Genomic DNA, 137,682 nt, shown 5'->3' with positions numbered 1-137,682 from the left:
AATTGTAATTAGATAGGCTCTTCTAACCAAAATGGCCTGGTCCATCTAATCAAATAATCACTGGATTTCCTTATCATTTTGTCCACGATATACACCCAATTTTTAATTCACAGACAATGAAACATTTTGACACTTTTTTAATTATCCTTTTATTCTGAAACCAAAGCAATGATAGTAAACATTTTTGGGTTAAGAGGGGGCGGCCGGCTGTTGGCAATTAGTGTCACAAAAGAGCCTAAACCGCAGGAGTTAAAAATGCCCCATGTAGTTTTTGTATTACATGTCTTGCAGAACCTTGTTGGCAGGACGCAAACCTAGCAAACCCTAAATCAAAGACAAAGAGTAATGCTACACTGTTTGTTGCATTTTTTAGGGCACCCTTTTCTGCCTTCGCCTAATTGTGCATAATTTTGTTCACTGAATAAACAACATAATAAGTAAATGTGGGTTATGTTAATTGGCCAAACTAATTCCTCTCTCTTGCAACTTAGAGTAGTTAAAATCTCATCCTGTCAAAAGTAAAATATTAAAAAAAGGCCCAGTTGGACATCTGGAGACCATGTTTTCCCCAAATCCCCGTTGTTACACACTAATTTCTTGGTTTGATGGCGAGTACGCTTCATGTAGTTGTATTTCTCGTGATTTAAGCTTGTAGATTGTTTTACGTTTTGGTAGTTTTGCGGTGTGGGTTTGACATGAGATAAAGCTTACTTCTGGTAATGTGAGTTGTTTAGTTGTTTTTATAGCTTTTGCCTGTAGATTGTATTGATCTTATTGTTGTACTGACAATGTTGATGTAATTTTGAAGTCTATCTAACGAAATTTATTCTAATTAAAAAAAATAAACGATGGAGTAAAGTTATAGGGTTCAATTGTGGTAACAAGTTGAAGGAGATGTATCATGTACCTTGACCTGACAACAGGTCGTATTTGTCGTTTTTGTATCATACCTGTTATCTTAATGGATCGTGTTATGTCAAACCCATTACCATAATGAATTCTTAACATATGACTTAATAACAATCCAATTCGTTAACTGACCGTGTTATCTCGTATCAGGTTAATTAGTTCATAATTAATATAATGTACTATCGAGGAACCAGGATTAGAGAATTAGAACATATTAAGAGTCATGATATCCCACTCAATTGTTAATGCAAATCCGAACAGACAAATACAATTTGGGGGCTTATTCTATTGCTTTTCATAAAATTCAAAGTAATACAAGATCGCAAAAGAGTAGACATGGTCCTGTCATATGGATAACCTTTCTTAAAGGGGATTTTTGTACTTGTATGGATAGTAGCAGACAATTACAGCTCCACAGGAGTAGCTGTTCAACAACAAATAGCAGATAGTGTCTGGTGCAAAATCCGGGGGAGAGGTTTGTCTGGGACCATGGTTAGTTTGTTGGAGGATATCTGTCAAGAGGTAAAATGTTTGTCTGGAAGTGAATACAAAGTGGTGGAATTGAGCTTCCGGGGATTATTAATGCCGGTCATTTACTCTGGCTCCACTGGTTACTCAAACTGCTCCTGTAAATTGTAATTCTTCGCAGCATCACGAAATCTACTACAGATCTTACAGCCTATGGCTAGACATATGAAACTTCTCGTGGCTTCGTGTCCAGGGCTTTCCAATTGGGGATCTTGTCATTGTTGCGGTTCATCAGAAGAGTCATTTGACCTGGTGCAGTTAAAATCGATAGTGTTAGTGTGCTAGATGTAGCCTTCTTGCTTCATCAACGACGACTGTTGACAACTCAAACAACCTACAACAGCCAACGAAACTGGCCGGCCAGAATAACAGCCTTACTTGCATAATAACAGACAAAGAAAAATCAGAATTCACAATTCACATGTCTAACCTTATTTTGAGAAGAGCATATCTAGCCGGATTACACATATAATATAGCACAAGTAGAGAAAACCATCATGATTAGATTTGGAGTAAATATAAGCATCAATGTGCAACAGGTTCTACTCCAACAACTCCATTGCAGCCAAGACATCCCCTTTCCGACACATTCCGTTCATCAATGAAGTGTATGTCACCGCATCCGGGAAATGACACGTTTCGACCATGATGCCCAAATACTTGTTAGCCTCCATAATCCGCCCACATTTCGATAACCCAAAAATCAAAGTATTTTATGTAACAAGATCGGGGTCCACACCCTTCTCCTTCATTTTCTTCAGTACATCAGCTGCCTCTTTGCCTCTTCGGAGATGTGTGGACCGTCGAATATGTTAGACAAATAAGGAATATGGTTAGAGTCCTTGTGTAATTGTATATAATATTATTCACTAGCCGTCCTACAGCCTAGTCGTCCTACAGCCGTCAAGTCGTCCTACAGCCGTCCTACCTTGTCCTACCTACACACTAACCATCCTATAGCCGTCAAGTCGTCCTACAGCCGTCCTACCTTGTCCTACCTACACACTAGGACGGCTACCTTGTCCTACCTACACACTTGTATCATGTATATATATCCTTGTAATCTTGTAGAGAAAGATAATGAGAAAAAAAGCATTCTCTTCCATTTTTCCACATTCATGTATCAATAACAAATATATTTTTTAGCCTACATACCTTTTTCTACATGGTATACAGAGCAGGTTTATAACTCTAGCCCTAATTTTTTTTTTTGGCAGCTTTCTCTGCCGTTCCCATGGCTGACTCTTCTTCTTCCGATGGTGTTTTTTCCCTTCATCATTCCGACCACCCGAATCTTGTCCTTGTATCCAAGAAGTTGAATGGTGATAACTACACATCCTGGGCCCGTGGCATGCAGCTTTCCTTGAGTTCCAAGAATAAACTTGGTTTCATCACTGGCGATATCCAAGAACCTTCTTCCTCCGACGACCCTGATGCTCACGCGACTTGGCGTCGTTGCAATGACATGATTCTCTCTTGGCTTTTGCATTCCTTGGAACCTGACCTTCAAGAATCTGTGTTTTTTTCCACCTCTGTCCAAGCTGTATGGGATGATCTTCGCGAACGCTTCTCTCAGAGTAATGCTCTACGCATCTTCTAACTCAACCGGGAACTTGCTACAATTTCTCAAGGTTCTTCTTCTATCTCCGCCTATTTTACTCGCTTGAAAGCTCTCTGGGATGAGCTTCCTTCTTATAATGATGGCTGCACGTGCTCTTGCAACGCCAAGCATGACCGTCAACAACTCATGCAATTTTTAATAGGCCTCAACGAATCCTTTGCTGCTGTTCGTGACCAGATTCTTTTAATGAATCCCCTTCCCACTGTTCGTCAGGCCTGTTCCTCGGTGTCTCAAGCTGAAAAACAATGCTCCCTGGGCGTTTTCCGCTCTGTCGATCAACCTGCTGCCATGGCTGTTCGTGGCCCGTCCCGTCCCTCCTCTGCTCGTCCTCCCCTCCACTGCACCTACTGCAATTTTGATTATCATACCCGAGACACCTGCCATAAACTTCATGGCTATCCCGTTGGCCATCCCCTTCATGGCCAACCGTGGTGACCACCGCGCCGTGCCACTGCTTCCAGTTCTTCCCGTAGCCATGCACCTTCCAGTCCTCCCCGGCAGCCACGGTTTTCTGCTTCCCGGCCCCATAATTTTACCCAGGCCCATCACGTGCAAGGCACCCAGGCCCCCGCCTCCTCTTCTACTCCAGCGACCCACCAAGTGCACGGGGCCTAGCCCACTTTGCATGACTTGCAGCTTGCCATGCCTAACCTCTCTGCCGAGCAGCACTTCCGTGTTCTAGCTGCTCTACGTGACACCACCACCCCTCCTCAGGCCAATGCCGTGCTCACTACTGATTTTGCCCAAGGTTTGTTACCTGTCACCTCTCGTCATGGTCAATGGATTCTTGACAGTGGTGCTACGGATCATATTACTTCTTCCGCCTCATGTTTGGTTCATCGTTCTCCTTCACATTTGCGGCCTGTTTCTTTGCCTAGTGGTGCTTCCGCTCCCATTACTTTTACCGGCACTCTTCCTTTAAATTCATCAGTTACTTTGAAGGATGTTTTATGTGTCCCTAATTTCCGAGTGGACCTTTTATCGGTTGGTAAACTTACAGATGGATTATCGTGTTCCATAACCTTCTTTCCTTCTTGGTGTGTTTTGCAGGACTTGGTTTCGAAGGCGATGATTGGTGTGGGTAAGCGACGTGGCGATCTGTATTACCTTGTGGCCCTTACCTCTTCTCTCCCCACCCGTCAACCTCTCTGCAACATCATTACCATCCCCTCCTCCCTCTAGCATAGGCGTCTTGGTCACCCCTCCTTCACTCGTTTGAAAGCTTTAGCATCTAGCTCTCTTAATTGTACTTTTGATTCTAGTCATATTTGTGATGTTTGTCCGTTGGCAAAACAAACTCGTCAACCTTTTCTTTTGAGTTCAATTTCATCAACTTTCCCTTTTGCTTTAATTCATTGTGATATTTGGGGCCCGAATCGTCAATCTTCTCTTTCTGGTGCTCATTATTTCTTAACCATTGTGGATGATTTTTCTCGCTTTACGTGGGTCTTCCTCATGAAACATAAATCCGACATTCAACAATTAATTAAGGATTTTTTTGCTTATGTCACTACCCAATTCCGCACTACCATCCAATGCATTCGTACTGACAATGGTGGTGAATTTTTATCTCTTCGTAGTTTTTTCTCTGATCATAGGGTGCTTTTACAAACTTCTTGTGTTTATACCCCCCAACAAAATGGCGTTGTTGAAAGAAAACATCGTCATCTTCTTGAAACCGCTCGCGCCTTTCGTTTTCAATCCCATTTTCCTATCAAGTTTTGGGGGGAATGTGTTCTTACCGCTACTTATCTCATCAATCGTCTCCCTGCCCGTCTTCTCCCTACCCGTCTTCTCCATCATAAATCCCCATTTGAGGTTCTCTTTTCGAAAACCCCATCTTATGACCACTTCCGCGTCTTTGGTTGTCTAGCATATGCTACCTCTGTCACTCCCACCACCAAATTTTCCCCTCAGGCTCATCGTTGCATTTTTCTCGGTTATCCTCATGGACAAAAGGCCTATACCCTTTACGATCTCAACAATCACCGCATTTTCACTAGTTGAGACGTCATCTTTCACGAAACTACTTTCCCTTATGCCGTTTCTCACCCTCCTATCCCATCCTCTTCGCCTACCCTACCCATCCCACCCCCTCTGGACTTTACATATAACCCACCCCTTCCTGCCCCGACGCCTCACCCTCCTCCACCTTCCTCCCCTTCCACGCCTCCCACAGATTCCCTTGCTGCCCCATTACCCGTTCCTCCCCATGCCCCTTTACCCACGGACATCCCTACCCCCCCACTACCTACCAATCCTCCCCTTCCCCGCACCTCTTCCCGTGCCCATAAACCTCCATCCTATTTAAAAAACTACGTTTGCTCGCAGGTGATTCTGCCATCCCACCCATCTTCGACTTCGCAACCCGGTTCTACACAAGGTACGCGATATCCACTTTGTAATTTTCTCTCTTATCACCGTTACTCTCCCAGGCATTTTTCTGACATTAACTCTGTCAGTCGGACTGTGGAGCTTTCCTCCTTTGCCGAGGCTGCCACTGACCCCAATTGGCAACGTGCTATGACTGAGGAGCTTCAAGCTTTACATGCTAATGGTACTTGGACTTTAACTTCCTTGCCCCCTGGCAAAATTCCCATTGGTTGTAAGTGGGTGTACAAACTCAAACACAATCCGACGGCTCTATTGACCGCTACAAAGCTCGTTTGGTTGCTAAAGGCTTCACTCAGGCTGAAGGTATTGATTATCATGACACTTTTTCTCCTACTGCTAAGATGATTACGGTACGTTGTCTTCTTGCTCTTGCTGCTAGTCAGTCTTGGTCTCTTCATCAGCTTGATGTTAATAATGCTTTCTTACATGGTGACTTACATGAAGAAATCTATATGTCTCTTCCTCCTGGTCTTCGGCAACAGGGGGAGAATCTTGTGTGTCGCCTTCACAAGTCACTTTATGGTCTTAAGTAGGCTTCTCGCCAATGGTTTGCCAAATTCACTAGTGCCATCATTTCTGCCGGTTTTCAACAATCCAAAGCTGACTATTCATTGTTCACTAAAAAGTCTGGTATTTCTTTCACAGCTTTGCTCATTTATGTGGATGATATTGTGATTACAGGCAATGATGCTAGTGCCATTAATTCTCTGAAGTCTTTTCTCCGTGATCATTTTCGGATAAAAGACCTTGGTGATTTAAAATATTTTTTGGGTATTGAGGTTTCTCGTTCCAAACAATGGATTTATATTTCTCAACGCAAGTATGCATTAGAGATTCTCAAGGACTATGGTTTTTTGGGAGCACGACCCATTGCTTTTCCTATGGATGACACAAAATTATCTGATAAAGGAGAACTTCTCAAGGATCCTGAAAAGTATCGACGATTAGTAGGTTGGTTAATATATCTCACTATCACTCGGCCGGATATCACCTATTCTGTGCATGTTCTAAGCCGTTTTATGCACGAGCCAAGGATATCTCATATGGATGCTGCGCTTTGTATTGTTCGTTATTTGAAGGCTACTCCAGGTCAAGGTTTATTATTTCGTTCTGACAACCAGACCAAGTTAACTGCGTTTTGTGATTCTGATTGGGCAGGTTGCCCTATCACTCGCCGTTCGACTATTGGGTATTGTGTATTCTTGGGCGGTTCTTTGATTTCTTGGCGGACGAAACGACAGAAAACTGTTTCGCTCTCTTCAGCAGAGGCGGAATATAGGGCCATGACAGGTGCTTGTTGCGAGATAGTTTGGCTTCGTTTTTTGTTGAAGGATTTGAACATTCCTTTGGATGGTCCTTCCATTTTATTTTGTGATAATCAAGCAGCGTTACATATAGCTGCTAATCCTGTTTTTCATGAACGAACTCGTCACATTGAGATGGATTGTCACTTTATACGAGATAAGATTGTAGATGGCACAATAGAGACCAAGCATGTGGGTACGGCACAACAGTTGGCAGACTTGTTTACCAAACCTCTTGGGAAAGAAAAGTTTTCGGGTATGTTACGCAAGTTGGGAGTTCTTGACATCCACTCTCCAACTTGAGGGGGAGTATTAGACAAATAAGGAATATGGTTGGAGTCCTTGTGTAATTGTATATAATATTATTCACTAGCCGTCCTACAGCCGTCAAGCCGTCCTACAACCGTCCTACCTTGTCCTACCTACACACTAGCCGTCCTACAGCTGTCAAGTCGTCCTACAGCCGTCCTACCTTGTCCTACCTACACACTAGCCGTCCTATAGCCGTCAAGTCGTCTTACAGCCGTCCTACCTTGTCCTACCTACACACTAGGACGGCTACCTTGTCCTACCTACATACTTGTATCATGTATATATATCCTTGTAATCTTGTAGAGAAAGATAATGAGAAAAAAAGCATTCTCTTCCATTTTTCCACATTCACGTATCAATAAAAAATATATTTTTTAGCCTACATACCTTTTTCTATAGAATCGAGACCCAGGTCAAGTTCGTAAGGAGAGACCTGATTGTTCTCGGTATCGAAAACCCACGGATTCCGTTCGTATGACGAAGATGGACGGTAAATTTGGGGGTCGTGAAAATTAGGGGTTATAGCATAGGAATGAGTGATTCGATGGATTCCGATGGAGTGCGTCGGATAAGGGACTGGTTTTCATATTGAGAAACGTTGGTTTGGGGATGCCAGTAGTACAGAATTCCATTGTTATCGTCAAACACTCCCTTCCACGGCGGGGGAAGTGTAGAATCCTCAGAAACAAACCAAAAATTCAAGTGACCCTCGATTCGAACCAAAATTCCCAGTTGAGGATGGTCGGTTTGCTCGCCCATGTGGATCGAAGGCATCGCAAGGATTGGACACTGCGATTGTAGGAGGTTCGCAGACACTCGCTCAGCTCGCCAATATCGCAACTCCTCGATGAAGGATTGTTGAATGATGGCGTTCTGGACCATCGTCTTGTTGATTTCAGCCATGCGTGACTGAAACTCAACTTGTCTCGAAATTGAGCCGCCCAGTGATTAGGTCGAGACTCACTTTTGGCCTCCACCACGATGGTGGTAACGGGCTGTTTGCACAGGTGCTCCGGAGGAACCGAACCAGGCTCTGGATACCAATTGTTGGAACCCATTTCGTAGAAAGGGGAAAGAAAGGGAAAATGCAGAGAAATTAAGAAAGTAAATAACAATATTCTTCCTTCATACCCACTCTACATCAAAAAGAGGTTTAAATACATCTAAAGTCATGGCAATTGGCCTGATGAAGATACATATGTAATGGCCTAAATAGTTATAAGAAAAACCTGATAAGTTAGAGTCGCATCAGATGGTGGAAGGTCTGTGAGGTTGAACAAGTTAGGGTTTTGCAGGGGTTTGAGATTTGTGTGCTATCAGGGGTGCCATGACGGATCATGGTTGTGGGTAGGTTCGTTATTGTTCTCGGGTTTTTTGGATGGGCCGAAGTGAAAAGCCTACGTATTGAGGGACAAAAGCATGTTCCACGTTTCCTTGGGTGGGCATGGATATACGCCCCCTTTATTTTTTCCGGAAACAAACGATTTACACTAGGAGAAAGAGGGTGGGCTAAACCTCACACTAAGTTAGTAATAATGTGATTCAAATTTGTTTTTGACGAAAATCGAACATAATAGCTATCACTTACAATCGTCAATACAAACAATAATAGACTGATTTTTATGCTTTAGCTTTTTTTTTTTTTTTTTGAGTCGATGTTTTAGCTTTGTATATACTCTTGTTTAACTTGATCATTAATTCATTTTGATTTATTCAATCTGATAATCATAAATAAATAAAAAATGTATGAAAAGCTAAAAAGAAAGTGTGAAAAATGAAAATTACTTGAATTAACTCATAAGCCCATAACATGTGTAGTCAGCAAACAACCATCCTCACATGTTTCAACTCCTGAGTTAAGGCAATTGTTGAAACTTGACAATAACAATTTTAACTTCGCATGTGAGGAGGCGCACTTGGATTTTTTGATAAAGTACTAACAAAAATTTCAATTTAGACCGTAATAAGCTAACATAGTACTAAAGTTTCCCAAGATGGGATGGATAATAGCCCATAACTTTATAGAATGGTGATTTCTTAGTAGACTAGTAGCATACGAGTGATTCACCATTGCAACAACTAATTCTCGTGTTCGATTCTCTCGCCCTTATATCGTAATTAAAATTAATAAGTTATAACTTATAGCGTAGACGATAAATTTCCAATTACATAGGATTATTGCATTTTATTTGGTACATAGGATAGGATAGGATTATTGTCTTTATGACAGTATCTCCTAGGCTAAACATTGCTTTTACCCTTATTTTTTTCAGGCAAAAGGCCTTTGATTATAACAATCCAAATTGTCTCCTGGGCTCACTTGCAATATCTCACAGTACCTTCTGTAGAACCCGATCCGACTAGCAACCCTAGCATCCTGACCTTTGCCGCATTCAAGCCCTCCATTGATGATGTTGGTGATCACTACATACCCAGGAACCCGACCCGCTGATGTGTCTGCACTAGATGGGCTCCACCTACCAGTGATTACATCATGGCTTGATGGCTTGTTTCCCTGTGGAGTCATCCAAAACCATAGAGCTGTCCTGAATGATACAACCGGGTCTGTGGCCACTAGATCCGGGTTGTTTATCAGATCCTTTCCGATTGCTTGGCCCGCTTGACCATAGTTGTAGTTGCTAGAAAACTCAACAAGTCAAAAAGCAAGTCAATCTCCCATCATCTAGTCAACAGACCGGAGCCAAGAAATAAATCTAGTAACTGGCACGTTGTGTTATATTTCATTTTTGTTATCCAACGATATTTTCTCCGAATTTTTTTGTGAGGATCTTGAGAATTGATGAATTATATCTATTTATTATATATGATGCAATCAGTTTTCGAAAGGTACCATTTGCGTTCAATTTTAAATAAAAAAATTTAAAATTATTTCTGACCGCATGATATACAATGAATGTACACAATACACGGATCGCTGAAATCCTTACAAAGAGGATCCGGAGATTAACACAAGTGCCTTGAAAGATGACTTTTTACGCTCACTTTTCTTCTTTCCACACTTATTTATTTGATATTGTAGTATTGTGTTTTTACTATTTTCTCATTTAATTTATTTAATTTAAATTTTGAAAACAGAAAAATTGGCGTGCAATCATCAATTTGCGACACTATTTGAAATCATAACATCCATGGAGGGATTGAAGAAAATGAAAGCTTGAAGACGAAGGAAATGGATATATTTGTATTTCTCAGAAACAGTTGTACATAGGTCCAATTTTATAGACTACCTTTTGAAATATGTCCAATTTTTAGTGACTTTTGATTTTTGAAATAGATCCAATTTTTAGTTACTTTAGACCTATTTCAAAAAACCCCTATTTTTTAAGAGCAAAGAGTGTTTAGAGATCACCAACTACGTATGACTGCATTATGCTTTCGTCCTTATCTGGACTACTCTCATACTTTATTTAATTATTTGTTTATTGTCCGAGTCAGACTCATGGAGACTAAGGAGAAGCATGTGTACATGAACTCATCCAACTTTGTGTGGAAGAGCCCTTTATATAAACTGTCAGGTCTTCATGAACACTTCGCTGTTCGGACGCAGTGTTTTATCGCTCCCAAGAGGGTAATATGAATATGACTAACTCCAAGGACACCACCACCACCACTAACCAGGGCTCCTCCGCTGAGGGAGAGCAACCCCGTAACGAGAACGTTAGTTCCAACGTTACTGGGGCTGCTCCTACTGCTCCACCAAGCACTCATGCTCCGACTCCTACTCCGACTCCTCCTCATAGCACTGGTCAAGTTAATGCAGGAGGAGGGGATGGGGGGTTCGTAAGGTCCTCTGGAACTCCTCCTGTTCGTACTCATCTTACCACTGGCCAATTCAATGTTGGAGGAGGGTTTGCTACCGGAGGGTTATCTGTGACTCCTCCTGGGCCCAACAAAGGATCTTCAGGCCGTGGATTTCCCTCTCCTAGTAGGGGGACATCAACACCAAGAAGGGGCTCACCCTCTGGTGGCCGGAGTACTCCTAGCAGGGGATCAAAATATCCTCCTAGCGGGAAAGGATCACCCTCTTCTTTAGGAAGAGGGTCCTCTCCTGCAGCGGGAAACATCTCTCAAATTGGTGGGAGTAGCTTCACTCCGGTGAGGTTTGAAATCTCTTTAGGAGGAGGACTTGCCGCAGCGGGGAGCATGGCCGTGGGTGGCCAGCTGGGCAAGCGTAAAGCTAAGGTCAATGCCCCTGAAGGAGTGACCCCGACTTGCCCCGTGTGCAATCGATCGGATTTCAGTTCATGGAAAGCATTATTTGGGCATCAGCGTAGCCACCCGGAGCGTCGCTATAGGGGCGCCTTCCCACCCCAAGGACAGCAACAAGGTAATTAGTTGGCCCTAAATAATCTCTATCAAGTCTAGTACTGCATGAAATTTAAACGCAATGCATGCGCAATGAAATTAAATTATTAAATACTTTTTTAGTTTGCTTTGTATCATTGATGATATTCTTGGTTTATGTTAACAATTTTTATGTTGTGTAGGGGAAGCAAGTAATGCTGCAAATGTGCGCGAGGCTAGGGATATGGAGGAGGACAATGAAGGCCGTGGTGGAATTGACCTAAACATGCCCCCGCCGGGTGATGATGATGATGATGTTACTGATGACAACAGGAACGGTGGTGACGGTGGTGGTGGTGCTATGACCTAAAAGATCAATTACAGTAGAAGTATGCAATTATGCGCATTTGGCATGGATCATACGTAAAACTGTAGTTCATATACAATGAGTGTAGTTGTACGTTAATAAGTGCGCAATTTATTCTAGTTTATTCTCTGTAATTTTAGTATGTTTGAGTAGTTTCATGAGTGACTTTAAATCCCCGCTTCTGTTAATTGGTGTAGATTGGTAGGACGTATGAATAACAGTATGAGTATTACTCTCAATTTATGTTATAAGCTTCTTAATTACTTCTCTATTTCCTTTATTATTTGTTTTGTTTTGATTTTTTTTTATTAGATACATATAGAATCACATAATCTGCTGGTAATTTTGTTGTTTGCAAATTCGGATCATAAGATTAGAATGTATATATATGCCCTTAGTAAGACAGTGCGCGCAGTCTGCTGATTAATGGCAGGAGATAGGGTCTAGGCCGGTGGAAGTACGAGATTCAGATATAGTGTGTTTAAGTAACCCTAAATGATAACCAAGAAAGTTCAATTCATGTGTTAGAAAAGGAAGTTCGAATCCTTGTTGATATATTATGTTGTTTTTCCATGTTTTGTTAAAAATATGCATGTGACATTATTGGGCTGATTTTCATTTGAATCTTGTATTAACTGTTAAATAAAATTATAACAAAGAAGGGAAATAAAATGGTATATAACAAAGAAAATAATTGGCATTAGAACCGTTCAAGTTGAGCAAATAGTTGCAAATCCAACTTCAACGAACAACCACGTATGTGAGTCCGAGTTTAAATTTTCTACACTCATTTAATGTATAAATTTTAAATAACCTTTCTATCAACACGTGTTAATATAATTGCTTTCAATTCTATTATCATAAACTTAATGCGCGACCATTGATAATCCGAATGGCCGCACACATACAAATAATCGCAAGAGATTGGGTCTCCTGGGCCTCAAGTACTAGAGGATGGCCCAATCACCATCTACCACGTTCGTTTTCGTTTCATGTTTTATTAATATTCTTGTTTTCTGATTAATTTCTTGGGCAAAAACAGTTGGTAGTTTCCGCCCAAAATATCGTTAAAGCTTTGGAAGAGAAAGTAGAGAGAGAGTCCGTTACCGGTGTATGCGTCTTATGAGACACGCAGGCAAAACACGGCCTTACCTTCACAAACCCTTCTTTCTTTTACTTTGTCAAAATATCAGACCAACCTAAAAAAGCTCTGGCTTTGCTCTTTGATTTTCCATTTCTCACAAGAATTTTGAGAGAGATTTGGATCTCAATTTGTACTCTTTAACTTTTACCACGCCGCTTTCACTTGATGACCCTTGAAAAGGTAATTCTTTACCAAATTGCAATGCTGGCCAGTGTTCATGTATTGATCATTCCTTACTTTTTGGAATAAAGTTTTGAACTTTATGAAATTTGAAATACTGGGTTCTCCATTTGGCGAATTTTAATGCTGTTCTGGGAAAAAGAATTGAAATTCATGGAAATTTAAATGTTGGGTTCTGTTTGTGATCGGTTAATTTTTCAGTGACTTGGATTTTTACCCAAGTAATATGATGGAGAAGGCAGACTCTGGGCAGAAGCTGTACACACGATTGAGGCTGTGGGAGTTTCCGGATCAGTATGTGATCGAGCCCACTGATGGCTCTCAGGGTTCCTCTTTGGCAATCAGTAGGGTGGATGGCTCTATGCAGCTCATTGGTAGGTTTTCTGTGTGTAAAAGTAACAATCTTGAATTCTTCTGGGTTAAATGCTACAGATTTTACTGACATTTGACTGTTTGTGTATTTGTGGCTTCCGGTTTTGCAGAAAAGCTTCCAGATTCCAGCTCTGTTACGGTTCCTAAGATTCGAACTTCGAACTATTTTTGGTGTGGTTGGGATGCTGAAGCTTTTGGCAGGTAACATTGCCTTATTCAAACCAATCAAATTTTCATGTTTCATATCTTTGTGATTAGGAATATTTGGTTTGTGATGCTTAATACGCCCCAATCTGAGATCCGTGTCGTGACTCTTATTGTATCTTACAGCATACACGAATTGATGCATTTCATAATGCGAAATCTGATGCTAGGCCGTAGATGTTGATGCTTAAGCTTTGCAGCTGCCTTCTGATTAAAGTGTTTTGTTTTCCTTTGTAATTCAAAGTTGTTGCTCTTAGTTTAAAATGCAAGGCTTAGATTAAATCAAAGCTAATAGGCTAGATGTGTGTCTCATGGTATTACAACTCACTTATAGGTGAGCATGTGATGAGCACGTGAGTGTGTGTGTGTGGTGGGTGTGTGAGTGCGCCTTCAAACGGCTATATCTCTCTCCCCACTCTATGTTTTGTAGTTTTATCAATTCAGTCATAGCTGAATAGAATCAGAGAAAAGAAAGAGAACTCTTCATCTTCTTCGTATCTTCATTTTCTTCAAGTTTTCTGAGTAGAAATCAAAACCTTATTGATTCCTTTTTTTTATTTGTGCTCTGTTTCTTCATAAAACTCTAACATGGCCTCAGAGCCTGGTTCATCGCTTTAATCTGGGCGTGAATCTGTGATTTCTGGGTTCTTCAGTGAATCGCTTTCTTTGAGCTTCATCGCTGAAGAATCGCGTTTCTTAAATCTCCAAAATCGAAGATCTGAGTCTAATATGGCTGGGTCAATGAGTTCTGAACTTCGCACTCCCATTTTCAATGGCGAGAACTATGAATTCTGGAATATCAGAATGCGAACCATTCACAGGTCTCATGGACTGTGGGAGCTTGTAGAGACTGGGTTCACTATCCCATAATCATCTACTGTGGTTGTGATAGCTGATGAAAAGAAGGAGAAGGATGCAGTTACTGAAATTTCAACAAACGTTGCGGAGATCATAATGAAGGATGCTAAAGCTCTTGGGTTGATCCAAGGAGCTATGATTGATCAGATTTTTCCCAGGATTTCTAATGAAGAGACCTCCAAAGGAGCTTGGGATATCCTACAGCAAGAATTCAAAGGTGATAAATAGGTTAGAAATGTGAAATTGCAAGGTTTACGCAAAGAATTTGAGTATACTAGGATGAGAGATGATGAATCCTTATCTGCATACCTTACTAAACTGTTTGACATCATGAATCAAATGACAGGTTATGGTGAAGAACTATCTAGGGAGATGGTTGCTCAAAAATTACTTATAAGCTTGCCTAGAAGTTATGACTCTATCTGTGCTGTGATTGAACATTCAAAGGATATTGAAACCCTTGAAATCCAAGAAGTGGTTGCCTCTCTGAAGGGTTATGAACAAAGGCTTGACATGCATGTTGATCACTCTACTGAAAAGGCATTTGCTAGTCTAAATGTTGGGTCTAAGTTTCAAAAACTTAATGGGTTCTCTGGTACTCAAAAGTCAGGGAAAAGTTGGAAGAACAAAGGGAAAAAGTGGGATAATAAGCCCAACCTTATCTTTAAGCAGAATAATTCTCATGATTCGAACAAAACAGCTTGCAAACATTGTGATAAACTGCACTATGGAAAGTGTTGGTTTGAAGGAAAACCTAAATGCGCAAATTGCAATAAATTTGGTCATGAAACCAGAAACTGTAATGGGAACAAAATGGTGCAGAAGGCCAACTATGCAAATCAGGTTGATGATATGGGAACCTTATTCTTTGCTTGCAATTCTGTGTCTCAGGTGAAGGTCAATAATACTTGGTATATTGACAGTGGTTGTAGCAACCACATGACAGGAAATGAAAGCTTGCTGGTGAATGTGAGTAGAAATCTGAATGCAAAAGTAAAAATGGGAACTGGTGAAGTTGTGAGTGTAGCAGGAATAGGTACACTAGTCATTGAATCTAAGATGGGAAGAAAGCACATACAAGAAGTAATGCTAGTGCCTGGTTTGGAAGAAAATCTCCTAAGTGTGGGGCAAATGTTGGAACATGGTTACTATCTACTATTTGTTGGTAATGCAGTTTGTATCTTTGATAGGTGGAACTTGAATGGACTGGTTGCTAAGGTTCAAATGACTAGCAACAGGTGCTTTCCCTTAACTATGATGCCTGTCACACCACTAGCATTAAAAGCTAGTGTATCCCATTGTACCCAGATTTGGCACAAGAGGCTAGGTCATTTAAACACAAGGAGTTTGCTGCAACTCAGGGAGCAAGAAATGGTTCTTGGACTACCTCATTTGGAAAATTCCAAGAATGTTTGTGAAGGATGTATGCTTGGCAAGCAACATAGAGATGAATTTCCAAGAGAATCTACTTGGAGAGCTAAATTTCCACTTGAATTGGTACATACAGATATTTGTGGTCCAATGCAAATTGCTTCAAATGCTGGAAACAAGTACTTCATTCTGTTCACTGATGACTGTACTAGAATGACATGGGTCTATTTTCTAAGGTACAAATCTGAGGCATTGGAGTATTTCAAAAGGTTCAAAGCAATGACAGAATTGCAGTGTGGATACAAGATCAAGTATCTAAGAAGTGATAGAGGTGGTGAGTTCATGTCTTATGAATTCAGTGACTATTGCAATGTTTCTGGTATTCAAAGGCAACTAACCATGTCATATACACCACAACAGAACGGTGTGTCAGAAAGAAAGAATAGAATTGTGGTGGAAATGACAAAAACTATGCTACATGAAAAAGGCATGCCATACTAGTTTTGGGCAGAAGCTGTGCACACTGCAGTATATCTCCTCAACAGGTGTCCTACTAGGGCTTTGGATAAGATGACTCCTTTTGAATCCTATAGTGGAAGAAAACTTGGAATTGCACACTTGAAGATTTTTGGGTCAGTATGCTATGTTCATGTTCCCATGAATCTAAGACACACACTTGAGTGCAACAATCACAAATGTGTTTTTGTGGGGTATGGAACCAGTGAGAAAGGATACAGGTTATTTGATCCTATCACTAATAAAATTATATTGTCTAGAGATGTAGTATTTGATGAAAGTGCTAGATGGGATTGGAATGACAGCTCTGGAAAACAGTCCAATGTATCAATTACTACTGATATGGCAGAATCTGAACTAACTCAAGGGTCAAAAGTTCAAGATGAAATTGTACTCCTTGACGTCATTCTTGATATTTCACAAGATGGTTTGAGTTCTAATGCTGATGATTCAAGCTCAAAGATTGATCTATCACAGAGCTATGATTTTACTCCAAAGAAATGGAGATCCTTGAATGAAGTCATTGCACAGTGTAATGTTTGCATTATGGAACCCGAGAATTATGAAGAGGCTACTCTAGATTTGTCTTGGATGAAAGCTATGCAAGCTGAGCTAGACATGATTGAAAGGAATAATACATGGATGCTGGTAGATAGACCATCTAGCAAACCTGTGATAGGTGTGAAGTGGGTATACAAAACAAAACTGAATCTTGATGGAAGCATTCAGAAAAACAAAGCTAGACTGGTTGCAAAAGGTTATTCACAGAAGCCAGGAATTGACTTCAATGAGACCTTTGCACCAGTTGCTAGGCTTGACACCATAAGGACTTTGATAGCACTTGCAGCTCAAAAAGAATGGCAGCTATTTCAGTTGGATGTAAAATTTGCAGTCCTTAATGGTGTACTCAAGGAGGAAGTCTATGTTGATCAACCTCAAGGATTTGTCATACAAGGCAAGGAGGATAAAGTGTATAAGTTAAATAAGGCATTATATGGCCTTAAACAAGCTCCAAGAGCTTGGTATGATGAAATTGATTCTTACTTCACCAAGGCTGGTTTTAAAAGAAGCCCTAATGAAGCCACTTTATATACTAAGGTTGAAAACTCAGGGATTCTCATAGTTTCTGTGTATGTTGATGATATTGTGTACACTGGAAGTAGTGACACAATGCTTGACAAATTTAAAAATGATATGATGCAGCACTATGAGATGACTGATTTGGGATTGCTACACCATTTTCTTGGTATGGGAGTTGTTCAAACCAAGAAAAGCATTTTCATACATCAGAAGAAATATGCAATGAAGTTGCTGGAGAAATTTGGACTACAAGGTTGTAAATCTATGGGAACACCACTTGTAGCAAATGAAAGGTTGTGCAAGAATGATGGAAGTGAAGCTGCAAATGAGTCTGAGTATAGGAAATTGGTGGGAAGTCTTCTCTATCTTACTGCCACTAGACCAGATATAATGTTTGGTACTAGTCTCTTGGCAAGATTCATGCATGATCCAACTAAGAAGCATATGGGAACAACAAGAAGAGTACTGAGATACATTCAAGGTACTGTGGACTTTGGCATTGAATATGTAAAAGGAAAGTCAACACTTCTTATTGGATATTGTGACAGTGACTGGGCTGGGAGTATTGATGACATGAAAAGCACATCAGGTTATGCTTTCAATCTTGGCTCGGGTGTGTTCTCTTGGGCATCAGTCAAACAAAACATAGTGGCATTATCCACTGCAGAAGCCGAATATGTAAGTGCTGTTGAAGCAACATCTCAGGCCAAATGGTTAAGATTTGTTTTGGAAGATTTTGGGGAAGAACAGGTTGAACCTACTGTGCTAATGTGCGATAACACTTCAGCAATAGCTATTGCCAAGAATCCTGTGTTTCATCAGAAAACAAGACACATCAGCAGAAAATTTCATTTCATCAAGGATGCAATACAAGAGAATGAGATTGAGCTTGTTTACTGCAAATCTGAAGAACAAATGGCAGATATCCTGACTAAGGCACTACCAAAGGAGAAGTTCAATTATTTCAGAGAGATGCTAGGAGTCAAATCAGCTGCCAACTTAGAGGAGAGTGTTGATGTTTAAGCTTTGCAGCTGCCTTCTGATTAAAGTGTTTTGTTTTCCTTTGTAATTCAAAGTTGTTGCTCTTAGTTTAAAATGTAAGGCTCAGATTAAATCAAAGCTAATAGGCTAGATGTGTGTCTCATGGTATTACAACTCACTTATAGGTGAGCATGTGATGAGCACGTGAGTGTGTGTGTGTGGTGGGTGTGTGAGTGCGCCTTCAAACGGCTATATCTCTCTCCCCACTCTATGTTTTGAAGTTTTATCAATTCAGTCATAGCTGAATAGAATCAGAGAAAAGAAAGAGAACTCTTCATCTTCTTCGTATCTTCATTTTCTTCAAGTTTTCTGAGTAGAAATCAAAACCTAATTGATTCCTTTTTTTTATTTGTGCTCTGTTTCTTCATAAAACTCTAACAGTAGATTTACCAGTTCTGCTATAATTGCAAAATCATGTATAAAAAGAAGCGTTGTAGGATACTAATACACTCTAATACGTTTTAATTATATGAGAAATTGTATGATTCTTTCTGGCGCTGGCAGCTTTTCCAATTTGTTGATGTTGTTAATTCATTATGTTTCAGGGTCATATTTGATGGTTATAACTGACCGTGAACATGTCGGTTCTTACTTGGGTCATTCCATCTTTAAAGTTTCATCCTTGAAGGTTTTTCCCTGTGACCATTCTTTGAAGAATTCCCCTGCCGAACAGGTGAATCCTTTGTTGCTCTACCCTTCACCCCTTCTTTGGTCTCCCTTATATGATTGCTTATTGATTCTGTTCTCTTTTAATCTTTTCCTTAATCGAGGAGTGGCTACTGACATGAATACTATATCGTTGTACCTTTTTGGCAGAAAAAGATGGAGACTTGAGTTTTCTGGGCTGCTAAATATAGCAGAGAAGACTCCTGGTCTTTATTTCTCATATGAGACCAATTTAACACTGAGGTGAAGTGTTATCTGTATTCATTTGTCCCCCTACCCAAGTCACCATGAGAAACAAGAAGAAGAAGGTTTCATTTAATATTTGAGGCAAACTTGTGCTATTCATTATTATAAAAAAAAATTGTGTAATTGCAGCGCGCAGCGATTGCATGATTTGGGCGATGAATCTAAATTGCTTCCACTTTGGAGACAGTTATTCCCTGACTCTGTGGTAACTTACTTTTATTATTGTTTTAATTTGAAGTGGCTTGACAATTTAAGACTGAAATTGTTTACTATATTTGCTTGTTCCCAAAGTTATGTTTAAATTCAAATATCCGTGTTTTATGTCTTATCTTCATGGTTTCAATCTCATGTCTTCAAATGCTTTTCCACAGGCAGAGCCTAGATTTCTTTGGAACAATTATATGATGGAAGGGATGATAGATAACGAGGTTGGGTCTTTGCTAACTTTTTAGTTTTATCTTTTCCATTTTCTGATGAACTTAATTCCCATTTACTAACTTCTGAGCATTTATATGGTCTTTGACTGCAGCTTGATCCATACCTACTTCCTATTGTTCAAGGGAATATCCTTAATTCGTTCTTCCTTTCAGTTTATTGCCGTTTCCCATGTGTGCTTGCGTGCCTGCACACAGGCATACATTTCGTACTTGTGTATTGTTTAATTTCATTTGTGTGTGTTGGTGTTGGATTTATAAACTGTTTTGTCATTGAGAGGTTCTCCTTAATTGATCATCACGCTTTCATCACTTTCAAGCAGCCATTGGCAAAGATATTATTGATGTTACTCTGATTGCTAGGAGATGCACTAGGCGAAATGGTATTCAAATCTTTGTGCTTTTTCAGTCGTTTATTTATTGCCATGCTCTGTAATTACAGTTAGCATACACTTGCAGATAAACGAATAATAGATGGTGACGTTAGTACTGTACCACCTATGAGGCGAACTAATGATTTGCCTATTTAAAAAAAAAATTATGTTTGCTTGATCGTAGAAGTGTTTGAGCTGTGGACCAACTACCCTTCATTTCAATAGGTAACGCTGAAATAGGATGGTTGAATGGATGTTGCATCTGTTCAGTGTAGTAGGAAGTAAAAGGTCCACTGATTTCTGGTGTGCATCTATGTGAATTGTATATGCATTTCCAGCAGAATTATATTCATGCTAAATTTGGGAATGTAGAGGTTATAATATCTTATGCAGTTAGCAGGGCCGGCCCAGGCCCAATGCGGGCAGGATGACCGTTCAAGGCCCAAAAAAATTGGGAACACCAAAATTATTAAGACGGTATATTTATGTATGTTTTCATAAGAGTATAAATTTATAAAATTTGGTTCAATGACACAGAAATTTAACTAAATGACACAGAAATTTAACTAGAAGTGGTGGTTTTGTCATTTGAAAATAATGAGAAGGTCTTGGGTTCAAAACACCACATGTGCTTATTTACTTTTCAATTTTTGCAAATTTCTTTTCATAAGAGTATAAATTTATAAAATTTGGTTAAAGGATCAAGAAGTTTAATTAGAAGCAATGAATTTTATTGTTTAAAATTAACGAGAGGTCTTAAGTTCGAAATGCTATGTGCATGTTTAGTCTTTTTAATTTTTACAAATTTTTGTTTGGTTGTTAAATTATTTTTAGTTACTAGCTAGTAGCTATGTGGGTTGTTATTTTTAAATATTCATTTCAATTCAAGTCTAATATTCAACAAAGAGTAATACGTAGACCAAATTTTTAGAGCAAATTTGAAAATCATATGACGTATCATCAAAAGGTTTAATTTAGTGCCCATTCATTACTAATACATATCAATGAAAGACTCAAAAACATCATTGTTTTTTTAGCCTCATATTGACAAGGTTAGTAAATAAGAAAAAACACCTCATGATATATACAAAAACACTTTCAAAGTTCAGATGGAAAACAAAACTCATCATCTATCTACTTGTAAGCCCGGAGTTTTTTGGTTTCTTTATCTCAATACAAAATAAATTAGTCTTTCTGTGTTTTTAAATTATTTAGTTTGAAATGTTTTTCTAAGTATAATTTTATCGATGTCTTATATATGAAAATACATAATTTTCTTATATAAAGTTAAGGCACTATTTTTGGCATTGTCCTGAGCCTCAAAAAATCTCTGGACCGGCTCTAACAGTTAGGGGTGCTATATGCATCGGAAATAGGACTTATGTTTTTGTTACTCTAGCCAATAATAATTTTCTTTTCTTGGAAGGCGCGCGGATGTGGAGAAGAGGAGCTGATTCTGATGGGTACGTAGCGAACTTTGTCGAAACTGAGCAGATTATGCACTTGAATGGGTTTACTACATCATTTGTCCAGGTAAAATTGTATAACTATGCATATGTAATTAAGATATGGACTTTTTGATCACATGGTTTTATTTCTATTTGGAAAGTTTTATTTGAATTTATTTAATCTCTTTCTACACCCAACTTACTCTCTTCACCCATATTGTTTTTTATTAAAAAATTAATATCTCTTTAAACCCAAATTTATTACCTAAACTACCCTCTCAAACCCAATTCAAAATGTAAAATTATATTTACACCCATTCTCTTTATAACAAAAGTTGTAGGCATGGACAACAAAAGATTTGACACGGCTGAATTTGCAATTCCTAGTGATTCTGTCAAAGTTCTTCACCTGAAATGCAATTGGAAAAAGGTCAAGACAATCAAATGACAATCGGTAAAGGGTTAGAGCATCAAACAACAATGCATACAACCCATTATAACAGGTCTAGTTTTAATGGGGTCAAACTCACGTCTGGAGAATAATTTCTTGCAATGGTTAGATTTGCAAAATTCACACACTAGCTCAGTAAACCACATATGAATGAAGAAACAAAAACCAGCAATCCAAGAATTAAATTTGTATGACTACCAAACAGAAAATGGATGTATGTCTGATGAGTGTGTGCATGCACAAAACATCACATGCAAGCATTTTTTTTCAAAGAGGCGCCCTTTGCCCCTCTAATTGCATCTGCCGTACAGTACTAACATTTTCATGGCTGCCCTTTTTCTTTTTGCTACCACAACCCATCCATGGACTTGGGATCCAAGAGATCATTCCATAGACTCCAATTTGCCAAAAGAATGTTATGCAAGCTCCATTTCAGCCTTTTTTAAATCGAGCATTTTCATAAATTTTTTAAGAAACTTTGAAGTAACATAGGGCTGTGTGTTTTGCTACCATGTTAATAAACAAATAAACAAATTGGAGCTATTTCGAATAAAAAAGGTGCAAGACATGCCACCCGCTAGTTCGTGGTTAAAGTTGAGCAATCTTTATTTGCACCAAGAATCAAGTTTTATGTCTTTGCAGTACTAATCAAAAGTCCTTGCACTAGTGTTTGGGGCACATACAGACGACATAGAGAAATAAATACAATATATTATAAAAAATATGAAATTTAATCCAAAGAAGAAGCAAACAAACAAAATATCCATAAATCGAGTTATACCTTAGTTGGAGGATTAAAAACTTCAAAATCACCATTCATCAATAGAAAAGCTTGTTTTTCTCTATCAGAGCTATTAGGGTGCATTTGTTGCACCAGACTATCTCAGATTAGACTAGCTTCAAGGACTAAGTTGGACTTGCTTAAACTAGACTAAACTGGACTAACTTAGTGAAGTGTTTAGTGTAGTGTCTGACTAACAAGTATGATAATTAATAAATTCTAATATTATATTAATTTAACTATATCTCTATTAATATTTTATTCTTAATTCTCTCATTTTTTAATCTTTTTTTTTTCCTGAAAACTCTTCCTCTTATTCGAAACCCAATTCCATGCTTTGAGATCAAATCAAAACCAACTTTCTACAATTGCATATCAAGATCAAAACCAACTCCCTACAATTACAGATCAAATCGAAATCAACTCTCAACAATTTTAAATTCCACAATTTGGTGTCTCAGGTTGCTTACCACATCTTTATCGCCGACGATCCCAAGCCACTGTTGTCCAAATCCAAGACCTTTGCCGTTTTCGTCGCCGTCGTGGGCGCCGGTGTTTTGGCCTTCGACATTCCTTCATCGTCGTCACCCACCACTAGGTTCACAATGATTCCGTGATTTGGGTTTCAACGGCCGTCGTGTTCCTCACCTACCACTGGGTTCACAAAGATCCCATGATTTGGGTTAGAACGAAGACCATCTGCAGCAATCTATGCCCACGACGGTCGAAGGTGGTGCAGTTATATAGGTCTAGTTAGAGGAGGAAGAGACGAAAGAGAGCAGAGAAGGAAGACGGTCTTAGCTAGTCCCCTCCTTTTCAAGGGCTCTCGCTAAGAACTTCTAGCAAGCCTATTAGTCCACACGAGTCCCCTTTAGTCTCATCAAACATAGCCCAATATCTAACAAACACTAGACTATAGTCCAATCTAATCCATTGAGAGTTAAGGAAGCCAAACAAATGCAGTCTTAAGGTTTTAGTTGGAATGAACGTAGGATAAACAAAAAGTGATGCTAAGGTTTAATTATAGTATTTGGATCTATTGATAAATTTGATTTTTTTTATTAATTTCATTTTGTACTTAATAATAATTATGCAAAGACAACTAATATTTAAAATTTAGGTCAGGTGTAGAAAGAGGTTAAATGTGTTTAAATAAAATTTTCCTTTCTATTTTCCCTGATTAATTGTCCTAAATGGTTTACAGCATCTTTAATGCTTTTATCTGCAGGTTAGGGGGGTCAATTCCGTTGCTTTGGGACCAAATTGTTGACTTAACGTATAAGCCCAAGTTCGAAATTGTGCGACTTGAGGAATCTGCGAGTTGGTGATTTGTTTTTAAATTCTAAGATTCTTTCTTCTGCAATCTATCCCCATCTGACTTCTTCTGTACTACATGTTATGCAGCCTCGAGTGGCAGAGCGGCTTTTTCTGGATTTAAGAAAAAAGTATGGGGCTGTATCAGCTGTTGATCTTGTAAACACGGTGCGAATCAGCTGTTGATCTTGTAAACACGGTGCGAACTCTTTATCCCAATCTTTTTGGAATTCCCCAATTTTATCAATTCGATAATCCACCAGTTAGAAAAATCCATCTTACAAACCGCATATCGATCAATTACCTAGAAAAAGGAAAAAGAAAAGTTGGCATTTGAATTAACTCTGGCAAAATTGAAGAACAAAATATGCAAATTTTTTGCAGCAAAAAGTAAACGACACAGTTGGGCAACAAATAGCATAAAAGGAACATAATTTCCAAGCAAGTGGAGTAATTGCAGAGCTATAAAGTTTGTGCTGAGCTAAAACAGCTACCGGTTAAAGTACATACAAAGTTATCTCAGGATTAAAACAGAAAAAACAATCAATCAAAAGACAAATTTTAAGGCTCAAAGGTACCTGCCGGGTGAAGTGCAGTGAATTCGAAGATGGCGCAGGGTCGAAGGTCCTTGTTTCAGAAAGGAAAGATGCCTAGGCGAGTGGGAAGCTCCACCGATTCCACCATATTTGGAAGTTGCACAAAGAGATGAAGAAGAAAAAGAAAAAAGAGTCAGAGGAGGAGGTAGAGAACACATGCATAACCATATAAGTGCCTAATAAATGAAGCATAATTCAGTTTAAATTTCATAATTATTTCTTTCATTTTTTGACCAATCAAACAAACCATCATCGGAGAAAGATCCAACACGAAAACAAAAAGAAAGTTATATACCTTGAGCACAAACAGCTTGCAAGGTTGCAGACAGAAAGGCCAAAATTCGAACAACTTTTTTTGCTGAAACCAAATATGAAAGCAGATCAGAAAGGCAAACTCAAAGCACGAAAAAAAAAAAAAAAAAAAAAATCAAACAACATACAACCAGAAAAGCAGAAAAATCACCAGAAAACCTTGAGATCGTATTGGTAACTTTTCCTGAAACCAAAAATCAAACCGCATCACAAAGCCAACCCAAACAACGGAAAAAAATTGAAATCAGAGACGTCAAGAAATGCAAAAAATGCACCAGAGATCGTACTTTCACACACTGGTAAACAAACCAGTACTACGCAAAATCTAGTGTAGTCAATTAAAATCTTTTAATTGACTATACTAGGATTTTAAAATTTTTTAAAATCCTCTCAAATCCGAGTTTGACTACCCTTTTTAAATTAAAACTAACAAACACATACCCATAAGAACATTACTTACACTCTAACCACTAAATAAGTGCAATTTGACAGTCCCATATTTAACAATATATACACATACATACATATATATATATATATATATATATATATATGCACAGAAACATGCAGATTTCAGAAAATGAAACATAAAAGGATTGAAAATTCTGGAAAAAGAAAAAGGACTTACAGTGACGGACGGCGGAGGACAGAGGTGCGATTGCAGCTTAGACAAAACCCTAGATTGATCCACACCGGGAGGCAAAGTTTTGGACAGTGTAGGAATCGAAGCAAAACCCAAATCCAAGGAAAAGCAAATGGCTATTCGAATTCTTTTTTTTTTTCTTTTTGGAGTTTTGCAGTAGTGACTTCTTGTTTTTAAGAGAAAGAACTGGAGAAATTTCTATTGGGTTGGTTTTTTTCAGCAGGAAAGTGAGAGAGAGGAGTCGAGATCGGAGAACGAGGGAAGGCAAGCTTTAGCAACAGAAGGGTCTGTGAGAGAGATCGAAATGGAAGGAAGGAAGAATCCAGAATTTCTAAGAGCAGACCAACGCGTCAACATCATGTAGAAGCACACGGACGCGTGGATAGCAGGATCAAGTTCATCATTTCACTGTACAAACAGAGGAAAAATATCAAAATACAAAAGAATTGGAGCGCATTTTCGCCCGTTCACTGTTAATGAACGCTGTTTTCGTGTTGAGTTTTAGTACACAGGTATAATATAATTTTTGGGTCGAAGAGGGGCGGCCGGCTGTTGGCAATTAGTGTCACAAAAGAGCCTAAACCTCAGGAGTTAAAAATGCCTTGTATCACATGTTTTGTATAACCTTGCTGGCAGGACACAAACCTAGCAGACCCTAAATCAAAGACACAGAGTAATGCTACACTCTTTGTTGCATTTTTTAGGGAACCCTTTTCTGCCTTTGCCTAATTATGCATAATTTTGTTCACTGAATAAATAACATCATAAGTAAATGTGAGTTAGGTTAGTTGGTCAAAATAATTCATCTCTCTCTTGCAACTTAGAGTAATTTAGAATATCGTCCTATCAAAAAGTAAAATATTAAAAAAAGGCCCAGTTGGATATCTGGAGACCATGTTTTCCCCAAATCCCCAGTGTCACACACTGATTTCTTGGTTGGATGGCGAGTACGCTTCATGAAGTTGTATTTCTTGTGATTTAAGCTTGTAGGTTGTTTTACGTTTTGGTAGTTTTGCGGTGTGAGTTTGACATGAGATAAAGCTTACTTCTGGTAATGTGAGTTGTTTAGTTGTTTGTACAGCTTGTGCCTCTAGATTGTATTGATCTTATTGTTTTGTTGACAAATGTTGATGTAATTTTGAATTCTATCTAATGAAATTTATTCTGATTAAAAAATAAATAAACAACGGAGTATAGTTATAGGGTTCAGTTGTGGTAACAAGTTGAAGGAGATGTATCATGTACCTTGACCTGATAAACTGGTTGTATTTGTCGTTTTCGTGTCATACATATTATTTTAACAGATTGTGTCGTGTCAAATCCATCACCATAATAAGTTCTTAACAGATGACCAAATAACAATCCAACTCGTTAACGTGTTGTATTGTCTCGTATCAGATTAATTGGTTCATAATATGATGTACTATCCAGAAACGAGGATTAGAGAACTAGAAAATATTAAGAGTCATGATATCCCACTCAATTGTTCTCAATTGTTAACGCAAATCCGAACAGGCAAGTACAATTTGGGGGCTTATTCTATTGCTTTTCATAAAATTCAAAGTAATACAAGATCGCAAAAGAGTAGACATGGTCCTGTCATCTGGATAACCTTTCTTAGAGCCCTTTTTGACTAATTTGTATAAGCTATTATTTTGTACAGCCACCCAATCACGAAAAGGGGGATTTTTGTACTTGTATGGATAGTAGCAGACAATTACAGCTCCACAGGAGTAGCTCTTCAACAACAAATAGCAGATAGTGTCTGATGCAAAATTCGGGGGAGAGGTTTGTCTGCGACCATGGTTATTTTGTTGGAGGATATCTGTCAAGGGGTAAAATGTTTGTCTGGAAGTGAATACAAAGTGGTGGAATTGAGCTTCCGGGGATTATTAATGCCGGTCATTTACTCTGGCTCCACTGGTTACTCAAACTGCTCCTGTAAATTGTAATTCTTTGCAGCATCACGAAATCTACTACAGATCTTACAGCCTATGGCTAGACATATGAAACTTCTCGTGGCTTCGTGTCCAGGGCCTTCCAATTGGGGATCTTGTCATTGTTGCGGTTCATCAGAAGAGTCATTTGACCTGGTGCAGTTAAAATCGATAGTGTTAGTGTGCTAGATGTAGCCTTCTTGCTTCATCAACGACGACTGTTGACAACTCAAACAACCTACAACAGCCAACGAAACTGGCCGGCCAGAATAACAGCCTTACTTGCATAATAACAATCAAAGAAAAATCAGAATTCACAATTCACATGTCTAACCTTATTTTGAGAAGAGCATATCTAGCCGGATTGCACATAGCACAAGTAGAGAAAACCATCATGATTAGATTTGGAGTAAATGTAAGCATCAATGTGCAACAGGTTCTACTCTAACAACTCCATTGCCGCCAAGACATCCCCTTTTCGACACATTCCGTTCATCAATGAAGTGTATGTCACCGCATCCGGGAAATGACACGGTTCGACCATGATACCCAAATACTTGTTAGCCTCCATAATCCGCCCACATTTCGATAACCCAAAAATCAAAGTATAATACGTAACAAGATCGGGCTCCACACCCTTCTCCTTCATTTTCTTCAGTACATCAGCTGCCTCTTTGCCTCCTTCGAAGATGTGTGGACCGTCGAATCTAGACCCAGGTCAAGCTCTTAAGGAGAGACCTGATTGTTCTCGGTATCGGAAACCCACGGATTCCGTTCGTATGACGAAGATGGGCAATAAATTTGGGGGTCGTGAAAATTAGGGGTTATGGCATAGGAATGAGGAATTCGATGGATTCCTATGGAGTGTGTCGGATAAGGGACTGGTTTTTCATACTGAGAAACGTTGGTTAGGGGATGCCAGTGAAAGAATTCAAGCTAGGGTTGAAATGACTAATTGCATAAGCTTAACTCAATTAATTATGAGTGAATTATGTACTTCATTATATAGGCTTTACAAGATTACAGTGTATCTGTTATCAAGATTACAATGGAATTCAAATTACAAAAATACAAAACAGAAAGCTAAGATACCCGGTGATGATAGAGTCATGTTGAAGGAGGATTGTGATTCTTCTCAATCTGTTGAAGACATCGTGTGTTATCCAAACTCTGTTTTGGAGTAGTTGAGCGGGAACCATATAATGCGGACTATATGGCTGAGTTGAGCAAATAATGTAAATGGCCAAGATCTTTCATTGAAACATATGGCTGAGTTGAGCAATAAGTTGGTTGATGTGACATGAACTGTTGCCCATAACCAGGATATCATCAACATAAATAAGCAAATAAATTATTGTGGTGCCATGGAAAAAGGTAAACAATGAGGAATTTGCCAGAGATGCCTGAAAGCCCAAGTGTTCAAAATGTTGAGAAAAACAGTGAAACCAGGCACGAGGAGCCTGCTTCAAACCATATAAAGATTTATGCAAACGACAAACATGTGAAGGGTACTGAGGATCAACAAAGTCAGAGGGCTGGCGCATATACACTTCCTCCGTCAAAGAACCATGTAAAAAGGCATTTTGGGCGTCAAGTTGGCGAATGGGCCAGTTGTAGTGCAGGGCAATGGAAAGAAGTAATGTGATAGTGGCATATGTGACAACGGGGCTAAAAATTTCACTGTAGTCAATTTCGGCTTGTTGATGAAAACCATTTGCCACAAGACGTGCTTTAAATCGTTGTATGGAACCATCAGAATGCCGCTTAATTTTGTACACCCATTTATTCGGAAGAACGTTCATGGTTGATTGAAATGGAACCAATGACCATGTACCGGTTCGCTGAAGAGCATTAAACTCGTCTGCCATAGCCTGTCTCCATTCTGCATATTTTTTAGCCTGTGTAAAACAAGTAGGCTCAACCACATCATTAGTTGTATGGGCAATAAATGCATATATGGGAATAGGTTTGCGAATCCCCTCCTTGGCTCGAGTAACCATGGGATGTGTAGGTAAAGTGGGCCTCTGAGACGAAGAGGTAACAGTGGATTTACTTGCATTCATAGGGTGGAGAGAAACTAGTGGATCTAAGAGCAAGCCTAGCGTGGGCAGTTGCTCGGGGGATGGGGGAGAGAAAAGGGGCCCGAGGCCCCGTGGACCGGCTCCAGCGTGGGCAAACCTAAGTGAAGGTGGAGACCCGAGCTTCGGGCCCATGGAGAATTGCCAGGCCGAGAGCCTGAGGCCTTGTGACGCCAGCGCTGACGTCAGCCTGGCGTCAGGCCTTATTTAATTTTTTTTGTGTCAGGCGCGTGCACCCCACTCGTGCGTGGGGGCGCGTAGCCGATACAAAATTAGAAAAAAAAAATTTGCTTTTTCAATTACTGTTGGGAAGCCACATGGCTTCCCACGGTCCGTTCAATCTCTACGAATATTTAATTTGGATCGTTCGATCTCAATAGTAAAAAAAAAAAAAAGTCTTATTTAATATCCATCGTTGGATCTGAGATCAACGGTGGATATTAATATGCTTTACAAATAAAAAATAAAAGAAAAAATAGTTTTAAAATTAAGAAAAGTTACCGTTGTGACACGTGGCACAATCTGGAGTGTTGGAATTCAAATTTTTTTTATATCCAACGGCAGAGATTAATTAATTGAATAAAAATTTAAAAAAAATTTGTAAAAAATTCAAAAAAAATTCTGAATTTTTTTGTATTATTTAATAATATTTCGAATAATGACACGAGGCGCAACGAGAACGATTAAAAATCTTATCCGATATTACAATTAAAATTATTTTGTATTATTTTATAAATAAAAAAAATATTAATATTTTATTACTTATTATCAGGATTATTACTGTTTATTAATGATAATTACTGTTCATTAGATGGATTGAATAATGTATAACCTGAAGAAATGACTCCAACGCTGAAGATGTTCTAAAGGTGGATTATTGACTCGAACTGATAAGAAGAAGGGAGTGGGGTTGGCAGAGGGGACGGTTGAAGTGGGAAGTGGGGTGTCAGGAGGGATTGATAGAGTAGAGATGAGGTTGGCAGAAGGAGGGGTAGGAGTAGGACGTGGGGTAGCATTAGGGATGGAAAAAGTAGGTGTAGGTGATGTCGTGGGAATGGGAGGGAAAGTGGGCATGTGGGGTTCAATATTAATTATGGTGTTAGGTAAGTAAGGTGGAAGAAGAAATCTAAGTATAGTTGGTTTCTGTACAGGGAAAAGTAATTTCATCAAAGACAACATGACGTGACAAGAAGACGCTACCTGTAGACAAGTTTAGACACCTGTAACCTGGTTGATTTAATGAGAGGTCCAACAAGACACAACGTGTAGAACGAAACTGTAATTTATTGGAGTTGTATGGCTTAAGATATAGAAAACATGCATAACCAAATACTTTAAGAATATTATACTATGGAGAAAGAGTTTTTGAAATGATGACTCATCGTTCAAGATCTTAATGGGTAAATGATTGATTAAATAATTTGTAGTATGAAAAGCATCATCCGAAAAGGAAGTGGGTGGGGATGCGTGAGCAAGAAGAGTAAGATCGGTTTCAACAATATAACAATGTTTAGGTTCTGAAACACTATTTTGTTTGGAATGGTGGGCATATGTGAAACGATGATATATACCAAGATGAGTCAAAAAGGTTTTGAAATTGTTATTAATATATTGTCCACCACCATCTGTTTGAAAGGATTTGATTATGGTGCTAAACATATTTTCAACTAAATTTTTAAAATTGACAAAGGTAAAAGAAAAAAATCTGATTTTAGTTTTAATGGATACAACCATGAAGTATCTAGTAAAGTCATGAATAATCACTACATAATACTTAAATCCGTTGATTGAAACGAAAGGCGAAGTCCATACATTCCAAATGAATTAATTGTAAAGGAAAAGTTGACCTAGAACTAGACAAATTGAAGGGTAGCTTATGACTTTTGACGAGGGGACATGAGTGACAAAAGTCACCAGTTACAACACCATTAACAGGTAATTTATTCTTGGAAATTGAAGAATTCAAAACATGAGATGATGGATGACCTAATCTAGAGTGCCAAACATGATTGGACACCCTAGCACCTATGAATGCAAAGAGTCCTTTATTGCATGATGAAACACTGGAAAAAGGGTAGAAACCATCTCTACTCGAGCCTTGGAAAAGCGTCTTCCAATTTAGAAGTTAAAATTGTTAAAAGTTTCAATTTAGACCGTCATAAGCTAACATAGTATTAAAGTTTCCCAAGATTGGATGGATAATAGCCCATAACTTTATAGAAAGGTGATTTCTTAGTAGACTAGTACCATAAGAGTGATTCACCGTTGCAACAACTAATTCTCGTGTTCGATTCTCTCGCCTTATATCACAATTAAAATTAATAAGTAACTTATAGCGTAGGCGATAAATTTCCAATTACATAGGATTATTGCATTTTATTTGGTACATAGGACAAGATTATTGTCTTTATGACAGTATCTCCTAGGCTAAACATTGCTTTTACCCTTATTTTTTTTAGGCAAAAGGCCTTTGATTATAACAATCCAAATTGTCTCCTGGGCTCACTTGCAGTATCTCACAGTACCTTCTGTAGAACCCGATCCGACTAGCAACCCTAGCATCCTGACCTTTGCCGCATTCAAGCCCTCCATTGATGATGTTGGTGATCACTCCATACCCAGGAACCCGACCTGCCGATGTGTCTGCACTAGATGGGCTCCACCTACCAGTGATTACATCATGGCTTGATGGCTTGTTTCCCTGTGGAGTCATCCAAAACCATATAGCTGTCCTGAATGATACAACCGGGTCTGTGGCCACTAGGTCCGGGTTGTTTATCAGATCCTTTCCGATTGCTTGCCCCGCTTGACCATAGTTGTAGTTGCTAGAAAAGTCAAGAAGTCAAAAAGCAAGTCAATCTCCCATCAGCTAGTCAACAGACCAGAGCCAAGAAATAAATCTAGTAACTGGCACGTGGTGTTATATTGATCTTTGTTATCCAATTTTCTCCGGATTTTTTTTTTTTTGAGAATATTGAGAATTAGTGAATTGTGTCTGTTCATTATATATGATGCGATCAATTTTCGTAAGGTACTGCTTGTTTTTAATGTACACAATGCACGGATCGTTAGGATCCTCACAAAGAGAATTGGAGATTAACACAAGTGCCTTGAAAGATAACTTTTTACGCCCACTTTTCTTCTTTCCACACTTATTTATTTGACATTGTAGTATTGTGTTTTTACTATTTTCTCATTTAATTTATTTAATTTAAAATTTGAAAACAGAAAAATTGGCGTGCAAACATCAATTTGCGACACTAAAACATAAATTTATTGTCCTCTTCTAGTGGATGGGTGTTTGATTTCCACCAATATAGTCAGAGTTCGAAAACCTTTCCTTCCCAAAATTCTTATAATAATTTTGAACCCTCTCCTTCTCTTAATCATAATAATTTTTTTAAAAAATAAATAGAAATAAAAAACGTAAATTAGAAACACCACATAGTGATTTTACCATCAAACCCTTTAAGAGAAAGGATCATCATTTTTTCAACAAAATGAGGATTAATTGTGGGACTCACACCACATCGAATTTCAACGATCCGAACCGTCTATTTTGTAAATCTTGATTCATAGGTCATAATATATTTTTTAAAATAAATAGAAATAAAAAACGTATATTAGAAACACCACATGGTGATTTTACCATCAAACCCTTTAAGAGAAAGGATCCTCATTTTTTAACAAAATGGGGTTTAGTTGTCGGACTTACATCACATCGAATTTCAACGATTCGAACCGTTTATTTTGTAAATCTTAATTCATAGATCATGCTTGGAAAAATTCAATTCAATCTGAAACTATTTGTCAATTTAATTATCACAATAAAATTTCACTAATTTTCTTGGAATATAATGTTCGTTAATTTCTTTGAACTCAATTAGATGCATCAAATATTTTCGATTTGAATAATATTTTGCAAAGATAATCTATGAGATGCAACTTAAAAAATAAATAATTCAAATTATTAAAATTCGATGGGGTGTGAGCTACTTCCTTAAAAGCTTCCTTTTACTATTACACCCAAATACTTTTCTTGACCCACTACCAAGTTGGCGCCTTTTTTTTTTTTTTTTTTTTTTTTTTTTTTTTTGGGACAAGTAAGTTGGCGAATGCCTTGATGATAAAAGTTAAGAGAGACTTACTGGGTGAGTTGGATGGGTCCTCTGCCATAATATTTCTTGCCGGCAGCACATGGATATTGGTTGGACGGTGTACAATAGACATCCTGGTTTTGCTCATTGACAAAGCAATATCCCCATGCATAAGGACCATCTGGTGCACTTGCCCATCCTCCTACATAATTAACATGATGATTAAGCACAAAAATAATGTATAGTAAAGTTCTATAATATGAGCGCTGTTTTTTTATAACCATCCAAATGATGGGTTCAATTTTTTTTAACAAATAGCCCGAATTCTTTTAAATTATGAAAGAAAAAGTTTGAACTTGAGGATATATAAGGAAGTACATTGATTTAGCCAACTTGAGACAACCATTACTAAACTAGTTTTATGATTTTATGACAATTTAAACACAGAAAACTAAACAAACAAAACAAACAAACATAACCGTTAGTTTAGTACTGACCAGTAGTCTCATGAGAGGTTTGAGCCAAAAAAGCAACCAGCTCCTTTTTGCGAGTAGCAACATCCCCAGTTGTGCCAAACCCATTAAAGGACCGAGCAGCAGTAATGAAAGCGTCATACTTGTAAAAACCATTACTAGGGCATCTCCCATCGTTTCGATACTTAAGCATTTGGTCGAAAACAGACGAGCTAATGAGGCTGCTGACGTCACCACCACCACCACTTGGGGTTGGGGTTGGAGTAGGTTTAGGGGTTGAGCTACACTGACTCTGGCAACCGGTTGTGCAGTAGTCAGATGTAGTGCCACACCACCCAAACTGGCTACAACACAGCCCATTTGGGCACACGGCACCACCAGCTTGACGCCCACATTGCTCTGCTGAGATCCCTAGCAGCAAACTTAGGGACAAAATGATAAGGGTTTGCAATTTCATTTTTTATTTTCAAGTGTTTGATAGTTTTTTTTATCTATGAATTGGGTTTTGGAGGTGTGAGTAAATATATAGTGTTTGTGGAGCAGTCTCGTTTGACTAATCGCTCAATTGGGTTGTTGGGTACAAGTTTCTTCTTGATCGATCAAGTGCCCCATTTTAAATGCCGTCCTGTTGTGGAACTTGCCGAAAAAGTTATATTTATTTAGTGAGTTGAATTTTGGGAGGATATGCTAGCGCAGACCTAAAGATAATTGATTACTGATAGACTGTGGTTCATCTCTTTTCCACTTCCCCCTAAAATACGTCAATAGATAAAAGATTCTCGAATTCAAGGAAAAGGGTACTAATTGGATAGACCTAGAATTGCAGCTCATGTACTCAAACTCGGATTTGAAAGGATTTTAAAAGATTTTAAAATTCTAATATAGTCAATTAAAAGATTTTAAAGAATTTTAGAATCCATTCAAATCTAGATGTAATCAATTAAAAGATTTTAAAATCTATCCAAATCTAAATATATTCAAAAATTAAGATTTTGGAGAATTTCAATAAGTTATGGATTTTGTGAGATTTGAAGGCAAAAAGTATATATAATTAAAATTAAAAAGAATCCAATCTCATCCCTAGAATCATTTTCCATCTGCCCTTGCTGTTGTCCACCGCTGTGCTAGTTCCGATTCCTTTCCCAATGATCTGATCACCAGCATCGTGATCAGACGAATTCACCACCATCTCGCACCTTTCTTGAACGTCCTGACTAACCCAGATCTTGAGTTCTCCTCCTGTGCCTCCATCCAGAAGCCCATATTTGAATATGTTGCTCTACCCATTCAATTTGCCGCTACTGTACCCTCTGCCTTAGAACCACTTTCTTGCCGCTGTTTGTTCGCACCGCCGCGGCACCAATGCACCACACACCTCAGTTTGATTTGATTTTGTATTGTCAGTCTAGAAAGAAGAAGAAAAAACAAGAAAAAGAATGAAAAAAAAAAAAAAAAAAAAAATCCACCACAATCCACCAAAATCTACAAACTAAATCCATTCAAATTCTTTAAAATCCATATGAATTTTATAGGAGTCTTAAATCTTCCTACATCCTATCAAATCTATCACTTTTAAAATCCTTTAAAATATTAGTTTGACTACACCCCCTAATTTGAATCTCACCTCGTCAATTCAAAATTTTGAATAGGAACTTTAGGGAAAAACATCATGCACTAAAATCTCTCCATTATCTTCACATAGAATGTTCATGATGACTTTTAGGAAATGAAAATAACTATTAAGTGTAAGAATGTAATGAACAACTATCATAATCTTGGATGTACATGTGTCACAATCTTGTGTCATTTGGTAGTTAGAGGACTTAGTCATTAAGTTTTCTATTTCTATATATAGCTAGAGAGATAACAGTTGTAAATAATCTTTCACATTGTAATAAAATCAGTTTATATTCTTTCTCTCTCTAAACTTTTCTCTCAATTTCCTCTTTGCTTAATCTTCTGCTAGTTTGTTGAGATGGTACTGAGAGCTTAGGTTTTTGAGGATTCTGAGCTTAGGGGAGAGAATTGGTAAAGATCTAGAGTCTCTCTGAAAGTTTCTGTAAGTTTGCATAGTTTCTGCAAGCGTGCATCTCTTTTTCTACAACAATGGTGGTGATCAGTATTAATGGCGGTGACCGATGACAGAAATTAGGTTTTTCTTTCCAAAATTGTTTTTCTTTATTTACAATTGAAGTTCTAGTTGTAGATCTGAAACTTGTGCAATTTTAAGGCTCGAAGCCCCTAGTATTTGAGTTTTTGAATATTCTTGAAATTTTCACGAAGCTATATGAATTTTGTTTGTGAAAATGTTTCTATCTATGAATTGTTTCAATTGGTGATTAGAAGAAGAAATTGAGCACGAAGCTTGGATTTGTCCAAATCTTGAAAATTGATAAAATTAGGGCACAAAGCTCTTTTGATTGAAGATTTTGAGCCGAAGTTATCTGCATTGTTGAAGATTGTGAATTGTTGTGTTGCACGAAGCCTATTCCTACTGATTTCTTCTCTAATTCAACATTATATTGTGATTGTTGCTATGACGTCTACACCTTTGAAGATTGATGGATTACTTGGGACGCTTACTCTGCGATTACAAGACGATAACTTCGCTAAGTGGTCATTTTAGTTTCGTTCTGTATTAGAAGGTTATAATTTGTTTGATTACTTTGATGGTACCAATGAATGTCCTCCCAAATATGTGATTTCACTTGACAATAGTGTTACTATGGAGATTACTGATGCATACAGACAATGGATTAAGACAAATAAGGCTTTACTAAGTCTTCTAATTGTAACATTGGGGGATGAAGCGATTGAATATGTAGTCGGGAGTAAAACAGCTCATGAAGCTTGGACACACTTGTGTGATTGATATGCAACTGTCTCACAGGCAAGAATTAATCATTTGAAGATTGAACTTCACACCATAAAAAAAGGGACCGATTTCATTGAGAAATATATTCTGAGACTTAAGTATCTTAAAGATCAGTTGCTTATTGCAAGGGAAAGCATTTTTTAGAATGATTTGATTATGGCTGCATTAGCCGGCTTACTTGCAGAATACAACGTGATTAGAACTGTCATTATAACCCGAGAATCACCTATTACTCTGAAAGAATTTTGTGCACAGCTGTTAAGTGCGAAGAAGACTGCAAAAGAATCACCTCGTTCTGTTCAGTTTCCAATGTCAGGGATGTACTGTGAAGGAGAGTCCTCCAATAGTGGAAATCAGAGACAATTTTATCAAGGATAATCTTCCAACATTGAAGCAAATAGATAGTTCTATCAAGGTGGTTCTTCAACTCATAATGGGTATAATTTCAATGGAAGTGCTGGATTTGTAGGTCAGTAAGAAAGACCTCCAATAAATAATTACAATGATGATAATGGGAACAACTATAATGGCAATTTTGGTGGCAATAGAAATTTTGGGGGTTTTAATGGTCCAAGGAACAACTATAGACCTCGAAATAATGGAAGTTATAATGGTGGTAATCGAAACAATGGAGGGTTTTTTGGTTTCTCAGGTAGTTATCAATCTAAGAATGGTTCATTTGGTGGACGTTCATCTGGGAATTCTTGGTCTAATTGGAATGGCAATACTAGTCAGAAGTCTAATATCATACCTGAGTGTCAAATTTGTAGTAAACGTGGACATACTGCACCAAACTGTTTTTACATAAATGAGCAATAACCTATCTTTGGTGATTCTATTCCAAAGTGTCAAATTTATGGAAAATAGGGTCACATAGCACTCAATTGTTATCACACGAGTAACTATGCGTTTCAAGGTGCTAATCCACCCCCATCACTCATTGCAATGGATGCAAGTGCATCTTCTAAATTCAATGCTAATCAAGCATGGATCATGAACATAGGTGCTACACACCATATGACAGCAGATATGGTAGACTTAAACATGCTTACACCTTTTGAGGAAGATCAAAAAATCATAGTGGGAAATGGAGAGTGTCTTCCAGTGAAAAATAATGGTTCAAATTCTATTTCCACTACTTCTAAACCATTGCATTTGTTAACTGTCTTACATGTTCCTCATTTAGCTCCAAGTTTATTGTCAATTTATCCCTATGCAAAGACAATAATTGTTATGTAATTCTTGATGAGTTTGGTTTTTGGGTGCAGGACAAGGCAACAAAGACAATATTAACGAGAGGAAGGAGTAATGGGGGCTTGTATTACATTCCAAAACAGATCTTTTTCAACTACAATAAGTTGATGTAGACACCACCAGTTGCTTTTCTTGGGCAAGTGATCAAGGCTTCAATGTGGCAACATAGACTAGGCCATCCTAGTAATGAGATCTTACATAGTATGCTTTCTCTATCCAATATTTCCTATAAGGCTGATGTAGACAAACATGTCTGTAAATTATGTCTCAATGGCAAGATGTCTAGACAAATGTTTTCTTCCAATTCACTTGTGTCTGTAAAACCCTTTGAAAGAATAAGTAGTGATGTTTGGGGGCCATCACCAGTTGTATCAATTGAGGGATATAAATACTATGTTAGTTTCATTGATGATTTCTCTAGATTTACATAGATTTTTCCCTTGTGCTATAAATCTCAAGTTCAGTCTATTTTTGAGCACTTTTATGCTTTCATTAAGAACCATTTCCAAGCAAATGTGAAGTATTTTCAATCTGATGGTGGTGCTGAGTATATGAGTTCGAAGTTCAAGAATTTTTTGGCCTTCAATGGTATTCTACATTTAGTCTCTTGTGCTTACACTCCTCAGAAAATGGAGTGGCTGAGAGAAAACATAGACATGCTATAGAAACTATTGCTACTCTATTAACTATTGCTCATTTGCCACATAACTTTTGGTTTCATGCTGTATTTCTCATTAATAGAATGCCTTGTGATGGTTTAGGCATGCAGTCTCTATTTTTTAAGTTGTTTGAGTTTTCATCCAAAGTTAAAAGGTCTTAAAATTTTTGGTACAACAGTTTATCCCTATCTGAAGCCCTATACTTTTAGCAAATTGAATGCTAGAACTGATCAATGTATATTTTTAGGTTATGCTTTGGGTTATAAAGGAATTGTGTGCTATCATAGAGATAAAAAGAAGTTATTCATCTCCAGACATGTAGTTCATGATAAAACAGTTTTTCCATTTATTAGTGCTCTTAAAGTATCATCTATCTCAAAGCAATCTTATTCCTCAGTGAAACCTCCTACTCTAGTTCCTATTGTTGTACCATATTTCAATGGTTCACAGCAGTCTCATGATAGAAATAGTAATTTAGTTTCACTCACAGATCATAATGCTAGTTTGAGTTTTTCAGCTTCTGCACAACATAGGGATTTTGAGTTATCTTCATCAAGGTCATCTTCTTCTGGGAATCTGGAAAATAGTTTTGGTACCGATTCTACAATACAAGCATCTCCACAACATACTCCTCCTTTCTCTCCAAGTATTTTTGGTACTGATATATATATATATATGTATGTATGTGTATGTATATATTTGTATGTATGTGTATATATATATATGTATGTATGTGTATATATATATATGTATGTATATATATATATATGTGTATATAAATATGTATGTATATATATATATGTATATATATGTATGTATGTTTACGTATCTGGTCATGGTTATATAAGTTCGAATATGTATTACGTGTAATGGGGTTTATACTTATAGTGAGCCAACCCATTAATACTTACATATCTCAAAGCAAGAAAATCCGATTGTCACAAGTCCCTAGTGATGACAGGATGAATTCCCATTATCGTCCATTTCCTTGTATCTCTGAAGAACTACCAGATTAATAGGAAGGAAACTTAATCGGAATGAAATAAATCAGAATTTGTTTCTATGGTAGATCGGTATAAACATCAACAACTTCGAATTGGATTACTTTCTCCTGAAGCAGGTTCAAAAGATCACTCGTATTGAGTTTTCACTATCATTTTTATATATTAGCATAACAGGGAATTCAGCAAAAACAAGTGGATGGTTGAAATATGAACATATATAAAGGATTAGTAATGGAGATTATGCAAATTCTGCAAAAGGACATTTTTACATAATATACAAACAAAGAACACTAATTGGGAATTTAAGTTGGTAGAAATGATTAGGCAGTACTTTCCATGGCACAATTCCAATTCAGAGTATACTCCTATCCACCAATTTAATAAATAACTATTCGAAATCATAACATCCATGGAGGGATTGAAGAAAATGAAAGCTTGAAGAAGAAGGAAATGGATATGCTTGTATTTCTCAGAAACAGTTATTACAATTATATTCTTAGTTAAAGAATTATTTGTAGTTTTATTACATTGCTTAAGAATGAAGCTACACCACTAACACATAACCAACTAATAGTAATGATATGGCAAGTTGACGGGCATCTTGTATTTAATACGGAGTCTAAAATGGAGTAACCCAGTTTAAGATAAAAAATGTTATTCTTAACATCTAATTGTATCATCTCACTGACAGAGATGAGACTCGTATACAGTGGCGGATCCTACCTCTATTAGAGAGATGGTATAAAAGATGGTATAAGTAGATGGCAAGCGTAGCACTACTCGTTTAAGATTGAAACAATGTAAAATCAAGACCAAGAATTTCTTTCGTTAAAACATCAGCCACTTGTTCTTGTGTTGGAACATATTGACTTCCCTCACATTTTTGTACTATTTCTCACAGGAATTATTATTGGTACTCCACAATTCTCATTTTACACTCTAAACTTTCTATAATTAGAAAGAAAAATACACTTATGAGAAGTGTAGAATGAGATATTTAAAGTGATAATAACTATTCCCTTTCTCACAAAATGAAAGTCAATTTCCAAGAGTTTAATTCTAGAATTAATGTTGCACATGTTGGAGCAATATTAGAAAATATGAAAAATAATAATATAATTCCAATGATAATAATCATAAAGAAATTCACAACATCAATTATATATGAGATTAATATAAACAACTAGAGAGAAAGTTAGAATAACTAACAAACTTAGAGATTGAGGCTTGCATAAATGTAATGTCCTAAAGATAGAATTTCGCCCCTACTCTTGTGCTTATAGTTCGGTAGACGTCCATCTCCCAGGATTCAACAATCTATAATCCAAAGTCAAAGCACTTCAATCTTCGGACTCTGGCAAACTTTATATATTCTGTACTCTCAAGACACGACTCGGAATTGACTCACAAAGCATGAGAGAAACAAAGTGGGGAAACCCTATTTCTCAAGAATAAAAATTAACTCTAATTTTCTATATCTAATATCAATGGTTTCATGAGTTTAAATAGAATCTAATTTCTATTTATTAAAGAGATGTAACTTTTCATCTATAAGTATACATCACTTATCAAGGGAATACACCTAAACAACATAACCTTTCTAAGAAATTGGTTAACAATATTTTTCATTCAATTATTAAAATTATATATTACAATATATAATTTTCAACAATCCCCCACATGAATGAAAAATTAGGAAGAATCTAAGAGTACAGGCGGACAAGAGATGCATCAGGAGAGGTGTCTTTTGGATTTGAACCTACCCTAGTGAATACTTATCGGATTTACTTGGTGACACAGTGAATATAGAATCTTGAACTGTTCACCGCAGTAGTAAACCGAGACAATAAGCAACACACACCACTAATCCTAATATATTCCGGTTCATACGGTTATGTTCATTTTGGTCCTGAAAAAATCCCGGATTCATGAGAGCTTTAGAGAATTTAGCCGTCTCATACTCATAGAAGCAACCCACTTCTACTCTCACATAGGTGACCACTAATTAAGAATAGTCCGCTCTATTCCTCTTATTTATAAGATATCACTGTCATTAAGTATAAATATACATCCTAAAACTTCTCCAGACAACACACTTCTTCCACCATAAGAATGAGATATATAGTGTGTTGACTTCTTTGAATCATGCCTAACCAGTTTGCCTATTGAACTTAGACCATAGGATCTTCAATCAATTAAGTTAGGTTTCCGCTCGGCTGATTCATTAGTTGTGTTGGCTTTAGCGTTATTCCCCTCGATGATCAACTTACTCTCTAATCAAACCTTTAATAATTGGTATCACTAAGGTTGACTACTCTTATGGTGTGCACTTCCATATTATGAAATTATATTTCATACGAGAGTAGTTGTTTGACATTGTTTGAAATGTCAAGTCCTCAAAATTTATATTAGGACTTAATTACTAAGTAATTTGCTAACAATAAGCACTTGGGTAAACTCCCCCACATTTAAGGTATTTGTAAGAAGATCTCTAAGCTTGCCATTCTTTAAACAATTACTCATTACAAAAGATGACATCTTAAATGTCATTCAATTAGTAAACTACTTTTAACCAACCCCCACAATTCTTTCATAATTGTGGTTACTTTTAATGGTATCACTCAATTTATCATTTTTTCGTACTTTAAGAAGGAGGAAACAATGAAGACTTTATCTTCATATAATTTGGGCCTTAATGCCTTGCAAGCCGTTTTAGGAAAATCACTTGTTGGCCTTCATCCTTGAGCTTACAAGCTTTCAAAATTGTCACGGGTCTCAAACCCCCACACAAGAATGTTATCTCCTTTTTTTTTTCCTCAGCCCCCCTCAATCCCAATTATCATCTTTCCAAAACAATGTTAATTAATTCATCTCAAAAGAATTTTGGGTTTCTCAAATAACTAATACTCTTGACTTATGGCAATACTCGGTTTGTAGTTGTCATGACATAACTTGTCTTGAAAGAAGTAGTAGGCCATAATCATTCTTGGCACTACAAAGCTAGATCTCTTTGATTTATGGCACCACGTTCTACATGCCTTCTCATTCAAACGATGACAAATGTTGCATCCTTTTAACAACCTCGACACCATATAGTGATAGACAGAAACCATATCATCAGGTTCTTCAGTCCCAAAGTCCAGATGGATTACATTTTGCCTCTTTCTGATTATTAGGTTTCCTCAAGAAAAACTGATCATTAATCATCCTTAGTGCCAAATCACAAAAGGTAAATATTACCGTAAAAAAAAAAAAAAACCCATTGTTTACAGTATAAACAACTTTTTCACCGACTGGTATAAGAATGCACAAGAAAATTCATCATGAACCGTTGGTGGATTTTTGAATTCCTTAATGAGTGAAGACGTCTCACATATTTTCTAGGAATTCTCAAGATTGAGCAATAGAGGTCATTCATTTCTGCAGAAGGAACTTTATGCACGAACTGGGCATGATTCCCAATACCAAATTAACATCAAATTCAAATCCAATACAACATTGTGGTCATCTCTAATTAACTAGATAATGTAGATTTTGTATCATATCATTTATTTTCTAACAGAAGATAAACATGGCCTTTGAAAAGATATCTCATATGCAAACCAATTAACAGAAAACGATATGCCTCGTTTTAGGAAAGCTTTTATGTATAGCAAATGTATATGGTGGTTGTCCATGAATATTCATATCAGTTCGTGCATAAATGACAAACAAAGGATATAATAGTCTGTATAAAACCTAGCAGGCTTCAAATATCGATGACCAAAACTTCGCTAGTTATCCTCATAACCAACACTAGTATATAAACAGAATGTAACCACCAAATGAAGGCATGCATAAATGTCTAAGTCAATCTAAATATGAGTCTAAATGCTGCAACTATTAACGTCAGTCAACAAAGCATTTATATAATTAAATAAATAACATGGCAGTAAGTATTTTAGTAAAGTAACCGCATGCACCCCTTCAAGCATGCTTTCAGAAATAAGAACAATCACAGCAACGTTTGCAAAAGATACATTACCTATTGCATTAGACTGGACAAATTGCAATTATAACAACCTCATGCCATGTTAAATAAATAAATATAAATACACACACACACACACACACGAATGGACAGAATAATCATTCATCAAGAATGTGTAGTATAAGGCAGCGGTACTGCACTTTCAATATCAGATTTATACATATCAAGTCATCAGACTTTTCCAAAATCTGTCACATAAATTGCACACGCACATTCATATTTCTAATTGTTCCATAGGGATAAAAATTCTATCTTTAGAAAGAAGTAAGGGCAAAATTTTGTCTTATGTGCATTTATACAAGCACAAGAGTAGGGGTGAAATTCTATCTTTAGATTGTTGGAGCAATATTAGAAAATATGAAAAATAAAAATATAATTCCAATGATAATAATCATAAAGAAATTCACAACATCAATTATATATGAGATTAATATAAACAACTAGAGAGAAAGTTAGAATAACTAACAAACTTGGAGATTGAGGCCTGCATAAATACAATGTCCTAAAGATAGAATTTTGCCCCTGCTTTTGTGATTGTAGTTCGGTAGGCGTCCATCTCCCAGGATTCAACAATTTATAATCCGAAGTCAAAGCACTTCAATTTTCGGACTCTGGCGAACTTTATATATTCCGTACTCTCAAGACACGACTCGGAATTTGACTTACAAAGCATGAGAGAACCAAAGTGGGGAAACCCTAGTTCTCAAGAATAAAAATTAACTCTAATTTTCTATATCTAATACCAATGGTTTCCTGGGTTTAAATAGAATCCAATTTCTACTTATTAAAGAGATGTAACTTTTCATCTATAAGTATACATCACTTATCAAGGGAATACACCTAAACAACATAACCTTTCTAAGAAATTGGTTAACAATATTTTTCATTCAATTATTAAAATTATATATTACAATATATAATTTCCAACAGCACAAGATTTAAACACAGAGCCATAACACGTGTCATATTATAAAGGGTGGTCTATCCACATACCATCTTTTACCTCCCACACATACCCCGTCAACTTTTGTCCTTTGATCATTTTCAATTCATTCGTCGGATAGCTAAAAATTGAGAGTGGTGCGTGAAAGGTGAAAATGGGCGCGTGGATAACACCATTTTATTACAAAACGTGTCATAGTTTATACGCACTTTAAAGTAAAAACTTGTTTTCTTACTCGTACAATAAACGTAGGCTGAGTATATATACCACGCGGTGTTGTTTATAGTAATTACATGGGATCAAGTAATTGCAAATACAAAGAGATCAAGAGCAAAGAGTGTTTAGATCATCAACTACGTATGACTGCATTATGCTTTCGTCCTTATCTGGACTACTCTCATACTTTATTTAATTATTTGTTTATTGTCCGAGTCAGACTCATGGAGACTAAGGAGAAGCATGTGTACATGAACTCATCCAACATTATGTGTGGAAGAGTCCTATATATATTGTGGTTTTGTGCTTAGCTAGGCAAGCCAGATAGAGACGTAGCAATAATGAATAAGGCTAGTCTTGTCCAGTGCTCGGCAAACTACATACCCTTGTCGCCTATAAGCTTCTTAGAACGAGCTGCTGTTGTCCATGGCGATAAGATTTCGATCGTTTACGGTGGAGTGAGATTTTCATGGCAGCAGACGCTTGATAGATGTCTCAAGGTCGCCTCGGCTTTCGTCCACTTAGGGATATCTCGCCATGATGTTGTAAGTAGCATATTTCTAATATTTTATGACATGAGTATACATAGGGATTTCACTGTATTTGATTTCATTATATTTTTAGTTTCAAGCATTGTCATTCTAGTTTGTATATGATTTTAGTGTTAAATTAAAAAATTTGAATGTTACACATATACGAATATATCTTTATGTGAGTATCTTACTCATCATTTAGTAAGAAGATAATTTTCTTTTGTTACAAGTAGTGTTTGCTTTTCAACACAAACTTGTACCTCAAGGTCTTCTAACAATTAAGATCACATTACATTTTGTTTTGAGTTTCATGGAAATTTGATCATCAATATAAGCCATGGCGATGGAGATCGATCTAACTTGCTAGCTAGCTCACGGCTAGCTAGTCACCAACGACTCCGACTGTAATAAGTCAAGAATTTATTGGTTTTTATTTAGTATTTAAATATTGGTCATAATCTCAACGATGGACTCAATATTATAAGACCGATCTCAACGACGGACTCAATATTATAAGACCGATCTCGACGACGGACTCAATATATTAAAAGACAAATTAGTTAATCAATTTTGTAAATCAATGGTGGTCATTTTTTCTAAGTCGATGGTGCCAAATGACCAAGTCGCAACTTGATCATGCATCTTGGCGTGGATGCTGGGTCAATTGGACAACGCCCATGAAGAACCAAGATCGTGGAACCACCAAAGTAACATGCATGGTGAATCATCTGCCAATCTATGCATTAGTCGACTTATATATATATATATATATATATATATATATATTATTTTTAAAGCTTTTTATTCAAAATGATTTTTGATATTGGTATAACTTTTCATTTTAGTTCCTAACCATGAAAATCAATATAAGTAGTCTCTGAGTTTGTCCACTGTAAATCATTTTGGTCATTCCATGAAAAATCTGTCAATATCCTCATTAAATTGTCACGCGAACGACCCCAGGACCATCTTTTAAGAGTATTTTCATCAAACCAACTTCTTTACTTAACAAGGATATTGACTGATTTTTTACAAAATGACCAAAATGATATACAATGGATAAATTCAGAGACCACTTCTATCGATTTTCATTGTCAGATACCAAAACAAAGAGTTATTCACATCTCAAAAACCATTTGGACTAAAAAGGCTTTTTTAAATAAAACTACACATCCCATTTCAGTTAATATAAAACACTTGGTAGCTAATAGTTTAGAAACAACTCTACGTACGCTTATATATATGTGTATTTGTTTCTTGATTATTCTTTACTAAGGGTATCTCAAATTTGAAATGAAAGTCTTGTATATAAATTGCTTAAAAATATGGAGTCTCTTTCTCTTTATTATCAGATGTCATCATCTTAGGGAGGTTGCAATGTCAGCTATCCTGATAAGTAAGTTTATCAAGTTCTTAGTAAAGACTTAATGCCCGTTTGGAGTTGCTTTTCGGCGTCAACTTTTGTTTTGTTTTTTTTCAAATTTATCGATAGCTATTAAACTCTCTCTAGAATCTTATGATTGTTTTGAATATACAATCTATACATGTGTGTGTGTGTGTAGCTTGAGCAAGCTAGTTTTCGTAGTCGCTAAAGAATAAGATTGTATTTGATCATAAAGAAATATGAGAAACAGAAAAGCTCTCAATTCGTCTTCTTTCATTTCTTTCGTTTCGACAATTTAGTTCCAATTCAATTACAACCTTTCACCCATTATTAATTGATTAATTTTAGGTTAAATGTTCAGTTCAAGTGTGTCATAGGACTCTTTAGTCGTTGCATGTAGAGAATTATGTGTAGAATCCTCATGTACTCACATGTTTTCCTAACACGTACTGATATATGCTAGTTTATTCAAGTGTGTCATAGGACTCTTTAGTCGTTGCATGTAGAGAATTATGTGTAGAATTCTCATGTACTCACATGTTTTCCTAACACGTACTGATATATGCTAGTTTATGCTCTGTCATTGAAATTAATTCGTGCATGAGTAGATGTTTGTTGTGTATTGCTAATTTTATTCCCATTTGTAGATTTAATTTGTGCGTTGTATGTGCGTTTATTTTCATCTTCCAGACCTCACTAGGCCGACAAAGATAAATGATAGATAAAACCACAAAAACCCTTCCACTAACTTATTGAGAATAAGAATTCAATGGAAACACAAACAATTTGAGTCTTGACCAAACCAACTAAAACCCAAAGAGCTTACGTTGCATGCGATACACGTATTCACGCACTTCCAAAATAAGGGGGTCTCAGACTCTCAGTTCTCAAACTTTCTCTCATATTCTACTGGTCCTGTTTAAAAATTAGCATGTTGCTAAGGCTATATATATGTGTGTGTGTATGAGGCAGCACATCGACCAGAACCAGTGACATAACTAGTGTGAAATACATAATCAAAACTTCTCAGTATCATATAATAAACCGAATTGGAGAAAGAAAAATCTCCACTTATAATCTTTAGTAGTTGGAAACAGTCATAAGCCATTTTAACATATAAGATAATTTAAGATCGTCTTGTTTTATTCTTTCCTTGTTAATTAATTTGAAGTGGGATTATGTCAAAAGCTAATCACTTTTGTGTTGATGGGCTCTTAATTAGGAATATTAATGTAAACGTTTGAATTGTACTGCAATATTGCATTATAGAGGGTAGTACATCAAACTCAAAGTAGTACACAGACCCAAAGTCAACAGAAAAAGCTTGCATATCCTTGTTAATATACACTAGTTGTCTCCGTCTCATGATCACAATCTTGAAAGGGACTTGAATACAGATTCCGGTTATTAATATAATACTTATTCAAAGCATAATCAAGAAAAAAATATATATATATCTCAACTGTAGAATACACATGTTTTTGTTCTCTCTCACATACCATGATAGAAAAAATCTGTGCGCGCAAATCCAACTAAGTGTTTTTTATTGCACAACTGATCACTTGGATATATAAACTAATCACGTGGTCTAAATACCTATGTAGCACCTTAGTATTGGATCAAGAAATAGCAAAAAGTTCTTACCCGCTACATAAGATACGGCGATTTTTGTATAGCAGGATGAGCCAACACTCGACCTGATTACTTAAAACAGTGTGTGTGTGTGATGTAACAGTAGCTGCTAATCATTTAAAATGTTTAAATTTCTTCCCTGACCAGGTTGCAGCTTTTGCACCAAACATCCCAGCACTCTATGAGTTACATTTCAGCATTCCAATGGCAGGAGCAGTCCTTTGTGCACTTAACATTAGGCTGCACGCACCCGCATTAGCTTCGATATTACAACAATTGGAAGCCAAAGCCATTCTTGTAGATCATCAGTACCTTGGAGTTGTCCTCCGAGCACTTGACATTTTGTCCCAATCAAACTCCAACTCCAAGCCACCTCTCCTCATTCTAATCCCAGAATGTGACCAATCATCATCATCTTCCCATACTGATCTTGATCTTCCATCAGGTGCCCTAAATTACAATGACCTACAGGAATCAGCAGAACCCGGTTTTCAGATTCTCAGACCCAACAATGAGTGTGACCCGATTTCAGTGAATTACACTTCAGGGTCAACAGGTAATCCCAAAGGAGTTGTGTACAGCCACAGAGCTGTGTACCTGAATTCACTGGGAGCAATTTTTCAGAGTGACATGAGAAAAATGCCTGTTTTTCTATGGACGGTCGAAATGTTTCGGTGCAATGGGTGGTGCTTCCCTTGGGCTGTTGCTGCTCTTGGTGGCACCAATATCTGCCTAAGAAGTGTCTCAGCCAAAGCCATTTTTGAAGCAATTGATCTTCACAAGGTAACACACTTATGTGGTGCACCCTCTATATTAAACATTCTAGCAGATGCCTCAGAAAATGGTCAAATTAGGGTTACAAAATCAAGGGTGGAGATTATTGTTGCTGGTGCATTGCCAGCACCGGAGATTCTGATCAAGGTTACAGAATTAGGGTTTAATGTGAGCCATGGATATGGCATGACCGAGGCTCTTGGTCCGGCAATTGTCACACCATACAAACCCAAGTTGGAATCACAGTACAATCTAATGATGGAAGGTGTTGATGTGAAGGATCTGAATAGTATGGAGAGTGTGCCATATGATGGAAAAACAATGGGGGAGATTATGTTAAGAGGCAACACTTTGATGTTGGGATATCTGAAAAACTCAAACCCTAATCATGAAGTTTTCAAGGGCGGATGGTATAGGACTGGTGATCTGGCAGTTCGGCATTCAGATGGATACATTCAGATGAAAGATAGGGCAACGGACATTATAATTTCGGGTGGGGAGTCTATAAGCACACTTGAGGTGGAGGCAGTTTTGCTAACTCATCCACAAGTTTTGGAGGCTGCTGTTGTGGGGAAACATGATGAGGTTTTGGGGGAGACACCTTGTGCTTTTGTGAAGTTGAAGGAGGGTTTTGGTGGTGGTGGTGAAGAAAGTTGTAAAGAGATTATGAAATTTTGTGAGGAGAAATTGCCTGTTTTTATGGTTCCACAAGCTTTCGTGTTTGGGGATTTGCCTAATTCTACTGGGAGGGTACAAAAGTTTGTTCTAAAGAAGAAGGCCAATCTTGTGGGAAGCCAAGAATAAGATGCCTAATCTCTTCTATGGGCACTTACAATTCGCAAACAAGTTTGTTGTAGACTCTTTGTTATATATGCATGAAGCTTCAAGAATTTGGGATATGAATGATTTGTATTCAGGCAAAGATTTCTCTGGAGAATGCTCCTTGGACCTCAGCACAGCTCCTCAAGGGATTGTCACTTTGGATGTGTAATCGGGCTTTTAATTATTGATATGCTACAAGAGTAGAACAAAGTTAGTTTTGAAAGGTACTTTTGTGGGGCCTTAGGTGTAGGCCTTGAGGCTCGCAATCAAAACTAACTAAGTGCTTAGGCGTGCCACTACTATCTTAGTATAACAGATGTTGAATAAGTGTGTTTTAAGTTGATTACTTGCACCCCAAGTTACTCCAACTTCTTGTTATCAAAGGATTGTCACAGATGGGTTAAGTCTGTATTAAGTTCTTTTTCTTGCCTTGTAAACAAGAACTTTTAGTTCATGGTCTTATATGTTTGAATGAAGGGAGTTCAGAGCCCCTTAAGTCATGTGTTTAGTTCCAAATTACTTTTAATGAAAATATTTTCATCAAGCTAACCAGATCCAAATATAAATGAGACTCTTAAAACAGAAAAACAGGTGGAAACAACTTGAATATATGCTAGATAATGCATTAAGCAATAGATATACTAATTTAGAAAGTAAACAAAAAGCTTCGGGGCAAGATTTAACCTTGTCTGGGAAGGTTGAACTTCTTGCAGTCACTTCTCTTTGAATTTACAGGGTTTATATGCTAAAAAAGGATGGATGGTAAACAAGTTTACACAAGGGAATCGATATTACAACACTAAGGGAGGTAGCAGAGCTTTTATACTAGACAAGAGATAGCTTTTTCAGAGAACTATCGCTAAAAATGACTGAATCTAGGTTGATTTCAACTTTTGGATGCAAATCTAGCTTGAGAGCAAAGTTTGTTTGATTGGTTAAGTGTCCTTATCTCTATTGTCTCTTCTTCCTTTTATAGGCAGTTTGGCCTGGCTGCTGTAACTTTTGCTCTTGCCCGAAAGCACTTGGAGGGTAGTGAGTCATCAACTTTTTATTTGTAATGTCACTGGAAAGTATTCTTTGGCTGATAATAGGTTAGTCTCCATCACTTGTCACTTCACTCATAGACAAGTGGCTTGTTTCTTGGCTGAGAAAGTTTCAGTTTAGTCCTAGGCTTGATGCTGGGCTTTGGGCAAGTCTTCCTTTAATTTGACATCTTTGGGCTTTCCTTCACTTAAGCCCAATATTCAAATATTAAGCCGAACAATTTGATCTTATTATTTGTTCATACTACTAAGTTTCTTAGTTGGATGTTTTATTTATTGAAATTACAATAGTGGTTCGCTCTATTTGGATATCAGAGATACATTAATGGGTCAATCGATGCAAAGCTTTCATTGCGAACTCATACATGAGTAGTTTGTTAGAATACTTAGAACATTGCTATTGTTAAGTATACTGGGTGCTCCTCCTTCTACATCTGATGAATAAAATATAGAACGATGCTGACATCAACAAAAACAATCAATTTATAATATAAACATATCAATCGTATTGTCCGACGGCCTCCCATATATATCAAATGAATAATAGCGTCACTTAACAATGTTTCCAAATTTCTCATCGTAGAAGCCGAATGACATTTGACTATTGAGTTATCTAAATTAAATTCTTAAAAGTTAGATAGGAAAAATAAATAAACAAAAATATAGAACAAAGAATGCAAAACTCCCAAAACCAACCCAACCCAACAAAAAGGCAGCAAGGTCCAAGAGGCCGGCTAAAAAGGGATATACTATAAACCCATAAAATTAAACTTGGAAAGTTAGGTTGTGTGTCGTGATCTTTCAGCTGTTGGACCTTATGATTGAGCTATTTCTCGGTTAAGTATCGTGTTAAACAAAAAAAATAAAAAAGATTCTGAAACCCTCGCCGTCCTATTAGAGACCAAGAAATCCTTATTACGAATTACATAAAACATTTATTTAATATTATTACGTGATATGACAAAGATATATGTATTATAATATTAGTGACACTCAAATTTTCGTCTAAAGAAGTTCTTAGCGTTAATGTCAATGAGAAATTAGTATGTACCAACTTTACTTTCGAATTTTAATTGATTGCTCTACACCAATGGCCACATGTATGTACTAGCTTTTGTACCAATGGAGTATTTTTTAGTAATGACAATATGTTGGTCATATATAGATGGCATAATGATTACATAATAAATGATTATATAATGAGGACATAATAAAAAATGTTCATTTCTGCTACCAATGTCAACATATATTTATTGTATCTAATTGTCCTAAAACTTAAACTTGAGATACAATTGATTGAAGAAGAAAACACTACACACTAGAGCAATACCCAACTCGCACTACATCATTTTTTCAATTATATCAATCTAAATACGCAACGGGCCACTAACTAAATATCAAATCAAATACAAGTATATACGTTATTGTTAGCTAAGTCAAACTTTCTCCGGTAAAAGTGATGAAGAATTCCATTAATAACGAGGAATTCGAAATTATTATAGTAATTTAAGAGATTGAAGGGTTTTGAACTATGAATGTCCAAGTAAAATCTCAACATTTTATTCACTAAAATGTTAGACCACTGCAAAAGGAATTCACTAAACTGTATACAACCCGTAGTACATATTACCAAATTCCTTTTCTTTAATAACGCTACTGTCGAGTATAGTGGAATATATATGTGTGTGTATATATATATATGTATGTATATATATGGATCTTTATACTTATAATTTGAGTTGATCACTTTGTTCAGTACTACCCTTCATGCATGCGCTCACGAGCATGCATAATGCATTTTTTAAATCATGGTATGATACGCACGACGTACGCATTTTACATGTATTTATATACGTAAATTGACAAAGTAAATGAATAATCTTAGATCATGCTAGAAGAAACCCCTCATAAACTAATTAAAGCAGCTGAATTCACATAATAAAATCAATCTCTATAGAATTTACATTAAGAATAGAGAAAATAATATTTAATAAGCAATTGATTGAATCACATTATTGTTAGCCCATTGTGAGGCTGCCCACCCCGCTCTTCCTTAGTGTAGATAATATTATTTGTTAAAAAAAAAAAAAATCATTTGACAACTAATTTAATTACATTATTATGCATGTGCGAAAGAATTTTTTTATAACCGGCATTACACGGCTCTTAAGATGTTTTGAACGAGTTTAAAAATAGAGAAAATAATATTTAATAAACAACTGATTGAATCACATTATTACTAACTCATCGTGAGGCTAATCCCACAACCCTCTCCCTTAGTGTAGATAATATCATTTGTTAAAAAAAAAAAAAAATAATCATTTGACAACTAATTTAATCACAATATTATCCTCGTGCGAAATACTTTTTTTATAACATGCATTACACGTCTTTTAAGATGTTTTGAACGTGTTTAAAAATAGAGAAATTGAATTACATTATTACTAGCTTATTGTGAGATACAAATTTTTTTTTTTTTAAAAAGCACAAAAAAAAATTAATTATTAAAAAAACACGGTTAAAATGACAAAAATGCCATTACCTTATTTGATGCATTATTTTGGGATACTTTTGAAGTTTTTTGTCTTGGGAGCATTAGTGTCCAAATATTTTTGTTGAAGCTTGGTGACACTAAAAGCACTATTCACCTTTTGTGTTGGCTTTATATATAACTAGTCTTCATGCACGCGCTCATGTGCGTGCATGAGACATTTTTTGAATTACAGTAGGCTACGTGCTACTCACACGTTTTTAATGTATTTATATGCGTAAATTGACAAAAGAAAAGTCAAATATTTGAAGTAAATGAATAATCTTATATCATGCTAGAAGAAACCCTCATAAACCAATTAAAGCAATTGAATTCACATAAAATTGATCTCTATAGAATTTACATTAAGAACAGACAAAATAATATTTAATAAACAATTGATTGAATCATATTATTGCTAACCCATTGTGAGGCTAAACTCACCCTCTCCCCCTTAATGTAGATAATATCATTTGTTAAAAAGAAAAAACAATCATTTGACAACTAATTTAATGTAATTTAATCACATTATTATCCGCGTGCAAAATACTTTTTTTATAACCGGCATTACATGTCTCTTAAGATGTTTTGAATGTGTTTAAAAATAGAGAAATTAATATTTAATAAACAACTGATTGAGTCACATTATTGCTAACTCATTGTGAGGCTAAGCCCACCTCTCCCCCTTAGTGTAGCTAATATCGTTTGTTAAAAAACAAAAAAAATCAATCAGTTGCCAACTAATTTAATGTAATTTAATCACATTATTATCTGCATGCAAAATGTTTTTTTTTATAACCGGCATAACATACTTTTTAAGATGTTTTGAACATGTTTAAAAATAGAGAAAATAATCTTTAATAAACAATTAATTGAATCACATTATTGCTAACTCATTGTGAGACTAAGCTCACCCATTCCCCCTAGTATAGATAATATTGTTTGTTTAAAAAAAAAAACAAAAATAAAAACAATCATTTGATAATTAATTTATTCACATTATTATCCGTGTGCAAATGACTATTTTTATAATCGGCTTTACACAACTCTTAAGATGTTTTGAACATGTTTAAAAATAGAGAAATTGAATCATATTATTATTAGCATATTGTGCGGTACCAATTTAAAAAGAAAAAAAACCACAAAATAATTACTTATCAAAATAATAATAAACTCTTGTCTTATTTGATGTATTATCTTTAAATGCATTGGAAGTATTTTATCTTAAAACCATTTTTGTCCAAACACTTTTGTTGAAACTTGATGACATCAAAACTACCATTCACCTTTTCCATTGGCATAATATATAGATAGATTCAGAATCAAACCGCAAATTCAACGCCATACCCAAGTCAATGAACCCAGCAGACTCAGTTACTCTACCCGAACCATGCTCCAAACCATCATGGCTCTCAGCTCCAACTCTGTTTCTATTCCTAATCATCCCCATTTTTGCTGCAACCCTAGTCTACCAACTTGACTCGTTCGACCCGGCCCCCCTGCCGTTTCAGGAGTTGACTCGGCACTTGATCAAGACGGCCCCAGCTCAAAACCCTCACATGCTTCGAGGAGCTGAGCGTGTTGGGTTTGGAGTCCTGGCGGGGCCTGAGGACGTGGCTTATGATAAAAGGTCGGGGATTATTTACACAGGATGTGCAGATGGGTGGGTGAAGCGAGTCAAGAGGAACGAGTCGGAGAGTCCCGAGTTTGCGATAGAGAACTGGGTCAACACGGGCGGCAGGCCGCTCGGACTCGCTTTCGGGCATCACGATGAGGTTCTAGTGGCTGATGCCGACAAGGTTAGTCAGTAAAATATAGACAACTTTCCAAATATGTCTAATCGGACTTTCAGTGGTCCCATAAGCGGGCTCATATATATAAATTAATGTTATAATTTTTGTGTCCGTTCAAATAAAAAAATTTACACTCTTATTTTTTGAACTTTTGCTTATAGTATTTTGTTAATCATATTAGTTATAGTTGCTTCAACGAAAGAAAGAAGTTTTTCAAAATTAATATTAATCTTACCTTCGATTGACTATGTAACAAAAAGCATTAAATGAGTTAGCTGTTTTACCAGTTAAAATGAATTGGAAAAATTAGATTACGTAAACTTAATTAATACATTTACATCTAAAAACGCTTGAAGTGTAATATCTAAGTAATGTTTGTATCTTTATTCTTTTGATATTAATTTTTAATGATATTTGATGTAGAAATAAACTCTTTCATGTATTTACTGAAATTTTTTTTGCACATATCAATATACAAAAGATCGAGACTCGGAAAACTTTAAAACCTCACTTTAAAGGCTCGTTGAGGCCTCCAAATTCTCAAGCCCGGCCTTGAGTGGTCCTAAGTGGTCCTAATCTTTGTATGAATGGTCTTTAAAAGGTAACTTTAATAGATAAACACTCCAAATCAGATTACTTTCTATGCAACTTTAAGAACAAAAAAAATGATTCACATATGGGGTGTGTTTTGTTGTACCATATTTGTGTATCACTATATAGCCCATACGAGCTATGTAAAAGCTACACCAATGTGGACATAACCCAACTCATGATGAACTACGATATAGCCTTGTATTAACTGTGTTATGTGGTTTATGGTTGCATCTAAGTTGATCCAAGAGCAACTTGATTTTGTGAATCAACATGTTTCATAAGCAGTTGTTCTCCTTTACATGATGACATGGCATTATTTCACTATGCAAATGTTATAATACAAACATTCATTCTCAAAAGCATCTATTTACTTTAGAGACCGTTTAACCATTTATATATGTCAAACAAATTGACTTTTATGATAAATTGATAATAAGCAATATCTTCTTTATTTATCAACTTGTTTCATATGAATGACTAAATGATCTTTAAATCGAATGAAATTCTTTAGATATTTAGATGGAGAATCAACTGTTCATAATATAACATTTGCATGGTTAAATGATGCCGCATCACCTTATAACTCATTCATATAAAAAGTCAAACAATGTCTATCTAAATGTATTAAGGGAGAACACTAATTTTACAAAGCTTTTAAAATTTCAAAGTTTACCTTTTATAAACTAGAATTCTAAAAAATTACAAGTGACAAATAGTGGATTGCCCTAATGAGTAAGGTATTCTTTTTAACCCAATGCTTCCCGTGTTTGAATTCTCCCCTCTCCTAGTGTAGATTAGAGTAGTGTCATCGTTTGTATTTCAGATAAGTGAAAAAGATACAAGTGACTTAACCAAGGCTAAACTAGCAATTCAAACAATTTTCAATGAAAATTTTAAACTTGAATTTGAAAATAGAACTCTCGTAGTTGGTGGTTAGCTTCCCTTCTTTCTTTGAATAATTTTTTAAAATAAATAAAATCATTTTTTTAACTAACATAATTTAATATTAAAAAATCAATTGATATACATGTGAGGACGTGTCAAGGGGCTAGAGTCTACTAATTATATGTTTGTAAAGAAAGGTGACTTACATTTTTTTTAGCTTCTCACACATCCCTCTTTACTTAGGGTTATCAGATTGAATAGAATGTCAAACTAAAAAATTAAAATGTTACTGGTTCATTTTTAAGATATTGTATGATAATGTATCCAATGAAGGCGTAGTATGTAGTGGATAAAAAGGCATTAGACAAGGTACATTATCTATAGTATAGTATAGGGTGTGCTATCCACACACCATTTTTTACTTCTTTTACATCTCTTGTTAATTTCTGTCATTTGAATTTTTTCAATTCATCCGATCCGACGATCGAAAATTAGAAGAGTGTGAGAGCAGTAAAATGGGGTGTGTGAATATCACACCCCTATAGTTTATACAAAATAACAAAATCTAGTGTATGGCAGGGCTTGCTGAACGTAACAAGTGAGGGTGAGGTAAAGCTGCTGACAGACAAGGTTGAGGGTGTAAAATTTTCACTGACGGACGCTGTAGATGTCGCAGTGGATGGAATGATTTATTTCACAGATGCTTCATACAAATACAGCTTAAAAGACCATGTTTGGGACATTTTGGAAGGCCGGCCTCACGGAAGACTCATGAGCTACGATTCAGCAACCAAACAGACCACAGTGATGGTGCGTGATCTGTACTTCGCTAATGGAGTGGTGGTTTCACCGGATCAGAGTCACGTAATCTACTGCGAAACCCCAATGTACGTTGTTAGTGTACAACTTTTGCATGCGATCGATTTGAGCTTGTCCAATTCATAAATTGTTGTTCCAATGCATAATGTAAACTGATAACCTGATACTAAAAACGTAACATGTTAGGCTGTCTTTCTGTTTATACGTACTACAGGAGGAGGTGTACAAAGTATTACATACAAGGTCAGAAAAAGGGAAGCGTGGATACTTTTATTGATCATCTTCCAGGGTATCCTGATAACATAAGATATGATGGGGAAGGCCGTTACTGGATTGCATTGTCCTTGGTAATTAGTAGATTAAGACTGTTATAAACCACTTCGCATTTATGCCCTTTAAGCTTCTAACATTACCTAGGAAAGGGCTCAAAATTGATCAATTTTGAATGCAGGCGCCTTCATTGGCATGGGATTTGGCTGTTAGGTATCCTTCCATAAGAAAAGTGATGGCAATTATGGAGAAATACAAATTAAGACCCAGTGTGGAGAAGAATGGTGGAGTTCTGGCCGTTGATTTAGAAGGAAATTTGATTGATCACTACTATGATCCAAGATTGTCGATGGTTTCAAGTGGCATCAAGATTGGTAATTACATTTACTGCGGTTCGATACTTCACCCTTACATGCTCCGCCTTAACATTCAAGAAAACCCACCAGTTGCAGCTATCACATGAGGAATTTCAGCCGGGTGGGCGTTTGATTGTAGCAAAATCTCAGCACTTCATATCTCGTTTTGTGACATTTGCTTGTGTTATATACATTATAGTCAATCAGTTCATTACTATCGTATTTTCTAAAGGAGAAATAATGACACATAAGGTTATAAGGGCTAAAAGAGTTATTGATGCTCAACTCAGTTACTTCTGAGAGTGTTTGTATGTTTGTATTTATAGAGATGAATTACATCAAAGAGTTACAAGAAGCACTGATTACAAATAATTATTCTATATAAATCCCCAAGTATTAGAGATAATACAAGAGTATATCAGATGAAGAGTTGAAAATGAATCACAACCCGTAGCAGCAGCATCTTTAGTGGAGGTGGAGTTGGAGTGCATGTAGGGTGATCAGCTGGGGTAGGGATGGGCGAGATATTGGGAGTGGGTAAAGGTTGAGTTTGGGTAGGATGATGTGGTAAGGTGATAGGGTTTAGGCGGTGGGAATTATTAGGTGATGGGATAGAGGTAGTAGGTGGCAGTATGGTGTCTATGTTTATCACGTTAGTGGAGGGAGAATGCAGAGCCGGAGTAACAGCCATATCCTTATGGGGGAAAACATTTTACATCAAAAATAACATGGTGAGACATGAAAATTTTTCCCTTGGAGGGATCAAAACAACGATAACCCTGTTGATTTAAGGAATAACCAAGAAAAATACACTTTAGACCGAAATTTAAGTTTGTTTTGATTATATGGTTGAAGATACAGGGAACATGAACAGCCAAAAACTTTAAAAAAATCATATTGTGGAGGGGTGGAAAATAATTTTTCAAAGGGAGATTTATTATGCAAAACTTTGGTGGGCAAACGATTCATCAAATAATTTGCAGTGTGAAAAGCTTCTACCCGAAACGTGACAGGTATTGATGCATGAGCAAGTAAAGTAAGTTCAATTTCAACCAAATGTCGATGTTTACGTTCTGCAAGTCTGTTTTGTCAGGGTGATGAGGACATGTGCCATGAGATGTTAAATAGTTTTTGTTTATACCATACTTGACCAATCCCAAAATTACCAAGCACCAATCAACTTTGTACCTTCAAGGATTCACTGAGGGGTCATGCTGAGGCACCCCTGCCGAAGGACAAGAGTTTTCCCTCCAACCAGGAGGCCAATCACAGCACGACACATGTCAATGTTAGAATAAAGTTCATAGAGTCCCACATCGACCGCGGACAAAATATGAAGACTCTCCTCAAGTATAAAAGAAGATCATTCTCCTAGAATGAATCCCTAATGTCATTATTGTACTTAAACTAGTCTTTAGAACTCACTAATGATGATTATGCTTGAACCTATGTATTTGTGTAAACCCTTCACTATTAATGAGAACTCCTCTACTCTGTGGACGTAGCCAAACTTAGGGTGAACCACGTACATCTTGTGTTTGCTTCCCTATCTCTATCTCTTTACATATTTATCCTCATTAGCGATCGGAGCAACCGAGTGATGGTCACAAACTTGACACTTTACGTTGTTCCAAAATCTTCACTGATTTTGTGCATCAACAGTTTTTAAAAATTATGACTCATATATTCGCCACCTCCATCGGTTTGCAATGATTTTATTTGCCTACTAAACATATTTTCAACAAGTTTCTTAAAAGAAACAAAAGCATGAAACACTTTGGATTTAAGTTTCAAAGGATGTATCCAAGAGTAACGTGAATAATCATCAATAAAATCAAGTACGACAGGGAAGTCCATATATCCGAATGAATTAATTCTTAAGGAAACTTTGAAATTGAAATAGTAAGCGAAAATGGAAGTTTGTGACTTTTTCCTAGAGGACAAGAATGACATGGGGCAGAAGCATGGCCATGAATTGGCAATTTATTCCTAGCAACTAAAAACTTTAAAATAGAAACAGAGGGATGCCCTAGTCTAGAATGCCACATTGCATCAGACACACGACCACCAAAATATGCAAAGACGCCATGATTGTTTTTGGATGAAAGACTAGAAAAAGGATAGAAGCTGTTCTTAGTCCAGCCTTACAAAAGGATCTTCCCTATTGTTAAGTCCTGACCACGATAAGAATGGGGATATAAGGTTAGGGAGCAGTTGTTATCCATAGTAAAACGATTTATAAAGATAACATTGGTTGAAGCATTGGGACAATATAAAGTGTTTAAAAGATTCAAGGTATGGGTGGGAGTGCGAATATGGGATTAACCAACTTCACATGATGATTGCCCTTGTACTCTCAGGGATCAACCACTTATGCCAAGTTATTGGTAATATGAGCATTAGCTCCAGAATCAAAGAGCCAATTTTGAACCGGTGGAGCAGCCATGGGTGAAGAGTCATGAATAGGAACAGCAGCGGCATAGGACTGAAGCTTGGGAGCGGGAACACGACATTTGTATGCCACGTTCATACGATTGTAGCAGTTGATAGCAGAATGACCAGGCTTACGGCAAATTTGGCACTGAACACAACCATTGGGATTAAAAACATTACCTTGCGGATATGTAACACCGAGCATACCATCATTAGGAGCACGAGCCTCTGGCTGTTGAAACATGCCATGACCACGTTGAAAATGACCACGGCCGCCACGACTAGCACTAGCTTGAAAACCACGACCAACAGCCTGAAAACCATGCCCTGTATCGGCCTGAAAACCAAGGCCTCCACATCTAGCAACAAGGCTAGTAAGAGTAGCATCAATGTTGAACATAGTGCTCATCGTTTGGCAACGTTCGGCACCGAGAAGTAGAGCTTCCAAAGCGCCATAGAAGATAACATCCTCTCAAGCTTGGGCAGACGCCACGGTACCTTCATACGCATGACCAATTATTGAGAACAATGGCCACTAAGTCTGAGTCTAAAACTGGAGACCCCGAGAAAGAGAGAGAGTGTGTGTCAGCGAGACAGTCTACACGATCCAAAAAATCAGCAATCGATGAATCACCGCGATGAGTGTTCATAAGTTCACTCCAGAGTTGCAAAAGACGACCAGTGGACGTCTAAGCATAACGCTCGTGGAGGAAAGTCCAACAGAGCGAGAGCTAGTTTTGCCAATAAGAGTGGTCAAAACTGTTAGGTGAACCGAACTATTGATCCATGATATGACCATGGCATCCTGCTGCATCCGGACTTCGAAGGCTAGGTTGACAGGGATGGTGAGATTTCCTGCCATATCCTTGAGAAAAGCCGAGGGACACATATTGGTGCCATCAACGAAGGAAACGAGGTTCATGCTACAAAGCAGGGGTAGGATTTGTGCATTTAAAAGAGGGTAGTCTGTACGATCAAGCTTGATCATCAAAAAATTAAAGACATTGGGAATAGCGGAAGTGGGTAGGGCAGAAGAAGAGGAGTCTGAGGAGGAAGAAGATGCTGACGAGGCCATTGGAAAAAAAAAAAAAAAATTGGTGTCTGTCATGAGACATTTTAGTTCTATGATACCATAAAGGAGAAATAATCACACACAAAATTATAAAGGCTAAAATAGTTATTGATGCTCAACTCAGTTAATTCTAAGAGAGTTTGTATGTTTGTATTTATAGAGATGAATTACATCAAAGAGTTACGAGAAGAACTAATTACAAATAACTATTCTATATAAATCCCCAAGTATAGGAGATAATACAAGAGTATATCAGCTGAAGAGTTGAAAAGAAATCACAATTTGTAGCAGCAACATCTTTAATGGAGGAGTCACAGCAAACAACGAACTTATGGTTTATCATTTTCTTTATCAAGATTCAAGGGTAAAGGCCATGAGTTTTGAGTTAGAAGAATGGGCTACTTTTTTGCTGTATGGGTTAAATATGTTGAGAATTAAGCTTCTCGTAGGCTAGAAATCAACCTGCAGATGACAATCCTGCACATGAACTTGAAGAAATCGAAGAAGAAAGCAAGTTTCATAAGTTAGTAGTAGTCGTTATGTTTGAATGTCCAACGGCTAACTTAGTTTCTTTTTAGGAAAGTTTAGCAGCTGAATTTGTTCTTATCTCCTTGATTGCACTGTGTTGTTGGATCCTTTCCTAAGTGGAATGATCCTAGCTCCTGAGGCTCTAGACGGCTGAGATTGATCCCTGAAAAATAGGACCTTTTTTAGCCCTATATATGTTAGGGTTTTGATGAATGAAAGATAACAAGAATTACTCTCTCTCTCTCTCTCTCTCTCTCTCTCTCTCTCTACCTCTTCTGTAAAGTTTTGCTCTTCGAGTTTCAGATTTCCAAAACCAAGGTTTTCATACAAATTAACCCTAAAGATCATGGTTTGGTACCATTTCAACATGGTACCATTCAAGAAGGCTGACTTCACCTCTAACTGGAATGGGAATATTGCAAACAAAAAATGGCGTATTTATTCACCAAAGCAAGTAAGTCCTTACTTGTGAAATTTGGCCTCTAATATTGCAAACATGTATCTATCCCTCTACCTATTGGTGATAAACTCAAAAAAGTGGATGGAAGTGAATTTGCTGATGAAAGCATGTACAAGAAAATTGTAGGAAGCTTACTATATTTGATAGCTACTAGGCCAGATTTGATGTATGCTTCCAGTTTGTTGTCTAGATTCATGAACAGTCCTACAAAGTAATATTTTGGAGTTGCAATGAGGGTCTTGAGATATGTGTAGGGCACACTAAGCTATGGCATTATGTAAAAGACAAATAAGCAATATTAGTTGGATTATGTGATGCAGACTGGGCAGGAAGTGAATATGATAGCAGAAGTACCTCTGACTAAGCATTTAGTTTTGGAAGTGGTGTTTTCTCTTGGACTTTTGTGAAGCAAAATACAATTGCTTTATCAACTACAGAAGCTAAGTATGTCTCAGCAGCAAAGGCCACAGCTCAATCTATTTGGTTAAGATTTGTGCTGGATGATTTTGGGAAAATGCAAACTAATGCAACCCCTTTGTTTTGTGATAACATGTCAGCAATCTCCATAATGAAGAACCCTATCTTCCACCAGAAAACAAGACATATAAATAGGAAGTACCATTTTATAAGGGAAGCAATCATTGCTAGAAGGAGTAATTGATGTGAAGATTTGCAAAAGTAAAGAATAGGTTGCAAACATTTTTACCAAGGCATTATCGAGAGAGAGATTTAACTATTTAAGGTTTAAGCTTGGAGTGAAACCAATGAGCAACTTAGGAGAGGCTGTTGAGAATTAAGCTTCTCACAGGCTAAAAATCAACGTGCATATGTGTGAGATCCAGTATTTTTAGGTTTGTATTAATGTTATTATTAGTAGTCTGTTTTGACCTAGAGCCTTTTTAGCCTTTTTAATGTTATATTAGTTACTTACCTAATTATTTGTAACACTATATATGTATACCTTTTGGTTAAGCCATGCATGCTTTTATTTCTTGCATGTAAAGGAAAGGGACTAGTGATTAGACTTGTTGGTGGAAGTGTCACCAATATTGTTCTCATAAATTCAATAGCTAGCCTTTACGTGTTAATCTCTTATATGTGGATTGACACCTCCTGCTTGCCAATCAGATGAATCAATCCTCTTTATATTTTTTATTGTATTTTTTACTTGGCCATTACGATTTGTAGCCGACCTATATTCCTATAAATAGGAGATCAACTCCATTTGTTTTCCAACATGGGCTAGCATGCATAATGCTCTGGAGCTCGTTCACTTACTATATATATATAGATGTTTATTATGGAGAGAGATTAGAAAAGAAATAGGGTGGAAGAAATACATGATGATTTAGGAGTGATCAAGAACTTGCTTAAGTACATGGAGCTTAACTATTTCAGTAGTGACATGAATAAGTATGTGGAGCTTAGCTATTAGGGTAGTGATGTGGATTTTGTTTTAGTTTTAGAATTCAGGTAAGGGAAATAACACAGACCTTTACGGAAATTGATTTTATTAAATTTCGTGAAGTATTACAATATTATTGATCATTTTGGTTGATTAATGTGGTTGGATATTAGTTGGCTAATTGCTTCAATTAAGTGTTACTTATTATTGGTTATGGAATTATTGTTGGAATGCTATTCGTTGAGAATATATTGTGATACATGTGAAAGATGAAATGACATTATCTATGCATCACTCATGTTGTGAGATGTGGTTGGAATTTCAGTGTTGAGATTGGAATTCGGGAAATGAAGGTAGTTGGAAAGGATATTTTGTGTAGTTGAATCTATTCATTGTGAAATCAGTTCTAGGCGAGCTCGGTGTGCACATTAGAATAGGATATCAGTGGGATAAATTGTCGATGTGGGTGATTTAGGCTAGAGATCAATGAATTAGATAAGATGACTAGCAAAAGAGGTTTATGAACTTGGATTATCGTATAGGGGTTAGTTTCTATAATAGAACATTCGAACCACGATTGCAGTGGTAAATTGCATGGTATGGGATATGCAGGTCTGCGTGTTTTATTATATAAATTAACGGGTGTAGCTGAAAAGGTTGGATTGCATACATGCATTGTTATCATTTATGATTGGATATTTGGCTATACAATTTCATGATACTTAATTTGATATTGTCAAGTTACTGTGATAAGGTTATGTCCCTATTGAGCTGTTGAAGCTCATCCCTCTATTGTTATGCAGGTTTACGAACTTGACATTCAAGAGGGTAGGCAGGATGAGATCAGATTAGATTGGAGAATAGAAAGTTTATTCATCTATTTACTGTAGGTTGTAAAGAATTCTTGATTTGTTTACGAATCATGAATTATTTTTATAAGAAGAATTTATTTTTCAACCCGTTCCAATTTCCCTTTATTTATTGAGCTTTTAACTCCGTTTCGAATTCGGATTTGAGTTTTTATTACCAACTCGGGTCCGAGGCGTGACAATATGACAATCCTGTAGATGAACTTGAAGAAATCGAAGAAGAAAGCAAGTTTGCTAATTTAGTAGTAGCCATTATGTTTGAATGTCCAATGGCTAACTTAGTTTCTTTTTTAGGAAAATTTTACAATTGTATTTGTTCTTATCTCCTTGATTGTACTGTGCTATTGGATCATTTCCTAAGTGGAAGGATCCCAGCTCCTGAGGCTCTAGATGGCCGAGATTGATCCTGAAAATTAGGACTTCTTCGAGCCCTCTATATGCTAGAGTTTTGATGAATGAAAGATAACAAGAATTGCTCTCTCTATACCTCCTCTATGTAGTTTTGCTCTTCGAGTTTTAGATTTTCAAAACCAAGTTTTTCATACAAATTAACCCTAAAGATCATGGCATGGTACCATTTCAACAAAATATGTACCTAGTCTATTTTGTTTGGTATTAGACCCACTAGTTACTTTATGTACTTAATTAGTTTATAGAGAAAATTGTAGTAATGGTATCTCAACTTTAATCAAATTGGAGCAATGATCCCTTAACTAAAAATTCATTACCATTGGTCCCTTAACTCGTCAAAATGTGTAGCTATGGTCATTTTCGTCAACTTTGTTAGAATTTTGTCAAAATAAGTTATGTTAGAAGGACCATTGTTACAATTGAGATCCCTCAATTCATCAAAATGTGAAGCTATGATCATTTTCGTCAACTTCGTTAGAATTTTGTCAAAATGAGTTATGTTGGAAGGATCATTGCTACAATTGGGTTAAAGTTGAGGGACTATTGCTCTAATTGGGTTAAAGTTGAGGGACCATTTCTTCAATTGAATTAAAGTTGAGGGATCAATGATAATGGACTTTTAGTTGAGGGACTATAAATGGACGTTTTGATAAGTTGAGGAACCAATGGTAATGGATTTTTAGTTGAGGGACCAATACTCCAATTGAGTTAAAGTTAATGGACCATTGCTACAATTTGCTCTAGTTTATAATATGAATGGTAATTGACAACTATTAGTGAAAGTACTAAATAATTCAACTATACAAGAAAACTCACAAAATTCGATGGTCTCACACAAGAACCTCTCTAAAAAAAAACTTCACTTATTCAAACTCAAAAGGCATAATTGGCTTTCTCAATGGAAATGGATCCTCTCCGGATGCCTTTCACCAAATCCATCAAGTATAGGGATCTGGACTGTTGAAATTTGATCAAACGGCTACAATTATTATAACTTTTAAAGAGACCTTCTGTTTGTAATCGTTAGATCAAATTTCAACGGTCTAAATTCTTAAACTTAATGGATTTGATGGAAGAGATCCAAAGAAGATCTCTTTCCTTGCTCAATTGCCAATAAAAAATGAAGGTTTACTTGACATTCGTAAAATAGCACCACGTTCTTCCATTTTATAAAGATATAAAGAAGAAAATACAATTGAAGAAGCTAATGTGGAATTTTCAACCGTCAATGAGTTGAAAACCTTACCAAGCCAGTTCTGAAAATTAAGTGTTGCGTGATCAGTAACTCCACCGATCCGCATCATCGCATAAGAATTTATATGTGTAGACGTGTAAGGTTGTGCATTATAATACTTGGCTACTCCCTAGTGAGTTTCCAATTTACTCCCCTCTTTATGTGGTCCAATGATATTAGTACACCTGTCACTTGCCATCTCCATAACCAAACAATCTTCTTCTGTCCTTGCCTATGTGCAGAATCCATCTCTATTCCATCACTTCTCCGGCGACCCACCCTTATTCTTTACTTCTCCGGTGACCCCACCCCAATCCCCCACTTCTCACCACAAAATAAGTTGATGATAGTCTGAAATATCACCATCAACTCATATTTGACCGTTGAATTTGTCTCCCGGTCCGCAGCCTCAGTTATTCAAATTTATGACATTCGATAAATCGAAAGATTGAATACGTGTCGAGACAAAGTTCATCTAAGTACTTAAGAAAGCAAGCTCTCTCTCCTCTGAAAGACTGAAACATATTGATCCGACCTAAACCTAATATTTTCTAGACCGAGTTCCCATAGCTCACTGAGTCACTAAACGATGCACTCCCCTTCCCCAACCCAAGCCTCTGACGACACTCATCCCACTCCCACAAGAAAAACACCTTCATGGCCCTCAACTTTTCTCATCTTCTCAGTACTGGCTCCAGTAACAATAGCCCTACTAATTTACCAACTCGACACGCTCCACCCAGCTCCCCTGCCTCTCCACGAGTTGACCCAGCGAGTCGCAGCTGCTCCCAAACGTAATTCTCACATGCTAAAAGGGTCAGAGTTTGTGGGTGACGGGGCTTTAGTGGCACCGGAAGACGTGGCTCATGATCCGAAGTCTCATTTACACCGGCTGTGCTGACGGGTGGGTTAAGCGAGTCACGGTGAAGGAGTCGGCTGCTGAGTCGGTAGTGGAGAACTGGGTTTTCACCGGCGGGAGACCGCTTGGACTTGCTCACGGCGCTGACAACGAGGTTTACGTAGCTGACACGGAAAAGGTCAGTCTGATCCTAATCCACAGTACATTTTTGTGGTTAGAGAGGACAAATGAGAGGTTTAAAATCATTTTCATCAGCAAACTTACTTTTGCTTCTTTTTGGGGTTTTGATTAGGGGCTACTGAAGATAAGAGAGGATGGAACAGTGGAACTGCTGACAGATGAGGCCGAGGGCATAAAATTCAAGATACCTAATTGCGTGGATGTAGCACAAGACGGCATGCTTTACTTCACAGATGCTTCGTACAAATACAGCTTGCATGAGGTACAATCCGACCTTTTAGGGGGCAGACCTTACGGTAGACTTCTGAGCTACAATCCGACGACCAAAGAGACCAAAGTGCTCGTCCGCAACCTCTACTTTGTTAACGGAGTTGCAGTCTCTCCGGATCAAAACTTCGTCGTCTTCTGCGAAACTGTCATGTATGTTTCTAGACTCGTGGTGTCTTCTCGAGTAGCGATTCTCATTCTCAAATGTGTTATGCCTTTTTGTATATTCAATCATAGAGCTAAAAGAAATAGCGAAAAGTGCTCGGGGTGAAAAAGGAAGTGCGAAAATCACTTTGTTTTAAGTTTGGATGACAAAGTTTTAAACTATACTACATGGTTAATACTGCAGGAGAAGGTGTAGAAAATATTACCTGCAAGGCAGTAAAAAAGGGAGTGTAGAAAATTTTATCGACCGTTTGCCGGGCTTGCGTGATAATATCAGATATGATGGAGAAGGCCACTACTGGATTGCATTGATCACGGTAAGATTTCATTATCTCTTTTGAAATATCACATCAATTGTCAGTAATGGAATAGAGTATTGTTCGAGTAACGTTCTCTTGCTAGACAAATATTGGTCTGTAAATTTCGACCACACATTCTTGGATGCATCTTATTCATGCCATTTTTCAATGACAAATTGGCAGGACGTTACACCGTACTGGGATCTAGTACTTCGATATCCTTTTATTCGGAAAGTCCTAGCCATTGTGAAGCGATATGCAGGAGACAGGCCACGTTTGCACAAGAATGCTGGCGTATTTGCTGTGAATTTGGATGGGGAGCCAACTGCTCACTACTATGATCCTGAGTTGTTTCTCATTTCAAGTGGGATCAAGATTGGAAAGTACCTCTACTGCGGTTCCATCGTCTATCCCTACATTATTCGCCTTGATCTGGATCGACATCCTGCACATGCCACTACATGAGCTAATTCTAGTCCCTTGATATAATCTTGAACATGTATGGAATGGTATTCTAGCTTCTCTAGAGAAACTTAAGCATAGACGATAGATGCAGTAGTAGTGTTTGGTTTATGTAATTTTGCCTTGCTTATATGTAAAGCGCCAAAAACATACCTTCCAGTGACACTTGTTACAACTTTAGTTGTTCAAGAGAGGCTGCCCAATGCCTTTGCTTTTTCTCTCAGAACATACTTTTGTATCTTTCCGGTTGCAGTTTTCGGTATGTCATCGAAAATGACCGTCCGAGGAGCCATATAATGAGGCAAATGATCACGGGAAAATTTGATCAGTTCTTGAGCGTTTATGTGATCAAATCCATCCTTCAGTTTCACAAATGCACAAGGAGTCTGCCCCCAATGGTCATCTGGCCGTGCAACAACTGCAGCCTCAAGAACTGCCGGATGGCTAAACAAAACTGTTTCCACCTCAACCGTGCTTATGTTTTCTCCCCCGGATATGATTATGTCCTTCAACCGGTCCTTCATTTCTATGTAGTTATCAGGATGTTTCACAGCTAGATCTCCGCTTCGAAACCATCCACCACTGAAAGATTCCTCTGTTGCTTTCAAGTCCTTAAGATAACCACTCATTACTGTGTTTCCCCTGAACATAATTTCACCCATTGTTTTACCATCAGCTGGTACACTCTCCATGGTGACGGGATCTTTTACGTCAGCCTCTTCTAAACCAAGATGTTGCACTCCTTGTCGAGCTTTAAACTTTGATCTTTCGTCCAAAGGCAGAGAATCCCACTCGGGTTTCCACGAGCAGTAAGTCCCGGGACCATAAGTTTCTGTTAAACCGTACAAGTGATGCACTCCGAAACCCAATTCTTCCATCTTGAAAAGGATCTGTGGAGGGGGCGGTGAACCGCCAGTCATTATTTCCACCTTGTGAGGCAGTGGCCTTCGGTCACTGACTGGTGAATTCACAATCATGTTCAAGACAGTTGGTGCCCCTCCCATGTTTGTCACATTGTATAGAGCTATGTTGTCAAATATGTCTTTCGGATTGACTTTTCTGAGGCATATGTTAGTGCCACCCTGAGCAGCCATCCCCCAAATGAGGCACCACCCATTGCAGTGAAACATAGGCACGGTCCACATATAAACCGGCATTGAGTTTATTCCATGAAGCAGAACCGTAGCAAGGGAGTTGAGATAGGCACCCCGGTGACTATAAACAACCCCTTTTGGCCTTGATGTTGTGCCGGACGTATAATTCACACTGATAGGATCCCATTCACTCTTTGGCCTTCTTATCTCAAATCCAACATGTCCCTTTTCCAGAAGACTTTCATATTCATAGGTGCTCGAAGAACATTCTTCGGAAGACGAGTCCGAAGACCCCTCAGAATCGGCAATTAAAACCAGAATAGGTGGTTTTGTGTCCGTTTTTCGGGCAAGAAGATCAAGTGCTCCATTGGCAATTCCAAGTAACTGGTAATCCACAAAGACGACTTTGGCCTTGGAATGACTCAGCAGGACAGAAATCATAGCCGAATCGAGGCGTGAGTTTAGTGTGCAGAGAACTGCACCGGCCATTGGAACTGCAAAATGCAGCTCATACATGGCTGGGACATTGGGAGCCAAAGTTGCAACCTGGTCAATGAATCAACTAGTCAAACATGCATACAGGTTTCATCTGCTATATCAATTGACAGATCATGTTTTGACATAGTAACGAAAGAGTAGAAGGTAAATGATCAAACTAGAAGTTTTCGAGCCGTCTGATAACCATTTCGGTTTTAGTTTATAGTTTTCTCATCTACCCTTCTTCATCCCTCTTCTTTCCATATGCTCTCCATTTATCTCGATAACGAAAAATAAAAACCAAAAACGAAATGGTTCTCAAACAGGCGCTTCCGATCAAATTGAATCACAGATTTCAGTATGAGTTTGTGACGGGTTGACTTATTCAATATGAAAGACAAAGAAAACATGAATAAATAAATAAAAGAACTGACCACATCACCGGGGGAAATTCCCAGCTGGGTGAGAGCGGAAGCTAATCTGAGGCAGCGGTGATGGGTTTGACCCCAGGTGAATTTCAGCGAGCCGTAGATCAGCGAGGTCCGGTGAGTGTAGGCCTTGGCAGCTCGCTCCAGGAATCCTACAGGAGACAAAGGCACGTCGTTTGCCGGGCACCGGACTAGCCCCTCCATCGAACTCCATGACTCCGGCGCGGAATTGTTCCCGGAAAAATGAGAGCATAACGGCAGACTAACAGTCAAGTGACGGCGACGGATAGTGGAAGCCAAGCGAGTCCATGAATTCTTGACAAAGTGGTTCATGGTCGTGACGACGGAGGTAACGAGGGAATCAGGCAGTGAGTGACTGGTTCTATGAGGTTTCCTGGTCCAATGTTATCATAATGTTATCATGAGTTGGTTGCTCACGGAAGTCCCTAGGTGATGTGATGAATGATGTAACAACTCATGGAAGTCTCTTGGAAGGATGAATGATGTAACAATCATGCTTATCTATTTAGCAAATGTTTTACATTAATTTATAAATAAAATTTTAAAAATTAAAAAATATAAAAGTCGATAATTAGTTTATTGTTATAAATAACCCACTTCTTGGTCTTCAACCCCCTCAGTCACTATGAACGCCCCCGACCACTGCAATGGGATGTGTCTATTTATCTATCTTTTGACTGGAACTGTGAGCAGGTTTGAAAAAATATCTTAGAGTGTTAACGTGTTCATTTTTATTAGTAATAAATCATTTAGTTTGTAAATTTTATCTTTCTGACATTAAACACATTAAAATTAAAAAAACAAAATGAAGTAGTTCTCTATCACAGTGATAAAGAGAGTGTTTCTTGATGATAAAGTTCACTCCAATTAAAAGGTGTCAGCTAAAAAAAATTTTTATTGATTTTTTATTATCGTACCGTCTTAAAAAAAATATATATATCTTTCTTGCAACCGATCCATAATCCTAATAACGTCATCGCTTGTCTAATGAATACAAGTACCGATGCATAATCCTGATACATGGTCCCTCGTCTAATGTATACAAGTCACGCGTTCAAAAAAAACATTTTATTTTTGGAGGCAGATTGTTAACTCTTCTATTATCGTATCTTTTCTATTTTTTTTATTTATGGGATGGCGGTTAAATTATATTAATTTTGTAATAAATATAATAAAATAAAAAATAATAATAATATAAAATATTAACATGATTTAATCATGATCATATAAATAAAAAATGATAGAAATGACACGATAACAAGAGTGCAAACAATCTGTCTCTTTTATTTTTTGCTTCTTAAAACCTACCCTTTCAGTTTCAGTTTAAATGTGCTTTAGCAGAGCAAATATTTAAGAATGTGGATCGCATCTAGATTTTAAATGTACTTTAGCAGAGCAAATACTTAAGAATGTGGATCTCATTTAGATTTTCTTTTTGAGAATCCTAAGATCTTCACATTTTATATATTTATTGTATATTATACGATCAGAAATTATTTTAAATTATTTTATTTTATATTAAAAATAATAATACTTAACGAAAACTAAACATATAATATACAATAAACGAATAAAGTATAGAATTTCTAAGACATTTACAACATTTACAAAGAAAATCCGAAAAAAATTCTCATCCAATGTTTATAAAGAGATGAGTAGCACGTCAGTTGACCTGGAATTCCCAACAAATATAATCTTAACTAATACGTCTATTTCCATAATTGGAATTAAAAACTTGCCACGTTCCTGTACTATAAAAAAACTTGCCACATTCTGCATTTATGATAGGCATTAATAAATAGGCCAACAAAATTCCTAATATAACCCTAACATAATCGTTCAAAGAGAAAAAAAACAAAAAAAAGTAAGACTAAGAAAACTAAATTTCTAGATAAAATTTATAAATTAAATGATGTGTCACTAATATAAAGAGCACGTTTATTAGTGTTTAAGTAATAATTCAATCATTAACTTTTATGCCATTTAGTTTACAAAACCTTATCTACAAATTTAGTCTACCTAGCATTGTCCAGTCAAAAAACTCTCTGACTACCCCCTTCCATGCTGACTACCCACCTACATCGTCGCGCAGTGATTCCACCAGCGACACTCTATATATTCTCTCTCTTCCTCTTTTTCTTTGAGGAGTAAGGTGCAGGTCTTCGGTTTGTGATTCCACCAAATAGGTTGTCTCGCTTCTCCACCTCCTCCATTGAACTCACAGAGACAAGCTGGCAAATGACTTTGATTTTCCTGAAAAATAGTTGCATAATCCCCCTTGAACAATTTTTTTTTAACAAGCAATGTTATCTATACTAAGAAAGTAAGAGAATTGACTAAGCCTCATAATGAGCGAGCCATAATAATATATTTCAAATTCGTCTTTAACGAGAATCGAACTCAAAAACTTTCACTAGACTAAAACAAAAATAAAATTAATTAAGAAAGTAATTAATTAGTTAGTTAGTTAATTGATTAAAGGGTTAATCTCTGTTTACAACCTTAAAGTTTCGTGGTTTTCAACATTTGGTACATGAAGTTTTTTTCATCCTAGAGTCATACCTTAAGTCTTAAATTTGGGACAGTTTTATATCTCCATTAGTCAAACTGTTAAGTCTGCCGTTAACTAATGATGTGGCGCCCATGTGGACAATGACTGGGCACCAAGTGTCATCCACATGGAAATTAAAAATAAATTATTTATAAAATAAAATAAAATAATTTATTTATTAAAAACTAAAAAACCCTTGTTCCCCAAATCCCAGCTGTGCCCACCCCTTCATCTTCCCCAAATCCCACCCTCCATTCTCTTCGTCTGCACCCAGTGCTCTCCCTCCTTCTTCGACTCTGCACATCCATCCTCTTCCTCCTCCCTCCTCCGCACCTAGTGCTTCCCTTCCCTCTTCGACTCCTACACTTCCACTCTTTTCTCCCCATCACAAAACTAATAAAATAAAATAAAATAAAATAAAAAACCACATCCCAAACCATCAAAAATGAGAAACCCACGAAATTCAACATCATCAAATTCAAAAATTGAAAACCGATGGTGAAAAATCTGGTGCAGGTCAACCCAGAATTGGGTTTGGTGTTGGATCGCGATGGGTTCACTCCCCTGCATCTGGCTGTGATCAAGGAGCGAGTTACGGTTGTGGCCGAGTCAAACGGGCGGCGACTCGGATTTTGACTCAGGGAGGCGAGGGTGGGTTGCACTTGTGTGTGAAGCATCACAGGCTAGAGGTGTTGAAGGTTTTGGTGGAATGTACAAGGAGAGGGAATTGAAGGTGGGTGTGCGGAGTGGGTGTGCAGTTGAGAGAAAGGGAGGGAGGGGATCGGGGGTTAAGGTAGGAGTGGTGCGAGAGAAAGAGTGTTGGAGGGTGGGAGAAGGGGTGGGTAATGGGAGGGTGGGCACAGATGGGATTTGGGGAAGACGAAGGGGTGGGTGGGAGAGGGGGCACAGGTGGGATTTGGGGAAGAAGGGTTTTATTTTTTTATTTTTTAATAAATAAATTATTTTATTTTTAATTTCAAAGTGGATGACATGTGGCGCCCAGTCATTGTCCACATGGATACCACGTAATCAGTTAACTACAGATTTAACAGTTTGACTATCGAATGCATGAAAATGTCCCAAATTTAAGACTTGAGGTATAACTCTGGGATGAAAAAAACTTCGTAATGTTGAAAACCACGAAACTTTAGGATAGTAAACAGAGATTAACCGTTGATTAAATATATCCGGTCTGTGATTCCATCGACCAGCCACCTTATCAGACACCGGTCCCTTTATGGTCCTGATTCAAGTACAGACCGCCGCTCTGGGGTGGACGGTGCAGGTCTCCGGGAGGAAGTTGATCAATGGGGGAGGTCTGGTTTTTTTTTTTTTTTTTTTTTTTGAGAAAATTCATATGGTACCATAAAATGGTCCATATTTGTGCCCAATTAAGAGTATTTTTGGGTACCCGAACTCAGGGAACCCAACAAGAAGAGCCCATTGTCGCCCTTCTTTTCTTTTATTTATTTACTTTTTTGCCCTCTGGGGAGCTCAGCTCACTGTCAAATTCATGTTAAGCTCTCACTTGCCATTCACCAAGCAATGCTCGGCAAAGAATCACTAAAGAAGAAGATAGCGATGAATCAGAAGAAATGACTAAAAGCGGCGAGGCGAGAGATGAATTCGAATCACAAGAAGACCGAAGCGAGTCCAAGCAGTGTCACCACTGGCACGCCAGTGTATCCAACAACGATAACAGTCTGAGTGTCATCAACAGAACAGTAATATGTATCTACTGTTGCCTTTTCATACCTTGAAGCTGTGTGTGTATGGTGGAAGTTCACATATAGTTAGTTATCTGAGAACTGCAACTGTATTCGCAAGGATGGATTTACAAGTATGGACACAGACGGATTGAGCATAAACACGATAGGTTGGAACTTTGTATTAAAACACCAGAATCAGTTATTCATCTTTGAAATTTATTATGAAACAAAGATTGTGAAATATTTAGAGGTGGTAATCAAAGAATTATGTTAAAAACGTTTCAAATTTTCTGGCAGGTAAACGCTTCCCATGCCAAATCGAAAAAATGCGATGGGGCAATGAACAGTGGCTGAAGAATGAATACCTGCTCTTCACTTCTCTGTCAATCTAAGGCAGCAATGACCGCGTCAACAACCTCTTGGGTGGTGCTCTGTCCTCCAAGGTCCTTTGTCCTGCGTTTACCCTCCAATATTACTCGTGCCACCGCAGTTTCTAGTCGATCAGCAAAGGAAGGGAATTGCAGATGTCTCAACATCATGGCGGATGAGAGAAGCAGGGCCACTGGGTTTGCTTTCTTTAGCTCCAATATTTTCTGATTTCCCACGTTTCCTGCCGAAGCACCTTGCTCGAAAATAGCATGATCTGCCCCAACATTGCCTGCAACCAAAACATCAGACCCATCATTCTTAATTTGCGGCGAGAAACATACTGTTGAGAGCATGGAGTAGGATGTCATTTTCCTACATTTTTCTCAAGGACATTGGGACAGCAATTTAAAAAGAAGACCTCACCTCCTGGCATGACACCGGTGCCAGCAGCAATACCAGCTGCTGTATTTGCAACTAGATTACCATAAAGGTTTGGTGTCACCTGCAAAACCGAAATCAGCATGCTTCACAACGGAAAACAATTTCGCCTCTTCCCTCCTCTTCCTTTTTATTCTAACACGAAAAAATGTTACATTACAATCAGGCACTTCTCAACAGAAAGAATGCAGTAAAATGCATAATCCACAGTTTTTGTCTCTGACATAAAATCAAATCTTCCAAACAATAACGGGTGCCTCATTTCAGAGGCATCCTTGCTGGCTGAAAAATGACCCACTAACAGAAGGCCCTGCTCTCCAGTGAATAATAGCAAAGCTATGCAGCATAAAATAAAATAGACGAACATTTCAATGAATTGTAAATGGCATACCATGACATCAAATTGCTCAGGCTTCGAAACAAGCTGCATGCAGCAGTTATCGACAATGACTTCATTGTATGAGATGCTAGGATAGTTTGTGGCCACCTGACGGCAGGACTCCAAGAAGAGACCATCTGCAAGCTTCATAATGTTTGCTTTGTGCACAGCGGTCACCTTCTTTCTGTTGTTTAGGTAAGCGTACTCAAAAGCATATCTAGCAATGCGCTCCGAACAGAACTTTGTGATCACCTAGCAAAAGAGTAAGCATAAGTGACGAATATAACCCAAACTATGCAGATAACAAGAAAATCCATTCAAAATTTCTATAAACCACAAATCCATCGACATACAACCACTCAACCAGCAGCAAATCAAAATATGGGACTATTTCACTTGCAATTGAAAAATACGAGAAATGCACTTCAATGAATACGAGAAATTTTTGCTTATTCTCACATTGAACCCCCGTCTCACAAAACCACACGTCAGTCCACCATACATTGTGAGAGGAGGTCCTATATATGACACTATAACGTGAGAAAATCTTGAGTGTCACGTAATGAGTGAGACACTCACATAAAGATATACCTCGGAGATGGATAACAATCTCTCAACTAGATTAGTCTCACTCTCAAGCAATAGTCTTTCCAATGGTTCCACAAAGTGGGATCACACAGATTCGTGCAATCCCAACAATCAGTCACAAGAGAAGAAAACTTTTCATCCTGCGCCAGATTCATTACGTGTAATTATATAAATAGGGGGAATTTTTATTTTTTAACTTGTTAATTTTTAACACAATTATCTCACCACTTGCATAGTGATACATGATGTACCACTTCGTATTTCAGACAAACTAAAAAATCTCTCTTCAAAGTATAATGTAATATATTAATCATTATTACATTCTCAATTGGTGTTAAACATAGTTAATGAACTAAAAACGACAAAATTCAATCAATAAATCAAATTATTATCTATTCTAAAATTAAGGAGAGATTTACTGTTCATTGGGCTACAGTCAAATGTTTGCCCCTCGATTTCATCTTATTTACAAAAAAACCATGAACATTGGGCTGGGTTTGAAGGATATTATTTGAACTGATAAGGGTGATTTTGTCCGGAGGGTTTAGGACGAATTACCCCTTCATTTCATCTTATTTGCAAGAAACCCATTATTTGTAGACTAGGTTGGAACGGCAATTTTGTCCTCTGGGTTTTGAGTCAATTAAAGGGTTTGCCGTGTAAGGGTCGCACTTACTGTCTTTCATTTATGGTTTCGGGGAAATGAAGCTCTCACAGAGAGCGGAAGAAACGGAGAGACAGACAGAGAGACAGACAGAGAGAGAAAGAGAGAGAGACAGAGATTTCGAGGGGAAGACAGCGCAGGGAGAGGTATGGCTGATGGATTTCAGAAGTGGGAAAGTGGGTGATATCTTCTCGGTTTTGACTGAGTTCGAGGGTTGTTGTGTGCTGTCCTTCGATGAGGGTTTCGGGGGGATGGAGACTGTGACAGAGAGCGGAAGAAAGAGAGAGAGAGAGATAGAGAGAGAGAGAGATGACGATGGAAGGAGAGCGAAGGGGAAAGGTATGAGCCGTCGATTTCAGAAGTGGGGATACGGATTATCCGGATCTATCGCTGCATGCCTGGATTTCGAAAGATAAGTGCTTTAAATTTTTTTTTTTTCTATCAGCTTAGATCTGCCTGTTTGTTGTGGATTATTTTCGAATTTTTTAGTGTGTTAGGTCAGATTTTGGGGGAATCATCAGAGATATTTATTTCCCTTATAAGTTTTCTTTTCTCTCATTTTGCACATTGATCTCTCTGTCTGCGCATTTGTTCACAGAGAGCGGAAGAAACCGAGAGACAGAGAGACAGACAGAGAGAGAAAGAGAGACAGAGAGAGGCAGAGAGAGAAAGATGCCGACGGGAAGACAGCAGGGAGAGGTATGGCTGTTGTCTGCAGTTTCATTTGCTGTCCTTCAAGGAGGGTTTCGGGGGGATGGACTGTGACAGAGAGCGGAGAAATTAAGCTCTCACAGAGAGCGGAAGAAACGGAGAGACAGAGAGACAGACAGAGAGAGAAAGAGAGAGAGAGAGACAGAGAGAGAGAGATGCCGAGGGGAAGACAGCAGGGAGAGGTATGGCTGTTGTCTGCAGTTTCATTTGCTGTCCTTCAAGGAGGGTTTGGGGGGATGGACTGTGACAGAGAGCGGAAGAGAGAGAGAGAGAGAGAGAGACAGAGATGACGATGGAAAGAGAACGAAGAGGAAAGGGGAAGCTACATGCCTGAATTTCGAAAGCTAAGTGCTTTTAAAATTTTTTTTTTTCCTATCAGCTTAGATCTGGTTTTTTGTTGTGGATTATTTTCGAATTTTTTAGTGTGTTAGGTCAGATTTTAGTGGAATCATCAGAGATATTTATTTCCCTTATTAGTTTTCTTTTCTCTCATTTTGCACATTGATCTCTCTGTCTGCCTGTTTGTTCTCTCACAATTCCCTGCTTCTGTCGCTCTTGAACCTCGATTCCTTTCGCTCTCCAAGGCTACCTTCTCTCCCTCTTCCACCGTGCGATCTTTGTCTCACAAGTTACCAACCGCACTTTCTTGCTAAAAAACCTTCACTGCTTTCTCTGTTGCTAGAGGTTGCTTTCTCTTCTGCTCTCGCAGGGCCTTCAGTTCTCACTTAGATTCCAGAGTAGAAGCCCAGAAAGCTAATATGGCAAAGCGAGAGCTTTCCAGCACTCTCAGGAACTTAAAAGGTGAAAAGAAACGATAAAATTTTGGTTTTTTATTTATTGTGAGTGTTAATTTCTTATTAAATTATTATTTTTGATAAACCCTTTTAGAATCTGATCTAGGTTTTGCTTAAATTCATCTTGGTGTTGTTTAATTTTGAGTTATATAATTTTCTGGTGGACCTTTAATTGTATTTACAGATTAATACAACGTAATTGGGTTATTTTTTTAATTACTGTAGTTTATGCAAAGAGCAACTTAGAAAGAGGTGAAGAAAGAAGAAGATGTCAAACCATACCTTATCACCTCAGGTACCTTTTAGACCTATTGCATGTCAAAATCAGCTTCAAATTTGTGATTTAATATAATTGAATTTTAACAAGTTTTTAGTGATTTTGTAGAATTTTACGTTTAATAACCAAGTGGATTACTTTACTTGGTTGGACCTGTTTTTATAGCTATATTTCAACCTTTCCTCTGATAGCTTTTAACGATTGGATTTCTCGAGTCTACTTTCCATGCTTTGACCATTTCATTTGGCAGAGGGTTCTGGGTTTTGGAGAATTCTTCATTAAATTGGTGGGTTTGTAGAATTGTACCCTTATATTTCTGGGTTTGGTTTTATGTCAGTTTAATAAATTTTTTTAGGTTTTGCAGAATTTTTTGTGATTAAATTTCTGGCTTAAGTAGCGGTTTTTGAGGTTGTGGTCTCCAAAAAAGGTAATTTTTACATTAATTCTGTGAAAATTTGTACATATCAATGTGTTAGAATATTTAAGGGAATTTAAAATAAAATATGGTATTGGTATTGGTGGGGACGATGTATGGGAATTTTTCAAGGATTATTGGAATCTCATGGTAAGGAGTGATGTAGAAACTTATAGCTGCAGCAGTTGATGCAGGTTTCCTTTCTATGAACCTGATTTTGGATGGGGAAAGCCACCATGGGTGACTTCAGGTACGGAGTTCAAGAATCTGATTGTGTTAATGGATACACGAGATGGAGATGGCATAGAAGTATCCTTGAATCTCAAGGAAGAAGACCTGACCATATTTGAAAGCACTAAGGAGCTGCTTGAGTATGCATCTTTAAATCCAACTGTAATTTTGTTTAGTATTGTTGAACCTTTTATGATCTTTCATTGTTTTGTTTCTTGCTTCTGTTTTTCTTAGGTGTGTACTAAATTGGATGTTGGTTTGGTTGTTTCCAATCTTTCCCCACGACTTTCGATACCCAATAGAGAATATGAAAAACCCAACTTTAATTTTGTAAATTTATTGTCCTAAATGAAGGTACCATGGGAATTTGTTCTGAATGGTGTTCAAAGAACTTCAAACTCAACTTTGTCCTGAATGATGATCTGTTCTCTGGATGTCTGATATCAATTTTTTATCTGCTCAGAGTGATCTGATTTACATCTTTTGCTAGGGTGCTAATGTGCCTCCACCATTCAATTCATTTGAATCTACTGGTCTCCCATATGAGATTCAGAGGTATGGAATTATTCTTCTGTTTTTGTCTCTTTTGTGTAATCCTGGTAAAGTTACCTGAGTGTTTTGTGCAAAGTTATGTGATTGCTAGAGGTCCAATGTTGAGTTCCTCTTAACAATTGAGCCCTTTTTGTCACTATTCATATTGCAGGTTTTGAGCTTCCACAAATTTCAAGGCGTTCAAACTTTACTCTCGAATGAAATGGTAATTAAATTTCTTAAAATTATAGTTTATTACTATAAAAGATAAAGACTTATTTTCTCAGCATTGTAATCTATGTATGTTTACACGTTATCCAACTTGCTTCTACAAAATCAAAATACTTATATCCACCTACAAAATTCTGTTGAAGAAGTGAGATTTTTAAACTGCAGTTTTTCTTTAATTATTCACAAATGTATGTACAAGTTAACGAAAAAACATGTATGCTTTTTTGGTGAATTTAATTTGAATTGTTAAATTTTGGTAACAAAAAAACCTATGATAAATTAAAAGACTATCATTAAATAAGATTTTCTGCTCAGTGTACCTCTATATAGTTCTATTTGAACTCACATTTTTTTTTAATTTAAATTTTATTTCTCTGCATAGTCCGGAAAAATTCTGCTTTCCTAATCATTTCACACAATTTTGTTTAGTTTTAAAAGTTTTGCTATAATTTTCTCTGATGAAAGGACATTCTGTGACAAAAACCAGGATCAATTTGTTTGCAGCTTGAAGATTTTTACTTTCACCAAGTTTATCTTCAACTCCAGGTATTTTCTCCCATTGACAACTTAAAATCAACTGAACTGCACCTCTATACTTGCATAACTCTTTTTTTCTCTCCTCCTTAAATTCATATATGGAGATAGGAAGTTTAAGAACTTTGTTCCTGCTAATAGGTTTAATAATAGTGACATTTGAATGATCTTTGTTTCCAGGAAAATGATTTTAAAGAATTGTAGCTGTGATTCAGAAAATAGTTAGATTTTTTAAAGCTGACACAGGTTTTTATGAATATCAGGCTTTGAAATACAATGTTGTTCTAGGCTGTCATCTAGATTCCCAATCACATGTTTCCACGGCGGTTTCAAAGAGGTCCTTGAGACGATCAGATGTTGTACTCAGCAGCCACCATTATAATAAGGTTAGGTGTTGAGGTTTTTCCTTAACTTATTTTTCTCTTGGAATATGAAACCCTATGTTTTTCCTGCATGTTGGTACATGTAAATAACACAATGGTTCATAATCTTTTATTTAGAGTTTAATAAATATGATAAAAGTGGATCATAATTTTTACAATAACCTAACATGGCTATTTTTGAAGGTAAGACCGAGCGTCATTCTCTTGGTCACTAGATGCCTTGAGAATTTATAGTCACTCACCCAACTTGGGATTTGAGTAATCATGAATAACTCGATTTTGTGTTACTATGTGATGCGGTGGTGAGAGGACTTTGGTATGGGAGGGAGGACTAGAGAGAGATGTTTAGATTTGAGAAGGGTAATTGGTATTGAAAATTGAGATGCCTATATACCATGGCAGGGTCGGTTCCAGCTTTTTCTTTTCCTTGGTATGCATTATTTGTCCCTTTGTTTTAATTTCTTAGTTTAATTTATTCCTGCAATTTTGTATGAACTATATGTGTGTAGTGATAGATTGTAAGGTGATTGAGATTTGTGCAGGTAATTACTATAAATACAAATGGATGGTGCATACAAATTACTATAACTTCAAGAAAAAACAAAACAGACCCAGATACCAATTCACTTCAGTCCTCAAACATCTCGATCCATTCCAGCTTTTTCTCTTCCTTGGTATGCATTATTCCTCCCTCTCTTCTCTTAATTTTTTCTTTTTGTTTAATTATTTCTGGAATGTTGGAACCTGAATTTCCAGAATTATTGTGATTTTGGAACCCTAATTTGGGATGCATGTAAATGAAAAGTCTTATATATTTGGTCTTTGCTAATTACAACCTCTCTCTGCTCTTTTTCTCTCTCTCTCCAAAACTCAATTTTGAAGTTGTCATGCATTTTTTATTTTTATTATCACTGTCACCTTTTGATTTGCCTTATGGTTTTATCATCGTACATCATTAGTTGACTACTGTCTTTGTTTTCTTCTGCAGCATGGAGAGCTGTACAAGGCACTTTCTGCAATTTATTGCAAAATAATGTCAGTTATCCCTTCTTTGGATACAACTCAAACTGGAAGCAAGTCTGGTATCCAAGCTTTACGTTCGTTGCATGTAGCACATGAAAAGTCTAAGAATGTAGTAAGCTTTATTTGGCAGGTATTCCCTCAATAGTTAAGGAAACAATTATTTTCCCCTTTCTGCTTTGAAGGAATAGAATTCTCTTTAGATGTTTAAATTTGTTTCATTCATGATGAGGTTGTGTATAAATTGCATTTGCATTTGTAACTCAGTTTTTGACTCGAACATTGTTTATAAAGATTGCAGGTGCATAATTTTTCATATAATTTTCAATCCCGCAGCAACGCGCGGGTGCAAATTCTAGTCTATTCTAAAACTAGGGAGGGATTGACTGTTCATTGAGCTACAGTCAATTGTTTGCCCCTCGATTTCATCTTATTTACACAAAAACCATGAGCATTGGGCTGGGTTTGAAGGATATTATTTGAACTGATAAGGATGATTTTGTCCGGATGGTTTAGGACGAATTACCCCTTGATTTCATCTTATTTGCAAGAAACCCATTATTTGTGGACTAGGTTGGAAGGGCAATTTTGTCCTCTGGGTTTTGAGTGAATTAAAGGGTTGCCGTGTAAGGCTTCCACTTACTGTCTTTCATTTATTGTTTCGGGGAAATGAAGCTCTCACAGAGAGCGGAAGAACGGAGAGACAGAGAGACAGACAGAGAGAGAAAGAGAGAGAGAGAGACAGAGAGAGAGAGAGATTTCGAGGGGAAGACAGCGCAGGGAGAGTGGGTGATATCAGAAGTGGGAAAGTGGGTGATATCTTCTCGGTTTTGACTAAGTTCGAGAGTTGTTGTGTGCTGTCCTTCGATGAGGGTTTCGGGGGGATGGAGATTGTGACAGAGAGCGGAGAAATTAAGCTCTCACAGAGAGCGGAAGAAACGGAGAGACAGAGAGACAGACAGAGAGAGAAAGAGAGAGAGAGAGAGACAGAGAGAGAGATGCCGAGGGGAAGACAGCAGGGAGAGGTATGGCTGTTGTCTGCAATTTCATTTGCTGTCCTTCAAGGAGGGTTTCGGGGGGATGGACTGTGACAGAGAGCGGAAGAGAGAGAGAGAGAGAGACAGACAGAGATGACGATGGAAAGAAAACGAAGAGGAAAGGGGAAGCTACATGCCTGAATTTCGAAAGCCAAGTGCTTTTAAAATTTTTTTTTTTCCTATCAGCTTAGATCTGGTTTTTTGTTGTGGATTATTTTCGAATTTTTTAGTGTGTTAGGTCAGATTTTAGTGGAATAATCAGAGATATTTATTTCTTGCATATATATCTGCTTGCAGGTTCGGTTTGTCATTTTGATTTCGTACTCAAATATTTATATTTTATTATTACTTGCATTTATATCTGCTTGCATGTTGTGATTGAGAGGCCAGAATTAGTTTACAAATCTTTCTGCACTGTTTGGTTGGTTAGGTAGCATGCTTTTGTCTTTTTTTTAATCGATTTGGGGATTTTCTGCCCCTCTATTTATTCATTTGCTCTCAGTTTTGTTTCTCAGGTTCCTGTGTTTTTCTGTTAACTGTTCAAAGGTCCATTTTTTTCCGTTTTGTAGTTTAAATTTTGTCTATTATTCTGTCTGGCCTACCATTTCAATTCCAATGCTCTTAAATTGTATGCATCTGTGTCTCTGTGTGTGCATATGAGGTTGTGCATCGACTTCTCTGCTGCCTAATTTTAATGCAATTTTTTTTATTTCAATTGTTTCAAGACGAGAAAACTCATTATTCTCTTATTTTTATGGATTGCAGGAAACGTCCTGCTGACTTGGGATTTCAGGTTTCATTTGCTAACCCTAACTTTTTAATGTTGTGAAACAATTATTGTTTGTACGTTCATTTGTTGTGTTGTTGTATTGAATATTTTTGTATTGTTCTACCAAATGTTTTTCATTCCGTCTTTGTTTTTGGACAACAAAGTGATTAATTACGAGTCTTTGTAGATTCATCTGTGTTTCATTTCCCCTGTCTGTCTATCTTTTACCGATTGGTTTTAGATATGTATATGTGTGACTGTTTTGAGAAGGGTATTATGTTGCAGTGTATGTTTTGCATCATTAAACTTTCCTCTACTTTCCCTTTCTTACAGGGTTTTATTGAAAACAAACTTTTACATCCCAATGCAAAAGGAGAGAGGAGGCAATGGCTGGCATTGTTGATAACGTGAGTAAATTTGTAAACAGGATTTCTAATAGTTTGCTAGCTGTAGAGTTATTTCTTCGTCTCCCATAAGGTTCAACTTTTTATATACACATTCATGATTTCTCCATTTCTCTTTTCAACTACTGAAGCAAAGAGATAGTGTATGTCTACCAAATTCAGAAAATCAATTATGTTGTACACAACTCTTTTAAATGGTTAATTGTTGTGCTATGTCAAAATAGTTGGAGAGTAGAAGATAGAAAATTTAATCATGTTAGTAATTCATTGTGTTCAATTTTCATGTTTTGCCATTCTTATCCACTTTATTACTTCTTTTGATGCAACCTGAATTATATATATATTTTTAATCTTCATCAGGCACTTCTCTTTGGAAAGAAACATGTTTGGTCTTCAAAACACCATTTAAATGTGAAAGAAGAAGTTCCCCTCACATGGTTAGAGCCGTAGAGGTAAATGATTCTTTTTTCTTTGATCAAGTATTTGGTACTTTACCTTATGTCTAATGGCTTTTGTTGCTGTTTGTTTGTGTTAACTGATATTTTTGAATCTCTGGTAGTATTTTTATACTCTTTTGGAAAGAAATAATTTATTTCATCCTGTGTTTTTTTCTCAAATAAATCCATACTTTGTTAATTGCTAGCTTTTCTTTGCTCACTAAAATAAGCCATCTTAATTAATTAAGGTCTCTTGCTGCTGTTTTTGTGATAATATTACTATCTTTATTTCATTTTCTTCTTTTCATTACACATTGACTTCATGTTGCTTTTTACAATTGGTCCTTACTTGGCTGAGCCATAGTAAATTGTCCATAACTCACCTATATGCACTCTCTCGATTTTAATGATTACTCAAATGAAATTTGTGATTAATTTTATTGAATTATTTTTATTTAATTTAATTTGTAATTTTTTAAAAATATGCAGGGGGAGTTCAAAGTCAAGAGGAGGGGCGTAAGCACATATTAATTTTTTGTATCTCAATCTGATTGTTTGATTTTGGGTGAATAGATCATGGGTTGAGTGATGCAGGTGAAGCTTTGTTTTAGGACCATCTTGGAGAAGTATTGTTTGTTGAGCTGCCAGAAAATGGTCACTCAGTCTCTCAAGGGGGCAGCAGCTTTGGATTGCCTTTCCAGAATGTTGAGGTCATTGAAATTAAACTAATTGAACATTATTTGATAATTTTGGCATATGAATTTGAATTGGTATTGATTTATTTTCACAACTTTTGGAATTACGAGATGGGACTACCAAGTCCAGAGGTCGGATGGTCATCTAAGCTGCTGTTAGTTTTGCTCTCCAAATGACTCTCATGAATGCGAACCTTGATCAAACGTACATAATATTTGAGCATATTTGAGCAGATAGTTTATCCAGTAAAGGTTTCCACCTATTTTACTTTATAGATACACTTAACAGTCTTTATAAATAATTGATTTTTATAGAGTCAGTTGAGATGAAACCTGTTCTGCAACAACTTCTTTTGAAGGTTCTTTGAAATTTCTTCAGGTATTTTTGGAAAAAAAGTGTGATATGTCAGCATAGTCATGGTATATGACAATGATAATTTGAAGAACCATTTAAAGTATTTTGGTAATCAGCATACTAAAATTTGAATGTGATATATCCGTTTAGTTTTCTATACACAATGATAATACTCAAGTATAATTTACATCATATATCTTTTAAAGTACATGAAACTATGAAGAAAAAACCCTAATTAATCTGATTATGGGGGTTTTGTTTTATATCAAGATATTTCAGCAGAAGGCAGACTTTGAAGAGTTCACGCTGCATAGAAAGATGATGAAATGCCACCCATTGAATCCATTGTTGCTCCACTGGAGGCGAAGCTTAAGCTTGCTGCAGGAGGTATACTTTTGTTCTACAATATGACCTCTTTAATTTGTTTGTATATGGGAGGTATAGAGTGTTCCATGTGTATTTGGTTTCCATATTGTTTATGGATCTATCAACTCATTTATTACATGAATTAATAATTATAACGAGTTAAATTTTTTTTACATGAGCACAATCAAGTTTACAACTGAATTCATGATAAAATTTATGGACCTGCCATTATGTATACATATGAATCTGCTAATGGTGTTCAGTTTTTAACTTGGTCTTTTCTTTTTATTAAGTTGTGGATCAATTTTAGTTGCTAATCATTGTTGGAAAGGTTAATTAGTCCCATTACTTAAAATGGGTGTGCTAAATTGTGGTTATGGTTTCAAACCCGCAGCAAAGCGCGGGTTTCTTTGCTAGTAACAACAAAACCCCAAATATAATTAAATTAAAAATTGAAAATTCCAAAAATCCCAGTGATTTGATGATACCTTAAGGCTTTCAACGACGCCAGGAATGACCTCATGCTCGAGCCCAGAGTACTCGCCCTCCGTATTCTCCCTGATCACGACAATATCGACATTCTCATGCTTCATCACCAGCCCCGGCAGATTGAAGCAGTTGACGAGGGATGCGTAGAGATCGAGCTCCCGCCTCAGCTGCAGATTGAGCGAGCTCACGCCGCCGCCCATGGGCGTCGCCAGCCCGCCCTTCAAGCACACCTTGTTCTTCTTGATCGACTCGATCACCTCACCTGGGACCTTCGGCATGTCGCCGTGGACCTCGAAGGTTTCGAAGTATATTGGCGCGTGCATCGCGTCCATGACCTGCTCGACGGCATTGGTGACGAGAGGACCGATGCCGTCACCGGGGATTAGGGTTACCGCACGAGGGGCGCCGTCTCCGGGGCGGGGCATGTAGGTCACGGATCGGGACGGGGTGGCGGTGGGAGCGAGGGTCGGGGCGGTTGGTTTCGGGAGCAGGTAGCGGAGGAGTTGCACGGATCTGCGGGCCATGGCCGCGAATTTGTGGGGTCCGGGTGTGGTGATTTGATGGTGATGTGTTTATGCAATTTTGGAAGGCTTTTGCGGAAAAGGGACGCCGACACAGAAAGGAGAGCGACAGACAGAGACAGAATGATAAATAATTACCTTTTAATTAAAAATTATTTTCTCTTGAAAAATGAAAATATTTGTGAAATGATGACAACAATGGAAAGGGGGAGAGATGGTGGGGGAGAGGACTGAGGACCGTCCAGGTCTGTATGAATGGTGGGCCCGGAGCCGGCGGGTGGACGGTGTGCAGAGGCCCACGAGGAGGGAAAGCAGGGGCAGAGGATGGGCGCGGGAATAGGCACCACTTTTGCGGAGATTCGTATTGAATGTAATCTGAACAACGTTTTTACTGATCGCTTCTTTAGTGTCAGTGATTTTTTTGGAACATAAGTGAGGCCGATATCTCTTAAAAATATTGTTAGTAAACTCGGTATAATTCTATATGAATCATAATTAGCATCGTAAAACTAATTTTCTTAACTATTTGAATTACAAATATATTATTAGTATGGTGCACATGCTGACAAGTTTCTGTGCGTGATTCGAATGCGCATAAGCTACATGTATATTTTTAATAAAAAATCTCGATTCAGATCAATGATTGCAGAACAATGATGGGAAGCACAAAAGAGAACAGTAGAGGGGAATGTCTCTGGCCGTGTACATGGCCATATACAATTGAAGGATGTCCATGTCCCTATTCATTCCCTTGTAATAATAACAAATCGATAAAGTTTCACCAAAGAGGATGGGTCTTATTGTCAAAATGTTCTTCAAAATTTACAAAACTCTTTACTTTAGCTTTTTACGATGAAAATCAATAAAAGTGGTTCATAAATTTATCCACAATAAATTATTTTGATCTTTATGGAATGATTTACTGTAGATAAATTCATGGATCACTTCTATCGATTTTCAATGTTAAATACTAAGATGAAGAGTTGTATTTATCTCATGAATTATTTTGACTAAAAAGCTAAGGGAATTTTATATGCAGACCAAGGTTTAATTAATTCGACATTACATCTAATAAATATTTTGACTGCTCAAAAAGTGTACAATATTTGTGCCATATACAATTCTTACATAGTAAATTGGTACTACAAGAGAGTCTCATCACTACCGAGCTAGTCATTTTACATCTTATTTGAATTTATAAATTAATTGTCAGTTCCAAATCGCACAAATCACCTATGTGGAACGGGGAAAAGTGAGTATGCTACTCTTATGATTAAAAAAAATTCAAACATGTTTGCAATTGGAGATGTCAAATCACTACTTTGTCTTTGAATTGTAACCTATTAATTTTCAGCAAGAACTTTTGACCATTAATACATAAGATAGGATGTGGGCAATGATCTTTGAGATTTGGAGTTTTAGACGCAACTTGAACAAAATGCATCACGAATTTGCGTTGCAATACTATTTGTCAAATTAGAGTGACTTTATCAAGAAAAAGCATCGTGAATTCGGATTGAAACATGTGGACAATTATCATTGAGATTCGGAGTTTAAACGCAACTTGAACAAAATGCATCGTGAATTTGGGTTGAAGTACTATTTGTCAAATTAGAGTGACTTTATCAACAAAATGCATCATGATTTTGGGTTGAAATACTATTTGTCAAATTAGAGTGACTATATGTAACATCTCACATCGTCCAAGGGAGTGATCCATATATGTATATTCTCATCCCTACCTAGCACGAGGCCTTTTGGGAGCTCACTGGCTTCAGGTTTCGTCAGAACTCCGAAGTTAAGCGAGAAGGGGGCTAGAGCAATCCTATGATGGGTAACCCACTCAGAAGTTGCTCGTGAGTTCCCAAAAACAAAACCGTGAGAGAATGGTAAGCCCAAAGCGGACAATATCGTGCTATGGTGGTGGAGTCGAGCCCGGGAAGTGGTCCGCCCCGGGCCGGGATGTGACAATTTGGTATCAGAGCCTAACCCTAGCCGTGGTGTGCCGATGAGGACGTCAGGCCCTTAAGGGGGGTGGATTGTAACATCCCACATCGCCCAGGGGAGTAATCCATATATGTATATTCTCATCCCTACCTAGCACGAGGCCTTTTGGGAGCTCACTGGCTTCGGGTTCCGTCGGAACTCCGAAGTTAAGCGAGAAGGGGGTTAGAGCAATCTCATCATAGGTAACCCACTAGGAAGTTGCTCGTGAGTTCCCAAAAACAAAACCGTGAGGGAATGGTAAGTCCAAAGCGGACAATATCGTGCTACGGTGATGGAGTCGGGCCCGAAAAGTGATCTGTCCCGGGCCGGGATGTGACACTATATTTTAGAAATCCTGCATACGGAAAGAACATTAACAAAGTGATATCGATGTACATTTCCTTTTGTCGTTCCCCTTTCCCCAAATAATGTACGATAGCCGTCTTTGTTAACTGAATTCAAAATTGTGTCATTTAATTAATCATGATATAATTGAGTGGTTAATCAAATCTTGGTTCATGTACTTAGTCAAGAGTTAGATGAGTAAATGATGAAATATAATCATTAAAATTGCCTATATGGAATGTACATGAATTGTATAGTTCCTCAATTATCTTGGTAATTAGTTTATTTGGAAAATCTAATCCTCCTATGCATGAATCATTTCAAACGCAATGAAAGATGCATCAACTTAATTTATAATGGTATGCTCACGCATAAAAATGACATCATTTGGTTAAACGAGTATATATAAAGGATTATATGGAGCATGGTCACACTGTCTAGAATTGATATTTTCTCACTGTAATAAGTTTAAATCTTACAGCAGTTCATTTTAATTAAAATAAAATATCGCTTGTATATATGGTTAAAAAAGAGTAATGATAGGAATACTAAATCTATAGAAAAAAATTGCAAACTAAATGACGTATCACCAATAAGAATGAGTAAGTTTATCAACGTTTAAGTCATAATCTAATCATCAACTTCCATGTCATTTAATTTTGCATTTTGTTTACAAAATTTAATCTTCATAATCTGACTCTTAAAAAAAATTATTGTTTAAAAAATCAATAGTAAACAAAGACCTAACCATTGAAACTTTCAAAATGCCATAAACTAATGTCACTTTAAAACACCTAAAGAAATATTTTAAAAAGAGTAATACATATGAGTCATGATATGAATCAAATTGTCTCTCTGGGGGTTGACTTTTATTTATTTTACAAAGACCGTGTATACTTTAAATTACTTTTACGAATAGAGGATTCAAAATTAAGTATAAATAATCATTTAGTATTACGGTATAGTAATATTTGTTTTTTATTTATAAGTTAGAAATCTTAGATTTGATTTTTGCCAAAGATAAATTCGAACCATATTATTATTAGCTTATTGTGAGATTAAGCCCACCATCTATTCCCTTAGTATAGATAATGTCTGAATAAACTTCGTAACCAATCCAGAGTACTTTGTACTTATGATCAGAAGTAATCACCCTTATAAATATCACCTTTTCAAATATTCATTTAAACATCAGTTAATCAAATGTATAAATAAACAAACAATTTGAAATACTTTTACTCATTGCGACCATATATACAATTCACTAACTAAATGATTTCATAAGTTATTAAATACTTCATAGATATAACTTTTACAAAAATTTCTATAAATTAGTTAGAAAGCAAAAAGATATAGGGTAATATTAGACAAACTAAATTTATAGATAAAATTTGTAAATTAAAAAAATGTATCACAAATACAAATCAAATGAACACATTTATTAATACTTAAATAATAATCAAATAATCAATTTTTATATCATTTAGTTTACAAAATTTTAACCATAAAACCAACGGACACGTCATACGAGCCATCCATTCACAAAATTCATCAAAAACGCTGGCACCCTCCGCGTGTCTATCTTCTTCTTCTTCCGCCCTTCCCTTTTGCTTCCCTTCCACGACAATTTCACGCCAAAATAATCCAAAAGATTATAAAAAAACATCGATGCGCAGCATTTTCATCCCCACTACGTCCCACCACGCCACAACACTCCGCCACACACACAAAACACCGCCTTTACTCTCTCTCTCTCCTCACTTTCTCTCTCTACCCACTCTGTTTTTCCATGAGGGGTTCGCATTCGATCCCTTCCTAAAAGCTCCCTCTTCCTTTCTTTCATTCTCAACTCATGGCTTGCGTGAGCGATGAGAGCTGGGTCGCCCTCCCCAAAATGCTCTCCGACCGCCTCTCTCTACCGGAAGACGACCGCCGCGACGACGACGATGACGACGACGACGACCAACCCGGGTTTTTCCGGTCCGAGTCCACCGCGTACAGGTTAGAGAAGGTTTTTCCGGTATACGCATTGGGGATTCCGAAACCCGAGTCCGACCCGGTTGGACTTGCTTCCGTTTCGGGCGACCCGATTTGGGATGCCGTCCGCGAAGAGGCCAAGTTGGAGGTATTACAAATTCTTTACAATGCAATTTCTTCACCAGAATTTTTTGTTTTTTATTTAAATGGTTGAAACGTGAAAATTAGTTTGTTTTTGGAAGCACTTTTGCTCATAAAAACAAAAGTTGAAATTCCAGTGCTTCCCCAAAAAAATGTTTTATGAATAAGCATGTCAGGTGCTTTTGCAGAAAGCATTTCTGTAGCAAGCAGGAAATCACTTGTTATTAGCGCTTAAGCTCATAAGTGCTTTCGTTGAAAACGCATTGAAATTCAAGTGCTTCCTTAAAAAGCCACTATAAGTGTTTTCTGATTGAGTGCGTTTTCTGAATGAGCATATGTTATGTGCTTTTTCAGAAAGCACTTCTATGACTCAAAACACTTGTAACTTTTTCTTCCAAACGCATCCAAAAGCGTTTTTGATTGTCTTCTGTAGAAATCGCTTTTAGCTTTCATAGAAGAAGTCCCAAACAGGAAAGATTGAAGCTTTAAGTTATTAATGAAAATCCCATCAATTTTTTTGTTTTCGTTTTTAGTTTTTTTGGTGGGTTTTTAGCGAATTTTTTTTTTTTTTTTTTTTTTTTTGGCATTTTAAACACTGCAGGCGGAAAAGGAGCCAATTTTGAGTAGCTTCTTGTATGCCAGCATCTTGGCACATGATTGCTTAGAGCAGGCGTTGGGGTTTGTTCTCGCCAACAGACTGCAAAACCCGACGCTTTTGGCAACTCAACTGATGGATATATTTTATGATGTGATGCTGCATGATAGAGATATTCAGCGATCCGTTCGCTTGGATGTGCAGGTAACCGCAAATTCGTGTTGAAAATATTACGGTTGACTTTGTATATGCTTTGATAACTTATGGAGGCTCTTTTAAATTGGAAATTTGTTTCCTCAGGCATTTAAAGACCGTGATCCGGCCTGCTTGTCGTATTGTTCGGCGCTATTGTATCTTAAGGTGTTATGCTCTTTTCCTGTTGTTAACTAATTATGTAGTCGAAGAAAACGAAAAGGAATGTTATAATCAAGTATATACTCTAATTTCGTGATCATCTTTTTCCTCCTCTACTTTTGCAGGGCTACCATTCTTTGCAAGTACATCGAGTAGCTCATTCATTGTGGAATCAAGGACGAAAAGTATTGGCCTTGGCGTTGCAAAGCCGAATTAGCGAGGTACTTTCCTTTTTTGGTATCCTTGTTGAGCATTACTAGCTGTTTAGGTTTGTGGCTTTCCGTTCTCCTTCTAATCTTAAAACCACTTTATTCTAGGTCTTTGGAGTGGACATTCACCCAGGTATATTTATTTCCGCTCTGCAATCTGTTGACATCTTGATACTAAGTTTGACAAGAACACGGAGTAATTATAGATTTAAGTAGAGAACGTGGTTTTCTTTGCTGAAAAACGGTTGTTTTCTGAGGAGTTTGAGTCGATAGGAGAGTGAAGGAGCTCTGGCTATGATGTAAAACTAACATTCTCTTTGATGGTTTTTCTAAAGCTGCAAAAATTGGAGAGGGAATACTGTTGGATCATGGTACTGGTGTGGTTATTGGCGAAACTGCTGTTGTAGGAAACAGAGTATCACTGATGCACGTATGTCAATTTCATAATTCATTTCTGTTTCAATTTATTGGTTCCTTTGTGTTGTGCTGAAAAAGCACTTGTTGATAACGAAGAACTATGTTTTCTCCTTTTATCAACAGGGTGTGAATTTGGGGGGAACTGGGAAGGGAATTGGTGATCGACATCCAAAAGTAGGTGACGGTGCACTAATTGGAGCCAGTGTAACTGTACTTGGGAATATCAAAATAGGTCGAGGAGCAATGATAGCTGCTGGTTCTCTTGTGCTGAAAGATGTCCCTCCACACAGGTAGAAATTTTTTTCAGTACAGTAATGTAACTAATGTCTCCTGAAGATGTAATATCTACTCTATTTACAATCATATGAAAGTGACATTTCTTTCTCTCGTACTCAAGCATGGTGGCGGGAATACCAGCAAAGGTCATTGGATATGTAGACGAAATAGATCCTTCGTTAACAATGAAGCATGGTATGTCATATGGTTGGGATGCAATTAATAATTGTTCACAGTCAGCTTAGTCTTGCGTTTGTTGTATACATTTTATTTAGAATTAGGATACTGAGATTAAGGCGAGAAAGTTAAGAGGGAAATCATCATGTCTCACGTGCAAAATTTCTTGTTATTAATCTGCAGATGCTACCAAAGATTTTTTCGAAAATGTAGCGTGAAGGCAGTTTGTGGTCTTCAGAGAGAAACTGACTTATTGTATCGGCCTGAAGTATACAATTTCATTAACCATGTTCACTCTTCTGCTGCCTATGCTGGTGCTGAGGTTCTTGTATGAGCGGTTTTAAGTACTGGAGATTTTAATCTAAGCGCCTGATTTTCTTCATTTTACTACCATAACAAATTGGGAGAACCAGCAGCAAGATTCTTTCGAAGTACCCATGATCCAGAAAGAATGAAACCCCTAATCGGATGAGGAGAAGTTGAAGCTAGTTGGGGATCGACCCTCGTTATTTTTCTTATTGTAGTCAAAATGTACTGCCTTAATGTATTGGATGCAACAGAAGAATAGAAATTGATAGGAGTTTCCAGTCCGTCATTTTATTTTTCCCTGTTGGCGGGTGAACAATGTGATCTTTCCATATGTACTAAATAGGTAACGTCATTTTTGCTGCTATAATCTCTTTACTTGGAATACTTTTTTTTCGACTGAGAGACTCGTCCAAAGCGGTGAGTTTGTCTGTATATTTAGCCTTCTTGTACCACTTGGGATCGTTGGATCATTTGCCAACCAGTTTTACGCCATCGGACAAGGTCTTCTTTAGCGTATCTGTCTCCTTGTTTGAGAATTTGAGCTTCTTGTTTAGTTCTTCTATCTCTGCTCTAAAGGCCGAGCATATGACTCTCTCGAGCAAGCTCTATCAGAAGATTGAAGAAGTAAAGAGGGTCAACCAAGAAGTGGAGGATTCTGAAGCTTAGTTAGCTAATAGCAACATCGCCCTAGAAGAGCTGGGCATAATTTTCACTATCATGCAAACCTATCATTATACGATAACTGCTTTAGCTAGGGATGTAAAACTCTTAAGCTAGGGTCTTTTGTAACTTCCTTTATTATGAAATGAAATGAAAGATCACTTCTTTCTTCACTTATCTATTTGTTCATTTACACTTCAATGCTTAACTGTTTTAAATATATTAAAAGGCTTCACTACTCTTCCTAGCGTTCAAACTTCATCAATATAACAATCTCTAACATCCCATAAAGTTAGGTGATACTTCTTTAAAAACTTATCATTGACTGGAATTCTTTGCAAGTTTCTCTCTAAATCTGCCAAGTAATACCCCCTCTGTCTAACACTTTGTTGATGATAAAAGGGTCTTCCCAAGTGGGACTTCACTTCCCAAAACCCCTAAATTGAACTCCTAAGGGCATAACTGTTTTCCATACTAACTCTCATTCTTTGAAGGTTTTCAATTTCACCTTTTTGTTGTAGGCTTGGGCAACAACCCTCTTTCCTTCCTGGATCTTATTTAGAGCTTCAATTTAGGCTACATCCAAATCTTCAATCCCTTTACACATGGCCTGGATGAATTCATCACTATGTAGTTCAAACTGGTTCTGAAGCCTTACATAACTTACATTGATTTCCATAAGGAGTACAACATCTTGCTCGAATGTTAATGCATAAGGGGTGGTCCCAGTTCCTACTCTCTTGAAGGTTTTGTAGGCCCAAAGAGTATCTCCCAACTTCTCATGCCATCTTTCTGGGCTATATGCCACCATTCTCTTAATGATGTTCACCAAGATCTTATTGCTAGATTATGCTTGACCATTGGATTAGGGATAATAAGGGTTAGACTGGATTATCTTTAAATTGAACTTGTCTGCAAACTCTTCTACTTCTTTTGAGATGAATGATGGCCCTCTGTCTGTAACAATTGTTTTAGACACCCTATATGTGTGTAAGATTTTAGTCTCAATGAACTTCTTCACAGCAGCTCAATTAATAGTCTTCACAGTTGACGCCTCAACCCACTTAGTAAAGTAGTCAGTTGCCACAATTATGAAGATGTGCCCTTTGCTGGAAGTTGGGTATATTTGCCTGATGAAATCCATTGCCCACCCTCTGAAAGGCCATGGCTTCACTACTGGATGCAAAGATATTGATGGTATGTGCTGGAGAGGTCTATGTCTTTGACATTCTTCACACCCTCTAGCATAAATTTTACAATCTTTTTCCATGTTGGGCTAGAAGTAGCCATATCTTCTCAACAACCACCTCATCTTTGTTTCGACTTGACGTGCCCCGTAAATGCCTTCATGCACTTCAACCAGTACCCTCATTGATTCCTCCAAACGCAAACATTTCAACAAAAGTCCATCTGGAGTCTTTCTTAGCAAGATTTTGTCCTACATAACAAACTTAGTTTCTTGCCGCCTAATCTTCTTACATGTGGGAAAAAAAGGGATCCTTCAAGTACTGAATAATAGATGTTCTCCAGTCTTCTATCTTATGCTCTTTAGTCATTACATCCAAGCTAAATCCTCTCACAAAGATAGAAGGGAGATTTCTCCTTTGTACTTCTACATTCATCTTAAACCTTCTCTCTTGAATCTACGTTTCAGAAGACATCTGTGCCATTTCATTGGCAATTAAATTTGCTTCTCTGGGGACATAATTGATTGATACTTCACTACCCCAATAGTTTAGCAACTGAGTAGCTGCCAAATATTAAACTGCCATTGTGAGATATCTGCACTGTATTCTCCATTCAATTGATTAATCACTAACTCAGAATCACCATATATTTCTACCTCGGTTACCCCCAACTCTATCAGGATTTAAGCCAATGATCTATGCCTCGTATTCTGCCCTGTTGTTGGTGGTATCTTGGTAATCCAGAAAAAATGAGTAGTAATGTTGGATTCATTTTAGATCAATAATGACAATCCCAGCTCCTGCAACATGTTGAATGCAAGACCCATCAAAATATAATTTCTAAAGAGTGATCCATAGGCTAGTTATTCTTTTCACTTCTTGTTGGATCATTTCCTCCTTACCCGAATAAGCTTTATTAGGTGGAATCCAAGGGCTGGCTACTTCTAGAGTTCCTGGGATGTTGACAAGTTCCTCTTTGGAGTCTTGGTGCTCAGACATGAAGTCTGCAATTGCTTGTCCCTTTATTGCCTTCTGAGGTACATACTGAAAACTGAACTCTGATAGTGCTAGAATCCATTTCCCAATTCTCCCAATTAGCATTGGCTTAGACAGCATGTACTTGATTACATCAATTTTGGCAATTATACGGATATGGTAAGGCAACATATAATGCCTTAATTTGTAGGCAATGAAGTATAAAGCTAAACATATCTTCTCAACTGGGGTATATCTTGTTTCTACCTCAGTAAGGATCCTACTGAGGCAATATATTGCTTGCTCATTCCCACCTTCATTGTTTTGTGCCGATAAACTCCTTATTGACTTCTCAGATGTAGAAATGTAAAGTTTCAAAGGTTTCCCCCTCTGGGGAGGCATGAACACTGGTGGAAAGGCTAGACAAGCTTTTACTCTGTCAAAAGCTTCTTGGTGTTGAGGGCCCCACTCGAGCTTATCTTGATTCTTCAATCTTAATAAAGAAGTCAACGGTTGGATCTTGCCCGCCAGATTAGCAATGAATCTTCTTAAAAATTTGATCTTCCCTAACAACCTCTGCAATTGCACTTTGTTGGTAGAGGAAAGTGATTCCATTATAGCCCGAGCTTTGTTTTTATTTATTTCCACACCTCTTTGAATGACCAAGAACCCTAGAAAGTGGCCTGATCTGACTCCAAAGGCACACTTCATAGGATGCATCTTTAACTTATGGGTCCTCATTCTTAATAAGGCTTATCTGAGGTCTTCTAGGTGTTAATCTTCAATTTTAGACTTGACCACAATGTCATCAATGTATACCTCCATGCTATACCCGATTAAATCATGAAAAATAACATTCATTGCCCTTTGGTAAGTAGCACCAACATTTTTCAGCCCTAATGGCATAACCACGTATTCATATGTTCCTATATGTCCTGGGCATCTAAATGTTGTCTTATGGATATCTTCTTTAGCCATTTTTATTTGATTATATCTAGTATTCTCATCCATAAAAGATATAACTTTGTGTTTTGCAACTACATCGATGGATAGATCAGCCATGGGCATGGGGTATTCATCTTTGGGAATTGCCTCATTAATGTTTCTATAGTCAACACAACATTGAATGACATTAGTTACATCTTTTAAAATAGGTACAATATTGGCTAACTACTTCATATACGTTGCAGGCCTAATAAATCATGTCTTTACTAGCCTTTCAATATCTTCTTTGACTTTCTTTTCTATTTCCTTCGACATTCTTCTTGGTGCTTGTTTCATAGGTCTGTATCCCTCTTTGATAGGCATTCTGTGCTCCACTAAACTGGGGTCCAATCCAGGCATCTCTGTGTAATGCCATGCAAAACAGTCTTTGAATTCATGCCAAAGGTCAACTATCTTTGCTCGATCTCCAGCCTCCAACAAGCCACTGAGTTGTATTGGCCTTGGGTCTCTTCAGTCCCTAAATTAGTAGTTTCCAAGGGGTCTTGTACTTCTGGTGCTAGTTTATTAGGCTTTGTGCATAAAATTTTTATTGACTTCAGGGCCCTGGGCTCATCATCTGGCCAATCTAAGTCATATATACATTCTACCATGTGAATGGCTGTTTCCACTTCTTCTCCCAAAATCTATTTTCCTTCTCTGTTTTTGGTGCCCGAAGTTCATTCTCCTGACTTTACCATTTCTTTGGCTGAGTTTTCTTTAATCTCTCTTATTTCTCTCCCATACTTCAACAACCTTTTGATTAAGGACCTGACTGCAGCTACTTGGTCATTCCTTTTTTGGTCGGTCATCATTGGTGTTGATGGGTAGGGACAATGTAAAGCTTGTCCCATTCCTTATTGGTGAGAGAAAACCCTTACTCTAGGAGCTTCTGGGTTGTCACCTTGGTAGGGTGGCCGTTTTTATCAACACCTAAACATTGTAAGATCCCAACACTAGGATCGTAGAAATTTGCTTCTGTAGTGTTGGTTGTGGGGAGAAATGGCCGTGATTCGGCCTCTGCTACCTCCTAAAATCATAGCTTCTCAGTTCTGGTTTTATAATAAAAAACAACTAGTTAGTGCAAAGTAGATGGCACATACAAACTCTGGTGGATCTAATCTCTTCCCAGCAATGCCCCATAGGTAGAGCTGTTGTCCACCATAGAAAATGTGAACATGATTTTCTTAGATCCCAAGTCTACCTCCAAAGGTATCTTATAGGTTTTGGTGATGGCCCCAAAAAAATAGACACTGTGAGATAAGTAAGAGCACATTGACTGATGCCCCCATCTATCAACACCCTCTTGAAAATGACTCTCTCCAAATAAGTTGTCACATGTATGGGCTTTAAATGGTTTGCTAAGGCTAAACTTGGCTTGCTGAACACCATCTTGTCAGAATAAACCATCTTGGGCTCTTTTTGTGTGAGATTGGGCAAATGTGCCAAGTTTGATCCTTTTTTTCCAACTTCCTCAATATTCATAAGTGCCGTAATTGGTTCTGGTGCCAAATAGTCACCCTCCATTGCTGTTGGTTGATCTGGTTATGAGTAGAACATGGCTGATAAGATATAGGTCATATTCATATGGAAGTTGCTTGGTCCAGGTATTTCTTCTTTCTTTTTTCCAATCTGATACACAAATTAATCCATCCATGTGGGCATCTTAGGTTAGCATCAACTCGGGCACTTCTTTTTCTTCTTTTATACTGAAGTTATGCAACTGCCTTGGAATTTCACAGGGAGCATCTTTTAGTAAAGGTGGAGGTATCCCCCTATCAGGGGAAATGGTTCCAAAACAGATGGGCTTTGGATTCCAACCTGGTGTAGGTACCATCACCATATTCTCTTGAGCTCTTCTCAAGACCCTGTACTTCCCTGTATGGGGGTTTTAAGGTACATGATCTCCCTCACCTTCAGTTTTACTGTTAGTTATCTTTATTTCTTTCTTACTCTTCCATTAGAATTGTCTTCTTCTTCCTTGGGTGACCTTTTCGAACTTAACATTTTCAGAGGCTTTTGAAATGGTAGGGATTTTTAATAAGTTCATATAAACCTTGTGTTGTTTTTGAACCCTCATTATCATGGATGCCCCCATCTTTCTAACTGGGGGAACTGGGCTCATGGTTCTCTATCGTCATCCTTGTCTCATGTTACTGTGATAATTTGGCTAGGGAGGTTTCACATCCACCCACCTTGACAATTTTGCTTCTTTGTCTTCTGCTTCTTCAGGAGCTTCATAATTTCTGAACACCTCAGATAAACCCTTGGGCTTTGAATCTCCTCCCTATCTCTAGAACACATTCTTGGTGGTTTCTTTCTCAGCATCCCGACTAATACTTCTACGGGCATCTCGTTCCTCTATCTTTCTTTTTATGACCAACTCTTGATCAATAATGGCTCCCGATACTGGCACCTTGAGTTCACATTCACATTGACATTTACTGATAAAACCACTCATTTGACCACAGCTACTTGGGGTCTGTCATGCAACATTTTAACACCTTCTGATAACCTTACAGCTTGCCTTCTTTCTCCCCTCTTATCCCAGATATCCTTTCTTTTTCCCTTTTCAACCCAATTAATGTTGATCATATTGATTGGGGCTTCAGGGAATAGATCTGTGTCAATCATCATATTGTCTTGAGGTTTCTCTAATAACAGTTTTCCTTTGACTATGAAGTATTGGATCCAATCTCTGAACTGCACACAATTAGCTATAGAGTGATTAAAGATATAGTGAACCTTGCAGTATTTCTTTCCTCTAAGCTCTTCAGGTCTGGGCATCTTCTTGGTGCTGTCGGGTAAGATTACTCTAGCCCTCACTAGTTTTTCATAGATGTATGCTGCCTTGGTCAGATCAAAGCAATACGCCTGGTATTTCGAGGGCTTCATAGGCACAAAACCTTTATCATTTATTACAAGCTCTTGGTCTTTGATAGGCTGGACCAATCTCTTCACCATTAAGGGTTTGAAAGGAGTAGTCATCTCTGCTGCACATAGCTCAATCCCTTCTCCTAGACTGTTATCATTTTCTTCTGGCTCTAAGCCTTCAAACTCTAACTAGTGTATTGAGGCTTTGCTCTTATAAAAATAAGGCACTTTAGATGCGTGATTCACTTGTTGTTCCTCTATTAGCAACTTCTTATACTTAGTGGCTGCAATCACCAATTCTTGAAGCTCATTAAACTGCACATCATAAAACTTTTTTCTTAAAGGTAGCTTAAGAGCCTTCTAGACAATGGCTATGAGTTGAGTATGATTGATTAAGAACTGACATATCATCCTGGTTTTTCTAAACCGCATCATGAAATGCTCTGTAGACTCATGCTCATATTGCTTTTACCTCTACCAGATCATTGATGGTTATTTCTGGCTCCACTCTATAAAACGGCTGATAGAAGGCCATCTTCATCTACCCTCAGTTGGCAATAGAAATAAGGGGTAAAAAGAATACCATTAGGAGGCTAAACTTATTAATGAGTTTCCAAACAGTCTCAACTTGTAGTTAGGGTTATCCTTGAACGCCACACAATAATTTGAGAACTTGAAAATGTGATTTCTAAAAGACACATTACAGTCTACTCCACTTAAAGTTGGGAATGTGGGCATCTTGAAGTTGAAAGGGAAATGATTATGCTCATCAATGTACTCAGAATAGGGTTTCTGGTATGTTATCCTAAACATCGGGTGAGTCTGTGGCTGAGTATTCTAGACCACCATCCTTCTTAGTTCTGCTAACTTATTCCTGAGTTGCTTGTTAGCCATGTTATTATGTGGGGTATAAGAAGTCCCTCACTTCGGGCTACAGTCAATGCTCGAGAAAGCTTCCCTCTGTGGTTCTGGCTGCCTCCACCTAACTTATCATCATTTGTTAGCTAACGGTGGTGGCCTATAAGGGAGATGCTTGCCCGCAACTATGGATGAGCCATTTTTACTTGTTTCTCCCACCATATTAGTAGTATCAGCTTTCATTCCTTCTGGCCCGACCCACCCCCTACTATCTAGTGGAAGTAACAGAGGGTTAGGCAAACTTGTCTCTTGAAACTCTTCTTCTTCTGGCCCTACTAGTTCCAGCCTCTTCTTTCTTTTTCAATTTGTCATTCTTTTCTTCGAGTAAGGGGAACAAAGGAATCACCGGTCTATTATCTGCGCTTGTTTTCCTGATTGTTTCCCTGGTATAGCCATCCCTTAGTGTAGAGTATTCTAACTCTAACTTTCTCTGTAAAGTTCCTATTAAGGAACATAGTCTGCTAACCTCTCATCTGGTCTTCAAAGAGATTTTCTCCATACTTTTTAGTACTTGCACCATAATGGCTTGCAAGTCTTCATTAGTAACTTTTGCACCTGACTTCTCAAATGAAGTCGGGCTCTCTAGAATCATAAGGCCTCACAGTGAGAGGAAGTCTTTTGGGTGATCTGCCATACTAGCTTTTGTTACACAATGAGGTTGCCCAAACTCTACTTTCCACCTGAATGTTCGTTCCTTCATTCTTCTTGGCATACAAATCTATCAATGTGTCCCACCGAACGTGCCAAAACTATATGCGAGTTGAATTCTGGATTTGGTCATTCGCACAGCTCCCCAGGGCTCTAGCTCTTTCTTGCCTGTCAGGCAAGATCTTGCTGCTTGGTATGCTGCAATACGAGTTTATTGTTAGTTTGAAAGGTGTCTTTATGGGGCCTTTGGTTTAGGCTTTAAGGCTCACAATCAAAACTAATAAGGATCTAAGTGTGTCACTATTATCTTTGTATGACAGATTGTTGAATATGTGTGAATTTGGTTGGTTACTTGCGCCATAAGTTATTTAGACTTCTTGCTTATCAAAGGATTGTCACATGTGGGTTAAGTATGCATAAGGTTCTTTTCTTGCCTTGTAAACAAGGACTTTTAATTAATAATTTTGTATGTCCAAAATGAAGGGGGTTTAGGGCCCTTCCAACCATTTCATTGATCAAAGTTTGCTTTAGTGAAAACGGGTTCATTAACTTATCCAAATTTGATGGCAGATGAGACTTTTGAATGGAAAATAGTTGAAAATGATTTAAAAACATGAAGGGAAATGCATTAGACAACAAATCTATTATATGTAGGTACAAACAAAAAAGACTCGAGCAAGATTTAACCTTGTCAGGCAAGGTTCAACTTCTTGCAACCACTTCTCTTTATGCTTACATAGGTTTGTATACTTTCGGGGATGAAAAGTAAAAAGTTTTTAATAGTGGGAATCGATACTATGACACTAAGTGAAGGTAGCGGAGCTTCTAATCTCGACAAAAGATAACTTTCTGTAAGGGAACTACAACTAAAAAGGATAAGATCTGGACAAAGTTCATCTTGTTGGTTTCTTGCTTGTTTGAGATCAAAGTGGGATGTCTTTTGATTGATTGGTTGAGTGTTCTTGTCTCTAGTGTCCCTTTTTGCTTTTATAGACAATTTGGCTTAACTGTCTAAGTTTTGCCTTTAGCTGATAGCTTTTGGAAGGCAGTGAGTCATCACTTATTTACTCATCCATGCTCCTAAAAAGTGTTTTTTGGCTAGTGGTGAGGTGCCCTATGTTGCCCATCACTTCAAACATAAGCATGTAGTCTATGCCTTTGCTGAAATAACTTCTAATTCTTCTCGGCCCTATTGACTTGTTCGAGCCCAATCTTTCATTTGCTTTTGCATCTTTAGGCCTTCATTATCACAAAGCCCAATGTCAAATATAAACACAAACAAGTATGACATGAATGATTTAAAATTTGAGAAATTGGATGGTGAAATTATGAAACATGCCAGACAATACAAACCAATGGATACAACATAAACAAAAAAACTTAACCCCAACACCCTGAAGGTTGCCATCCCAATGGGCTTTTGCCATAGCTGTTGCGGGCATAAGTTATAACTTTATATAAGTCACACACACAAAATATTAAACAAATACAAAATAAAGCATGCACACCCTATTTTAAACGACACCAATGACATTCCTTTGCCTTTGATTACACACCCTAAGACCAACTCCAACCCTTAGAGTAAGTCCTAAATTTTCCTTTCTATTCCCCCTATTTTTCTCCAACCCTTGTTCTAAAATTGGGTTAAGTGTTAGAACCTAAAAAAAGCTCAAATTCCCCCCAAGATTTAGCCCAAGATTAGTGGTGGATCTCATATGTGAGAGTGGAACAAGGAGACTAAATTGGACTTGCCAGCCCTGACACACACCACGGGTAGCACGCACTAGGTAGGCTAACAATTCTGGCCCACCCACGTGGTGTTGTCTCCCCACTTGTTTGCTGGGATTATGAGCCTAACGGCTCTTTTCTAATCTTAAGGCCACAATTGCATGGGTCGTTGGTTAATCCTATAGTCCACTTTCAAACCTTTTTTTAAAGTTTTATATTTATACATTTATTAAATTTAGCAGTTGAAATCGAATATAATCAAATCTAACGGTTAAAAAAAAAAAAAAAAAAAAAATCTAGCGATCCAAATTTAAATTCAACGGCTGAAATAATTAAAAAAAATTATTTAACTCAAAAAATTCACCCAAAAACTCTATAAATACGTATATATTTGTTCAAACATTTTTAGGTTATTGGAATTTAAATATTTTTAGGTTAAAATGTTCATAAAATTAATTTAAGATAGTCTACATAATTTTTATTTTTTAAAGTTATTTTTTTTTTTTTAACAAAAAAAACCTAAATTCATTCTTTAATAATTTGGGACTAAAATTTTAGGCCAAAAAAGTTGGAGCAGAAAAGCTATTTCTGGGTCAAAACCTAAATTTGCTGGGCTAAAAATTTTAGGTTTTACTCTAAGAGTTGGAGATGGTCTAAACAAATCAAACAGACAAAGTCTACAAGTTTTAGAAAGGGCCTAACCAAATCAAATACACAAAATAACAATTAAACAAATTGATACACTTCACACATGTTTTTTTAATACTTGTGGTGCGGTTCGGTTTTGGAGCAGATTTCAAAAGCCAAAATCGAAACCAAACCGTTTCCCTACATTGCGGTTCAGTTTCAAATCGAAACCGTTTCAAAACTGCTAAATCAAACCGTTCGGTGTGGTTCGATTTGGTTCATGTTTTGATTTCGATTTTCGGTTCCAAGTGCCCACCCCTAGGAATTTGATTCCACTCAAGATTTTATCTTTTATTCGAAATGGGTTTTTCTTTTTAAAGTTTTGAATGGTGGGTTTCAAAAATTTGAATTTGGACTTCAGTGTGGTGGGGTTGAGCTTTGATTTCGTGGTGTTGAATCTGACAAAGCACTCCTCCTATCTTATTTACAACGCTACATGTTGGAACTTGAAGTATGCTAAGCCATTTATTTGATGTAATAACTTTTAGAATACTTATCATGTTAAACTCTTATTTGTTTAATGAGAGGGAAAACTTATTGTTATTTACTATGTATTGTACATGTGTTTAGTTAAGAACAGAATTAAAGAAATGTATTCAACCTAAGAGAAAAGTGCTTGAAATAAGTTAAATCAATGAGACCTTTCTCTTATGTTCATTCCTAAAACATTCATAGACATATTATTGTCAATTGGGCATTGACAATCCGTTGAGGTTATTATCTGTTATATTAACTCAAGCGGGAGTATGACTAGTCTTAAGTTATTAAGTGTTAGACTCTAAGACAACACATATGGTGCTCAAAAGGTAATTGAGTACACTAAACAACGATCAACCAAGACTTCAAACACATATGTCATGTAAGAAGTCATAGTTGCAATAATACAATGTTGTCATTTGACCTGAGACGTCACAGTTGTCTAGTGGTTAGGCCTTGCATCTTTGAATGTGTTAATGGCATTCCATTGATGGTATTGTTGGGATTAAGCTACTGAGTCATATAAACAAGAGATCTCTAACCTTTTATGATGGATAAAGAGTACATTGAGATATGACTTTTTTTTTTTTTTTTTTTTTTTTTTTTAAATTTGATTTTGGCTCGATTCATTGTTTTCTAGCACACCCCTATGTGTGGCCATGCGGCTATTCACATAAGGATCCTTGTACAAAGTCTTCTGACTTTTCTACTACCTACCTTTATATGGACCACGAATCTATGGTCTTTTCCTCTTCTCTTTTTGTCCAAGACGTATTGAGAGCCATGTTTTCTAAAGAACAATACATTTTTAGTCACCATTGGTACTAATGGTATCACACTAGGGGAACTAACTACTCTCATTGAGTGGAAAAGACCATACAAGATAGTAAGTTAGTATATTTATCTACACCCACCACACACCTTAACATAAATTCATGTGAACATCGATTTTGTTGCACCCAAAGATGTTATGAGTACGTGAAAGAAATGTCTCACGTCAGAAAATTAAGAAACTATTTAGAGGCCATAGGGTTTTGAGAAACTCCTCCTATGACTGACCGGATACAACTTTATTTTGTTTATTGTATCATAGTTGCCACATGTGATTGTTGCTCCACCTCACTAAATGTTTTTTTTATTTTTTATTTTTTATTTTTTATTTTTTATTTTTATCAAAGGTTTACTTTATTTATAACACAACATATTACATAAGAAAAGGTCCAAATACAATAAACACACAGACAAAAGATGGACCTCCATAGTAACCCAACGGCCCGAAATATAGTTTTGAGCCCTAAACAGAAAAAACACCAAAGCAAACCCTAGCAGCTTTCTACGTTCGCTGATAACTCGCTTGCCGAATGAACATCCCCTGTACCCATTTGAAATCAAAATAACCAGAGCCCCAAATCTGGATGAAAAATGAGCCACAGTAGGACCCCAAAATAGAGCCCCAAACTCCTCCACAGATCACCACACAGTAGCCGCCAGGAAGCCAGCGGGAAAAAACCCACTAGCAACAGTGCCAACAAAGGCAAACCAAAGAAAGGAGGTGGTGTAAACACCCAAGCCAAAACTCTACTCACCTTCCAGGAGAAGCGTGATAAATTGCATTGAAAAAAAGTGGGAGCCGATCCATATTGTGGAGCTGATCTGGATTAGGAACGTGAGGGGGGGAGAAAGAGGGGGAAAAGGTGGAAAGAAGGTGAAAGGAAACAAGGGGGAAAAGTGGAAGAAAGGAAGAAATGAGAGAAGTTAGAAAATGGACTGAAGTCAAAGAAAGCAAATGCACAGGGGGTTTTGCCATTGGGCTAGGGAAAACTGAAGATGAATGAGAAGAAGAGAAAAGGAAATAAGAGAAAGAAGAAGAGAATGACTGTCACCAACCCTAACCATAGCTAGGGTCGACGGCTGCGAAAAGAAAAAAGCGAAGGACACTCACACACCAATGAGAAAAGCTCTTAAAAGGAGAGAAAATCTCTCAAAAGGAGGGATTTTTTTTTTTTGTTTTTTTTTTTTTTGAGAGACACAAGGAGGAGAACTTAAATTTTTATTTTGTGCGTCACCACATGTGAAATTGGCAATGTTTAGAACATAAACAAAGAAACAAAATTTTTGGTCTTTGGGCCTGTAAATTTGGGAGCTTTGGGCTTGATAGTTGATATGAAAAGTGAAACATCCAATTAAAATTCGGTTACGATTCCCACCCAAAATTTGGGTCCAAGAATGATTTGGGCTATCTTTTTAATTACTAAAACATCCTTACCAACTTAAATTATTACGTCTCTCACGACGATGACATCGGCCACGTCATCCCGGTCCACCGTGAGAGTTTAGGCTATGGCAGATGCAAATCCGTCCAAAAACGGCACCGTTACCAGTACCGCGCTGTGTCTGTTTGCGACTCTGAGTGCTTCGCTTGGCTAGCGTTAGACACCCCCAGCCGAGCAACACCGGTGATCTCCACTTCCGCTCTCCGCCCTGCGCCGAGAGATCTCGAATTCTCCGACCACCAAAACGGTCCATATAATAACGCTTCAGATATAAGCACCGCCGATTTCGCTGAATCGGCTTCGCTGTTTGTTTCGGTTGGGATCTGAAACGTTTGTCTCTCTCAGATTGAAACGGAGCGTTTAACAATGTCGACGACGGAGGTCGACGGCCAAATGGAAGAGAATTCGAATTCGGATTCGAAACCGATGAAGCGCGGAAGCGACAGCAATGGAGATCTCGTGCAGGAGAATGGCGACCCGGACTTGGCCGACACTCACGATCAGCTCGTCCAGACGGTCATGGAGCTCAAATTGCAGAACGAAATCCTGAAGTCTCAGTTCGAAGGATTTCGGAATTCTCAATCGCCGGAGCCGAGCGAGAAGGAAGGCGGCGAATCGGAGGAGGTGAAGCAGCTGCGTCAAACGATTGAATCGTTGAATGTGGAGCTTCTGGAAGAGAAGCAAACTCGAGCTGCGGCGGAAGTGGCTCTGAAGCATCTTCAGGAATCGCACTGGGAAGCAGATTCCAGAGCTCAAGAGCTCTCTGTAAAGCTCACTGAAGGTCAGATTGTGTCTCTACATTTCTACGTTTCTTTGATTCTGTTGGAACTAATTGCGAAATTCATAATCTTCGGAGTCTGAATACGTAGAATTGTTTGCTGTTATTTTTGTGCAGCTCAACAAAAGTTGGATCAAGAAATAAAAGAGCGGGAAGAGAAGTACTCCGATCTCGACTCGAAATTCACCAGGCTTCACAAACGAGCTAAGCAGCGCATTCAAGATGTTCAAAAGGTAAATTATCTCGATTATTTTGATCGAACTTTTTCTTGTTGTGTAACTGCCGTTTGAATTAAGCGATTTTGTTTTTGGTTTTTTTTTTTTTTTTTCCTCAGGAAAAAGATGACCTCGAGGAACGATTTCGTGTGGTAAATGAAGCGGCTGAGCGTGCATTGTCTCAGCAGACGGCGTTGCAGCAAGAGCTGGACAGGACCAGGCAACAAGCCAATGACGCATTGAAAGCAATTGATGCAGAGAGGCAACAGCTAAGAAGCGCAAACAACAAGTAAATCTCCAGTTAACTTCCTACTGTGACCAATTTGTGTATTTTTGAGAATATCATAACTTACCGTTTAGTATCTTAACTGTAATTATGCTACTGACCATCAGACTACGAGACAACCTTGAGGAATTGCGGAACCAGTTGCAACCAAAGGAGATTGCTCTTGAGACATTGCAACAAACAGTTTCAGATAAGGAGCAGGTATGAATGTTGTGCTTATCCTTTTGGGATATTCAGTTTCTGCCTTCAAAACTTTTCGGTCGATTGATCAAAGAAGTCCACTCATCCTCTTGTGTACCTATTCAGATATAACCTACTATCAGTTTGTTTTCCGTCTGTGGATGTTTGTGTATGTGCTTAGGCCTTAGGGTAACGTCCATGTGATACGCAACTGTCGATTCACTGAATATCTCCAAGGTTTAGAACTTCAGTTTATTTGACGACTACAAATGCTTATACAAACATATATCAGGCTGTTCTATTTGATTATTTTGTAATGCTTCTAGGTTGTGATTATAAATTCAATCTGGATTATTCATTTGCGTAAGATTATTTTAAAAAAATAAACCAAAACATATATATTTTATTGCTGTCTTGCATTTATCTCAGATGTTGGAAGACATGCGAGGGATGCTGCAGGCTGCTGAAGAAAAAAGGCAAGCTTCATTAGCTGAACTCTCTGCTAAACATCAAAAGGTGTATTTGCATTTGTATGCCTAGTTAGCAGCCCTCTTTGTTTATATATAGTCCCTCTCATTATGTTCACCAATAAATTGTGTTTTAATACCCTTTGTCTCTGTTTTCTTCAGAATTTGGAGAGTTACGAAGCCCAGCTTGCTGAAGTTTCATCTGATAGAAATAAAGCAACTGAAACTATTTCTTCACTGCAGGTAAGAGCTTTAATCATAATGTTCACTCCATCTTTGACAACTTATATAGATAGGGGTGAAATTTTGTTTTGAAAACTATTTCTTGTTCATAAGTCTTCTAGGAACAGACTAGCATGCTGAACCTTAGATTGTGGCTAAAATAAATAACAATTAACGTGGTAAATCAAGCTTGAGTCTTCCACTCCTGTCAATTGCAGCCCTTTATTATTATCATTATAATCGAAAGGTTTAAAAGCCCACTTACTATACAAGGAGCTGGAAAGTTAGCATCAAAAACAATAAAGTAGAAGTGGACTACTGGCTGCTGTATCCTTTATCTTTGCTTCAATTTGGGATAATAATTTTACTCCATTGCATAGTTTGACTGAATGTTTCTGTAATTTGTAAAGGGATCAGACTAATTAGCTAATGTAATTTTCCAGATGCTAGTTGCAGAGAAAGAATCTAAGATTGCAGAGATGGAAGCAGCATCGACGGGTGAAGCAGCAAGGCTTAGAGCCACGTTGGAAACTGTTAGAGGAGAGCTTGCTTACCTGAAACAAGAACATGTACAACTCGAATTTATAGGAGAAGTAAAAACTTATGCAGATGGGTTGTTGCATTATGGCTGCCAGGATAAGAATTTTGTTTCCTTTTTTGTGAGAAAAAAAAAAATCTTATTGGCAGACCATGATGTGTTCCTTATTTGATTTTGTTGACTATCGGCCTTGCCTTCGGTTACTTTATAGGTTCTGACTTTTGGGATATGCTGCTTCTAATTTTTTATGTTCTGAATTTTTATTATTATATCAGGAGAAAGAAAAGGAGAGCTGGGAAGCTGCCACCCAAGCACTGAAAACGAAGCTAGAAATTTCTGAGAGCAACCGAATATGTGCTGATATTGAAGTAGCCAAAATGAGAAGTATATCTCTATTCCTTGCTGAATTTCATCTTTTTAGATATGCTATCTCTGTGTGTGTGTGTGTGTGTATGTATATATGTGTATATATATGTATATGTATATCAGTGTCACATACTTTTCTTATTGGGCAGGCCAGCTGGAATCAGAGGTGTCTGCACAAACACGAAAGCTTGATGTGAGGGATGCTGAACTTGCAGCCCTCAAGGAAGAGGTTTGATTTTACTCTTTTGGAATCCACCCCCCTTCCCTTAACATTTGATGACTGTGGAAGTGTGCAGCGATTTTATGTTTTTATCCTTCCCCGTCTCCCTTTATTTTCACTGGGGTTAAACTTAGTGACTATATTGTTGGTAATAATAACAGTTTTAGAACATAACACTTAATTACAAAAGTGGTATAACCATTGATTGTTTGGGGACACATTTGGTTTAGAACTAACAGCAGTTACTTGAATGCTCATGCATTCGGAATCTTCCTTTCCGACATCTACTGCAAATTGGGCTGTAATATGTTGTTGAAAATGAAGTTGCTTACATTTAAATATCTCTTGATCTGTCTTCTATCCTCATATGTTTGACCTATTATTTCTTGCAGATCAACCGCCTTGAAACTGAGTTTTCTTCTTACAAAAGCCGTGCTCATGCGCTTCTTCAAAAGAAGGATGCAGAACTGGCTGGAGCTAAAGACTCGGAACAAGTCAAGGCTCTCGAGGAAGCACTGAAAGTGTGTGCTTGCAATTAATCTTTATTTTTGTAGCATGAAGAAAAATCGTGATCTGACGCACTCATCTGAGAATTGTTAATTACATTTTTTATTTTTTCTGTAGGAAGCTGAAAAAGAAGTATTGTTTGTGAGTGCTGAAAGGAATAAGGCCCTTCAAGATCTTAAGGAAGCTTTGAAGAATCATGATAAAGAAATAGCAGAAAGGTAAAGTTATAATCTGCTACAGTGAGCTTGCCAAATTTGGGATTGTTTTCAAAGTTTCCTAATATGACCAATGAAAAAGGCAATATAATTATAGAGTAAATAAATAAAGCTCCGTGTGCTCTGTTGTGACCAATTTCAACATTTCGGTGTTTTAAACTTGTAGCCAATTTTTCACGATTTTCATGACCAGAATTATTTTAGTCATGGTGGCTGTTGCTTCCCATGTGGTTTGAACTTTGAACCTTGTTTGTTGCTTTAAAGGCTTCCACTTTTCATGGAGCATTGTTTGATTGTGCACAGAGTTAGGTAATAAACTTCTGTGAAGTGTTAAGCAATGATCTTGATCTTTCAGTTCCTTACATGTTACAGAGATGCTGCTCTTTACAATGCCATGCAGCAGATTAAGAGCTTAGAATCAAAGTTTGAATCTGCTAATGCCCATTACCGATCAGCAAAAGAAGCATGGGAAGCGAACCTTAATAGTTTGGAAGAAACATGGCGGGGTAATATCTCCACGCCAATCTACTTAAATATATCTATTATATTTTATTTTCCTTTCTATGTTTATCCTATTCCTTGGTCTAGGAAATACGTATTGTTCCAAGTTTGAGAGCAGTTATTCATGGAATAGTCATTTTTTCCAGTAAGATGTGACACACTGAGAGCTCAAACTGAATCGTCTTCTGGAGAAGATATCAAAAAAGAATTGGAAGAGCTCAAATTACGGTATAAAAAGCTGAAGGTAAGTTGCATTAATTTTTCATATATTTTTCCTGTTACAATGTCAGTATTTGTTTTATCTTAATTGTGTTCTCATTTGTAGGAGGAGCACAGTTCATTTCGTGATCTTGCTGATAGAATGATCGAGGAAAAGGACAGTGAAATTTCTAGACTTGTAGATGATAATAAAAATCTTCATCAATCGATGGAGTCAAGATCACGAGTAGGTTCTTTTTTCTTGACTGACATTCAAACTTTATCTTTACACTTCACTGTTCTGATGATGTTATTTCGATATGACCTCAGGCTGATCACCATGATAACTATAACACAGGTAGGTGGATCTGCAGTACAATTTCTTTTAATTTGTTCCAATTAGATGAAGAGTTGTGTATTACTTGAATTATGGCATTCTAACCTTATGAGGGTTCTTAGTGGAGTTTAACGTATCAATCACTTTTTGACGTTTGTGTAATCAGGCATGCATAAACAGGATGCCACAAGTATAAGCACCGCTGCTGCAGAACAACAGATTCTGGTAATTATATACTCTGATTATTTTTTAACGCGAAATTTTCTGGGACATTCTGAAGGGAGAACTTGGGTATTTCATTGAACCTTATTAGCATCAACTTAGACTGTCCATGTGATTCATTTTTTGTTGTAATGAACTTGATGGTTATGAGTTATTACTATTGAAGACAAGTAAGCTGTTAATCTCCTTTTCATGCTGTGCATTCAAATGATCATGTCCACGCATAATATGAATTTCAGATTTTGGCAAGGCAGCAAGCGCAAAGAGAGGAAGAGCTAGCACAGTCACAACGGCACATTTTAGCGCTTCAAGTGTGTAATTTGCCATCTTGATTGCTACTTCTCTGTAGTGTAGTTCTGATATATGTTTTTTTTCTTCAACTCAGGAGGAAATTGAGGAGCTGGAGCGTGAGAATCGTCTGCACAGCCAACAGGTACTGAGAAGTCTTGTTTTTGCAGATTTTTGCCCCTATTCGTTTGGCTTGATTGATTTCAGTTGTTTGGGAACTGTTTTTGTAATTTTAGTAAATTTATAGAATGCGGGCAGTCAGTAGATTTATCATGAATTCAGCATATCCAAAAGGAAAATGGTGGTGTAACCGAAAATATTTGTTTGTTTTTCTTAATACATGTTGATCTGATGAATGTCACATATGTAGGAATCCATGTTGAAGGATGAGTTGCGGAACATGGAAAGATCGCAGAAGAGGGAAGGAGTAGATATGACCTACCTAAAAAATGTGATCTTAAAGCTTCTTGAAACAGGTATTTTTACGAAGGGCTAAACCGAAGTACATGTTTTTTGTGATGTAATTTGGTTTTTGCTACATTCAAAAATCATCTAGTGAGACGCGAACATACAAGTGGTGTTGGAAAGTCTGAATGTTTTTATTATTCAAATAGGTGAAGTGGAGGCTCTATTACCTGTAGTTGCTATGCTTCTTCAATTTAGTCCGGACGAGGTAAAATCTTATCTCCTACTTGATGCCGTATAGTTAGTTGTTTATACCATTACTAGGGTTCCTTTATCATTTTACTAGATTATCAGTTGGATTCTAATTTAATGCATTTTATATACGAATGTAGTTGCAGAAGTGTCAACAAGCCTACCGCCAATCGGCAGATGTTCCTCCTAGCCCGGCTAGTGATACTTCAGGATCCGGTGTCTCTCTTTTCTCAAGATTCTCATTTTCATAGCCGTAGAACTGTAGAGACTTCTTTGCACGGATGCTGTGACAGCTAACCGCTTACCTCCAGATTCAGAGGTGGTGAAGGTGCGGCCATAGCACATCTTGTATTCTTTTTGTAACATTGAACATTAAATGTAAAGTACGACACAACCATATACAGCGCAAAGAGATAGCGAGAGAGAGGGTGAACAGTTTTTGGCCATGCTTGGTTATTCTATCCGGAAGGAAGCCCCTCGTCTCCATTGATTTGTTGTAGAGTGTAACAGAAGCAAAATCATGATTTTGGAGAATATATCGGAAAGTTGCGGTTTTACGCAACATCTGATGTTACGAGTGATATACGCTAGTGAGACAGTAGCCTCAGCATTCAGCTGGTTTCTTTTTACTCTCTTCGCGCTCTTGTACATAGCTGTTGCATGTCATTGTTTTTTTGGCAGCCAAGTGAGCAATTCTTTGTTTTTGTTTCCATGGTTGTGGATCGATTTGGGAGTTGTGACCATCCATTTCGCCATCTGCTGGTTCGGCAGGTGGGTGAGGATGGCCCCTTGTCCACAGTAAATATGCAGTCTCTATCCCGTGATTCGGCCATTGGTGTATGAATACACGCTCTTACATAATTGGTAATGGAACTATGGATAGTGATTTCAGCACTTTTTTTTCTTTTGTACCTTCTGCACATCCATGTTAATCTTGACGGGTTATTTTACTTGAGTTGTTCAATCTAACGGTTACAAATAAGGAAGGTGTGTATGAGGTGAGCAACGGGGTGTGAAAATAATTTTTCCTAGAACAGTATCTGATCAGATCGTTAAGTACAACTTTCGTCCATGCTCGACGATTGGGTCTCGCAGTAGTATTTTTTTTATCCACCAGAAGAGTACCGACAGGACATTAAGATCAGCCATGTGCAATGCCTTTCTGTGTATATATTGCCCAAAGATTTTTACAATTTTCCCAGTTCGATTTTTGCAATTTTCCCAGTTAGATTTTTTCTTCAAATAGCAATATAAAAAATGAAGAGTGTAACTGAGATTAAAAGCTACGTGAGAACAAGAAAAAAACAAAGACCTGTTACAAAGGGAAAGACCACCAAACGCTCGTCTAAAATGCGTTTCCTCCGCTTCTAAATTCAAACCAATTTCCTCGTAACTAATATTAGATTAATTTAGAACATCGCTCGAACTGTAAAAACAATTAACAAACTTTACTCACTGAAGGATTGTATTATTCATTACTCTGAGCTTATGACAACAAAATTTAAACATCGGAAATTGACTTCAACTTCATAAACATCAAACGACAAACAGTTCGGGACCCAAAAAAAAAAACACAGCAAACAAAAACAAAACAAAGATCCTAACAAATCTAGTAGAAATTTATGTTTCAAAACAGGGTAAAATCAATGTTTCATGCATGCTTTGCCTGGAACTCCTTCATGAAAGCAACCAACTTCTCCACCCCGGCCAAAGGCATTGCATTGTAAATCGAAGCCCTCATCCCTCCCACCGACCTATGCCCCTTCAGCTGCACCATCTTCTCCTTCGCCGCCTCCTTCACGAACTCCGCCTCCAACTCCGCCTTCTCCAGCGTAAACGGCACGTTCATCAGCGACCTCACCGACTTCTCCACCGGGCACCGGTAAAACCCCTTGCTCTCATCAATGGCATTGTACAAAATGTCAGCTTTCCTCTTGTTCTTCTTCTCAATCTCCACCAACCCGCCCTGCTCCAGCAAATCCTCGAACACCAATCCGCACATGTAAATGCCGTAGCACGGCGGCGTGTTGTACAACGACTTGTTCTCGTCCTGGATCTTGTAGTCCAGCATCACCGGCGTGACCGGCTGAGCATTTCCGATCAGATCCTTCCTGATGATCACAATGGTTACCCCAGACGGCCCCACATTCTTCTGCGCCCCGGCGTAGATGATCCCAAATTTGGAAACGTCCACCGGCTTGGAGCAGAAATTGGAGGACATATCGGCGATCAGGAGGCCGTTATTCGGATTCGGGTAGGTTTTGAACTCGACGCCATGGATTGTTTCATTAGCGCATATATGCAAATACTTGGCGTCCGCGCTCTGCTCCAATTCCTCGAAAGCTGGAATCTTTGTGTACTTTTCGGATTTCCCAGACCAGATCACTTTTGGGTTCGAATACTTCTGCGCCTCCTTGACAGCCTTATCGCCCCACGACCCGGTTACCAAGTAATCGACTTTGTCGTCGGGTTTGCAGAGATTGAGAGGGATGGCGGCGAACTGGGTGGTGGCGCCGCCCTGGAGGAAGAGGACGGAGTATTCGTCCGGGATGTTCAGGAGGGTTCGGAGGTCGGACTCGGCCTTCTGGATTATGGAGAGGAACTCTTTGCCTCTGTGGCTCATTTCCATGACGCTCATCCCAGATCCACGCCAGTTGTAGAGCTCCGATTGGGCCTTCCGGAGGACGTGTTCGGGAAGAACGGCGGGTCCCGCAGCAAAGTTGAAGACCCGATCTTGGGATTCGGACTGGGCAGGCGATCGATCTTGGATGTGGGTGGTGGTGGCTGAGCATTTGACGGAGATGGGTTTGGCGGGGTTTAGGGTGGTGGAGGTGGTGGTGGTGGTGGTGGTGGTGAGGCGGGTGGCGGTCATGGGGATGGTGGCGAAGGGCGTTTTGGGGTTTTTGAGAAAATTGGTATTTGGGTTTTGGAGGAGGAGGGAGTGAGGTGTGGTTGCCATTGCCATGGTGGCGGTGTTGCTGCTTCAGAGCAAGCTAGAGAGAGAGAGAGAGAGAGAGGGAGAGGGTTTGGTGGCAAAGATCTGAAACTTGTTGGGGGTATTTATCTAATTTAAAAATTAGGGAAAATTTGTAAAATTGAATATTCGAAACAGGGAAGAAGTTGATACTGCCCGAATCAGTGGGGTTGGTGAAGAAAATGTTGAAAAACTTGGAAACGAGCAGCAGGACGTCGTTTAAGTCATACGACGTCGTTTGCAAGTAATAGACTTGCACTCCAAGTCTGAATAATATAAGTTGCGGCGGCTCACAGGCTAAGGTAAGTTTAGGTTACGTAGAAGTGTGTGTGATGCTTAAAACCTACAAAGCAAAATTGGTATTTTGCTCTATATTATATAGAAACGGAAACCAGTCATTATATGCTTTTTTTTAATTTTTATTTTTTACTAGTACAAAGTTCATGATGGCTTTCGAGAAGTGGCAGCAATTGTTTTCTACCGAAAAAAATTGGCATTTATCATTGTTTAAAAAGCGCAAACATAAACCATGCTCCAAGAAAACCATGGCTGCTTTCTCAGGCAAACAATTTGAGGCTGCAAACCCTAGAAATCTAGAGTAACCCAATTTTCCCAGGTGCAACCACTGTTGCTAAATAATTATGTGCAAGTATCTTCTTCTTCTTCTTCTTCTTCTTCTCAAATTAGCCAATTAACCCTCAATTAACAAAGTCATCATATGTAATGTTTGTTAGTGTGTGTGCAAGGGGCCTGCTATAGTTGTTGAGTCTGCAGCAGAAACTTTGCTGGTTCTGAAGTTGCAATGTAGCCAAACTTGGAAGTACTGTACTTCCTGTGAACCCCTGTCAGTCTCCCCGTCGACGCCTTCTGGTGGAATCCCACCATCAAACTTGAGCACTCTCTGTTACCAAGTAATTCAAGAGTTATTAGTAAAGTTTTCAAGTAATGATGATTTAGTTATTGTTTTATAGATGGATGGGAAAAACCAAAAAGGACTCACAAGAGCTGTTCTTCCGAGTAGTTTGTGTGCCACTCGCAGGTTCTGCTCCACTGCTTGAACCCGAAAAGAGTGCACTGAGCAGTGTAGACTGCAGCAGCCGCTAACAAAGATGGTGGAAACTTCAGCATTTGGTACTCCACAAGAGAGAGCTCGATCAAGAAGAACGATAGCAGTTCAATCTGTTTTGAGGCCATTAAAGAAAAAGGACTCAGAATCTCGTTGGTGCGAGAAAACAAAATTGATCTTCGATGAACCACTACTGACCTTGTTGTCGGATTGAGCAGCCTTGAGGAATCTACTCATGAAAACATACGGCGTTGCTACTGACATGTTAAACTGCAGTGTGTTGAGCATCAAGTTCTCCTGCACAAAGGGAAGAAAAATTAGAACTAGTGCTCCAAGAAGTAACTTTATTTCCATAGTATGCGAAACCGTTAAGGATATTCGACCAAAGAAAGAACAACGAATTACCATTTCCAGGACTTCCTGCCTTGTGTAAGCCTTATCGGATATGAGAATCAAATCCCCAACAATAGGAGCAGAAACTTCCTCATACTTGCATGCTAAAAGCATGGCAACCAGACCAACCAACTGAAGTTTCTTTCTTACAACCGTACGCCGGGACAAAAATCTATCGATGAGATTCACAGTAAGAAACAATGTCTCCTTCAACAGCTCAAACTTGTCCTGCACCTGTTGATTCGGATAACCAGATTAGTCATTCGTTAATAAGGTTGATTGAAACAAACTGCATTGATGATTAATGCAAGAGAAACCATTTGCCATTTTCGTAAAATTGATCGATTAGGAAAGAAAAGTAAACCTCAATAAGCCAGTCAATTAGTATAGCCCTCATCTTCTCATTGATGTCACAATGTTGCTCCATATAGTCAGGTGGGACACAGCTAAAACCCTGCAAATATGCGTGTTGGTTAAGTTAGACCACAGTTGGGATGAAATGGATGTTTTTCTTACTTTTGTTTTTCGTCGAAAAAGGATACTTCATTAATGGTTTTTTGCTGAAATAGGAAGCAAATCAAATTCCTTCGTGACAAAAATGTACAAACATTTTACAGAAAATGTTTTGATGTCGATTAAAATGCAATGCCGGATTATTCTTACACGAAAAATTTAAGGACCTGACATAAATGCTTCCCATATGCAGATATTGCTATTCTGTTATGACCTTAGAAAGAAATCAACTAGAGATTTACTTGTACTTCCAGATATGCAACTCTAATTAGTACAGGCACATAGCAAGTTCTTCGGGCGCGTGAAAAAGTTCTTCAGCATGCCTTCTCGCGAATAATTCAAGTTATGTTTCTCGAGTAATTTGTAGAATTTCATATCAAGGATCATTTGAAAATGAATTTGTTAAGCCTAAATCTAAATGGTTCGGTAATAAAACAGTGAGCAATTTTTACCTCCGTTCTCCTATAGTAAGCATAGAGATCCTCAACATAGTCTACAACTGCAAGCGGATTCTTCAAATCGCTGCCATCAATGTCCACAATCGGCTCTTCCACAATGTCCACCATTTCAACCTCCTCCTGTAAGATCAAATTTTAAACAAATCAGCAAACTGGGTTTTTCCAACAAGTAAAAAAAAATTAAAAAACTCAACATGTTTTACAGAGAGAAGGAAAGATATACCGCATCGTTTGCTTCCTCCGGCTCTGGTTCTGCTTGTTCTAAAAACATGGGCTCTGCATCCTCCGGCATTGCTTCTGCTTGCTCTTCAGGGGACTTGAATTCGTCATCTACAAATATACTAGTGCGATCTCCAAAACCAGTTGAGTTGGTGGCTGTAGCTGTTGTGTTTGGCACCTTGGAGATCTTAACTTCCTGCAGATATAAATTACACCAACCCAATCTATCAAATAAGGTAAAACAGATAAGAAAACTTGGAAATCAATCCTGGGGACGGATAGCGGTACCTTGAAACAAGATTGCTGAGTGCTAATTTGTGCAGCAGACTTCCTGTAAAAAATGCAAATCAATTCAAATTTCATAACGCAACAATTCAAGTAAAATTTAAAAGCAATAGAAGGATCAAATTCAAACCTTGTGATTGGTCTGTGCGCTGGATCTGCCTGTTTCTTCTCATAAACTTCATGTGTTCTGAGATTAGAACATAAACACACAAAAAACATTAATAAACGAAAAATAAATTCAAGAAATCATCCCTGTGAAAGATGAAAAATGCGAAATGCAATAAGTTTACGAAAATTACTGCAAAAAGGGTCTCTTGTTAACTACACAAGGGTATGCCGGAGCTCCTGACAAACTCTGATTAATGACTCCAAAAGCCCTCCTGGTCTGCCTAATCTGCTGCTGTCCACGCTTTCCGGCACATAGTCCTCCTTTATGTTAATCAAAAACCGAAAAAAGTCAGAATCTTGGGAAAATTTTCACTCTCAAAATCTCAAATTCTAAATGCCCAGATTGCAAAAAAATAACCCCATTTCAGTGATTCATTCACCTCGCATATTTGTGTGTCTGGTCAGACTAGAACGGTTCTCATTAGAAACAGCCATTCTTTGAAGTTTAGGATTCCTTAAGGAACAATCAATCAATCAATCAATCAAATCAAACCCAATTGAGCAAAGAGGCTAAGAATTCTCAGTCACCCTAAATTTCTTCCCTCCAAGAGAGCCTCTAGAGAGAGAAAGAAAACAGGGAGAGAGGGGGGGGGGATTGAAATCTCTGCAAAATACAGTGAGTTGTAGTAGAGAATCTAGAGATAAAGACAGAGCTACTCATAAAGGACAGAAATCAGTGGGTATTTGTCCCAATAGGATACCCTTCTACATTTTTCAAATAGAACGGCTAGTGCAATCTGACCGTTGGATCATACGGATTGAGATGACTTTCTAGGTAATGCCCCTATAACAACGGTCACCTGGGTTGGCAATCGCATGTGGGCGTCGGCCTAGGGCCCTATGACCCTATGGCATTTCAAAATTAATCTAAATTTCATGTCTCAAAGTGAGAACTTATTCAAATTTTTTATGAATTTTATCCAATGATAGGGGGTGGGACTCCAAAAAACTATGCGCTCCTGCCCACCGGAGCCTTCTGTTTCTTTTTTTTTTTTTTTTTTTTTTTTGGGAAATATTAAAACAACATATTACGATAATTGTCACCTAATTAGAATGGTCGTATTTAGAGCACTTCCACCGGAGGTGGAATAGCCCAGGCGACATACCAGCCCATTTCGAACAGACCCAGAAGCCGGCCTATTTGGCTAGCGCATGCAGAACACTTGCAACTGGGCGCGAGTAAGAGACAAGGGTGCAGGCGGCGGGGCCCGCTTGTCAGCCCACTTGTGTTTACCCGGATGAGGGCTACGTGGCCCTCCTCAGAATCGTTGGATTTCCAATGGCTAGTTTTTGTAGGCCATTGGATTTCCAACGGTAAAAAAAAATTAAAATTTGACTTTTAAAATGGACCATCCGATCATAAATCAACGGTCCACGTTTTTTTCACCAAAAAAAAAAGGCCCAACCGTCAGAATTTTGACCGTTGGCCACGTGGCAGCTCGTTGGCTGTTGGATTTGAATATTTTTCAAATCCAACGATCCAGATTAATTAACAACATTAAAATTTATTAAAAATTATGAATTTTTTTTTTTAAATACAGAAAAATTTAAAAATAATTTCTTTTTTCTATAAATACGTAACCCTCAACTTCCACCTCACACCACATTTCAATATTTTCTACACTTTCTACATTTGAATATTTTGTACACTTTGAGAGAAAAAAATGACTTCGTGGAAGCTCATTGAAGATGTTACGTTGTCTAAATGTTGGGTTTACACTACTCATGATCCGATTACGGGTAATGAGATGGATAAGCGAGAAATGTGGAGTAAAATTACGAAAGTGTTTTGCGATGTACATGGAAAAGATGCCAGATCTAGTCAAGGTCTTCAAGGTCGTTGGAAAAAACTCAACGCATCCTTTACGTGGCGTGTCGGGATTGGTTGAAAATCTTATCAAAAATTTATCTACAAAATAGTACGTTCGGATAATGACACGTGGCGTGACAAGATTGGTTGAAAATCTTATCGAAATCTTGCCTAAATTATTGTAAACAGGAAGTGACACGTGGCTTGTCGGGATTGGTTGAAAATCTTAGCGGAAATCTATTCACAAAATAGTACGTTCGGATAATGACATGTGACGTGACGAGATTGGTTAAAAATCCTATCCGAAATTAAAACTATTTTTTTAATTTATTATTTTATAAAAAAATTATTTAATATTTTAAATGGACTGGGTGCCAGCGCATTTTGTAGGGGTAAAGATTGTTTGTGCCAACGCATTTTTAGACTGGGTGCCAACACATTTTTTTTTTGGTGGAGATGCTTTGGCCTATTACTGTTCATTAAAGTCTATTACTGTTCACTAAAGTGGATAAATGGGCTAGATGCTGGCGCAAAGTCTTTAGGGGTGGAGTTGCTCTTAGAAGATTATTAAATTTTGGATATTGTAGCATCTAACAGAATTGGTGTGTACCTTCTTGGGATGACCAAACTATTTCTAAGTTTAAATTTTAAACTAAAAGACTTCAATCTTCTTAGAGATGTGTAGAAATTAAGGGGATTAGTATTGTATTTATTCACAAATTTGAATTCTTCAGCGTTGCTCGAATGTCTACTGGGCAAAAGTTTCTGATTGCGATGGTAACGTGATTGCTTTTTTATTTTAAAACTTACGATGTTAAGCAGCTAATGAGAGTGTTTCTTTTGTTATATTGTTGTTTACGCTGGTAATGTACTCTCGCGCCAAAGCAAGGGAGAGTTTGAAGAATCACGGGTAGGTTTGTAGCGCGAGAGGCTATGATAAAATCTTGTAAACGTATTGACAATATTTTCTATTGCATTTATTTAAAAAATTAACATGATTGCCCAATTTTGGTATATAAATTTTTTCAAGCGAGTTTGAACATGACTGACATCATTGCTTACACATGAGACCAATGCAAGGGGGCTCTACTATTGTATATGAAATCTACTTATATTAGAGAGTGCATTAGTACTGACGTTAGTTGAGTGTGTCTTACTTAAATAGAACAATCCTTTAATACAATACAATACACCAAATTTAAAATGAATGAAGGAATTACTGGAGAAGGTATGAAGAAATTATCATATCAGCTTTTTGGTGGCACGTTAAATACTTTCCATTAATATGAAAGGCAAGATAAAATAGGGAAATAGGGAACAAAATAACATGATAGCGAAAGCGTTATAAATAGATTAGAATTAAAACAATATTAACCAATATGAATCAGGTTGACTAGAACAATGTGATTTCTACATGTGCAACTAAGTTCCAATTTTACTTCCCGCATCCACTTATTACACTACAAATTTAGTGATATTTATCTGTCATTCTAAGTAAGAGATCTTAAGTTCGAATTTTGTAACTCGATTCTAATTTATTTTCACCCTTTAATGTAAATATTTTGTTGTATAAAAAACTCGATATAGTTTTTAGATTAGCTTAATATAAATTAGTAAACAAAAAAAGAAAAATCATTAACTTGCGTGGCACAACGTGAAAAAGTTAAATCACTGCAAAATAACTATACAAGTCGATATCCAAAGTTGAACACTTATTTCGCTACCTCTACTGTTACTCACTTTGCAAACATGAGATCCAGCCATTTGTAGTATATTTCAAAAGTGAAACGAGTTTTAGACAAGCCCAGGCAAACACATGTTCTTATTTGTCTATTGATTTTCCTATAATTCGTTCAATCTAATGGCAAAAAATTAACACGGACGTGTAGAAGTAGAAAAAAGAGGTGTTGAATGCCTAAAGCTAACCAAAATTGATAAAGGTTCACCCATACTCATTCAAAAGACGATCCTCGAACGAATTATTAAATATATATATATATATATACAAATTTTGTCATACAAAATATTTCACAATGCTCCTTAACCAGCATAACTTTGTCATACCTAAGCTAACCAAAACTGTTAGAACCGATAAATAAAAGGGAAAGGAGTACAGGGAAGCAAAATGTTACAATGTGCAAAACCTGGGGTGTATCTGAGGACCTTTTAGAGATACACCTGCAGTGCAGAAAGCAAAGGAAGAATTATTCATGAAAACTGAGAGAGAGAGAGAGAGAGAGAGAGAGAGAGAGAGAAAGAGGGGGAGGGGAAGAAGGCACAGTAAACACACATGCCATTTTTGTTAGTTTACAACAATAATTTCACTTGAAGAGACTAGATAGTCGACGGAGACCAGATATTGGCTTTTCTGCTACTTGTTTGCGTTTCCGAATCTCCTCAACCCCACTGCTGAAATGACTAGATGGTGGAGGTGGACTGCTTCTCTCCTCATCTGTTTCTTGTCTGAGTTCTGTAATCTTCTCACGGATCACTTTCCTTGTTACAGGATACCTTCTCTGCTCTAACATATTTTCCGGATTAAGAGTCTCCTCCCGACTTGAATTACACTTCTTAATATTCTTCTTCTGCTTATTCTGGAACTTATCATGCTTATCATTCTTGGAAAGCTCTCGCTTTTTCCCAATCACCTCTTCTGGCAACTGACGCTTTTTCTTCTCTAATATATTTCCCAGAACTGAAATCAACTCCTTCTGGGGTAATTGAGTTGTTTCAACAACCTCTTGATTATCGATAGCAATGTCTGGATCCAAAGCTTCTTTCACCTTATGTTTCTTGGACAAATCTTCTTTTAGTTCAGGGGTATCAGTTGTACGGCCACGTTTTCTATCCTTAGTGAAATTTTTGTCAATGCTCTCCGGCTGCAGGTGGTAGTCGTCCTCGTTCTCCTGAACAACTTCCTTCCCTCTCAAAATCCCACTGTCCATGGTTTCTAGAATAACTTTTCCTAAAACAAACCTAATCTCACGCATATGACCTTTCCCAAGTGAGTGGCAATCAATCTCAAAATTCTTCCTTCCTTGATTGTAATATTCGATGTCGTTGGCCAGCACTTCAACAATTGCAGCAACATGTTTAGCCATATTCTTTGATAAAAACACCTGAAAGAATCACACATATGAAATAACATATAAGCACTCCAACCAAAGAAAAATTTTATACAAGCACACCAACAAATATTTCAGAACTGCTACAAGGGCTACCACCACACCAGGGATGGCATTTTACAGTAACAGCAAATAGTAGGCATGATACGGTAAAATTGTAAAAGGTAACACTTAGGGCTGGTTTGGTATTGCTGTGCTTTGAAAAAAAACTGTTTTTGTTGTGCTGTGAGAATAAGCTTATTTTTGCTGCTTCACTGTTTTCAGCTTTTTTTCACCCAAAACTGTGAAAATAAGCTGTTTTTAAGTGTTTACCAAACCAGTACTTAGTTTATAGTCCAAGGATTTGTGACATACTCCTGTAATACAAAATCAAGGCATGATATGGTAAAACTGTAAAATGTAACAAAAGTTTAGATAAAAATTATGCGATGTGGTTGAATATTAATACCAAGTTCTATACCAACAGCACTTAATGATGGGATGAAGAAAATGCAGATAAGTGGCATGAGAGACACATTGAGTTCCAGCTCAGGAAGTGAATATCAATAAGACGTACTTACCAACCCAGAGAATGGAAAAACAGGATATCTGGACATTGATTCATCGGGATCTTTCGTTGCAGTTAAAGCGGCAATATAATCTAGCACAACAGAAGCTAATTGTGAAACTTGTTTTGCAAGTTCTTCCTCTGATTTAAATTCACACGAGCCTGAGATCTCAGGTACATAGTTAACTATTGATGCAACATTCTCTCTGGAAAATTTAACACCTTCTTTCCATTCTTCATGATACAGTACGGAAGCAAAAGTCAACACTACAAGAGCATCTTGTGGGTTATTGACTAGTGCCAGATGAAATGCCAACAGTCCGACCCTGTTATAATGACAATTAATTAGCAGTGACATCTGCAGTACATATAGAAACCCAACTATTGTATAAAAAAACTGAAATGCCAACGTGATTAGAGGTAAGGCACAGGGCTCAGCTAGCATAGGCTCATTGTCATATAAATTGGTTAAAAAGAAATTTAAAATAGTGCCCAGGACCAAGTTCATATCAATAAATGAAATGCCACGATGTGTTGGATATTATAATCTAATAGAAGCAATAAACAATTTATCTCACCATAAAGAGCAGTGACCAGGCCGATCACAGCTAACCACTTTATCCATATTCGAGAATAATTTCTGTTGAAAAAGAAAGAAAAATCAAAATCCAACGAAACTGCAGGGTTGGGCATAAATTAATTTGGCTCCACATGAAAGAAAAAAGAGTCATAGACTACAGACCTACATTTTGAGTAATAGAAAAACAAATACCACAAACACACACATAACCGTTGTGGAAGAAGAATTAGAAAACTCTCAACAGTTCTTGTTCCATAAATTATATTCAGGAGACGTGATAAAAGTTATAACATTATTAACATATTAAAAAAAAGATATTTTCAACTTAGGATTTAAGAAAACTGAGACCCTTCTAGATCATATTATTGAAGAATCCAACTTAGAAGTATCTCTGCAATTTGATTCCTCTTCAAACTCTTGCAAAGTTACTGTATCAAACCACACTCAATTTGGGATGCAAAGAGATCCTTCTGTAGTTTTCAATGCATTGATTTTTACAAATCCTATTATTCTTCTTCTTGCACAATCTCCTAAGTTTCCAGGATTATGGATTTAAAAATCTCTTTGGTTAAAAATTAAAACATAAGGAACTTTTTTTTAGTGCTTACCATCAACATCGTGGAACTCTGAACACCTTTCAAGTTTTTACTCTGTTGATCAAAGTATGCTGCCTGCAATGGTATCAGTTTGTATCAGATATGCACCTAATGACTTATGGATTTATTTGTGATATATTTTTCTTTAAGATAAATGACTAATTCATAATATGGTGGTCAAGATCTGAACAAACACGTACATGAAAGGGAAACAGAACTCTGATTAGATCAAATCTCCACAGCAAACATAGTGACGCCTCAGCAGCTCCATAAGAAAGCATATAGTCCATCTCCATCATTATTCTGGACTGAATGGACAAAGGATGTCAATTTGAACAAGTGCTATCGGACATTATCCCTCCCAAAGACAATTGGAAAACAACCGAGCCAGCATGTAATCTCATATAAATAAAGTTCTTTCAGATGTACCTTACTCAAACTCAAAATGGATGAAGAAAGCTTATGCATTGCAGTCTCAGTTTCTTTTGAAAATGACAAGCTCAGACGAGCAGCAATTCTTAAGCCCCGCAAGATTCTTGCTGCATCAGAGAGTTTGCATGTTAACCAGTTATGTTAATCTGATACACTCACTCAGCTGTTGCATCCAGATGGAATCAAAAGTTTCATAAAAGATGGGAACACCTACCACAATCCTCTTCAAATGACAATTTGGCAGAGCCTAGCGTCCGTAGCTAAGTCCATGTCACCCAACAAATAATTCATCTTAATAAACTTCAAATGGTATATACTGAAAGACAATATTTTATAGGAAGGTGAAGATTTCCATAAACAAAGGGACGAGTTACCTTTAATTGCCTTAAGTCCATGATTCCATTGGCATAATCATAGATCTTATTCGTAAAAGGATCAAAGAATAAACTGCTTGCACAAATTCACAATTTTCCTTGTTAAATAAAATTGAATTTTACACAGTTGAAATGAATAGAGAGTATTTAAAATGTTAGCATAGCACAAGGTAGATTGAAAAATCGAAGATAAGAGTTACCTGTTAATAGTGAAGTCCCGATGCATGCTGTTTTTCCAACGGATGAAATCTTTCTTATCACAGCCAGGTGGCCTACAAGATAAACTATCTTTCTCTTTATTTTTTCCTGCATCTCTTGCCACTGTTTCAAAACTCGATACCTGTTTCAGGAATCAGAGCAAGAACAAAAGAACATCAAGATAGGATACTAAATGCAAGTTGCAACAGCTGCATGCTATTTGAATAAGATAATGACATCTAAAACAATAAAAATAGCCATGCAAGATGATACTTAAAAAGTTCACCAACCAACCTCAATGACAGTGCCTTTAACATGCACCCTGCATATAGGAAACCGTTGCCCAACAATATCTGCACGATGAAATTTCTTCTTGATCTGTAATAGCGTTAAACAACCAAAAAAGTCTGAATTTCCCCACATACGCAATTTATCACAATCTACCAGAGTTGAGAAGAAAACTTTGAAACACAGCATTATGAACCTCTTTAAGATTAGCTGTAGTGATCACATCAAAGTCTTTAGGTACTCTTTTGAGGATTAAGTCTCTGACACATCCACCCACTAAGTAGGCCTCAAATCCTGCATACATTAAAAGATATGCAAATCATCCAATTCAGCCAAGTCAAAATTAACTCTTTAGATGAAAAATTTGGACCGACGATTATTGCACTTAAGAGAAGCTACACAAACACAAAACAACACCAATATACATACACACACATATCAACAATGTCAGCGAAAGTCAAACACAATATTACCTTCAGCCTGAAGAAGTTTCAAGACAATCCAAGAGGGCTGCGAAATCATGGAGGGTTTTATCCCAAGGACCCTCGCGTTGACCTTTTTCCACTTGGACATATCAATGAAACCTACACGATCCATAAATTAACAAAAATGCATCATTTACGCAACTCCAATGGCTATCACCATGGCAAGAATCGACCTTTCCCTTCAGATTACACAAATGTATAGACTTTAATGCATATACCTTGGTCTGGCACGGAGTCTGGAACCATTTTAGGGTGAACCTGAGCTTGCAACCCTCCCTCAGACAATGCATGGACGAGTCTCTGCGTATTAGGAAAAAAAACAGCCACCAACTGTTCGACGGAATGCCTCAATGAAAATAAAAGGTTAGAGAGAGAGACAGAGAGAGAGAGAGAGAGAAAGAGAGACCTGTTGCTTGATTAGGGCTCTGAGGCGAGATAGCAAGAACTTGTTGGAGCCTCGCGGAGATATTATCGCCATGGAAGAAGAATATCATGGCGCGCTTTCTGGCACCTTTTTGTGCGTTGCAGCAGCAGCACCAATTTTTTTTCCTCCAATCTTTTTTGGCTTTTCATATAAACCCCTATCGATAAGAGCACCTACCTGTGACCGTTTGCAGTCACCAACTCACCTTCTAACCGTTGTTTTTGAGCGGGTCCCGTTTTAAATTTTGTAGACACAAAAATACTTACTTGTCTTAATTTTGTTTTTGTTTTTGTTTTTCCTTCTCCAAGCCTGGATGTCACACCCAACATACACCATCGCATATTAGCAATAAATTTAGGTTAGAAAAAAAAATGGTAAATACTATGAGTTATAAAACATGGGTTGAAAATCAGTAACTTTTAAAAGACGTACATTATTAACAAAAAAAAAGGATCAATATTGAACGAAGACACGAGGTCGTGATTCGTGTCGATAAACACATAATCAGTAATTTTATAAAAGACAAAAATTAAAAGAGATGCGAATGATTTAAGATGTAAATGAAATCTTGACTCATAGATCCAATCTATCCCACATTGTTAAAAATTAATAATTTTATAAGAGACAAAGATTGGAAGGGTACCCGATTTGAGATGTGAACTTAATTGATAAAAAAACACTTGTTATTTTCTCAAATATGTATTTTTGTAAACAAACTCTTCCTAATTGAGAATCAAAGTAATACAAAATTCAAAATCTTTTGTTTGCTAATCACAAAATCGTTGTAAAACAAAAGTCACAAATCAAAATGATCAGTTAATAATATTTTATCATGTTGTCAAAATGATCTGTGTGTTATAGTCGTTTGGCTAATTTAGTCTTCGTGTTTTCAATTTGACCAATTTAAATATCATGTTTATCTGTGTTAGCCAATTAAGGACGTTTTATTCAATTTTTGTTAGAAAATGTATGAAATATTATATCCTATTATAGAAAAATATTTTTAATTAAAATAATAAAATATAAATTTAAAATGAAAAACAAATAAACAAACGCATCTTGCTATCCGCCTTGTCCTTGACCCAAACCCCAACCTTAACCACATGTGTAGGCAACTCGAGAAACTCATTTCTAGATCCACCTCAATCCTACATGTCACCATGTGAGTTCCATCATTGTTGTCACAAGAAAATTAACCCCAAACCCCTCGCCTCCAACTGTATAATCGAGAAACAAACTACAATTGAGAGAGCCATATATTGCCCCTTCTCTTTATTTAAATTTAAATTTATAGAAAAATACAAATCAATGAGAAATAACACATATAAAAGGTAAAACTTTTAATCTGAAAATTATTAAGGTTGTGAAATAGAAAAGATAGGAGGTGAAGAAAATTGGAAGAGGAGAGAACATCGAAGATGGTCGGGAAGTTTGGGGGTGAGTAATTTTTTTAATTTTTAAATATTTTAAATCAAATACATAATTTTATAAACAAATTTATTATAATTTATAGATTTTAAAGATTCCATGTAAAATTTTTAATTACATAAAAAAAATAAACTTAAAGATCAAATTGACCAAATTAAAAATACGAGATTAAATTGACCAAATGTGGTTTCAATTTGTGAAATCTACGTGTGATTATTTTAATTTTATTATTCATGTTTTATATATACCTTCCTTGGCTTAGGTGGGCTACGTCACCTCAGATTCCACCAAATAATTATTATTTTATTTCGTTATCAAATTCTACTTTCTTTACCTTTCTCCCATTGGCATTCGTTCATCAGCTCTCTCTCACTCTCCAATCCCCTACCGTACGTCAAATTCTCGTCCGCTGCTACTTCCGCTGAGATTTCCACTGCCGCTCTGATCCGTCTACTTCCATCAGTGACTTTTTTCCGCTCTCAATTCCTGAGTGTACGGACACCTCCGGCTATGGGAGGAGGAAGTGAGGGTTCTGTGGACGACGCTGCCCAATCCGACGGCGGACATGGAGTCAAGGTCAACGTCAACGTCAAGTGCTCTAATGGCTCCAAGTTCACCGTTCAGATTGGCCTCGAATCCACCGTTGGATCGTTCAAGGAAGTCCTCTCGCCGAAATGCGACATTCCGGCCAATCAGCAGCGGCTGATTTACAAGGGCCGGATCTTGAAGGACGATCAAACGCTCCAAAGCTACGGTACTATCTAATTTCTTATTGCTATACATTGTTCTTATTTAATTTTATTTAATTTTTGCACGGTGTTTGGTTTGTGGTTAAAATTGAGAAGGATTTTTACTGTTGTGATTGAATCAATGTGTTTGCGGATCCATTTTCGTTGTTTTTGCTTTTGAATGTAGATGCATTTACAGATTACTCTTATGGCGGTAAAAAATTTGCAGCCACGGTAATGTAGCTTACTGGGAAAAAAGTTGCAACCACGGTAGTATAGCTGAAGTTCAATCTTCATCCTGTTTGGAATTTTGGATTGTACAGAGACTGGAACGTGTAGTTTTAGGTTTGTTCGTTTGGTAATTAACTCCGATGTTATGGTTGAGAGAATTAGAGAAGTCAGGACATAAAACTTGAACGATAGAGGCCAAGTGTCATTAGGAGCAGAGAGATTTCGTTATCGAATAATAGGGCAGGCATCAGTAGGAGTAGAAAGCTTCGTTATCTCATAGACATATAATATGGTTGCCCCTCAAAGGCTCTTGACTAAGAAGCTTTGCCCTGAAGTTTCCGGGTGCAAGTGTCTTATTTAAAGAACACTGGGGGAACCCTGCTTGTTTTATTTTCTTGTAGTCGTTGGTAGTGCTGCTTGGGGTGCATGCTCTAAAGTTATTTGCTTAGATATTCAACAATTCCCAGCAAAGGAAATTGTGTTTCATGTAGAAAATGATGATTTAAGCTTGGATGCTTTGTTAACTGAAGGTTAAGATTTATATTGGAGCATTATTGGATTCATTTACAGCTTTAAAGATGTTTTGTTATTCAGATAAGTCTTGCTCAAATGTAAATTATATTTTTCATTTAAATAGGTTTGGAGGCAGATCACACTCTTCACTTGGTTCGTGCTTCAGCAAACACAGGAGTTGCAACCAATGCCAGAGCTGCAAATTCTACCCAAGCAAGGGGTGTTAGATCTAGCGAAGGCAGTGGGACACTAGGAGGGTCTGGTTTTGGAACCTTGCCATCCCTTGGACTTGGACTTAATGGCAATGGGATGGGTGGTGCTGGTGGTCTATTCGGAGCTGGGTTTCCTGAATTTGACCAAATGCAGCAACAAATGACTCAGAACCCTAACGCGATGAGAGACATAATGAACATGCCTGCCATTCAAAATATTATGAATAACCCAGACATTATGCGGAACTTGATTATGAACAACCCTCAAATGCGTGAAGTTATTGATCGAAATCCTGAGCTAGCACACGTGCTTAATGATCCTAGCACCCTCCGTCAGACACTTGAAGCAGCAAGAAACCCTGAGCTTATGCGTGAGATGATGCGCAACACTGACAGAGCCATGAGCAACATTGAAGCCACTCCTGAGGGATTTAATATGCTCAGACGCATGTATGAGAACGTACAAGAGCCGTTTATGAATGCAACAACTATGGCTGGAGATGCTGGGAGTGACGGTTCAAACCCATTTGCAGCTCTTTTGGGGGCTGAAGGTGGCAACCAAATCATCGCTCAGTCCACTAACCAGTCAACAGTTAGTTCTGATTCAACAACTGGTTCTCCTGCTCCAAATACTAACCCACTTCCCAACCCATGGTCCTCTGCAGGCAGTAAGCTCCTGCTCACTTGCTTCTATTCTGCAATATTTTCGTTTTCAAGCAGTACAGCTTAAACTTTGTTTGCTTTGAGTCCCTTATGGTGTTGGGACGTTGCACAATCTTATGGCATAATCGATTTTTATCTCATTCTATGTTGTCCGGATAGAGATGTGGCATTTTGTCTTTCAGTCAATGGCACAAAGTTTAAAGGGAAAGAAAAAATGTTCTCCTTTTCTAGCACTTATATTTTATCGAAGGCAAGTTGGGCTCGTGAACTAGATAGGAGGTATTAGGATTTTCTCATCCTTCATGAAGCGGAAGAGATATTACCACTTAAGCTACTTAGCATGCATCATCTCTTTTTAGAGTTGAGCTAGTTTCGCCTTTTCTAAAATAACATTAGTAGCAGCTGGTTTGTAGCAATATTAGCCACAATACAGTGAAACATTTTATGAAACTTGTTAACCTTACTTCCTCTGGTTAAGATCAAGATTTTGTGTTCCCGTTTTGTTGTTATACAAAACCAATCAGTTGTTGACTAGATCCAAATTTAGCAGCTGGTGTTGGTCAAACTAACACCGCATGGTCGAATCCTTTCGGGACTGCTATGCTACAGACACCGTCTGGCACAGCTAGAAGTAGCCTAGCTGGAATTAGCTACCCAGAGTTAGAAGGAGCATTTGGTGCCATGCCGCAGGATAGCAATTTACTGAATCAGTTGATGCAAAATCCAGCTGTTTCTCAAATTATGCAAAGCCTCCTCTCTAATCCTCAGTATATGAACGAGGTATTATTTTATTCTCTATTAATAGAATAGGTTGAGGATGAAATTTATTCTTTCTTAACATTATTTGACTGCAGATTCTAGGTTCCAACCCCGAGTTACGCAGCATGCTTGACTCCAATTCTTATTTAAGAGAGATGATGCAAAACCCAGAATTTCTTCGTCAGTTGGCTTCTCCTGAGACTATGCAGGTATATTTATTCGGGGTGCCTAAGGTTTTGAATTTTGAAGTTTTTGTTTGTCTAAGTTGCCGAATTCAGTCAAATCTTGTCAATAGGAATAAATGGTAATTCTTATCATTGTCATTCTTAATGTCTGGGAGACAGTGTCCTTAATGTCTGCATGAGTAAAGAGGGTGAGGTTGGATGTCTTAATGATTAGTGGTACCTATTTAATTTTTGCTTCTGTATTGGCTTTGTTTTTTCTTTTCTATCTTGCAGATGCTCTTGACTTTGCAGCAATCACTTCTGTCGCAACTTGGTCGGCAACAGCAACAGTCAACCCAGTAAGAAGTGACATAATTTTTTCTTTGATATGTCTGATAGATATGGCCTGAATTGATATTTCTCCCTTAGCTGCTTGCGGATTCCATATTGATCACTACATATTAATTATATAACTCGATTGAAGTTTGAAACTGTATGTCAAGAGTTCTTGGCCAGTTCAGTTAGACTATTTAATTTCTTCCTTTACTAAGCGTTGTATTGCTACTGTCGTTTGGTCTGTCCTGGCTTGGTTTCGTCGTTAAACAAGGTGGGCAATGGTCATTGGTTCACTGGTTGGACATTGCTAAATGCAGTCACTAGTTTAGAAATATTGGCACGGGGTCATTGAATCAACTCCTATTGGAAATAAGAAATAATTGTGCATGTTCAATTGTTAGGATTTTGTTTTTGCATTGCTTGTGTTGATCAGCTGTAATTACTGGTTTTTTCTCATAGCATAGTACTGCATCCGTGTTTTCTTGCAGGGAACCAGGTCAGACTGGTGCAAACACAGGTATCCTAGTCGATATCCATTTTTATTTTTCTTTATTTCAAACTAATGGGTACTATGGTTTTGGTGAAAGTTTGGAACAGATTGGGTTATCGTTTCTAATTTTCAATGAATGAAAAACATGTCGGAAAGTGAAAAAGGTTATGGTAACAAGCCCTTCATTTTGAAAACCCAATCACTTGCCTAAGCTAAAAGAGTAGAAACATGTGCACATTCTGTTTTAAGGATATTCATTGCAGTAACTGGTTGCATGTTAATGCTTCGTTGAAACAGGATTATTAAATAACGTGGGGTTAGACGCACTGATGAATATGTTTGGCGGGCTTGGCACTGGCAGCCTGGCTGTTCCCAATCGGCCTGATGGTTATTACTTACCCTACATTTCTCATAGAAGGATATCTTTTGTTTGTTTTGTACTAATTCCATCCCGTGTATTTCAGTGCCACCAGAAGAACTTTATGCTGCACAGCTTTCACAACTTCAGGAGATGGGTTTCTTTGATCGACAAGAGAACATACGGGCTCTGATGGCCACTGCAGGAAATGTACATGCAGCAGTGGAGCGGCTTTTGGGGAATTTGGGACGATAGGTTAAATTTTCAAATTTTCGATATATCTGGTTGTGTCTACGTGGTGACTGCCGAGATTAGTCAATGTTAGACCTAAGATGTGTTTGAGTGCCCATTTCGGGTATGAATAAGACGATATTCTGACAATACGAGCCCTATGTTTGTGGTGTTGCGAATCTATGGTCATCGGATTATGGTCTCCTTCCTTGGAGGCTTGGCAGTCCCGGGTGTACATACGTAAGAAAAAGAGAAATTCATCACATGAATGGTTTGGCAGAGTTGTGTGCTTTGGAGATTTCTTACATTTTCAAGTACATGTAGACATAACTGTTTAAATTTCTGTGATTTTCCCCCTTTTCATGAATGTTTGGGAGATTTCGACACTGAAAGTTTTGCAAAACTTGTTGAATGCTTGCACGGGATTGTGATGCCACAGATTTTTTTAGCAATAAATTTCCAATTCTTCAGACCAAGCAGAAAATGGACAAAAATATTGAAATTGGGTGCGTTGTTGCATGCCATCATAAGTAGTGGTAATGCTCACCATTTTCAAGAGATGCTAATGCTCACCACTGTACTTGTTACTATTGTATGACTTTAAATTTTGAGATTGTGTCTATCGATTATACAGATCTCGAAATTTAGACGCATTTAACAATAATAAGTAAAGACAGTGAACACTACCATCCCTTGAGAGTAGAGAAAAAATATTTCCACTAAAATTTATTTATATTTTTTCTTTAGCGTATTATCATCATCTATAAAACTATAAGCCAGATCCAACAATAAAATAAAATTGTAGTAGGCCTATTTAACTGAGCTATTCTAAGGGAACAGAGAGAGGGAGGCCGGCGGTAGTGAGAGAGAGAAGAGAGATTTAATTGTGAGATGTTGTGTTGTATCATCTCATTGTGTTTTTATTTATAGTAGTAGGATAGGTAAAATTTTTACCCTTTTAACATTACAACTCTAATAGGAATTAGACTACTAAAAGGAATATAAAGGATATCCATAGATACACTAGGATTTACACAATCACATTCCTATTCTAAATATGACTGCAACACTCCCGCTTGAGTGTGTAAATACTCAACAAATCATCGCATCAGATCTTCAGCAGATAAGGTAGAATAGTTGATGAAGTCGGCGGTGCAACGGACGAATGCGAGTCTCAAATTTAAGAAAGTATGCATTGATAGTAAAACTCATAAAATCTCGCTATGGTAAAACCCAAGGTATGGGGAAAACCCATAAGGAGAAAAGTGAGAAGTATGCATAATATCTAAAACAAACGTCAAGCAAGACGAAAGTAGTGAACTCAATGGAGTATGATCATCCGAGGATAAATATCTCGTTAAAACCTTGTTAGGTAGCAAAAACCTAGTGGGAAAAATGCTCCTAATCGTATGAAAAGAGTACATTAAGATCAAGTGAGTATGCTTTTGGATACTCTCCTTGAATTAGACATAATTTCCAAATAAGAGAACTACAAGCAATTCAACCTAGATAATTTATGCATACCAATTCCTTAGACGAGCTTCTGAAAGGTAGACTTAGGCAATGACTTGATGAAGAGATCGGCCAGATTGTCCTAGGAACGGATTTGTTTGACTTCAATGTTCTGATGATGTTGCTAGTGAGAATAAAAGAACTTTGGTGCTACGTGCTTGGTGTTGTCTCCCTTGATGTATCCATTCTTTAACTACTCGATACATGCTGCATTGTCTTCAAAAATCGTTGTAGGAAGGTCAATGACAAAAGTAAGACCACTAGTGCTTCAAATATGTTCCATGACTGCTCTCAACCAAAAGCACTCACGCGATGCTTCATGTAGGGCGAGAATCCTAGCATGGTTCGAAGAAGTCGCAACTAGCGTTTGCTTGGTAGACCTCCAAGATATAAATGT

At 37.6% G+C, this 137,682-nt stretch overlaps 12 protein-coding genes, 1 long non-coding RNA gene and 2 pseudogenes across 25 annotated transcripts; 9 read left to right on the top strand and 6 right to left on the bottom strand.

Annotated features, from left to right (window-relative positions):
• Positions 1-9,183: 9,183 nt before the first annotated feature.
• Positions 9,184-34,871, bottom strand: LOC103929599 (endochitinase). 2 transcript variants are annotated; one of them, XM_048588283.1, is made up of 3 exons: positions 34,381-34,871; positions 33,935-34,085; positions 9,184-9,707 (listed from the first exon to the last, which is right to left on the bottom strand). In XM_048588283.1, the coding sequence occupies exons 1-3, from the start codon at positions 34,811-34,813 to the stop codon at positions 9,338-9,340; spliced, it is 954 nt and encodes a 317-aa protein (XP_048444240.1). In that variant the 5' UTR covers positions 34,814-34,871; the 3' UTR covers positions 9,184-9,337. The 2 variants fall into 2 exon arrangements, with proteins under 2 accessions (XP_048444240.1, XP_009337094.2); XM_009338819.3 differs by lacking the exon at positions 9,184-9,707 and adding an exon at positions 32,125-32,611 and having other exon boundaries at positions 34,381-34,863.
• On the top strand, positions 12,784-21,822 carry LOC125479199 (annotated as a pseudogene).
• LOC125479203 lies at positions 21,948-26,181 on the bottom strand. Its single transcript, XR_007259882.1, has 5 exons — positions 25,757-26,181; positions 25,280-25,312; positions 24,799-25,174; positions 23,377-24,524; positions 21,948-22,083 (listed from the first exon to the last, which is right to left on the bottom strand). It is a non-coding gene; the product is annotated as an uncharacterized LOC125479203 (long non-coding RNA).
• A 10,797-nt stretch (positions 34,872-45,668) lies between the features above and the next one.
• Positions 45,669-50,926, top strand: LOC103929601 (butanoate--CoA ligase AAE1-like). Its single transcript, XM_009338820.2, has 2 exons — positions 45,669-45,882; positions 49,034-50,926. Exons 1-2 carry the CDS (start codon positions 45,679-45,681, stop codon positions 50,462-50,464), a joined length of 1,635 nt encoding a protein of 544 aa, XP_009337095.2. The 5' UTR covers positions 45,669-45,678; the 3' UTR covers positions 50,465-50,926.
• Positions 50,927-52,615: 1,689 nt separating this feature from the next.
• Positions 52,616-59,050, top strand: LOC103929602 (protein STRICTOSIDINE SYNTHASE-LIKE 5). Its single transcript, XM_009338821.3, has 5 exons — positions 52,616-52,625; positions 55,370-55,854; positions 57,907-58,214; positions 58,361-58,493; positions 58,598-59,050. Exons 1-5 carry the CDS (start codon positions 52,616-52,618, stop codon positions 58,877-58,879), a joined length of 1,218 nt encoding a protein of 405 aa, XP_009337096.2. The 3' UTR covers positions 58,880-59,050.
• An 8,178-nt stretch (positions 59,051-67,228) lies between these two features.
• LOC103929605 lies at positions 67,229-69,632 on the top strand (annotated as a pseudogene).
• On the bottom strand, positions 68,959-71,854 carry LOC103929604 (isovalerate--CoA ligase AAE2). Its single transcript, XM_009338822.3, has 3 exons — positions 71,422-71,854; positions 69,570-71,056; positions 68,959-69,399 (listed from the first exon to the last, which is right to left on the bottom strand). Exons 1-2 carry the CDS (start codon positions 71,746-71,748, stop codon positions 69,602-69,604), a joined length of 1,782 nt encoding a protein of 593 aa, XP_009337097.2. The 5' UTR covers positions 71,749-71,854; the 3' UTR covers positions 68,959-69,399; positions 69,570-69,601.
• Positions 71,855-75,844: 3,990 nt separating this feature from the next.
• On the bottom strand, positions 75,845-88,808 carry LOC103929606 (isocitrate dehydrogenase [NAD] regulatory subunit 1, mitochondrial-like). Of its 2 annotated transcripts, none has more exons than XM_048588252.1 (4): positions 87,813-88,808; positions 76,895-77,122; positions 76,489-76,567; positions 75,845-76,354 (listed from the first exon to the last, which is right to left on the bottom strand). In XM_048588252.1, exons 1-4 carry the CDS (start codon positions 88,335-88,337, stop codon positions 76,080-76,082), a joined length of 1,107 nt encoding a protein of 368 aa, XP_048444209.1. In that variant the 5' UTR covers positions 88,338-88,808; the 3' UTR covers positions 75,845-76,079. The 2 variants fall into 2 exon arrangements, with proteins under 2 accessions (XP_048444209.1, XP_009337099.2); XM_009338824.3 differs by having other exon boundaries at positions 76,895-77,134; positions 87,813-88,802.
• On the top strand, positions 78,153-80,160 carry LOC125479188. The gene is made up of 4 exons (XM_048588267.1): positions 78,153-79,092; positions 79,552-79,646; positions 79,865-79,934; positions 80,014-80,160. The coding sequence occupies exons 1-4, from the start codon at positions 78,836-78,838 to the stop codon at positions 80,036-80,038; spliced, it is 447 nt and encodes a 148-aa protein (XP_048444224.1). The 5' UTR covers positions 78,153-78,835; the 3' UTR covers positions 80,039-80,160.
• On the top strand, positions 81,036-87,505 carry LOC125479184. Of its 2 annotated transcripts, none has more exons than XM_048588259.1 (6): positions 81,036-81,117; positions 81,266-81,319; positions 81,829-81,870; positions 82,122-82,244; positions 82,784-82,915; positions 83,230-83,582. In XM_048588259.1, the coding sequence occupies exons 2-6, from the start codon at positions 81,317-81,319 to the stop codon at positions 83,407-83,409; spliced, it is 480 nt and encodes a 159-aa protein (XP_048444216.1). In that variant the 5' UTR covers positions 81,036-81,117; positions 81,266-81,316; the 3' UTR covers positions 83,410-83,582. The 2 variants fall into 2 exon arrangements, 1 of the variants encoding a protein (XP_048444216.1); XR_007259863.1 differs by lacking the exons at positions 81,036-81,117; positions 81,266-81,319; positions 81,829-81,870; positions 82,122-82,244 and adding exons at positions 82,251-82,671; positions 85,401-85,474; positions 85,832-85,923; positions 86,398-87,505 and having other exon boundaries at positions 83,230-85,091.
• A 3,447-nt stretch (positions 88,809-92,255) lies between the features above and the next one.
• On the top strand, positions 92,256-95,558 carry LOC103929607 (serine acetyltransferase 2). Its single transcript, XM_009338825.3, has 9 exons — positions 92,256-92,790; positions 93,385-93,582; positions 93,679-93,738; positions 93,858-93,953; positions 94,050-94,074; positions 94,277-94,371; positions 94,482-94,648; positions 94,756-94,829; positions 94,995-95,558. Exons 1-9 carry the CDS (start codon positions 92,518-92,520, stop codon positions 95,027-95,029), a joined length of 1,023 nt encoding a protein of 340 aa, XP_009337100.2. The 5' UTR covers positions 92,256-92,517; the 3' UTR covers positions 95,030-95,558.
• Positions 95,559-108,872: 13,314 nt separating this feature from the next.
• Positions 108,873-115,354, top strand: LOC103929608 (protein GRIP). Its single transcript, XM_009338826.3, has 21 exons — positions 108,873-109,309; positions 109,424-109,539; positions 109,641-109,810; positions 109,915-110,008; positions 110,417-110,503; positions 110,617-110,697; positions 111,120-111,245; positions 111,490-111,598; positions 111,730-111,809; positions 112,193-112,321; positions 112,425-112,525; positions 112,895-113,028; positions 113,170-113,267; positions 113,349-113,468; positions 113,552-113,579; positions 113,725-113,783; positions 114,020-114,091; positions 114,166-114,213; positions 114,439-114,544; positions 114,683-114,741; positions 114,866-115,354. The coding sequence occupies exons 1-21, from the start codon at positions 108,895-108,897 to the stop codon at positions 114,974-114,976; spliced, it is 2,343 nt and encodes a 780-aa protein (XP_009337101.2). The 5' UTR covers positions 108,873-108,894; the 3' UTR covers positions 114,977-115,354.
• An 823-nt stretch (positions 115,355-116,177) lies between these two features.
• On the bottom strand, positions 116,178-117,838 carry LOC103929609 (phosphoserine aminotransferase 1, chloroplastic). The gene has a single exon (XM_009338828.3). The coding sequence runs from the start codon at positions 117,688-117,690 to the stop codon at positions 116,377-116,379; it is 1,314 nt and encodes a 437-aa protein (XP_009337103.2). The 5' UTR covers positions 117,691-117,838; the 3' UTR covers positions 116,178-116,376.
• A 256-nt stretch (positions 117,839-118,094) lies between these two features.
• Positions 118,095-129,829, bottom strand: LOC103929612. Of its 3 annotated transcripts, XM_048588229.1 has the most exons (24): positions 129,643-129,829; positions 129,455-129,566; positions 129,225-129,335; positions 128,948-129,045; positions 128,758-128,841; positions 128,466-128,605; positions 128,266-128,338; positions 128,106-128,151; positions 127,889-127,998; positions 127,660-127,767; positions 127,472-127,534; positions 126,862-126,923; positions 126,297-126,609; positions 124,965-125,730; positions 120,933-121,062; positions 120,764-120,820; positions 120,637-120,679; positions 120,353-120,544; positions 120,124-120,249; positions 119,523-119,612; positions 119,171-119,392; positions 118,964-119,062; positions 118,700-118,878; positions 118,095-118,600 (listed from the first exon to the last, which is right to left on the bottom strand). In XM_048588229.1, exons 1-24 carry the CDS (start codon positions 129,712-129,714, stop codon positions 118,453-118,455), a joined length of 3,444 nt encoding a protein of 1,147 aa, XP_048444186.1. In that variant the 5' UTR covers positions 129,715-129,829; the 3' UTR covers positions 118,095-118,452. The 3 variants fall into 3 exon arrangements, with proteins under 3 accessions (XP_048444186.1, XP_048444177.1, XP_048444183.1); XM_048588220.1 differs by having other exon boundaries at positions 118,964-119,392; XM_048588226.1 differs by having other exon boundaries at positions 118,964-119,392; positions 129,455-129,536.
• A 1,546-nt stretch (positions 129,830-131,375) lies between these two features.
• On the top strand, positions 131,376-136,159 carry LOC103929613 (ubiquitin domain-containing protein DSK2b). 8 transcript variants are annotated; one of them, XR_007259830.1, is made up of 9 exons: positions 131,376-131,842; positions 132,685-133,440; positions 133,983-134,215; positions 134,290-134,403; positions 134,653-134,717; positions 135,183-135,211; positions 135,292-135,348; positions 135,482-135,571; positions 135,649-135,757. XR_007259830.1 is itself a non-coding variant. In XM_048588191.1 (8 exons), exons 1-8 carry the CDS (start codon positions 131,599-131,601, stop codon positions 135,795-135,797), a joined length of 1,704 nt encoding a protein of 567 aa, XP_048444148.1. In that variant the 5' UTR covers positions 131,378-131,598; the 3' UTR covers positions 135,798-136,159. The 8 variants fall into 8 exon arrangements, 4 of the variants coding, with proteins under 4 accessions (XP_048444148.1, XP_048444154.1, XP_009337106.2 ...); XR_007259831.1 differs by having other exon boundaries at positions 135,282-135,348; XR_007259828.1 differs by having other exon boundaries at positions 135,159-135,211.
• The last annotated feature ends 1,523 nt before the right edge of the window (positions 136,160-137,682 follow it).

Source organism: the organism of the source record quoted next, unplaced genomic scaffold (genome assembly GCF_019419815.1).
Source record: "Pyrus x bretschneideri cultivar Hongxiangsu unplaced genomic scaffold, Pyrus_bretschneideri_v1 Contig1, whole genome shotgun sequence".
NCBI lineage: Eukaryota > Viridiplantae > Streptophyta > Magnoliopsida > Rosales > Rosaceae > Pyrus > Pyrus x bretschneideri.
The sequence above is the reverse complement of the archived record's forward strand: the minus strand, read 5'-3'. Positions and strand labels throughout refer to the sequence as shown.

What these genes read in the sequence shown, in the direction of transcription:
- LOC103929606 (XM_009338824.3), bottom strand. Translation starts at nt 88,337, where the DNA reads ATGGCCCGCAGATCCGTGCAACTCCTCCGCTACCTGCTCCCGAAACCA. An exon ending in CTGAGCAATTTGATGTCATG is followed by an intron (nt 76,568 to 76,894) that starts GTATGCCATTTA and finishes TCGGTTTTGCAG; the next exon opens with GTGACACCAAACCTTTATGG. An exon ending in CACCGGTGTCATGCCAGGAG is followed by an intron (nt 76,355 to 76,488) that starts GTGAGGTCTTCT and finishes TTTTGGTTGCAG; the next exon opens with GCAATGTTGGGGCAGATCAT.
- LOC103929601 (XM_009338820.2), top strand. Translation starts at nt 45,679, where the DNA reads ATGAATAAGGCTAGTCTTGTCCAGTGCTCGGCAAACTACATACCCTTG. An exon ending in GGATATCTCGCCATGATGTT is followed by an intron (nt 45,883 to 49,033) that starts GTAAGTAGCATA and finishes TTCCCTGACCAG; the next exon opens with GTTGCAGCTTTTGCACCAAA.
- LOC103929607 (XM_009338825.3), top strand. Translation starts at nt 92,518, where the DNA reads ATGGCTTGCGTGAGCGATGAGAGCTGGGTCGCCCTCCCCAAAATGCTC. An exon ending in TGGAGTGGACATTCACCCAG is followed by an intron (nt 94,075 to 94,276) that starts GTATATTTATTT and finishes GTTTTTCTAAAG; the next exon opens with CTGCAAAAATTGGAGAGGGA. An exon ending in AAAGATGTCCCTCCACACAG is followed by an intron (nt 94,649 to 94,755) that starts GTAGAAATTTTT and finishes CTCGTACTCAAG; the next exon opens with CATGGTGGCGGGAATACCAG.
- LOC103929602 (XM_009338821.3), top strand. An exon ending in ATCTACTGCGAAACCCCAAT is followed by an intron (nt 58,215 to 58,360) that starts GTACGTTGTTAG and finishes TACGTACTACAG; the next exon opens with GAGGAGGTGTACAAAGTATT. An exon ending in ACTGGATTGCATTGTCCTTG is followed by an intron (nt 58,494 to 58,597) that starts GTAATTAGTAGA and finishes TTTTGAATGCAG; the next exon opens with GCGCCTTCATTGGCATGGGA.
- LOC125479184 (XM_048588259.1), top strand. An exon ending in AAGTTTATCTTCAACTCCAG is followed by an intron (nt 81,871 to 82,121) that starts GTATTTTCTCCC and finishes TATGAATATCAG; the next exon opens with GCTTTGAAATACAATGTTGT. An exon ending in GCAGCCACCATTATAATAAG is followed by an intron (nt 82,245 to 82,783) that starts GTTAGGTGTTGA and finishes AGATTTGTGCAG; the next exon opens with GTAATTACTATAAATACAAA.
- LOC103929599 (XM_048588283.1), bottom strand. Translation starts at nt 34,813, where the DNA reads ATGAAATTGCAAACCCTTATCATTTTGTCCCTAAGTTTGCTGCTAGGG. An exon ending in AACCTCTCATGAGACTACTG is followed by an intron (nt 34,086 to 34,380) that starts GTCAGTACTAAA and finishes TTAATTATGTAG; the next exon opens with GAGGATGGGCAAGTGCACCA. An exon ending in GGACCCATCCAACTCACCCA is followed by an intron (nt 9,708 to 33,934) that starts GTAAGTCTCTCT and finishes TGAGTTTTCTAG; the next exon opens with CAACTACAACTATGGTCAAG.
- LOC103929609 (XM_009338828.3), bottom strand. Translation starts at nt 117,690, where the DNA reads ATGGCAATGGCAACCACACCTCACTCCCTCCTCCTCCAAAACCCAAAT.
- LOC103929612 (XM_048588220.1), bottom strand. Translation starts at nt 129,714, where the DNA reads ATGGCGATAATATCTCCGCGAGGCTCCAACAAGTTCTTGCTATCTCGC. An exon ending in TTTTTCCATTCTCTGGGTTG is followed by an intron (nt 125,731 to 126,296) that starts GTAAGTACGTCT and finishes TGATTCTTTCAG; the next exon opens with GTGTTTTTATCAAAGAATAT. An exon ending in CGGAGGAAGCAAACGATGCG is followed by an intron (nt 120,250 to 120,352) that starts GTATATCTTTCC and finishes TTGATCTTACAG; the next exon opens with GAGGAGGTTGAAATGGTGGA.
- LOC103929604 (XM_009338822.3), bottom strand. Translation starts at nt 71,748, where the DNA reads ATGAACCACTTTGTCAAGAATTCATGGACTCGCTTGGCTTCCACTATC. An exon ending in GAATTTCCCCCGGTGATGTG is followed by an intron (nt 71,057 to 71,421) that starts GTCAGTTCTTTT and finishes TTCATTGACCAG; the next exon opens with GTTGCAACTTTGGCTCCCAA.
- LOC103929613 (XM_048588191.1), top strand. Translation starts at nt 131,599, where the DNA reads ATGGGAGGAGGAAGTGAGGGTTCTGTGGACGACGCTGCCCAATCCGAC. An exon ending in TCAGACTGGTGCAAACACAG is followed by an intron (nt 135,212 to 135,481) that starts GTATCCTAGTCG and finishes TCGTTGAAACAG; the next exon opens with GATTATTAAATAACGTGGGG. An exon ending in TGTTCCCAATCGGCCTGATG is followed by an intron (nt 135,572 to 135,648) that starts GTTATTACTTAC and finishes CGTGTATTTCAG; the next exon opens with TGCCACCAGAAGAACTTTAT.
- LOC125479188 (XM_048588267.1), top strand. Translation starts at nt 78,836, where the DNA reads ATGGCTGTTGTCTGCAGTTTCATTTGCTGTCCTTCAAGGAGGGTTTCG. An exon ending in TTTGGGGGGATGGACTGTGA is followed by an intron (nt 79,093 to 79,551) that starts CAGAGAGCGGAA and finishes CTTCTGCTCTCG; the next exon opens with CAGGGCCTTCAGTTCTCACT. An exon ending in ACCATACCTTATCACCTCAG is followed by an intron (nt 79,935 to 80,013) that starts GTACCTTTTAGA and finishes ACAAGTTTTTAG; the next exon opens with TGATTTTGTAGAATTTTACG.
- LOC103929608 (XM_009338826.3), top strand. Translation starts at nt 108,895, where the DNA reads ATGTCGACGACGGAGGTCGACGGCCAAATGGAAGAGAATTCGAATTCG. An exon ending in CTTACCTGAAACAAGAACAT is followed by an intron (nt 111,246 to 111,489) that starts GTACAACTCGAA and finishes TTATTATATCAG; the next exon opens with GAGAAAGAAAAGGAGAGCTG. An exon ending in TACGGTATAAAAAGCTGAAG is followed by an intron (nt 113,268 to 113,348) that starts GTAAGTTGCATT and finishes TCTCATTTGTAG; the next exon opens with GAGGAGCACAGTTCATTTCG.